General features: G+C 39.1%; 2 protein-coding genes and 1 non-coding gene across 6 annotated transcripts; 1 reads left to right on the top strand and 2 right to left on the bottom strand.

The window, feature by feature from the left end:
• Positions 1–5,838: 5,838 nt before the first annotated feature.
• On the bottom strand, positions 5,839–45,687 carry LOC130084484 (serine/threonine-protein kinase/endoribonuclease IRE1-like). Its single transcript, XM_056249944.1, has 22 exons — positions 45,472–45,687; positions 40,351–40,471; positions 36,780–36,813; positions 35,961–36,033; positions 35,652–35,724; positions 32,657–32,779; positions 32,401–32,502; positions 32,060–32,321; positions 29,895–29,973; positions 29,002–29,167; positions 28,352–28,467; positions 26,542–26,730; positions 25,484–25,730; positions 24,390–24,480; positions 23,510–23,699; positions 21,881–21,980; positions 20,885–21,084; positions 18,240–18,387; positions 17,053–17,180; positions 15,902–16,025; positions 7,375–7,442; positions 5,839–6,615 (listed from the first exon to the last, which is right to left on the bottom strand). The coding sequence occupies exons 1-22, from the start codon at positions 45,541–45,543 to the stop codon at positions 5,839–5,841; spliced, it is 3,483 nt and encodes a 1,160-aa protein (XP_056105919.1). The 5' UTR covers positions 45,544–45,687.
• Positions 45,688–49,546: 3,859 nt separating this feature from the next.
• Positions 49,547–49,680, top strand: LOC130084583 (small nucleolar RNA SNORA50). The gene has a single exon (XR_008807010.1). It is a non-coding gene; the product is annotated as a small nucleolar RNA SNORA50 (small nucleolar RNA).
• Positions 49,681–52,245: 2,565 nt separating this feature from the next.
• tex2 (testis expressed 2) lies at positions 52,246–120,302 on the bottom strand. 4 transcript variants are annotated; one of them, XM_056249961.1, is made up of 12 exons: positions 120,104–120,302; positions 74,725–76,249; positions 67,532–67,732; positions 65,166–65,484; positions 64,181–64,389; positions 63,280–63,423; positions 63,103–63,202; positions 58,368–58,488; positions 57,771–57,881; positions 56,524–56,733; positions 54,043–54,163; positions 52,246–52,764 (listed from the first exon to the last, which is right to left on the bottom strand). In XM_056249961.1, exons 2-12 carry the CDS (start codon positions 76,222–76,224, stop codon positions 52,630–52,632), a joined length of 3,171 nt encoding a protein of 1,056 aa, XP_056105936.1. In that variant the 5' UTR covers positions 76,225–76,249; positions 120,104–120,302; the 3' UTR covers positions 52,246–52,629. The 4 variants fall into 4 exon arrangements, with proteins under 4 accessions (XP_056105936.1, XP_056105939.1, XP_056105938.1 ...); XM_056249964.1 differs by having other exon boundaries at positions 57,771–57,875; XM_056249963.1 differs by lacking the exon at positions 120,104–120,302 and adding an exon at positions 119,821–119,838.
• Between the last annotated feature and the right edge of the window lie 6,536 nt (positions 120,303–126,838).

The raw sequence follows: 126,838 nt of genomic DNA, 5'->3' as shown, positions 1-126,838 counted from the left end.
AGTCCTGTTTCCATTTTCCCGCTAATCGTTACTGTTTAGTTTATTCACCTGTTTACCTGTCATTGTCAGTTCATTTGCCCCAGCTGTGCCTTGTTTCCCCAATCTGTTCTATATGTATTTAAACCCTGTGTTCTCCCTCACTCCTGGTCGGTTATTGTTTGTGTATGGTGCGTTTGTGTTACCTTGGTGTGTTTATCCTCTGATACTGGTTTCTTGAGCAGTTTAATAGTAAAGTTTATTGAATTGGAAATCTGGACTCTTGTCTTCATCTACCTACACCACACCCGTAACAATATTGGTGTTCTGGCATCAGAGTCGCCCAGTTTCTAGATAATGGTTGTTGTATCTACCTAACTGTTGCTCCATTCATTGGTAAGCATTTTAAGGATATGACCATTCAATTTTGATCACTCAACCTTAATTATTTCTAATATACAACAAAAACACAATGGTAGAAATGAAAAAATGTCACACAATAGACTTTACACATACCTGTTTAAAGTAAGTTATTACAAATCAAGACAATTTCTTAATATTACATTACATTTTTCTGTCTAAGTTTCTGTTTAAGTTGATTTATAATGTTAGGAGTTTGACTATTATCTGACTAAGTTTTGGCATAAAAAAAAAGAATTACATTTTTTAAAAGTTGTCTGTTCAAAAAGCCACCATTTTCAAAGAATATGACCCTATAGCGCTTTTAACGATATAGATTGTTTCAGAGCAGCTTTACAGTGATAATAGGAAATGAAATATTAAATTAAATACTAAGCTTGGTAGGCTGAATTGTATTTTGGGATTAAACAAACAAACTCACAGTTGTCGAGTCTCTCCTGCACTGACCGGAGTTCAGCCGCTTCCTCATTACATCAGTGAGGGACAAACCTTTGTTTGAACAATGTAGTTAAAGCAATGTGTAATACGAGTGTAAATAAAATATATCTTACATATTTTTTAGATTATTTGCACATCACAAGATTTACCCAATATACCAAACCGACGAGCGTGAGACGATCGAGTGCAGTGCGAGACCACTGTGTTGTTGGGCGGGATTTCTGCTGAACTGGTCAGGAGAAAACAACATGGGAAACAAAGGTCTTAACTTTCGGTTTCCTGGGAAACGCTTCCTGTATGGGCTATAAACATATCCACTATAAACATATAAACAACAATTTAAAATAATAATGATAATATAAATATGAACCGAACAGAACATTAAACATAGTAAATGTAAAATAAATAAATAAATAACAATAAAAAAAGCACCCAACCATAAAGCATTGTTTGTCCTCATAGGTTTGTCCTTTTGTTGATTTAGAAGTTTTGGTTACACTTTATTTTACAGTGTAATATTATGCAGGCCTACTATAGGGTTAGGATTATTCTAGTTGCATGTAATATGCATCATTTACTGCCCTTTAGTAAATAATTGTATGCACTTTAATGCATCATTTTTTTAATCTTATTTTATTTTATCTTATTTTTATTAAGTTTGATCAACTGTTTATCTTTTGTCAAATTAACTTAATTAATGTGGTTCAGATAACATCATATTTTGAGTTTCTGTTTATTGAACCAATCTCCTTCATTGCATTAACTCAAATTTTTAAGGCAACCAGGTAACATACTTGTTTAAGTTAAATCAAGAATAATTTTTTACAGTGTGTTATTACTATAGTAAGTGCATGTAACGTAAGAAGGACACTGTAAAATAAAGTATGACCCAAGTTTTAATCACAAGAATTTCTCAGCTTTCAAATGTGTGCAGTCAGTCCATTTATGACATTATCACCAACACATGGTTTTCCATGTTAATATTGTGCATCAGTTGAAAGAACAGAGACAAGCCTCTGTTTAACCTGATCATTAAACTGATGACATCCAGTTAATGCTCACAGTGCACAGCACTTTAGTCAAGTCACCTTCATTTATACAGCGCTCTTTACAATACAGAGTGTTTCAAAGCAGCTTCACAGTGATAACATGAAAATAAAACAACAAAGTTTGTTTCCAGAAGAAAATTGCATCATCGTCCACCTTAAGTAAGGCAGATCAAAAATATTGTTGAATATTAAATGTCCCCAACTAAGCAAGCCAAAAGCCAAGGCGACAGTGGAGAGGAACCCAAACTCCATCAGTGACAGAATGGAGAAAGAAACCGGAGAACCCAGACTCAGTCACTCAGTCCTCCTCTGGCCAACGAGCGGACAGTGTGTGATTACTCGTTACTCATTTAGTTCCTCATGTGATGCAATGGGAAATTGACAGAATCTGATCTTGAATAGGATACATATTAAATATATATTCACACACACACACCTGACCTTTCTAATGGCGAATAATGCAGAACTATTGCAATAATAAGAAAACTCTGTAATCCGGTATTTATGAGGACAACTTTATGATTGTGTTACTCATTTTCATGTAGCCTAATGATGCATCATCATGTATTTCTTCAATACGAAAATTTCATGTAATTTCACCATATAAGTGTAATTTCTAGGGCTGGCAATCAATTAAAAACTGTAATTGCATAATACACAGATTAAACAAACCACAAATAATCACATGCATTAAAACTAGAAGGGTCTCCAAATGAAGATAAATCTAAAAACATTAGATTATTGCAGCTAATTGATAGGAAAATGCGTTATTATTGACTCTATTGAATCGCTTATCCACAAAATTACAAATCCCACAATTACTAAATTCATCAATATGAATCCAGTTACCTTATCATTTCTATAGGGAAAGCAAAGATAAATATTTGGCTATTTTTATACAGAAATAAACCACACCAGAATATGGTGCATTGCGAGTGTGTGTATCAGAGTGAATATATATTGATCATTGTCAGTGATTTCAACTGTTACAACATCTAAAATATGATGTATGTTACAGTTTTTCTCGATTGCTTAAACACATTTCTTGAAACTATGCCTCGTATTCTCAAAACAGTAAACACAAACCCATAACGTCTCACCCAATTCCCCAAACATCCTATTTTCAGGTCAAAATGAAGCTCTACACTCATAACCATTCACTCTTGCTGAAAAACCAAACGTTGCCCTCAGACAGGACACACAAGCCCTCAAAAATACACACACTACAACATAGTCTTACACACTGGTGCTATAAATTCAAAACAACATTTCCAAAACTGGTAAGTCATGTTGCTTGCTTTTTTCCTCTCTCCTACTCTTACGTAAGATGTGTGTGAGCATCATATGACAGTAAAAGAGCACACACAAACCTTATTCAAATCTGGAATTGTATTGGAATGGTAAAGAGTGTTGGCACATGCCTCCACTCAAGAATACAATATGATGAACAAGTCTAAGAATGTTCCACATATGGTTGAAATACCATCATTGGCCTCGAAAGATAACATTCTGGGAGTCAAGACTATAAAGGAGAAAGGATGCCCTCCCTTCACTGTCACTCTGCAGCCACTCTGTGTGACTGTACGAATGCTGGCCTTTTCTGGCAAGAACATAAACCTCATCAAAGACAATTGGAAATGTTTGTCTCTTATTCAGTGATAGAAATGTGTTTGCCACCACACCTCCCTGAAGGTTCTGATGATGGAGGCGACGGTGAAGCGACTCAAATTTGGCTGTACTCGTTGCCCAGCCTCCCTCATAGTCATACCATGGACAAGGACATGGCCAACTAAAGTGGCTTGAATTTCATCCGAGACTGCTTGTCTTCTTGCCCTTGCCCTTCCTCCTCCTCCTCCTTCTTCTTCTCCTCCTCCTCCTCTTCCTATTCCTCCTCCTCTTCCTCTAACTCCTCCTGTTCCTCTTCCTCCTCCTCTTGCTCTCCCTCCTCCTCCTCCTCTTCCTCCTCCTCCTCATCCTCCTCGACCTATTGCTTAATTTCTCTGTGGATCCATTGTTCCAAAACTCAGTAAACTGATTTTTATCTTTTATAAAAGATTGTATAAGCTTTTATCTATCTATTGAAGGATCTGACTGATGTGTGTTCAATTTTGACTCTTAGTGTTTTCACCTGGGTAATTGTGTGCTAACTGAGCTGAAGCTGTGCTGAAATGAGTGAACAATTTTGAATGCTAGTGCTTTCTAAATGACCACGTGGTGTAGGCAATGAGAAATGAAGGGATTTGTGTGTAGAGTTTTGCTGTGACAGTTCAGCAAATCTGACTAATGTGTCAAAACAGGGGAATAGTGTTCATAGTTCAGTGAAATGGGTGTGCTTTTTGATAAATGGCATTATGGTTTTGACATTTTAGTTCAAAAGCCTGGTTATATTGTTTAAGCAATCGAGAAAAACTGTAATAACATACTTGTAATAAAATGTCAACAAATGACTTGACCCTTGTGGAACCTTATGGACAAATACTCGTTTTATTCCTGTTTACTGCTTCTGCATATTATAGAGCCAATTGGATAAATTATGGAGCTATAATTGTGTGTGTGTGTGAGAGAATGTGTGTAATAAAAATGTTTTGTGTGTGTGTAATATTTGAGAGAGAAAAACCCAAATCCAGCTGCTGTGTCCCAGAGAGTTCTCCACAATTATTACACAGTGTGTAACCAGAACATGTTATTTAAACTAGAGGTCAGATATCTGAGTGATGGTGGCTGGAGTGAATAATATAGTTCCTGAGGATGGTAAAAACTCACGTGGCTTTGCACAATAGCAGCTTTTATTAACACTACATGTGAAAAGGCATTGCATTTTAATCATTTTCCCCTCAAAATGTGCCGTTTAAAAATATATACTGAACATTAAAAAACATGTAACGTTATAAAAGCTCCATCTGGAATATTTCAGTTCAGAACGGCCGGCATGCATTTCATGTCACCATGAGAGACGCCTTCATAGCACTGGGACACTAAATAAAGTCTTTCCTGGCATTTCCTAACAGAAAGCCCACAGTTTTAAATCAGGAGTCCACTAAAACCAAGAAAAATAGTTCAATTATTCTCCATTATAATAACCATTTAAGAAAATCACCTGAACGCTAAAAAACGCATCCGCACTATCCAGAATCCAAGGGAATGAACTCATAGTTTAACATGTTTTGTTAAAAAAGGCCGACATATAAAAGTGGATGACTGAAGTTATGAGCACAATACAGGATAATAATAACCAAGTTTGTCATGAAAATACATCCAGAACTTTTGAAAGCGTAATACCTGTAATGTCATACAGTTGGTTTCATGTTCGAGACCTTGAAGGAACAGCTCATCCAAAACTGAAACTTGCAGTTTCAGACCAGAAGTAGTAGCGAACTGTTTCCTGAAGCCATACGACAGCAGTGAATAATGGCTTCAATCTGGATGCGATCTTCAGAAGATTTAACACACAACGATTATGATTATGTTTGGTCATTTTGGGGCTGTATGGAAACTATGAATTTTCATTTCCGGTTGAACTATTCCTTTAACATCTCTCAGCAGCAAAAGCAGAAAGCAGAAATCACACACATTAGACTCTCTTCAGAACCGAGACACAGTGTCGTTTAAAAAAAAGGCACAATCAATGGCCACTTTAACCGATTATCAATGATCCAAATATGTACAAAAATATATATATATATATATTCAATAACACGTTCTCTCTCAACATTGCACAGTAGAATTTCTTGCGTTCACTTCAAGTGTTCCACAACAACACAATCGCTCCACTTAAAGGAGGAAGGAATGACTACAGGGTTTCTCCTCCTCCAGCGATGATCTCCAGCATGTAAGGCACTGAAAGATGCGATGGCGTCCTCTGCGAGACACAGCCCAGACACTGCAGGCCCAGACCGCGCACACACACACACACACACACACATCCCAGGAACATCTGTGAACGGGTCATGTGACTCTACGGATCTCCAGCCTCCTGTGGGTCTGTCTGTATGAGCATCTCTGTGCTGAGCTCAGGCTGAGTGGGCAGAGTCTCTGTGGGCAGGGCCTGAGGGGGCGGAGTCTCTGTTGGCAGAGTCTGTGTGGGAGCGGTTAGAGTGGGAGGAGTCTCTGTGGGAGGAGTCTGTGTGGGAGGGGTTAGAGTGGGCGGAGTCTCTGTTGGCAGAGTCTGTGTGGGAGGGGTTAGAGTGGGAGGAGTCTCTGTGGGAGGAGTCTCTGTTGGAAGAGTCTGTGTGGGAGGGGTTAGAGTGGGTGGAGTCTCTGTTGGCAGAGTCTGTGTGGGAGGGGTCAGAGTGGGCGGAGTCTCTGTTGGCAGAGTCTGTGTGGGAGGGGTCAGAGTGGGCGGAGTCTCTGTTGGCAGAGTCTGTGTGGGAGGGGTCAGAGTGGGCGGAGTCTCTGTTGGCAGGGTCTGAGTGGGCAGGGTTTTTGTGGGAGGAGTCAGTGTGGGCAGGGTCTTTGTGGGAGGAGTCAGTGTGGGCAGGGTCTGAGTGGGAGGAGTCTCTGTGGGCGGGCTCAGAGTGGGAGGAGTCTCTGTTGGCAGGGTCGTTGTGGGCGGAGTCAGTTCAGAATAGTGATAGTAAGGCAGGAACAGTCGCTCCGCTGCACAGGAACGCATGGCCAGATGTGTGTGTTGCAGAAGAAGAGGGAATCGGGAGGTGAAGTAGGAGACAAACTCATCTGGAATGGATCCCAGCGTTTCCTGGACTTCCTCGGGTAACTCTCGGTAATGGTGTTTCTATAGGAGACAGAGATTAAAGAATTAAAAGAGAGAACATTTTTGTGAAATGGTTTGCAAATGTTTTTGTTTTTTTTGCAACATGGATGTAAATTGTTAGTTGTGTATTTAAATCAATTAATTATTTAGTAATTATGGTAACACTTTACAATAAGGTTCATTAGTTAATGTATTAAATAACAATACATTTGTTACAGTATTTATTAATCTTTGTTAATGTTAGTTAATAAAAAATCCAGCTGTTCATTGTTTGTTCATGTTAGTTCACAGTGCATTAACTAATGTTAACAAACACAACCCTTGATTTTAATAATGTATTAGTAAATGTTGAAATTAATATGAACTAAGATTAATAAATGCTGTAGAAGTATTGTTCATTCTTAGGTCATGTTAACTAAGGTAACTAATGTTAACTAATGAACCTTATTGTTGGTTATTGTATTGTAACGTTATTGTATTGTTGAACCTTAACCTAAGTGTTACAGTAATTAATGTAACTGATGGTTTATTAGCAGCTATTTGAAAAAAAAAAGCTTAAAAAGTTCAAACATGTAAAATATGTGATAACCAACAAAACAATTAGATACAATGAATGGAAAATAAGTATTTTTTCCACATTACTTTCACATCATATAAATAAAATTTAGAAGTTAGTTGTTGAAACTCAACCAGTTCAAAAGCGATAATAATCCTTTCACGCCGCTGTACAGTGTGTTGCTGTAAACACAAGATATGTGTGGTCTCGGTGAACTCATGTACCTTATTCCTCATGGCACGTAACAGATCTCGGACCGATCCGCCTTTGTACGAGCGAAATCTGCGTAGATCTGTGAAAAGAACACTATAGTTTAATGGTTTGCAGAGCAAAATGTTCAAATTTAAGATTCAAACAAGAATTAAAACTAGACAATCATGGCAGAAGTGCATGTGGTTAATCTATTGACAAACTCTTAGAAGTAAAAAGGAATAGTGAATCCCCCTTACGAAAGGAAAATATATTTACCAAGATATTACTTGAAATATATTGTAATATATTATTTTCCAATATATTATATATTGGAAATACATGGAATAATATATTAATGATAAATATATTATACAATATATTATATATTCATGCCATATATTGCAATATATTGCAAAATATACAAATGATTGCCGCTTTCCATATATTGCAATATATTGGGCATGAATATATAATATATGCGTTTATATATCGTAAAATATTTGCAATTTTATATTTATAAATATCCAAATGTATTCCGATTTATATGGCAAAATGTATTGATAATATATGTAAAGATATAGTGTCACATGTATGTTTAATATATGGTAGAATATATTTTAAATATATGTAAAATTATATGGAAATATATTTACATATATATTGTAAAATGTATGCACAATATATGTGTACATATATGTTAATATGCACATATAATGTATGTACATATATGGAGATATATACATGTAACATCTAAAATATATGAATACTTAATAAATATGCAACCTCCAATATATGTGCAAACCTTTAAACCACTTAATATCGTGCTCAAAGTAATTATTATTCAAATATAGTAATTATAGTCTACTCTTAATGGTCTTAAGCCAATCGTCAACATAACCACAGGCTCTACTCTTCGGCACAATGGTGACCCCAAAAACTCAGACATACCAGAAAACATTTTAAATTCCAAAATAATAGAACATGAAACACTAACAGATCTCCCACTATATTAATATTGAGCAATACACATTAAATAACACTTAATTTGAACATTTGCTCTCCTTTACCAGTCAGAAGCAAAGCATGCTGGGAACTAGAAATATGCTGTAACTCATTTCATGAATGTGAATATACATTAACATGTATATGGGAACATGTATGTGCAATAATGTAAACAATAAAGGATAAAACTGTGAATATTACATGTAATACTATTTGTGTTTTCATTAATAAATATTTTATATGTATTAATACATAGCCATACATGGTCAATGCATATATTGCAGTATATTAAAGGTGCATTGCGCAACATTTCATGTTAAAAATACCCGTTTTTCTAACCCATACATGCTTAAACAATTGCCTGATGGGCTGAATGAGCCCTTCTCTGATCACTGCAATTGCCTCTATAATCCTGTACAATAAAATAAATAAGAGGGATTCGGGCCGGAACGTGAGACTGGGCGTGACGTCATGCGCGTTCACGCTCAGCTGGCTATGTCTGGCAGGTTTGTGTATTCGCCGCCATTCTCCGTATCAGCGAAGACAACTCGAGCGACAAAACTTCAGTCAACTTTCGACAAAAGTAGAAGATGGATTCAAAGAGACCGGCTTGTAGTTCATAAACCCCAACGCAAACTCCACGCAAGACAAAGACAGTAAGGCAGTTTCGCTTGTCGCCAGAGGGGGGCATAGTTCTGCAAAAACTCAGAGAGCTGCGCAATGCACCTTTAAAGCATATAAAGACAAACTATTATATGTAAAAGATATAGTGACTTTTTTGGTCTTGATTGCAATATATTTGTTTTATATTGTTACGACCCTGCGTTTCCCTTGCTCGCCTGCTGGGGGCGGTGTTCTTCAGGAGGGCGTGGGAGATTGCACACTCCTGTTACCTGCTTTCGGTTTGATTGTGGAGAGGATAAAACCTTGGATCCTACCCTCTCCACACCACTTCGTCCAGGGGATTGGCAGCCTCTGGAGGAGTCACTTGTTTTGCGACATTTATATTTGCTTACAGACCATACCAACCTTTTCTTATTTCCCATTTGGATTATGATTTTGTCCCCTTATGATTGTGAACCCTAGACTTTGTTATCTTAAGTTATTTACACTTTTGTTGTAAGCTAATAAAAACTTCTTGCAAGTAATTTTCTTGTACTTGTATCCCTTTATGTGCGGTCAAAACGAGCTGGCCGTAACATAAATTGGGAGTCTCGTCCGTGATCCTATGGGGGTAGGAAACGTTGGTAAGTATGGTTTGTATGTGTGTATGTTTTTGTGAATGGATTCCTTTATAAATGAGAACTCTGGTGAGTTAGAGTGTTTCCAGCTGGATTGTGAATACAATCCTTCCGTCGGAGCACTGTTTGTTGTTTTGTTTTGTTATTTTGCCTTTCTTGTTTTTGGAGGTTATCCTGGGTGGAGATTAACTCTCTGTAGGGGGTACGCTTCCGGACTTTCAGTTTGACTGATTGTCGCGGAGTTCAGCGTTTAATGTCGCCTCGAGCCCGGTACATCTCTGAAGACCAGGTAGGATTTAGTTAGTGTTTTTCTGAGTTAGGAGCTGGAGTTTTCTCATATTATAAATGGTAAATCCATTTTGCAAAAATAAATGAGGATAAATTGTCGCTTTTGTGTATAGTGCGGTTTATTTTCGCGCGTACACTGTGTTTTGACTTGTGGGAAGTCTTTAGAAGTTTTTTTGAATGAGCATGCGTTGCGTAATACAGTGACGTAGTGTTTTGAAGTAGTGGCTTATGGGAGTTGTATTTCGGGTAAACAGCGTTTCACGTGTGGTAGTTAGTGGTCTCGTTTTGTGATTGTGCGTATACATATACGAACAAAATGTCTTGCGTGTCCATCAGAAGCTTTGCTTGAGAGTTGTACAAAGGAGCAGTTGGTGCAAATCGCCGAACGCTTCAGTGTCGATTTTACTTCTCAAGAGAAGAGGCTGAAGGAAACAATGGTGACTACTCTGAAGCGGTCACTTGTTGATAGAGGAGTTATAGAGGTAAGCACTGAGTTAATTACTCCTAGTGAATCGTTTGTGTCTACTCCTGCTGAGGTTTATGGTGAAAGTGAGACGAAATTTCCAGAATTGTCTTTGCAAGAGAAGCAATTGTGTTTAGATGCCGCGAAAATTCGTGCTGAACGTGATGATCGCGCTATGAAAGAGCGAGCGGTAGAGAGAGAATTCGAAGAGAGAAAATTAAATCATCAGTTAGCTATGCGAAGAATGGAGCTTGATTTAGAAGAGAGAACGCTTCAGTTAGAGAAGGAACGTGAAGAGAGAACGCTTCAGTTAGAGAGGGAACGTGACGAGAGAGCATTTGAGATAAAAAAGTTGGAGTTAGAATTAGCAGCAAAGACAGCTGAAGCTTCACAAGCGAATGTGCCTCCTGTTCCACAACAGCATGCGAATGCAGGTGAACCTGTGTTTGATGTTCACAGAAATATGAGGTTAGTGCCGCCATTTTCTGAGAAGGAAGTGGATAAATATTTCTATCACTTTGAACGTGTTGCTTTATCCATGAAATGGCCGAAAAGCTTTTGGACTTTATTATTACAGTGTGTGTTCACAGGTAAAGCTCAGGAAGTTTATTCAGCACTCTCATTGGAACAGAGTGGTGAGTATGATGTTGTGAAATCTGCTGTGTTACATGCATATGAACTCGTGCCTGAGGCATATCGTCAGAAATTTAGGAATTTGAGTAAAGCTGATGAATGTACTCATGTTGAATTTGCAAGAGAAAAAGAGAACTTATTTGATCGTTGGTGCACTTCAATGAAAGTTACAACTAAAGCGCAGTTAAGGGAATTAGTACTCTTAGAGGAGTTCAAACATTGTGTTCCTCATGTTGTAGCTACACATCTCACTGAACATAAGGTGAATACACTTTCTGAAGGTGCTATCATGGCTGATGAATTTGTGTTAACCCATCATGGGTCATTCAGTTCAGTCGGTCTTAAAACCAACAATATGAGTAAGTCTAAGTCTTGTTTTCAACCTAAGACAAAGTCTCCTGTGTTGAGTAGGAATATTAAGTCGACAGATGCTGAATATTTTAGTAAACCTGTACTCTCACGAGACATGGTTTGCTTTTATTGTAAAAAGCCTGGTCATAAAATATCTGACTGTCTGATACTCAAGAAGAAAGAGAGATTGTCGAAATCTGTTGCTTTGGTTTCTACCTTACCAGTTATTGTTGACATTTGTGATGAGAAAGATTGTCATTTATCTGGTTCTAGTGATAAATTTGTTAATCAGGGTATAACTTCTGTTGATTATACACCCTTTATCACTGAGGGAAATGTGTCATTGCCTGGTTCAAATGAAACGGTGCCAGTGCGTCTTCTTCGAGATACAGGGGCTGCGCAGTCATTTCTGTTAGAGGGAATTTTACCCTTGACTTCTGAAACCGCTACTGGAACTCATGTACTAGTGCGAGGTTTTGAGATGAGGTTCGTTGAAGTGCCTTTGCATCGCATCCATCTTTCATCTGCCGTTGTATCTGGTGAAGTAGTAGTTGGTGTTCGTGCTGCACTGCCAGTGCCTGGGATTACATTCATTCTGGGAAATGATTTAGCTGGTGGGAATGTTTGCGGACGGAGTGATGTGGCAGCTCCACCCATAATAGCATCTACACCTAGGAAATCTGATGTTGGAAATGGCAAAGAATTTCCTGATTTGTTTCCAGCATGTGCAGTTACTCGATCAATGGCTAAACCATTATCTGAAAGTCAAGTTGAAGTTCCACTGCATGATACCTTCTTCTATACTGTTCATACAGGTGATTCCGGATCAGATGTGTCTAAATGTCCTGAGCCGAGAGATCTGAAGTCCTGTTCTTCGTTGTCTTCTGACCAGAGAGAGTCGACAGTGTTGCGACATGAATCTAACGATACATCAGAGGTTCTGTCCACTCTTGAGAAAACCAATGTTGATCTCTCTGATGTTGATGATTGTTCTCTGACTTCTTTGTTCCAGATGTCTCGAGAGGATTTGATTAGAGCTCAACAGAGCGACGACAGTCTTACAACTTTATTCTCTGAAGTAGAGCTTAAGAAATGTTCTGATCCTCTCTCCTCTTCGTACTTTCTTGATGATGGTCTGCTTTGTCGGAAAGTGGTCCTGCATAAAGATGTTTTTCAAGAACCTAAAAGTCAGATTGTGGTTCCTTTTATAATGAGGGATTCTGTGTTGCATTTGGCTCATCAAGGACTTTCTGGTCATACAGGAGTTCGTAAAACGTACGATCGAGTCTTGCGACAGTTCTATTGGCCTAAGGTGAAACGGGATGTGGCAAAACATATTCGATCTTGTCATACATGCCAGATCACCGGTAAGCCAAACCAAAAAGTTCCTGTTGCTCCGTTGCAACCTATTTCCGTCGTGTCCGCTCCTTTTGAACATTTGGTAGTTGACTGTGTTGGTCCTTTGCCTCGGTCCAAGACTGGTCACCAATACCTTTTAACCGTTATGTGTCAGACTACTCGTTATCCGGCTGCTTATCCGTTAAGGTCCATTACTACTAAATCTGTCTTGAAGGCCCTCACTAATTTCATGTCGACCTTTGGAATTCCTAAAGTCATTCAGTCCGATCAAGGTTCGAACTTCATGTCGAAACAGTTCTCAAAAGCCCTGCGTCAACTTCGAGTAAATCACAATATTTCTAGCGCTTATCATCCGCAGAGTCAAGGAGTCCTTGAGAGGTTTCATCAAACCCTGAAGTCCCTTTTAAGGTCATATTGTGTGGAACTCGATGCAGATTGGGAGGAAGGTCTGCCATGGATGTTGTTAGCGATACGTGAGGTAATTCAAGAAAGTCTTGGGTTTAGCCCAAATGAATTAGTGTTCGGACATGTGGTGAGAGGACCTACGGCTGTGTTAGCTGAGGAGTGGCGTTTACCTAAACTGTCTGAAAACCTTTCGGATTATGTGAGCGGATTTCGGCGTAGATTATATGAGGCAAGAGCTCTCGCTAAAAAGAAGTTGAGTAAGACTCAACTAAAGATGCGACAACGCTTTGATAGGAAAGCTAAGTTAAGAGAATTTCAGGTGGGTGATCAAGTACTTGCTTTGCTGTCCCTACCTGCTAATCCGTTTCAAGCTAAATTTACAGGCCCCTACAGTGTAGTTAAACGTCTTTCTGATAACAATTATCTGTTGAATACTCCTGACCGGAGGAAAAAAGTACAAGTTTGTCACAGTAACCTGTTGAAATTGTATACAGCTCCTGTTCGTTCTGTCAATGTGGTAAACCTTTGTGACTCTCTTTCAGAATCATCTCCTCTCTCACACAAAACGAGTGGAGATTCTTTGGAGAATGCTGATGAGGACGAGGGTTTTCTTTCTCGAGGAAAAGTTGACGGGCGACTTAAGAACTCTGAGATTCTTCTTAATCTGTCCTCTCATCTTTCTTATCTGACAGAGAAGGAGAGGAGTGATGTCACTGAGTTGGTGATGTCATTTCCCTCTCTTTTCCGTGATGTTCCTGGTCGTACTTCTATCATAGAACATGATATCGACGTAGGAGCCTCGTGTCCTGTTAAACAGAACGCATATCGAGTCAATCCTTTTAAAAGAGATTTGCTGAAACAAGAGGTGAACTATCTACTTGCTCATGATCTGGCTGAATGTAGTTTTAGTTCGTGGAGTTCCCCTTGTGTTTTAGTAAATAAACCTGATGGATCATATCGCTTCTGCACAGATTATCGAAAACTCAACTCTGTGACAAAGCCGGACTGCTTCCCGTTACCTCGAATTGATGATTGCGTCGATCATGTTGGCTCTGCCTGTTATGTCAGCAAATTCGACCTCTTGAAGGGGTATTGGCAGGTGCCTTTGACTAGTCGGGCGAAAGAATTATCTGCTTTCGTTACGCCTGATGCTTTCCTACAGTATACGGTTATGCCTTTCGGGGTTCGAAATGCACCTGCGACTTTTCAGCGACTCGTAAACCGTATACTGTATGGAATGTCAGGATGTGAGGCATATCTTGACGACATTGTGTTGTATAGTTCATCTTGGTCTGAACATCTTGACCAGATCAAAGAACTGTTTTCTCGTTTAGCCAAAGCTAATCTTACGGTTAATCTCGCTAAGTCCGAATTCGCGAAGGCAACCGTTACCTATTTAGGTAAGATAGTGGGAAATGGTTGTGTAAGACCCATTGAGACTAAGGTCGAAGCTATCTGTAATTTTCCCGCTCCCACCACTCGTCGTGAACTCCGACGGTTCCTTGGAATGGTGGGATTTTATCGGAGTTTTTGCGAAAATTTTGCCAATGTAGTTTCACCTCTTACTGATTTATTGAGTCCGAAGTTGTCTTTCCAGTGGACTGAACCTTGTCAGCAAGCTTTCGAAAATTGCAAGGCTTTGCTGGCATGTGCCCCTGTTTTAACAGCTCCAAACTTTGCCAAGCCTTTTATTCTTGCAATAGATGCAAGTGCTTGTGGTACGGGTGCTGTTCTCCTGCAGGAGGACTCGAACCAGGTTCAACATCCTGTAAGTTATTTTTCTAAGAAACTTAACCGACATCAACAGGTATATTCTACCATTGAGAAAGAAGCTCTTGCTCTAGTGTTGGCTGTTCAACATTTTGAAATATATCTAGGATCAATTTCTGCACCGATTATTATCTATACGGATCATAATCCTTTGGTCTTTTTGAATCGGATGAGAAATAGAAATCAGCGACTCATGCGATGGAGTCTTATCTTACAACCTTTCCATCTCGAGATCAAACATATTCGAGGAAAAGACAACGTTATAGCTGACGCACTGTCTAGAGTGTAATGTAATTTTTGTATTGTCCGTTCTTTTCTTTGCATCTCTAGGGCCCAGAGGTGTTGAGGAATGAAGAGAAGACGACATACCTCTAGAGCACCAGAACTTTTATTGTGTTTGTTCTGGGTAGTGCTTAACTGTCTTTTCCCTTTGTTTTTGTTTCAGATTCGTTGCCGAATCTTTTTTTTTGTAGGGAGGTGTTACGACCCTGCGTTTCCCTTGCTCGCCTGCTGGGGGCGGTGTTCTTCAGGAGGGCGTGGGAGATTGCACACTCCTGTTACCTGCTTTCGGTTTGATTGTGGAGAGGATAAAACCTTGGATCCTACCCTCTCCACACCACTTCGTCCAGGGGATTGGCAGCCTCTGGAGGAGTCACTTGTTTTGCGACATTTATATTTGCTTACAGACCATACCAACCTTTTCTTATTTCCCATTTGGATTATGATTTTGTCCCCTTATGATTGTGAACCCTAGACTTTGTTATCTTAAGTTATTTACACTTTTGTTGTAAGCTAATAAAAACTTCTTGCAAGTAATTTTCTTGTACTTGTATCCCTTTATGTGCGGTCAAACGAGCTGGCCGTAACAATATGTATCAATATATATACATATATGGTCTATGCATATATTGCAATATATTGGAAAATATAAATATTAAATCCCATATATGGAAATATATTGCCTAATATATCACATGATATTTTCCAATATACTGCAATATATTTTTGTTTCGTAAGGGCCAGTAATCCAGACGCATTAGTGCTCACCGGTCTGTAGAGGAACGGTGATATGATCCCTCCAATCAGCTTTGACCACGACCCGCCCTCCTCTCTCCAGCTGCCTCACGATTGGTCCATCTAACGGCTCCTTCTCGATCCTATCGCTCACATCCTGCGAAACAACACAACACAACACATGCCATTTACCGCCCATTCTAGGAGAATCTGCTGCTGAAAAGTATTTAGATTATGAAAAAAGAAATTCTATTTATCAGCAAATAACTACTTAGGAGTTAATAAAAAAAAAATCCGCTGCTAGGTGGCGCCAGCGGAGGGTACACTCCGGTTTAGAAGTATGCATCACTTCGTGAGGAATATCTCGTGATCTATGCAATGGATGATGTTGTGTTTGGGCTCTTTCCACAATTCATGCATGTTTCATGGAGTTATGAGCTAAAACGTCACATCAACGCATCTACACTTCATTGGATGTGCGCCTGTGCGGCTTCATGTGTTAGAAGTCCACAAGGAATATCTTTAGATCTGAGTGATGGATTATGTTGAGTTTGGACTCATTTCATCTGCTGTAAATAATGATGTGCCACTTTCCCACAATCGGAGCATGTTTAATGAAGTTACGAGCGAAAATGTGTCATAAATTCAGCATCCGTGTATGATATACATATGGGTCTTGAGGGGCTTCTTGTACTAAAACTCATTCAAGTTTAGTAGAAAGCCTGAAACAATTATGCTTGTTGTATTCTACTCACTGAGACCTTTCAAATGACATATGACACACGGCTATCTGAGCTGTATGCTGTATTTGACATATTGCAGTATGTAGTACAAAAAAGTTCTTCATAAATTATGAAAACATTTTTTTTTCTATTTATCAACAAATAACTCAGCACTACTAAGGATACATGCATTGTAAAGTCCAGACTCTAAGCTTTCAAATGACACCTATTTTGAGTTGATTATGGTAGTAGTTTGGAAAAATATGATTATATTTTAATAATCATATTAAAATATAATCTTTTTATATTTTATGAGCGGTGTAGAGTTTAAGGAAACCCTGAATGCGCTCCGGCTGCTCATTCGGACAGCAGTGCCTGGTGGGTTGGAGAGTTTGTAGTGCAGGGCAGTGTTTGCAAAAGATGTGTTTTCCCTGGATAAATAAGTGTGTGTGACTCTCAAACCTGGAAGAAGTGCAGCTGTTTCTCCAGACTCCAGAAGAAGGGGTGTTTCAGCACTCGCTCGGACGAGGGCCTCTTCTCCGGATCATTGCTCAACATCTGCTCGATCAGGTTTCGGCACACAATAGCCTCTGCATCAAACAGCATGAACAATCACATGATCAGAAACCAGTCTGTGATGGACATTCTGCCCCAAAATGAGCTGGTGTTTGTGGTCAGGTTGTGCTTTGAGTGTGTGTGTGTTGGTCAGGGTGTGCTTTGAGTGTGTGTGTGTTGGTCAGGGTGTGCTTTGAGTGTGTGTGTGTGTGTTGGTCAGGGTGTGCTTTGAGTGTGTGTGTGTTGGTCAGGGTGTGCTTTTTTGTTTTAACAACTGTTTATTGTCTTTTTTTTTTTAAGTTCAAGAAATACAAAGCAAAAAACAACTATACAAATCTGGAACCCTCCAACACCATGAGTGAGTGAGTGTGTGTGTGGTGGTGTTAACCTGTGTGTTGATCAGAAACCTGTCAGTGATATACAGTCAAACCAACTTGTATTCAGACATCTTCAACATTTCTCACATTATCAGTTATTATAGTTTATAAAATGGTAGTAAATATGAGCAGAACTCAGAGTTATCAGATCAGTGGATATTTCACTGGTTTTGTCCGTCCTTCTGTTAGACTCTCACAGATGAATTATGTTGAGTATCTGTCAGCTGTTAAATTTAACTACACAATTAGATAATACCAGTTTAGATCAACCGATTACCAAGCAATGCTTCATGTTGTTCAGTCTGTGTGTAAAAAGAGCATTAGCAATTAAAGAAAAAACACTTCAGCAAAACATGATCAGGTCAAAGTGTCGGAATAATTATTGGTTTGACTGTAAATTTTGCCCCAAAATGAGCTGGTGTGTGTTGGGCTGGTGTGTTTGGTCAGGTTGTCATATGATTGTGTGTGTGTTTGTGTTGAGCTGGTGTGTGTTGGTCAGGGTGTGATACGAGTGTGTTTGTGTTGGGCTGGTGTGTGTTGGTCAGGGTGTGATACGAGTGTGTTTGTGTTGGGCTGGTGTGTGTTGGTCAGGGTGTGATACGAGTGTGTGTGTGCTGGTACCGTGTGTGTTGGTCAGGGTGTGATTCGAGTGTGTGTGTGTGTACTGGTACCGTGTGTGTTGGTCAGGGTGTGTTTTGAGAGTGTGTGTGCTGGTACCGTGTGTGTTGGGCTGTAAGAGCTCGAGGGAATAGGCCCCCAGCAGAATGTTTGCCTGTCGCTGCAAGGACTTCCCGAACGGGTGTTGGCCTTCAGAAAGCACATAGTAAAACACACATCCTGCAGAGAAGATGTCCACCATGCAGGTCTGAGGAGAACAAACAGGACAACATATCAAACACATGAAACATATGAAACACATGAAACATATCAAACACATGAAACATATCAAACAAATGAAACATATCAAACATATGAAACGAGCCTCTAGAGATTAGCACGACCCTTCTCTCTCTGCTTTCAAGTCTCTTCTAAAAACTGTTTTCTTTAGTATATTGATTTTTTCCTTCGCTTTGTTTTACTAATTTATATTTGATTCTGATGCTGTTTTACTACTCCTGTTTTATGGTTAGATATGTTGCACTTATTTTTGTTGATATGCATGTTATATCTTCTTTTAATCTCGTCGTTCTGTAAAGCACTTGGGTCAGTCTAGTGGCCGTTGTAAATATGCAATATAAATAAAATTGACCTTGAATTAAGCGTGAGATATGTCCACCTCGGATTTACCGTTTGATCAGTACGTCAGCATCGGGGAATAACGTTATAATGAACACAGCCTCTGTGTCTTTATCAGCTTTGATAATCCCTGATAATCATCACAAACACGAACCGCTCGCTCCATTTCTGTAAATGTGTTATGATGAATGAATGAGCCTCACTAACAGCGATGGAGATCACGCATCGGCAATCCACTGCTTTCCCTGCAGTTCCCGGATGTGCAATGTTGAATCTTCTGTCGGATTTCAACCACTGAATTTGTAAAGCGAAATAAAATGGACCGAAAATGTCCTGTCGAATATAATAGGTTGCATTTTTAAACAGACTTTGGAAGTGAAATCTGAAAGGTGAACATGGATTATTAATTTTTTTATAATCTTAAATATATATAATATTGGTGACACTGTAGCATGAGACTAAATGAGTTAATTACATATCATGAACTAACACTTTTATTGCACTTACTAATCTAAGTTCATGATCATTTCCACATTTCACTACATTTCAATGTCTCCCACTTCACTTCCTGTCGATAATCTATATATCCTATCTCAGAAATGACTGAAATTTATCTTTAAAATAACAAACAAACATTGTATTTCGAAAGAACACAGTCAAACAATAAACAAAAGTATATTTATAAATGAACAATAACAGATTCATATAAATAAAAATGTGTTATTGATCCATCATTTCTAATAAATAAGGTTATGAAAGGAACCCTTATTGTAAAGTGTTACTGATGCGCACAGGAGACGTTCCCACAGTCCGGCATCGGTTAGTCATCTCCTTACATTCCTTCACAGATTAGTTTCAAAGTGGAAATCAGACACACACACACACACACACTGATCCCAATGAACTGTTCATAGCACTTTAGAAGCAAAGCTCATGGAAAGGAAAGCTCATCTTATAAATGAAGCACAAAGCCTTAATACAAAATAACTAATTCAACTATCAACGTTTATAATAACATAATTAACAATATTATGATGAACAGTGTCACTCTACTACTGATAAAGATGTCTTGCTCACCAGTTCGGCTTCACTTCACTGTGCTATTTAAATACGGGAATATTTTTCCTTCTTTTAGACGTGTTTAACCCTTGAGCAACCTATGGACATGTTGCCTGTGTTAATGCCAACTGCATAATTATTGGCACAGGTGTGTATCTTTATTGGGATTTTACTATTTCACCCCCATTTCCTTTCATAAATCTATTGTGCACTTGGCACACAGAACAGTTCCTCTCACAAAAATGTCCCCATTAAAACTTAATCCCAGGGCCATTAAACTATAATGAACTATTAAACTTTCATTCTGTTACCAAGGATCAACATTTTAATTTTCAAAATCTCAATTTTTAAAAATTTTAACCAGATGGCGCCATTTTCTCAGGTCTGGCCTATAGAGCAAATACTCGCTTTATTCCTGTTTTCTGCTTATGGCAATTGGATAAATTATGCAGCTATAATTGTGTGTGTGTGTGTGTCAGAGTGTGGTTTGTGTGTGTACTAAAAAATGTTTGTGTGTGTGTGTGTAATATTTGAGAGAGAAAAACCCAAATCTGCTTCTGTGCCAAACACACTCTCACTGAAAGCTGATGTTTGGAGATATCATCCTCAAACTTGAAACAAAACTTGTTCAGATTTATGGCTTTGATTTTCTAGCACTTTTAGAGTTAAACATGTTTCATAAAATATCGATTTTATATAAAATATTGTTCATGAATCATTTTCAGAAACGTAAACCTGTATTACTTTTCTTTAATGTCAACAAGAATCTGCCAAGGGTCTGCGCTCCCAAACTTCTAATTCTGATGACAGTTTTTGGTTTCACTTTATTTTAAGGTGACTTAGTTACAGTGTAATTATATATTTAAGTACAGAGTAATATTAATTAACTACATGTACTTACTATAGGGTTAGGGTTTGGTTGAGGGTTAGTTGCATGTAATTATGCATAATTTACTGTTATTACTACGGTAAGTACATGTCACACATGTAACAAGGACACTGTAAAATAAAGTTTTACCCAGTTTTGTGACACGGACATGTGTGTAATTTTCTGGACTTGCTCTCACCGGGTTGTGCTTGGCGTCCTCACTGAGCACCTCGGGGGCGATCCAGCCTTCGGTTCCCGGGACACCTGACTTCCTGCTGAAGCTGTGCCGGCCCACCGCCAGCTTCTTACACAGCCCGAAGTCCGAGATCATGGCCTTCACGCGCCCGTGTGTGTTCGGCATCGACACCAGGATGTTGTGCGGCTTCAGATCTCGGTGGACTATCAACCCACGAGAGACCCACGAGTGTTACCAACTGACTTACACTGATTATTAGGCCTAAACAAGCAGACTAGTTAAAGGAGGAGTTCACTTCAGGATTAACATTTCCTGATCATTTACTCTCCCCCACATCATCCAAGATGTTCATGTCTTTCTTTCTTCAGTCGAAAAGAAATTAAGGTCTTTGAGGATTTTTTTCTCCATATAGTGACTTCAATGGGGTCCAATGCATTACGTAATCAGGTCGAAAGGTCACGCGTGTTCCAGTTCAGAAATGAAAGGAGTTCTCCTTCAACTTCAAAATCGCCCGACATCGTTGTTGTACCTTTTATTTATTTATTTGTTTTGTAAATGGCGTTTGACTCAGTCTTCGCACGTTGGCTTTGTAAACACTCGGTCGGTTCTTCCGCCTACGTCCCGCTTGACCTTTCAACCTGATTACGTAATGTGTGGCGCATCACAGCTAGTGCAAGACCAGCATTACTGGTGTAAAAGTATATAAATGTTTATTTTTTATAAAATGGCGGATGGATTGTCTAGATCAGACTCTTATTCCTCGGCTGGGATCGTGTCGAGACTTTGAAGCTGCACTGAAACTCACATTTGGACCTTCGACCCGTTGGACCCCATTGAAGTCACTATTTGGAGAAACATCCTGGAACGTTTTCCTCAAAAACCTTCATTTCTTTTCCACTGAAGAAAGAAAGACATGAACATCTTGGATGACGTGGGGGAGAGTAAATGAAGTGAACTCCTCGTTTAAACATGTATCAGTGATGTCACAGATGATGTTACCTATATTAAGGGAATGTAGATGAGACAGTCCAGACATGGTTTGCTCTAGCAGCGTCACTGGCTCCAATCCGTGCCGGTCAAAATCCTTGCGCTCCACGTACTGAATAAAACAAAATAAGTAAAAAAATGAACAAATAAGCAATTATTTAAAAATAAACAGCAATATATTGCATTGCATGACTTGAAAACAGAAATTAAACTGAGGATTTTAGGCAAGATTTAAGGCTCTGATATAGTCACATTTATATATATATAAAAATTGTTTTATTTATAATTATTATTTATTTTAATATGCTTTCAAACTGTACACAGATGACATTAATGATATACAATTTTATATACAATACACAAAATATATCAACAATAATATGATCAATGTCATCTGAACATACAGGACAAGAAAAAAAAGTAACAATGATTTGCCTAAAAAATAAAAATAAAAAAGGAAAAATAAATTAAATAACAAAAGACCACGAGGGTAAGGGCCATTACATAGTCAACGCATCGGTACGCATACGCGTGCGCAAGGCTACACATCGCTACGCTTCGGCCGCCATTATGCGTCGTTTCTTAGCCAAATGTGTCATCCTAGTTTTTACTATGCTATACTATGCGTTGTCGGTGGGGGCGACATTGCAAGTAATGTACATAAAAAGGTATATTATTATGTTTACAGAAGAAGAAGATTTGAATACAATGGCGGGCGAAGAGGAAAAGTTATGTGAGCTTGTTTTGTTGCCGCCGATGTAAAATCAGCAATATGCACTCCTCTTCAGTTGCCATTTTGATCTGAATATCACCTGACCCGACTCTAGACTCTACTACCACCTGTTGCGCGATCGGTGTATTGCATTTCACGCATCGCCGGTGACGCTTGCGTCTGCTTGTGTACTATGAAAAGGAGCGTGTAGCTCGCGTTGACTATGTTACGGCCCTAAGATATTATTTTATACATAACATTGAGGTTGTTTTAATTGCTTTCTTATTTAGTGAGGAAGAAATGGTGTTACGATACATTTTAAATTCTTTAAAAAATGGTTTGTTGTTGGTGAATTTACATTTATGTATTTAAAATTTGCCAAGAAATATTTTTTTAATTTATCACAAAGCAAACTTAGTTTTTAGTGCCGTCAAAATAAAAGTCTCCCAAAAATAATGTGTTTAAAGGTTACGGATAAATCTTGCTGGATATTCTCTTAATAAATGTGTCAATATGTTCCTACAGTTGTTCAGTGTAGAAACATGACCGAAATAAATGATTAACAGTTTCTGTGTGAACTTGGCAAAATGAGCATCTTGTGTTAATATTAATTTGATATTTAACCATCAAATATTTAACAGGGTAAAATGTATTTATTATTTTGAAAGACACTTCTTTTACTTACATATGGTATATATATATATATGTGTGTGTGTGCGTGTGTGTGTGTGTGTGTCAGAAACAGCAGTGAAGCGTCAGGTTGTGTGTCAGAATCAGGTTGCGTGTGTGTGTGTGTGTGTGTCACCTCCTGCAGTGTGTGTCTGCACAGCTCTATGGCGATGTGCTGGAACTGGCGGTCTCTCTCGGTGCAGAAGTAGCGGTGTGTGTGTGTGTGTGTGTGTGAGTGAGTGAGTGTGTGTGTGCGTCACCTCCTGCAGTGTGTGTCTGCACAGCTCTATGGCGATGTACTGGAACTGGCGGTCTCTCTCGGTGCAGAAGTAGCGGATCACGTTCGGGTGCTCGTCCGACTCCCGCAGGAGCTGAACCTCTCGATCAGCAAAACTGAAGCATTCTGGGAGAATCCTCTTCACAGCCACGGGACGGTTGTCAAACTGACCCCTGAAAGCACACAGAGGGAAGACACAGGCTCACAACCTGAAGCAGTGACAGCACACCAAAGACTACAAACCTAGGGTTGGGTGTCGGTTTCATTTTAACGATTTCCATTCTTATCGATTCCTAATTTTGATTCCAAGGCGAAAACCCGCCCAAAAACTTGGATATCATCCACATTTAGTCTTATTGCAAAGCTGAATATCTCGAAGAGAAATCAACAGGCTAAACATGACATTACACAAGGAGCATTTGCCTGTGTTCTAAAAACACCATAGAAGAACAACTAGCCCAAGTAATGTACACGTCAAGCATTATTAAACACAAGTAAACAGCCAGTAATTATAGAAGAAAGAATGAAAAATTAGCAATCGCAACAATAGACACAACTGGACACAGACTCGACTGAAATAAACAGCGTTTTAAGATTTTCAGGTATTCAGGCACAGAAACTGTAATCAAATATAAAATAACAACTTTATAAATAAAATATACATTACAAATATTCAGTCAAGAACGAGTGATTTCTCTGTGTGTTTTGTTGTGTGATCAGTGTTATTATAGAGACGCATCAGGAATATCAGCGCTGTCCCTTTAAGAGCCGCACGGGTCCAGTACACTGATACACACTCCTGCAGTCGCCTCACGCTTGACTGCCTTATAGTCACATTAAAATGCTGTCTACAGGAGTCTTGCCTGTACACGATAGTCCCCTCAGCGCCGTGTCCAAGCACATCTCTGGGGCTGAACCTGATGTTCCCGATGCGCACCATGCTGGACTCTTCCTCTGGAGGAAGACATAAATAAAACAATAACAAAGTCAACCAATAGTTGATGGACACACATCAGGCAAGCGAGAGTAAATGGTTATGGACACTGCTGTGCCAACGCTTCGGATCGGGAAGATTTTTAATGCTTTTAAAAGTCTCTTAAAAGGCTGCATTTATTAAAAAAAATAAAAAATAAACAGTACTATTGTTAAATATTATGACAATTTAAAATTATTGTTTTCTATTTTAATATATTTTAAAATGTAATTTATTCCTGTGATCAAAGCTGAATATTACTCCAGTCTTCAGTGTCACACGATCCTTCAGAATTCACTCTAATATGATGATTTGATGCTCATTAACATTAATTATTATTATTATCAATGTTGAAAACAGTTATTTACATTTTTATTTCAGGATTCTTTGATGAATAGAAAGTTCAAAAGAACAGCATTTATCTGAAATAGAAGCTTTTGTAACATTAAACACTAACGTTTAAAAGTTTGGGGTCAGTAAGAATTTTTATTTTATTTTTTGGGGGAAAGAAATTAAAGAAATTAATACTTTTATTCATCAAGGATGAATTAAACTGATCAAAAGTTACAGTAAAGACATTTATAATGTTACAAATGGTTATATTTCAGATAAATGCTGTTCTTTTGAGCTTTCTATTCATCAAAGAATCCTGAAAAAAAAATGTGAATAACTGTTTTCAACATTAATAATAATGAGAAATGTTTCTTGAGCATCAGATCATCATATTAGAGTGATTTCTGAAGGATCATGTGACACTGAAGACTGGAGTAATGATGAGGAAAATTCAGCTTTGATCACAGGAATAATTACACTTTAAAGTATATTCACATAGAAAACTATTATTTTAAACTGTAATAATATTTCACAATACTACAGTTTTTGTATTTTTAATCAAATACATGCAGCCTTGGAAGAGACTCTTTCAGAAGGAGGTTCCCGATCCCGAACTCGACGGGTAGTGTGTGTGTGTGTGTGTGTGCTGACCGGGGTCGTCGTGCTCGCTGGCGGAGTGTCCCGCCTCGGGCTGCGAGGCGCTGGAGTGGTTGGAGGCGCGCGGGGTGACGTTGGGGCTGCTGTGGGACGAGCTCTCGCACCGTGGACGGCCCGGCTCCAGGAACTCTGAGTCTGCGGGCGGCTGGAACACCAGATGCTGCCGCTGAAGCAACTCCAGCTTCTCCTCCATCTGAGCCTGGAACTGCTGGTGCTGGAGCTGCTGCTGCTTCTGCACATTCTGAACACACACACACACTCATCAGAGGACCACACAACACAACAACACAACACAACAGTGTCATCAGAGGACGACACAACACAACACACTCATCAGAGACACAACACAACAGTGTCATCAGAGGACGACACAACACAATACTGTCAGACCTACGGCTACATTATGGATGCACCAATATGAACATTTTGGCCGATAACCGATAATTATTTATATTTTAAAGCCGATAACCGATATATTGGCCGATAAATCTAAATCCAATTTTTTAAAAATAATTTTTGAGAGCCTGATTACAAAAAAAAAAAAGTCTCACCATTAAAATCCATGTCCCAAACACACAATTATTATGATGTTCTCATGATAATCTTATGTTACCGATATTACAGACTTAACTAGCCTATATTTTCCTTTATTGAGGTGATTGCAATCATATTTCAAGCAATTCAAAACCATCATGTTGAACAGTGCGCATCTGAAGCGTCTCAGCTGAAGGAAATAACACATTATTTATCGGCTTATTTTATAGATATCAGACAAATGTTCTTATCGGGCTGATAACGATAACATTAAAAATGTTTAATGTTTATTTAATGTTAACATTAAAAACATATATTGGCCGATACCGATATGGTGGCCGATATATCGTCTACATTCATCCGGATACATAAAAACCCCGCCATTTTAATTTTTAAAAGCGCTCCCTGTCCCTGTTTCAAGCGTTTTCCAAAAGTTGCTTATCTGAAAATGCTTAAATCATCTCACTGACGGACTGAGTAACTCTCCAATGGTCCGCTCTTCTCGGGGGTGTGCTTACCTTGGGATAGGTGATGATGAAGGCCACCCAGCCGGCCAGGAGGAAGGTGCAGAAGATGATGGTGGCCATGTCCTTCAGCATGGAGTCCACTGGCGTCTCCGCGCGCGGGACACGGCCGGGCTTCTCCTGCAGGGCTGACACCGGCGGAGGCAGCGGACTGTTGTCCTCCATCCCGCTCTCATTCACTTTCTGAAACACATTTTAGCATTGACACATCAGTTACAAAGGCTATTCCATGGCAGATACAGGTAATAATCGAGCATTCAGTAAAATCAAACATATCTGTACAACATCTGTACAAATAAACAAGATTATTTTGTTTGTTTAGATACGTTTTTTCTGGGCAATCTTGCATGTTTTATGTTTTGTAGTCAAGAGCCCTATTCATACGGTAATTGTTTCTCATGTGGACGTCTGTAAAAATACATTTGATGATTGAGCATTAGTGATGAACACCTGCTGTTAACAAGCAAAATCACTGAAGGAAAGAGGAACACAAGAACTACAGCTGATTTCAACCACAGCCACATATTGTTCTCGTTACTTCCCAAGATTTCATAAAAGTGTACATCGTTACAGTGCTCGGCAGTGAACAAAAAGTATTTAAACAGTGCATTTTGAAGTGATCTCTTCTTGTAAACTCAGAGATGTGGATTCGGACGGTAATTAAATCATCACACGATCTTGGTGTTTGTCAGAAAACAGAAGGTAATTCGGTCGGGGATTATTACACGGGTGGAGGGAGAAAAACACTGACATTCTGGATTCAAACGCCAATAAAATCACAGAATAACCCTGTAAATGTTGAAACTGCCTTACGACCCCATGAGAAACAATGACCGTCCGAATAGAGCTAAGGAGTGATACAGTTTTGACATTTCGGTGATTCTTTATCTTTCAATTAAATGGTCAGTCTGGGACAGCGACACGATACCTTGTGTACAACATGTCTAGATTTGAAAGGGTAGATGCATATTTTACCACCACATGGTTTATTTAAAATACCGTAATTTGTTATTCTGACAATTTTTAGATGACATCTGATGCGTATTCCAAAGCATCTTATATTGCTGGGTCTGAATGTGGGGAGAATATGGGTTTGTAAGCTTGATTTTGCTTTATATTAACTGCATACTCTAGTCAGGAATGGACCAGCAATTTGCACTGCATTTGCTTTTTCTACTACGTCTATTATGTAGTAATTAAATGCACTGGATGCTTTATGCTTTAGATGAGGGATGAAAGTCATTTTACTATCCAAGAATATCAAAGAACAGTTGCAGGTCATGATGCAAGGACCAGCGTAGACAGGAGTCGCTACATGCAGGCTTTAGAGAACCCTAAACCATTTTCAAGTAACCACTCATTTATTTTATTTCCACTTAATCAATCATAATCATATTTTCCCCCAGTAACATATACAAACATCATCGCCAAACACCCCACTCATCATCGAGAGACGACACAGTGCATTTGGGCCTATAACATTTCAAATACCGTTTAAGGATACGAGTTAAGGAAACGATGCAGCCATGACATGAGGCTCTCCTTGTTCTCATGTGTGGAAATGTGAAACTTGAAAACATCTGCCTCTTAGAATAACAGATTTACAGGTAGTCACATGCTACCACACATCCTTTTTTATTACACCCATCACACATATTTGACTAATAATAATAATAATAAGGTGATCTAAAGGGCTCCTAAAACTACATTGTGAAAGTCACGTATCTAGTGATCAGACATTGTCTCCACGGGTGTATTACACGTGTGCCGTGCCAAAGCCAGTGTGGTGTGGTTCTCGCTGTACCTCTTCCATGGTCTTCTCTGTGGCCGGAGGGATGATGTTGACGTGCTGGCGAGGGATGTTCTCCGGAAACTTCTCCAGGATCTTGTTATGAGCGTCAGGTGGCGTCTCGTGGTGACCTGTGGAGAGAAACACACTGCTGTTGAGCACACACACACCATTCCTCGGGAAGATACTTATTAACAATCAGAAAATATTTACAAATCACAAATTGCAGGCTTTTAGTAGTGCTGGGCAACGATTAATTGCAAGTTTGTGTTTACATAATATATGTGTGTATGTTGTCTATATAAATACACACATATGCATGTCTATATTTAAGAAATATTTGCATGTATATACTGTATATTTATTTATATATAATTTATATTATATATAAATATTTTATATATAAATAACACATTTTTCTTAAATGTATAAATGCATGTGTGTGTATTTATATATACAACATAATTATACACAACACACACATATATATTATGTAAACACTGTTATTTTGGATGCGATTATTTATTGGCACTTTTCTCTACGGCATGAAGATGCATTGTCTTTTTTTTTACTGTAAAGTTTGTTCAACACAAGCACAGCGTCTCCACTAGAGGGTGTGATGGACACACACACACACACACACACGCCTCTGCTGGAGTGTGTACCTATCAGCAGCAGAGAGTTCCTCATGAAGTTGATGCGGTTCCTCTCTCTCAGCGCGGCGCTGAACTTCACTGTTGTGCTGGGAGTGATCACACACTCCTGGTCATCTTCCACACTCGAGTCCTGGTTACTGGGACCCTCCAGCATGGGAAACGTCCTGCCACGGGGCTGAAATACACACACACACACACGTTATGAGCATGCATGCACTAGAAGAACAGCACTAGGGACTTTTCAGACCTAAATAAAAATGTCAAAATCTGTATTTACAAACAAACAAACAAAAAACAACTATTACTGCAGCACTCACTGTAAATATTTTTCCAAAGTCCTACTTTATTTCCGACATTCCCATTGCTTAACGCTCTGAAAATGATATATGGGATAATGAAGTAGTCTATGATTAAGAAAAAGAAAAATCTGCTTTAAAACTCATGTTCTTAGAAATCATGTTCTTTGTATTCATGTATTAACAAAAAATTAAAACATACTCATCATATATAAAAAAATCAAGCAATTGTCTTGTAGTCTTTGTAGTCAGATCAATAGTTGTCACTGACTGTTTTCACTTTATGCCCAAACATATATATGAAAATTAATTAACAAAAAATTTAAAAATCAAGTAATTGAAATGGCATTTTATAATTGCATTATAATTCATTTAATAAATAATAGAAAGAAATAAGAGTCACAATGTTGACCTGTATTTAGAAACCAAAGGGCAATGCTATTATAGTCTTGCAGGTGTTCAACTATAGACAACTTCATTGAAGACAAAAAAATATGTATTTCATCTCTCTCTATATATATATATATATATTCTAAAATCAATCTAAGCATGTAGTCCTATAAACGTATGAGGAAACTCATATTTGAGGTTTTTAAAGCTACTCACCACAACAGTAACTCCATCATGCACCAGTGAGGGGGACGCGTACAGACCAGTGGAGTGTTTCCCCACGTATAACGTGGACCTGTCAGAACACCAGCCAAAAACAGCACATTATTCACAGCTTGTTCTCCAAAGGCACATACTTTGCCTGTAAATAGCTTACCAAGGAACTGCTAGGTGTTATACAATACAATCTTTATTTATCCAGGCGATAATAGTGCATACTGAAAGTCTTTAGGATGAAGACAACAACACTGAAAGAGATCTATATAGCAAAGAGTGAAGTTTGAGCTTACTCCAGTACTGTAATATGCACTATATGGACAGAAGTATTGAGACGCACCTATTAAAGTGAACAGTGGTGAAAATCCAGCTTTTAGTGTTGTTTATATGTCTATGTGGTGTTTTTAATGTGCTTTAAGACAAACCATGTGTAAATCATAAGTCGACAGCATTGCTGAGTATTTTCTGCCTAAAACTGCAGTGAACCAAAGACAGTCTCAAACACACGGTTTGAAATCGCTGGTGTTTCTGACGTCACACACGACCTTGTAACCAATCAGATCAGCGTGTGATCGTCAACCAGTGGATCTCTGAGCTGAGTGAGTGAGTGGAGGCGGGGCTCATTCGCATATTCTTAGCACCGCGCATAGTAGATGAGGCAAGGGTGTCGAGTTACATTCAAGATACATTAAGGCGTGACACATTTTTTTCAAGGAAAAAAGGTTGAAATATGTAATTTTGGTGATCAAAGATGAGTTTTAAGGGATACAATTATTGACTACAGGGGGACTTTAATTATGTAATTCAGGTGTTTCGATCAGACCTACTGCCACAGGTGTATAACATAAAGTACCTTTCCAAATATTTGTATTTCCATACAGTGTATATATATATATATATATATATATATAGTGATCTGCTTTTTGATAGCATTTTTTCATGTCAGATACAGATAATGCAAGCTTGAGTCTCTGCTAATACTGATGCTAATCTGATAAAATAAATAACTAAATAAAACAAGTGTGAGTGTAGACCTCTTACTCCAACAAATTGTGTAACAAGAGCATTCTTAAAATGTTATGAATAACACATTTTGTGATTTGTGTATTACTACTTCATAGTTCATACTACGATTTCCAGAATCAGTTGTTCCCCACACTTCTCGAAAGACAGACAGGATGTGGCTTAGATACTGGAGATGCAACAAGTCAAATCATGTCAGCTCAGCAAGAGCCAAATTAGAGTAAAACGTGGCTTTGGCAAGTAAACATGAAAGAAAATCGAGAGGTTGCATGACATGATGACCAACACTGTTGATGAGGTTAAAACTATTTGGTTAGACCTTATTTGGCCCCACTTTATATTAAGTGGCTTTAAGTACTATGTACTTATCGTGTTGATGTTGTATTGTAAAACACATTGCTGCTATTGAGGTGTGATACGGGTGAGGTTTGGGTCAGGTGTGTGTGGTGTGGGTCGGTATAAGGGTGGGTTAAGGGTCAACTGTGTAATTACAAATGTAATTGCATACAGCTGAAATTACATGCAGGTATTTTTAAAATTTAAGTACAATGTAAAAACATGTATGTACACAATAAGTCTACTGTATCAAATTATTAATTTCATTGTAAGTACATAAGTACTTAAAGCCACTTAATATAAAGTGGGACCCATTCATTTAAGGTGTCGTTGTTACAGTGTAATTATATATTTAAGTACTGAGTAATATTAATTAATAATAGGGTTAGGGTAGGATTAGGGTTTGGTTGAGGGTTAGTTGCATGTAATTATGCATAATTTACTGTTATTGGTAAGTGCATGTAACATATGTATAATGGACACTGTTAAATAAAATTTTACCGGTTAAAAATATTTGGTTACACTTTATTTTAAGGTGTCATTATTACAGTGTAATTATATATTTAAGTACTGAGTAATATTAAGCAACTACATGTACTTACTATAGGGTTAGGGTTTGGTTGAGGGTTAGTTGCATGTAATTATGCATAATTTACTGTTATTACTACGGTAAGTACATGTAACATGTGTAATAAGGACACTGTAAAATAAAGTGTTTCCAAATATTTTTGTGGAAATGAAGCAAATAAAAATAAAAAATAACAGTGTATACAGAGCTATAAAAACAGTACTTGGTCTCATCTTACAGCAGTTTATCTTTGGTTTTCTTCTCGCGGGGGAACGGATACGTCCACTGTGTGATGCGGCCCACCTCTCCTGACATGAACGTGAGGTAGCGCAGGGTTTCGACCGCCACGTTGGTGTGTGTGACCTTGCGAAGGCCCTCGCGCTGCCAGATGTAGATGGCCACCACAGGAGAGTTATAGTTCTGCACCCACTGCACGTCCCCGGACTCGCTGTCCACCGTCACCACCAGCCCGTCCCCGTTGGACACGAAGTGGGCCATATCTGGAGGAACACAGGACAAACACTGTTGTGTGGAAGAGATCTGAACGGGTTTCCAAACTCGCCACTGACGGATCCTCACTGTATTTGGTGTCGTCGTCTGGAAGGGTGTAGGCGTAGTCGGAGTACGTGGCGTTCCAGCGAAGCTCTCGGCTCTTGGTGTCGTACATCGTGATTGTGTATTCTGAGGAACAACACAATCAGTGGATCAGCAAAGCACAAGACTGATACCTAAGCCCTATTCGGACCGTAATTGTTTCTCATGTGGACGTCTGTACAAATAAATTAGCACGTCAGTGATAAACTAAATTAAAACATGGTACAGGTACAGGTCTCACCTGTGCGTCCGAGGTACAGCAGAGATGAAGATGGACAGAACATCTCAGCATAGGAGGAGGTCAGCGTTTGCTGCTTCTCACCGGTCAGCAGATCCACCACATACCACACGTCCTGCTTCTTACCTACACACACACACACACACATCTCATGATCAAACCTTCACGTACTTCATACAGTTATTAAAGTTTCAAATTCAATTCCAGATCAGCTGTATGTGCAGCATCTGTCATTCAACCAGACCACATCCTGTTTGCAAAAAACTAAAATTGTGTGTAAAACTCATCTTTGATAATCAAAATGACATTATTATTTTTTCCCCCTGTGAAAATAAATTCTTCATGCCTTAAAATATCTTGAATGTAACTCGACACCCTTGCCTCATTTAGTATGCGTGGTTCTATGGATATGCAAATGAGCCCCGCCTCCACTCACTCAGCTCAGAGACCCACTTGCTCAACTTTACTGTAGTAAACACTGGCAAGTGGAAATATTGCTTTATTTAAAAAAAATATGTTTAAACCATAAACTGGTTCAGAAGAAAAGGAAAAGTGAATTATAGTCTCAGAATTTATGCATTTTGTATCGCTCTCTACAACGTCGGACACATAACGGTAATTAATATGATTAGCCTTTTGCATGACTATGTTATCAAACAGCTAATAATGTGTTGCTAATGCTACACAAACCATGATCCCGCCGGCACGTTGATCTGATTGGTTACAAGGTCGTGTGTGACGTCAGAAACACCAGCGATTTCAAACCGTGTGTTTGAGACTGTCTTTGGTTCACTGCAGTTTTAAGCAGAAAATATTCAGCAATGCTGTCGACTTATGAATTCACACATGGCTTGTCTTAAAGCATATTAAAAACACCACATAGACATAATAAATAACATTAAAATCTGGATTTTCACCACAGCTGGACTTTAAAATAAATGTGAAGCTTGTGTGTTTGTAAAAGCATATAATACCTCATTACACACAGCATTGTCTTTCTTGCACACTAGCCTCATGCTAACATGTACAACACCCTTTGATAACGTTTATTCCGGTGCATGTCTTGATTATTATCGTTTATGTAAATCAACAGCATGTCACAGATCGTCCGAAAGGGGAAAGTTAATAATTTTGCACCAATAATCAACAAAGACAAGAAAATAACTAAAACAAACTAATACACAAGAAATACTGAATAAAATGGACAGATCATTTACATATTCAGCGCATGCTTTTCCCATGTGCTCGTTCTTTCCCCCCATTTCATTTAGCCCTTTTATCATCTTAAAGATCAAAAGTCCAAAGATAACTGGTGCAGCATGGGTAAATGTTCTGGTCAGGATGTGTAAACACACATCAGCACGTCAGATCAAACACACCACATGTTTATCTCTGGGAAGAAGAAGTGTGGTTTGAGTCAAACAGGGCTGTTTCCTGTGATATTCAACATGTGCGACGACGTCCACGCCAATGTTTGAAGTGTAATTAGGAGAGATTAACAAGTAACAGGATTAAGAGATGATTTAACTGTCTGATTTAATCACCGTTTGGCTTTCTGTCTTTGGGCTGGGAGTGTCATTCATTATCTGTGCCTTGTGATTACGCACTCTTGGTGGTTTAGGAAGGGTGGCACAGACACACATCTTATTGTGGTGTTTGCGGTGAGATTATGAAGCAATCCCACAGTGCCCACCCACAGTGAGGCCGTTTGGAGAGGCCAGTTCCTCAAACGAATCATGATCATGTCGAATCAACGCTTAAAGTCCCCCTGTAGTCAATCATTTTATCGCTTAAAACTCATCTTTGATCGCCGAAATGACACATTCAAACGTTTTATCCTTGAAAAAATGGCTTAAAATATCTTGAATGTTACTCGACCCCCTTGCCTCATTTAGTGTCTATAGTTTTATGAATATGCAAATGAGCCCCGCCTCCACTCACTCACTCAGCTCAGAGACCCACTGGTTGACGATCACACGTTGATCTGATTGGTTACAAGGTCGTTTGTGACGTCAGAAACACCAGCGATTTCAAACCGTGTTTTTGAGACTGTCTTTGGTTCACTGCAGTTTTAAGGTAGTTCACTTCAGAATTAACATTTCCTGATCATTTACTCTCCCCCACGTCATCCAAGATATTCATGTCTTTCTTTCTTCAGTCGAACAGAAATGAAGGTTTTTGAGGAAAGCGTTCCAGGATGTTTCTCCATATAGTGACTTCACTGGGGTCCAACGGGTCGAAGGTCCAAATGTGAGTTTCAGTGCAGCTTCAAAGTCTCGACACGATCCAGCCGAGGAATAAGAGTCTGATCTAGACAAACCATCCGCCATTTTATAACAAAAATAAACATTTATATACTTTTAAACCACAAATGCTCGTCTTGCATGTCCACAACTTCACGCATCAGGTAATCAGGTTGAAAAGTCACGCGTGTTCCGGTTTCAAAATGTAGGGTGAAAATCTCCATCTCATTTTCTCTTCCAACTTCAAAATCGTCCGACATCGTTGTTTTACCTTGTTATTTTTTGTGTTTTTTTTGTAAATGGCGTTTGACTCAGTCTTTGAAACTGCAATTTGGACCTTCAACCTGTTGGACCCCATTAAAGTCACTATATGGAGAAACATCCTGGAATATTTTTTCTCAAAAAACGTAATTTCTTTTCCACTGAAGAAAGAAACACATGAACATCTTGGATGGCGTGGGGGAGAGTAAATGATCAGGACATTTAAATTCTGAAGTGAACTGCTCCTTTAAGGAGAAAATACTCCTTAAATACTTATGAATTTACACATGGCTTGTCTTAAAGCATATTAAAAACACCACATAGACACATAAACAACTGGATTTTCACCACAGGGCGACTTTAATATCTAGTGATTAATATCTCTAGTCCTAACTACAAGCTATAGTAATAGCAATGCTTGACTTAGGAAATACCAGTGACAAACTCAAACTGAACTGAGGGTCAGAATAAGAGTAAGAGAAGCAGTCTCTCACCCATGTATAAGATGCCATCAGAACTGCGGCAGGGCGATGCCTGGACCAGCTCAGGAATGGTGAACGGCAGTTTCTGCAACACACACACACACACACACACACACATTACATATACATGTGCATGTGTTAATCCATCCAGCAACTTTTTCTTCCAGCAAAAGCAGTCTAATCATTTAGTGTGGGTGCTACTGACCTCAGATGTTTCCCTTTTAAAATGATATTGCTCATTTCTAAAACTATAAATATCAGCATTTGCTTCCAGAGAAAGAGGAAGTCCTTCAAGAGAAACGGAAAGAAGTTGCGTCTCACCGTCAGACCCTCGTTGTTCTTCCCTCCGAGAGAGTACAGACTGCCATCGTTGGGGTCCGGGAGAAAAGCAGGCCTGTGAAACAACAACACACACTTTTCACATCATAAAAAAACTAGTTATAATCCACTAGTTATAATGCATGAACAAATGATTTGTATGACTGATGTTATTGACGATACATTCTCTATAGGGATGCACCGATATTCAAATTTTGGCCGTTACCGATAACCGATAATTCTTTATTTGAAAGCCGATAACCGATATATATTGGCTGATAAATCCAAATATAGTTTTTGAGAGCCTGATTACAAGAACAAAAGTCTCACCATTAAAATCCATGTCCCAAACACACAATTATAGTGATGTTCTCATTATTATTGTATGTAGCCGATATTACAGATATGTTGCACTTTACTGTATTTTCCTTTCAATCATATTTCAAGCAATTCAAATCCATCATGTTGAACAGTGCGCTTCTAAAGTGTCTCAGTAATCCATTATTTATCATCTTTAATAGATCCAAATGCTAATATCGGGCCGATATCGATAACATTAGAAATCAGCGTATATCGGCCGATACCGATATATCGGGCATCCCTAATTCTGTCTTAAGCTCATTTTAGTGTCAGACTAAATTTGGTCACTATAAACGGTCATTGTATGGACAAGAACTGTGTAAAAACACAGCAGCATTTCATCATGAGCTTCAGTGAGATGTTATCATGGAGAGGAAGAGTCGTGCTCAGCATTTTGCACAGTTCCTGTCGTTTGACTTTCCACATGCACAGCCGCTCAGGTATAAACGAAAGAAAGCTTACTCTGACACGTGCGTCGGGACTTGCAAAACAGGATCTGCATTGGGAATGAGAGACATTTCAGTTAAGCGTTATAAACTCTATCACAGGCAAATGAAGGGATGAGCAAACATGAAGCGCTGGGCGTCAAACTTAACAGATAAAATACATTCACATAAATTAATCCATTAGCACTCCCAGTGTCTACCTTTAGTAAGAAGATCAAGGTCTTGAATGTCTGATTCCTGTGTGTTGGCTATAGTGTCGGTTACACTTTATTTTAAGGTGACGTAGTTACAGTGTAATTATATATTTAAGTACCAGTGTTGGGGGTAACTCATTACAAGTAACTAGAGTTACGTAATCAGATTACTTTTTCAAGTAACTAGTAAAGTAACGCATTACTTTTAAAATTTACAACAAAATATCTGAGTTACTTTTTCTAATAAGTAACGCAAGTTACTTTGTTTTCCCCTTTATTGATTCACTGCTCTTCTGTCCTAATGTTGAGACAAATCGAAGTGCAGAGGCGTTGTGTGTAAACATGATGGTTATTATAGTTCTAGATTAAATGTAAGCGTGGATTTACTCATCTCACTTGCACAAAAAGATTCAATATTCCTCAAAATGAATAAAATCAGTGAAATGCAGAATCAGAACAGTATGCAAACCTCCAATACCTAAATATGTTAAATAAAACAAAATGTTATGCATTTAATCTTTATTGACCAAAATACTTGCCTCTGACCTCCGATTTTTCAGTTAAACCATAAGCAAAAATGACTATAGATTTTTTTATATGTTTTTATTGGTAAAGTAAGTGTTAAATTTGTTTCTCCTGCATCCTCTTCTTCTGTTACCCAGAACAGCAGCAGCTGAAAGGTTTGTTTGAGCGGCCCAAATTGTTCTTTACATTTGCCCAAAAATATATCTTTTTTGGTATAAAAAAACAAGCCCAGCCCAGGTGGAAAAAAAGTAACGCAAAAGTAACGTAACACATTACTTTTCTAAAAAAAGTAACTAAGTAACGCAATAAGTTACTTTTTAAGGGAGTAACGCAATATTGTAACGCATTACTTTTCAAAGTAACTTTCCCCAACACTGTTAAGTACTGAGTAATATTAAACAACTACATGTACTTACTATAGGGTTAGGGTAGGATTAGGGTTTGGTTGAGGGTTAATTTAATGTAATTATGCATAATTTACTGTTATTACTACGGTAAGTGCATGTAACACATGTAACAAGGACACTGTAAAATAAAGTGTTCCCGAATTGTCTTATAGCACTCGTGTGAGAGCCGGACCACAATGACAACACACTTTAACACAGAGTATCAGGTCCGACAGCACACTATGGGTGTGTGTGTGTGTGTGTGTGTGTGTGTGTGTGTGTGTGTGTGGAGCAACGGCCTCTAACGCATGTCCTGCAGCTCCAGCGTGTTGGACTGGCTCAGCCTGAGCATCAGGTTTCTGAGAGACAGCCGGAGGATTGAAATGCATGTGAATATTGAACAATGGAGAAAGTGATGGAAGATTCCACTCCGTGCGTGTTAATAAACAACATTAAACCTTCATGTGCCGTTTCAGAGAGAGCTGAGCTGGACAGACGTGCCTGGCCTTGATGATGACACACAGTTTGTGCGTAGAGTTGAACAATATTATTGCGTAAGGAAACCAGCTATCATTCCAGCTGCATGCTGGGACAAACCAGAACACATTGTCATAAATGCAGTAAAAACAATTGCTTAATGCTTTTAATATTTCCACTCCACAGATTTAACAATTCAAATAGCAAGTCAAAGTGAAGACGGCTTAAGTTTGTTAAATTCTCATAGGATGATAAGTGAGTATCACACACTCGTCAACAAACATCAACTGAACTCTATATTAATGCACTATTTCTTTTTTTATATATTTTAGGTTAAACGGTATATAAATGGAAAAGTGAATTTCTTAGTTGTTTAATACCATTTTTAAACACCTTGCTTTCACTAAATGGTTCTGTAATGCGACAATACTTTTTGAAGTACAAATATTCCATTTAGTCTTTAAATTAATATGAGGTCTTATATAAAATAATTTGGAAGTGTTGTGTAAAATAGTTAAAAGTGTTAATAAAGTGTTAGTTCGCCTAAAAAATGAAATTCTTTTAATATTTTTTCCACAAAAGAGATGGTAAAAGTAACCCATGTGAATCAAATGCTTCACTCAAGTATTCTGAAGAGAAACCATTTATGACGAACAGATTGAGTTTATGATTTATTCATTTGGATCAGCACACACACATAGACCTTTACATGTGGTAAAACACACATGCTCAACCGTGCTTGACATGCAAAGACAAACCCTAACTGGTTTTTGTGGAAGCTCAGGTGTGTTTGTGTGACAAACCTCACTGGTTTATAAACCTCACTTATTTAATGTGCTCTATATGTGTGACTGTCAATCAATGTTTATATATACATACATGATCAAAAGCCTACATTAAACCTGTTCATCATCTAAAGTGATCGTGTCTCTCTTCACAATACTTGGATTAAACTGCTTGATTCATATGGATTACTTTTACACTGTCTTTTTAATATGTGATAGTTTTGGTTGCGTGAGACTTTCAATGGAGGGACAGAAATCCCTCAACAAAATCTTCATTTACGCTTCGAACGAGAACAAAAGCCTTATGGGTTTGGAAAGACACGAGTACATTTCCCCTTTAGCGTGAACTAACCCTGTAACCCGCAGCGCATGATCAATCGATGCGCTTGGACGCTGAAAACCTTTGATTTGACCTTCCATAATACTTTAAAAGTATAATAAACTGGTGTGTATTATATTCTGATATATACCATATCCTGGTTGTTTTCTTGATGTTACAAAAGCACAATGTTTCGTCAGTGTTCACAAATAAAAACAGACCTTTTACAGTTTCGAAAGACGTCTTACTCATATCTGTGTGACCATAAATGACGAAGGATTTTAAGTAGTTTCCACTATTATAATGTGCTTTCTTTGTGCATCCGCCGTTGTCACCGCATGCTAATGAACTCTCACACGCAAAGAAGACATATACAGTTCTTGAAACTTTTAGAATAACAGAATAAGCCGTTTTTCAGTGGGAAACTCCCACTGAAATCTTAATATAAAAATGAAGCTTTGCCTTAATTACACCAGAGGACATATCTTGGCCTTAGCTCGAATATTGTGCAATATTCCAATATTATTGTGCAGGCCTTTCAGTCAAAAGCGTTGAGACACACTGATAACAGTTTCATTTCCACTAGTTTCACTGTGAACTGAACTCATGATCGACCCGCGTTTAAACCGGCTGTGTGTAACTTTACACTCTACTAGAGCATAAAAATACCATATGTTTGCATATATTGAGGAAACATGCTAAGATCACATACTGGTCTCTCTGAAAAACAGCCGGTTATTTCACTGTGAATGTGTGTTTCCAGGCTGGAGTGTGTGTTATTGCTTTGGTCTGTGATATTGCACGTTGTCCATTGCGCTGAAATGACGATCTGTGATATTTTGCCTATATTGATATTAATCTTACAGACTGCACCTTTAAAACGGACAGGTCATACGCGTACCTTCTTTCAGGGTCCATTTGATGGTTCCCGATCTCTTGCTGACGGCGTGAAGGTTCCCGTCCAGCGTGGACACGAAGAGCAGACTCTCGGGCACAGACACCGTGCTGCTGATGCAGGAGCCCTGCACACACACACACACACACACACACACACACACACACACACACACACACACACACACACACACACACACACACACACACACACACACATGATCAAACATCTGTAGGAGATTGTAAAGCATATTGCACAGATGTGCTTGAAGACGTCAATGGTTTTATTTGTGGTGGTGAGAATGCATTGAAACATCATTTTTGGCCAGGCTGTCATACAAAGAGTTATGAACACATGCAAAAAAACAAGAGAGAACCAACGGGATATTAATAACTCATTATTTTGTAATCAATGTGTGGTTTTTTTCTGTGAGTTTTTGCATAGTAAAATAAAACCTGTAGCTGTAGTTTTCCTTTTTTGTGCCAAATAATATAATCAGAAAAACAAGTTTAGTGTTTTGTGCTTCTCTCATATTTAAGATATTTTACAAAATATAAATTAAACTTGTAGAGTCATTAAAAACAAATTGGCCACTGTAGATAGATTGTAGAAATACTTCTCAAATATGTGTAATTAAATGTATTTAAAAGCGTTTTATGTCAGAGCCTGTCGGATTCACAACATGTGTGGCCGGACAATTTAACTTTAAATAGAAACTTCTTGATTATGTAATACTATTATAATATTTTTTCACAAATAAAAAGCATGAATAAAAGGGAAGTAAACACTTGAACCCACAGTAATCTGGTGAATCTGTGCAGACTGGGAATCCCAGTTTCTCATAGACCAGATATCACCAATTATAAATACAGTAAAGTGAATACCACATGAACATGACATGGCTATAAACTGGCTATAGTGAAAAATAGTTTGAAATGATTATAAATCATTATAACGACTATTAACGACTGATGCTGATATGCAACATATCGGTCGACCACTCCTTCTGTGTGTTCACCCGCCTCAAACCTAAAACACACATGATCTGGTGGAAAACATACTGAACATCGGACTGATCAGAGATTAAAAATGATCAAACTACTATGAAACTCATTACATTTATTGATTTTGTATTGTAATTTACTGCGATGTGAAAAACTGGCATTAACATTTTGTCAGAACCTGTAGCAAATTACGTGTTATTTTTAGGGGATGCACGATATATCGGCCACCATATCGGTATCGGCCGATATTTGATCATTTTTAATATTATCGGCCCGATAAGAAAATTTCTCAGATATCATAAAGCCGATAAATAATGTGTTGTTTCCTTCAGCTGAGACACTTCAGATGCGCACTGTTCAACATGATGGATTTGAATTGGTTGAAATATGATTGAAATCACTTCAAAAAAGTAAAATACAGTAAAGTGCAACAGTCTGTCATATCGACTACATAAAATTATCATGAGAACATCATAATAATATGTGTTTGGGACATGGATTTTAATGATGAGACTGGTTTTGCAATCAGGTTAAAATTTTATGAAAATATGGATTTAGATTTATCGGCCAATATATCGGTTATAATCGGCTTTCAAATATAAAGGATTATCGGTATCGGCCAACATTTTTCATATTGGCACATCCCTACATTAAGTATTATTGTTTATGTATTTTTATTTACAGCGATGTGAAAAACTGGCAGTAGGGGAGGGTTATGAATCTTTCATGCACTTTTTTATTTATTTTTATAATTAACTCAAATTGACTTCAGCAATTAACATTTTGTCAGAACCTGTTATTTAGTTTGTGGGAGAATTGTGATCTCTATTTGAAACAAAAAATCTCAATTTACCCAGAATCGTGCAGCTCTAATTTGAGCAGAAACTTTTATCCAAAAGCGACTTACATCGCGCTGACATTGTGATGAAATGTATACATTTTTATCAGTTCATGAATCAAGTCCATGACCTTGGCATTGCTAGCGCCGTGAATACCAACAATCTCTTTCCCTTTTTAAAAGTGTAACTTGAATCCTACACCCAGTATTTGTACATTTAAAAACAATGTTTCGAACGAGGAGAGAAATACAGAGATCCCTCAAAGCCTGAGAGCTAAACCTGACCTCTACGCAGACAACAAACACACAACCCGTTCACCTAGAGAAACTAGTCTGACTCTAGTGTGGGTTACATTAAACAAAGAGACTATATATTACACACACACACACTCTACTGGACCACGTGCTGATAATGTGTTTTAGTGTCTTGAATGTGACGGTTAGCGAGTGCAAACATTGCACAGCTGTGAGATCTCTCACGACCTCGATGGACCCGATCACCATCGAAACACAGCAACACACACTCTTGGTTTCAGGAGAGAACAGAAAACATCTGCTGAAACACACACACAATCATCATCATCACACTGCAAAGTTCCTCAGAGTTACTTTAGCATGACATGAAGACAACCCAAACTCAGCGGGACACATGTGCTTTAATCCTCAGTGTCGTCTTCTCATTGAAGGCTATTTCATCAATACATTTGCTAAATATTGTTGGGCATTAGGTCACCAGGTTAGGCTCCGCCCATACAACACATCATCATCATCATCATCATCATCACTGCTGCAAACATCCACATGGTCTATAGAGCTGGTCACAACTAAAATGTGTGAAAACAACACAAGTCAAACCTAAAAGGCTAGCAGAGCACAAGTGAACTGCACACACTCGCTCATGTCGTGAACATTAAAATGAAGGAGTCGTGTCAGGTTTTCCTCGTGTGTTCACAGCAGTGATGATGGAGGAGGCTTTAGAAAACATGTGACTAGTCTTCCACATCCTCATTCTCCACGGCACAGCAGAAAAGGGAAATATCACGCACTATTTTAATAGAGATCGCAACATGTGCATTTATTAAAGAATACTGACACATAGCCCTGCTAATCGAGGCTCAACCATATCGGTGTCGGCCGATATACATGTTCATTTCTAATGTGATCGTTCTCGGCCCAATAAGAATATTTGGCCGATATATTTCAGCCGAGACACTTCAGATGCGCACTGTTCAACATGATGGTTTTGAATTGCTTGAAATATGATTGAAATCACTTCAATAAAGGAAAATACAATAAAGTGCAACATGTGTCATATCGGCTACATAAAATAAAGACAGCATTATAATTGTGTTAATTTTTGTAATCAGGCTCTCAAAAGATATATCAAAATATGGATTTAGATTTTTCGGCCAATATATCGGTTATCGGCTTTTAAATATAAAGAATTATCGATTATCGGTATCGGCCTAAACTTTCATATCGGTGCATCCATAATAAAAATAATAGTCATTGCAGATTATTTGAGTCTATAACAAAAGCTGACAGAATGTATAATGCATAAAATGTACAACATACATTTATCTTATCAGCACAACGGCTCTATTGTAGAATTACTCTGGTAATTTAGGATGTTATTAGTTTTGTTCTCTCCAATGAATTATTCTTATTTAAAAGTCAATTAGATAAAAGTGTCTGCACAATTAGTGAATGTAAACTTGTGTTTATGCACATTTCTTTAGCTTTCAACCGGCACATTTTAAGAGGATATTTGGGGAAAGACGTTAAAATGCAGACGTTTTTTCTCAGATAATCAACATTATTCGATAGCTGAGAGTTGCAGTTCTAATAGACGACAACATTTCTTTCTAGACAGCAAAACAGACACACAAAAGAGTGATAATTAATGCTGTGTTGAACGTCAATAACATGCTACGACTGTGATGAGTAGAGATGAACATCTATCCTTCATGAGTCACACACACTTCCTGTGAGCTACAAGTCCACACACACACACGATCGGAGTAACATCAGGAGAATTAAACTAGAAGTTATGCTGAAAATAACATGGATGAAATCAATAGACTTACAGTCTTTACTGTATAAAGGTCCGTGTCATTTTCACAACTCAAATTTGTTTCATGGTCTGTTAAAAATCACATGAAGCATTTTAATAAATAGGCTAAACGTTAATAACGGGATATGTGAGCATACGGATAGTTATACTTAATGTACATGTGTTTATATTGAATATTCCTGGATTATGTTGCTCACAGGCACAACAATAGTGAACGCTAACTCGAGCCGGCTGGGGACTGAGTCTGCAAACCTCTCATTGAAACTGTTTGGATACTTTATTCATAACTCGCACATCATAACAGCTGTTACACATCTCATTGTGTGTATGTATAGGCATTATTGTGCATATACATCCTTTTTCTGTCTTTTTATTGTTCTTCACTGCCATTCTGTGACCAAACTTCTGTAAATCTACTGTGATGTTTAGTAGAGAACGACCGATATTGATTTATTTATGACCGATACAATCATGTTTATGTGCCCGATAACCGATATCTCATCTGTGCATTAGCGGCTGTTATGTCAAATAAAGTTTATTAATTAATAGAGGCAAGTTATTTTACCGTTTGAACACCGCAGTGCTTTAACAGCGGTCTTGCACGCAATTCCGAAAACGCCTTTTATCGGTGAATCCGAAATCACAAAACCGATACCCGATAATGGGAAATGCTCAAGTATCGGTAAAACCGATTATCGGTCGATTTTCAGGTAAGTTAAAAAAAGTGTGTTGTGGAAAAGCTTATATAGGCTCAGGTCCTGTTCGTGACACCATAGACAAACGCACTCTTATCCATTGATAAAAAACGATATTATAATACAGTCCAGAAAAGTACAGTGAAAGATAGGAAGGATCCAGGATAGGAAAACTCGTGTCCTACAGGACAATCAACACACAACTGAAGATAACTCTCTCTAGACACTACTGATCGGATCTACTCTATCATATAAAGCTGATGTTTCATATCAGATCACAGCATACATTACTTTTGCGTATCAGAAATATCTTCATTGTCCATAATAAAGTCATATCAAACAGCAGACAAACAAAGACCAGCCTTATAACTGTTCAATGACACCCAAACTAATAGGCAGAAGAGCAGACAGGGTCACAGGTCAGATCAGCAGTGTTTAGACTCATGACTCCAGTAATAATGACTACAGTCCTGAACTGATCAGAGATCAGTGAAACAGTGATGTTTACACACTCACCATCAGACTCCAGCACACGAGCGCAGTTATAATCCACACCAGAGCCCTGCTACACACTCCCCACGCCATCATACACACATGCACAGTACACGGCTGATATCGGCTCGGTTTACGATAGTTCAATGTGTCATTGTAACGTTACTACTGAACAGACGGGTTCAATGCGTTTATCAGCTCGCTTCCTCTTACTGCTCCTGCGCATGCGCAAAACGCGTGGGGGGCGTGGCTGCGACACGACGTCACTTCACCTTGGACCGGAAACGAGGAGTCATATTTGTACTTTTTGTTGTTGTTATTAGCGTATATATATATATATATATATATATATATATATATATATATATATATATATATATATATATATATATATATATATATATATATATATATATATATATATATGTGTGTGTTAAAAAAATACAAATGATATAAGAGTAAATTATACAAGTTATATTAATAATAATAAACGGTGGTAGTAAAATATGACCTGTAATAGTTCTCTTTTTTTTTGCAAACAATCTCTCTTTTTGAAGAATTATTATTTTTTAATTATGAATCTTTTTATCATTCATTATCTATTTGTTCTCGACTGGTCTTTTTGTCATGTTGTTCAAGATAAATAAATAAGTAAATACTTTAAAATAACGTAATTGTTTGGATACTTTATTCATAAATCGCACATCATAACAGCTGTTATACACATAGACAGTAAAAGAAAGGTTATACACCAATTTTTTTGTATGTTTAGACATTATTCCATCATTCCTCCACTGTTGTGCATACATCTTTTTTCCCCGTCTTTTTAATGTTGTCTCTAATTACTAGTGTTTTGAACCACGTTTGTTTTTCTCCACTGCCCAGACTGACATGACAATAAATCTGACTTTGACTTTCCAAGAATACCGTGGTCCCCAAAAACAGCTATTATTTTGTTATTCTTACTTGTCCTAATTCTCATCAGTAGCCTAACTTCATTACACTTTACTTATTTGACTGAACAACAAAAACAACAACCTGCGGTACACTAGGGGGTTTTGTTTTAATGGATGTCGACGGAAGAGAGGCTTCAGAATGCTAATTAAACTGTTTTTGCGTCGAAACTCTGCCATTATTGATGGGAGAAACGAATCTTTTCAAAGCTTCGAATCAATTTGAATCGACTCACTGTTTCGAAGCGCCGCACTCTGCTGGCCAAACAGTGCAAATGCAGCAAACATCCATGCGTGAAAACACCTTTTACAAACCCATTGCAAATGTTTTATTGAAAGTATAATCTATCAAATGCAATTATTTGAGAAATCTAAAATCTAATACCATTAGATATCAAGAATAGGTGTAATATGTAAGTATGAATCTGTATTTATAGAGGCCTGTTTCCTTGCTTCCTCAATTTTCCAAAATCTTAGAAAAACTCTTTGTTGGTAAAACTAAACAAATGCATCAATAAGCACAACATACTAAATGAGAGTCAATCTACATCTTCAGTGGTTATTGAGCGAATCGAAGAAATCACAAATGCCTTAGACCAAAACAAATATGCAGCTGGGATATTTCTTGACCTCAAGAAAGCATTCGATACAGTGAATCATGATAGATGAGTTAGTAAACTCGACCGGTATGGTCTCGGGGGGGGGTTGTTTATGTGAAGATCGTCTTGTTGGGACATTACTTGCGGTGTCCCCCAGGGCTCGGTGTTGGGGCCACTTCTTTTCATACATAAACGCCTTGTGTAAAACATCAGAATTTCTTAAATGTGTCTCATTTCCAGATGACGCAGATATTGTTTTGTGCTGGTGAGGATTTGCAGCAGCTTCTGGAGTTAATCACATCTGAAATGAGCAGGTTAAAAAGAGGGTTTGACAGTACTAAATGATCATTAAATTTGAGTAAAACCATTATCAAGCTGTTTGGAAATAAGTAGTGTGACAATTGAAAGAGTGTATATAAATACAATATAAATATACTGTATTGTTCACTGGTTTTACCTTATTTAATTGTTAAGGGATAAGTAAATTCAAGGTTCTAGCTGTTCGCATGACTATAAAAAGTCAGTGCATTACAATCAGTGTGTTCATTGACATATGTGTATGATTATGTGTGTGTATGTAGAGTATAAGATAAATGTGATAAATATAAATAAGATATACATTTATGTGGTAAATGAAATAATATAATAATAATTGACTAAGTTATGGATATGGGGTAGGATTAAATAAGTGTATTTTCAGACATGTTGCCAAATGTTACTTAATGTTAACTGAAAGTTTTGCTTATTCAACTTATCAGTAAATTTTTTCCTGATGTTTTGCTTTGTTTATTTTTTGATATGTCTGAAATAAAATGTCCTCATTCGTTCGTGTTCTTTATCAATTTTAAGGGGTTGTTTTGTTTGTTCCATGGATGGCTCAGCTAAACAGGCCAATAAGAGACTACTAACTTACTACTGTTAGACTACTACTTTTCATTATACTAATGTATAATTAAAACGTCAACAAATGTATAAAACTGACCAGAGATCAGGTAAAACCCACAGTATTCATGTGTTCAGAGATCATCGTCGCCCTCCAGCGGTGAAGCATTGAAATAACGGAGTTTACTGAGATCACGTGACTTTGGCAGTTTGATTCGCGATCTGAACCGCTGATTCGACACAAACGATTCTTAAAGGTTTCGAAGCTTCATGAAGCATTGCTTTGAAAGCGCCCAAAACTACTTTAATGATTCAACATTAATTAAATCGTCAACACGTTGCCAATAAATATTTTGGATGTATCCATTATTGGAGTTTAGACCGGAAACAAATGTATTTTCAGACAGATAGGAATAATTTTACTGGTCGTCTCATATAGTGTCCTCAAACAGTGGCGTTTTTGTTTTTTTAATCGGAAACAAGCCAGGAAATCCACAGTATTCATCATTCGAATGGAAAAAATATACAATCTACACAGTCTTTGGATCTTAAACCTTTATAGTTTCAGGGTATTCAGATGAGTATTTACTGGAATGTGATTGGTTATGAGGGAACACGTGATCCGCCGACCGTTACGCGTTGGCCAATGATTGAGGTTGGCATCTCCACACATGAAAAGCATCTCTCTGATGTTCGTTTATTACACGCAGAGAGCGGGAGAAGCGAGTCGTCGTTAGACGCTAAACTCAGCGTGTTTTGTACTGGATCTGAAATGCTGAGCTAAATGTTTAGATTCTATGAATTGTTTTATCTTAATTTTTTCTTCCGTAGTTCCGAAAACTCCAGAGAAATATAAACTCGACCGTGAGAAAACTAGTTTACTAGTTTCCGATGAACAAATGAGCTCGTGTGTCGACACATCCAGGTGAGTAAACTACCAAAGACTAGCCTTACAAACTAATCATCAAATACTTTTCATTATTGGTGTAATTTGATGCCGAAAAGTAAGCCGAAGTCCGTGTTTGTGCGACTGGCCTGAGCACGTGTTTGCAGCATGGCTGATATACATTCATTCATATGGAAATTACCTTTATTTAATCAAGATTTAGTCGTGTTTGTCTATATGATTATACTATAACTCATGACTTGTTTTGTCCCCATACAGGATTGTTTGCACTCGCAGTGGAGCCAGTGATTTTAGGTAAGGCCAGGCCTGAGTTCACTGAATGAATCTTCAGTTGTATGTCCTGGAATGATGATTATGCGTTAGACTACTGATCAACAGTGATGTTAAACTCTAATAACTGACCAGACTGATGGGTTTTTCAGCTCGAGTCTCTGGTCTTCAAGCTGGAGTTGATGTTAACGCTGTCTTTTACTTCTGAAACAGGGCGAGACGGTGAATTGGATGAAGCTGAGGTTTGTAACGTTATGTCCCACATCTCTGTAATGACAAAGTGTTTAATTCTAGATAAATCTGAGTTAAATAACTAATTTTCCATTTGTTTTTTTGATCTGTATAACTTTATAGGGTATTAGAAACGTTTGTGGCTGCATGCCAAATTCTGTATGTGTTTGAGTTTGTGCATAATAAAACAAAATGGACGTCTTTGCCTGTGTGTGCTGTTTTCTGTTGCTGAGATTTCTTTATTTTATGTTTGTACAGAGCACTGTATCTGAACTCGTGGAGCCCCTTCATGGCTCATCGGGTCAAGCAACGGTGCAACAGTAAACGCTTGTTATAACTGGAGTCTCTTGGTTTTCCCCCCAAGTTGCTCTTTTAAAAGCAAGCAACACAATGCTAAATTACAGTTATACACATGTGAAGACTGTTTTTGTTTTCAGCTTATAAATTAGAAATATCCCAGCTGTTAAAGTTACCTATCCATTTGAACAATAAACAAGTTCATATTATAGTGAAAGGATGCATGACATACACTTTTAATGTAAACTCTGCCTTTTTGAAGATTGTAAGCACATCTTATTGATTTAGGCTAGTAGTGCAAACATGTTTACTACACAAGTTAGTTCATACTTTGATATCTATATATGTGACTTTTTTTTGTTTGTTCATTGTTTAATTTTATTTCTGAATATTTGTAAGTTCATCCCAATTCATACAGCACAGCTCGTGTAATTGAGGTAAAAGAAGCTTGAACTCAGTTATTGAAAAGTTCAGGTCCAAAATTAATAAAAATAACATAAGCTGACCCAATTTTTGTTGTAACTTTTGGATGGATGAATAAACCCCTTCCCCTATATATATATTCTATTTTCAGAATTGGGTAGTTTTATTTTAGCATAATCCAGCTAGTTGATGAACATTTTTGTTGTCCTTTAGGTTTTGCACGAATGAAAATGTTGGGGTTTTAGAGCATGCAAAGCTACGTATTGGTTCACTATTGTAAGGTTAACCATTTTCTTAATAAGCTAAGCCTTTAAACATGGTCCAAATCACATAAAATCATGCCGTCCCATCCACCCAAACTGTGGGACAAAACAAAAACAACTTTTTACTGATTTTGTTGCAGTAGAGTGCATTATATTCATGTAAAATCTTTGTAAAATAGTAGTTAAGACCTTATTAAAACTAGCAAAAGCTTGTCATTTCCCTCACTTCATGATGTCACACCAATGAGGGCATCCCATTTTGATCATGTGATCTCACAAGTTTTTAGTGTTTAGTGTGAAGATACACTCTGTATAGTTAAATACTGTCCAATTTGACCTCATGTCCCAATATCACCCTTAATTCCCCCTACATTTAATAAAAAAAATGACACTGGAAACACAGGAATTATTTTTGCAAAAGCCTTTTATCAATTTCCACACACAATCATGTCGTCAATATGGCCGAACACAATATTAACATAAAATATTGTGCAAAGGAATAAGCGATTGGCAGAGCGCGCACACAAGATCAATTGTGAATGGCAATATTGTAGCACAAACTGTCATTCAAAGTAAACGCATTGAAATCAAAGTACATGTAGGATTGATTATTTGGACTTTAGTCCAAAACAGATGTGGAAATAACCACAATTTACGTTCACTGACACCTTAGCGCCGGCTAAGATACAGACCTTGTCATGTTTGTTGGATATAAAACACTTTTTCTCAGACCTCTCAATACATGTGAAGTATCTGATAATGGATGAATGTCAAAATTCATTGATGATATTTTATTTGGCAAATCACTTGCCACTGATAATCCAACAGAAACGACCTACCTGATTTAATACACCATATGACCTGCGAGCGCAGTGAAAAGAAAAAACCTGACAATGAACATCACGGATATTAACACTTGATAAAATATGCCAAACAAGGTGGACGAAAACGCTTTGTACATTCAACAATCTTCTCCACAGGTACACGACATACGAGTTCATCGGTGTTGGAAATAGAATAGCACTTATTTGTAGCCCACCACATTAAACACTGTGGTCAACGCAAAAACATCCTCATTTCAAGTGAATGATGACCATAATCATATCTTCTCCACTTTATGTTAACGGTTCCATGGTGAGAGCGCGTCACGCAACCAGTCGAATTAGCATCTGCTAAATAAAGCCATTCAGTCTTCAGGAGAATTAGTTTCCCAAGCCTTGGGACTTTCCAGTGGGGTTAATGAATAGTGTTTCTCAAAAAACACCACAAGGATGTTTGTTTATGGGTTGTACTCTTTACCTAGCGACAAAACAGCAGCTTCAGATTCACATTCGATGTGTAATTCATGAAAAACGTTAGGTTATGTTTACCACAGACCTCATTTTACTCATACAATCCCCAAAACAAAACACTATTCTAAAAGCCAATAGGAAATTTCCAAGGTGAATTAGCCCTCCAACATTGACCTACAGATCTTTTTGGGTTCTGTGAAGGGAATTTGCACCAAAATACACTTGATTAGATGACAAACTAAAAGTATACAATGATATGGGGAGCATTTATGAGCCGGTTTATGCACATTAGCATTGTTAGCACGTTTGTTCCCCTCGTTTGAGACCCACTGAGGGCCAATGCCTGCAGATGGAAAGCTATGAACCCACTAGAATAGGCTGTTTGAGTCGGGATCGCTAAGGAATGAGGGGTTATTGGCTGGTGTCCCTCTTGAGCACAGTGAAATTGATCTAATTGCATAATCGGACGCCACACAGAGGGCTCAGGCAGCGGTGAACGGAAGAGAAAAATGGTGTACTTGTAGGTCTGTTGAGTCTAAACAATTATTTGCTGCTTAGAAGCGTATGACAATCACGAGAAAATCATAAATGGCTTTTAGGTTTGGCTAAAATGACCATTTACTGGTGTCACGTCTTCAAATATCGAACCCTCAAATGTGGTTTAAAAAGTCCTGTGATCAAATCTGCTGACCAGGCCTTAGGCTATTACAGGATAAGAGTTTAGGTTGTGCCATGCGACCCCGGGACGTTTGGTAAGTCAGCGTGCATCAAACAGAGGTAGAGTACACTTTACCCAGACCTTCTATGTCACTTCACCTGTACGCATCACCAAAACCTCTTTCATCCTGTTTTCGAGGGCCAACAGCATGTGCATTCGGGACTGTCCCAATCAAATCAAAAGCAAGCAAGCAAGCAATTTTGTCCTTTCTTTTAGTTATGGATGTGTTGGTATTTTTCACAGCTGTGTTCAATGGGCAATATGGCACCTGTAATTTCCAAGTCAGGTATAGTCTTGCCCTCATGGGACTTGAGTGTTTCTCTTCTGCTTTACACAGAAGCACATCTTCACATGTCATCAAGGGATTCCTCGGGGTCCGCGGTGTCCTCGTCCTTCAAGGCATTGGCGTCGGACCGCGTGTCCATGGCAGAGTGCATGATAGGCAGCCAGACGTCATCCATGTTTGGCATTACAAAGATTTTCTGCGGAAGGTAAGAGGGCAAAGAGAAGGAAGTGATGACAATACATCAACACAAAAGCCTCGTCTGTTATCAGCAAACAGATATGGAGTGAGGAACGTTTGGCGTTTGTACAATTTACTGTTCATTTTGACCTGAGAAATTGGCAAATTCTCTGATAACACTTTATTTTACAGTGTCCTTGTTACATATGTTACATGTACTAATAACAGTAAATTATGTATAATCACATGCAACTAACCCTCCAACCAAACCCTAACCCTATAGTAAGTACATGTAGTTGCTTAATATTACTTAGTACTTAAATGTAACCCTTTTTTTAATAGTTTCCTTGTTCCTACTTACTCTATGCACGATTTACTGTTATTATTAATTTACCTAGAGTAAGCACGTGTTGATAATTAATATACAGCACAGTATTTGTGTACACTAGAACACCTTAAATTAAAGTGTATTTGAAGGTACGTGCATGTATTCGGCTGGTAATTATGGGTTTTCAGCTCTTAATTGCAGAGGGGAACCACTAATAGAGAGGTGCAGGTATGACATCACTTTGCAGGCCAAAACGAGTCAGCCTTTTAGCACTTCCGGTCCCGAAGTCAATGGGTTTTTGGAGTTAAATGGCTGAACACAAGCTCAAGACACTTTCACGTTTTATTCAACAACATAAAACACATCAGTATTACCCACTCGTGATTTTTTTGAAGCGGTTACATGTCTTGAAGAAGGCGGTTCTAGCTAACAAGTGGCTTAACGTGACAAGAGGCTGTCGAGGAGATTAAACATCATCACACCGAACTCAGTCCGCTTTTACAGCATCGTTATGCTTAGAATAATCTTATGAATTATTCTAACTCTAACGTTCTGGGAAGATGTGTTTTGATCATCGCTAAGCTTCTGGCAACTTTGTGACGTTGAATTCGTAGACCGTGGTGTAATTCGCTTATAGCCTACCTTTAGCTTTTTACTTCTGGCGACTGCATTTAGGCTTCAAAATTCATAAAAGCTGTGATAGTTATCTTGATGGACAAAACGTGCAACTTTTGTTGATCACAGAGCTTGTTTTTAGCGATAATCCAGAAGCCTATGGGAGAATCCTATTGAGTTTTTGCGGAGGGAACCAGATGGTTCCCAAACTGCCGGTTGGCCTATAAAGTAACGTCATACATGCACCAATAATGCCACGGTGTCGTCCACTGTCCTGTTTAGCTTCAGCCGTGATCAAACTGGACCTCGAGAACCAATGGCCTAGGACACCTTTAAGAAGACCAACCGATTTACCTGAAACTCCTGATCTAGTTTCTTCTCTATCCAGTCCGTCACATGAGCAAAAGTAACCTCTCTCTCGCCCAGCTTAGGCCGAGCTTTCAGTTCCAGACGAGGAGGCTTTCTGAAACCATACCTGACAGAAACACACACACACACACACACACACATCAGCACATGTCCTTCACTCTGAACACATCATTTCCCCGTAACCTGCATTTCTTCACTGCATAGCACTGGTTTAAGGGATCGTTCAGCCAAAAATTAAAATAATGGTCACCAATCACCCTCACGTCGTTCCAAACCGGTAAGACTTTCCTTCATCTTGGGAACACAAATGAAGATGTTTTTAATGAACTCTGAGAGATTTCTGTCCCTCCATTGACAGACTAAGCAACTACCACTTTGACGTTTCAGAAAGTTCATAAAGAGATCGTAAAATGTGAAATTATTCACATTTAAACATTGATCAGAAGCTCAAACGTGTAACGAAAGTTAACCTCATTGGCTCTCATGCTTGAGCTTCTGTTTATCATAACAATGTGTGAGTTGATTAATGTTAATATGTGAATAAAAGTCTAAATTCAATCTGTTCATCATATAAAGTGATGGAGTCTCTTCAGAAAATTTGGACTAAATCGCTCTATTCATATGGATTATTTTTACGATCTCTTTATGAACTATTTGAAGCATCGAAGTGGTAGTTGCTTAGTCTGTCAATGGAGGGACAGAAATCTATCAGAGTTCATTAAAAACATTTGTGTTTGGAAGATGAATGAAAGTCTTACGGGTTTGGAACGACATGAGGGTGAGATTTTTCCTTTTTGAGTGAACTAACTAACCTTTAACTGTCAGAAATAAATCTTATTGGCCCATGAAGACACTGTATTTGGGTAAAACATAATTCCTTATTTCTTACTTGTGATTTTTGGCAATTTTTTTACTCTTTTGACAGGTTTCGTGAGCTTCATCCATGCAATGAAATCTTTAAAATTAATTTTAAATCCAATCTTGAGATATCTTGCCGCGTGTCCTGAGTTATGACCAGCAGATGGCATGAATGCAACATTAATGATGCACAAAGACGCCGGGTGCATTAGGAAAAGACAACACAGATGTGTTGCCTCGCTGCCTTATCAGGAAATTGAAGGCATCTTGCGAAACTGCGGTAGCGTAACTTCTGACGCAGCGCTACGGTTTAATGATCTACAGCACAGAAGAGCTTTAGTGAGAACTAAGCTAATATGTAATTACTACAACAGTCATTTCCTGCTAGAAATGACATCAGAAGTGGAAAATATTAGTCAAAAATGTACATTTACACACAAACTGACGACCAACCATAACTTTCAAACGCCATCTTTATTTTTTTAGCTTAACTGTCACAGAATGGAAAGCACAGGATTGTGGGATATCAAAGGCAGCGAAGGATACATACAGGGTTTGAAACTAACACCCGCCAATCGGGTAAAAATCAACTGTGGCGGGTAACGCTGTCAAATCACGAGCCAATTCGGCGTGTTACTTATGTTTACTCAGTTTGCTGGGGAAGTTCGTGTGAGACAAATTTAGTGCAAATACTCCTGAGTCCTCATGATATATTAAACACAGTTTATCGCGCAGAATCTGCTCATATCTGGCTTACTTGAACACACACACACACGTCACTACGCAAGTGGCCGGTAGCCTAATTTAGTAGCCAAATTGGCTGGTTAGTGAAAAAGTTAATTTCAAACCCTGGACACCTCTACGCCGCCTTCAAAGATCGGTCAGATGAGGGTTTCTCAGTAGACCGGAACTGAAACTAACACTGGATTCGGATGTGCCTTGAAATGTGTCCTCGAAGGCAGAGTTGTTAAGCTTTCGGACACCGCGACTATCGCCCTATAATTCTGCAGGGTTCGTACAAGCTGCTTAAAATGCTTGAATTTGACTTTTTGAAATTCAAGTCCTGAAAAACAGCCATGTTTATGAAAATGTACTTGAAAAGCACTTAAATTATTAAAACACCATATATGATTTTATTGATAAAACAATCTTTTCACACAATTTCTGCTGCAGCCCGTCTGATATAGCCAAGATATAGAGCCGTTTCGCATGGCTATGAGCGTGACATTGCTCATAAATATATATAAAATAAGTATATGATACAGCTTTCATTCTTAATGTCAATCATATATTAATGAAGAGAAAAATCTGTTTGAATAAGGAACATCTTTGTCATAGTGTGCTTTCAATGCTTAAAGTTACCCGTCATCGCATCTGCTGCACTTTATCTGTACCATTTTGCTTTATTAGTTTATTTTTATTAATCAATTTACCTTCTTTAGAAGTTGAAAGATAATAAAGATAGTGTTTGATAGGGGAGATCTCTGATTGTAGTCCTTGAAAACCAAAGAAGTAGTGCTTGAAAAGTCCTGTAATTTCGTTTAACAGTCTCTGAACGAAGCCTGATCCTGTATAGATGTGTATAGGGTATGAATGAATGCGGTATACCAGATGCGGTCAGTCGGAGGCGGTGGGATGTTGACCGCTAGTGTTCCCTGGCACTCCTGGACCTCCACCGTCAGCACCAGCGGGGTGTTGGACACCTCCTCCATCTTCTTCTTGATGAACTCCGTCTCTGTGGCTTTCTGGAAATACTTGGACTTGGCAATCTTGTCCACAAAGCGCATGATTTTGCTGGATCGGTGTCCGCCAACATAACTGTGAAGAAAAGAGTTATTCATGCAGGGTTTTCTACAGGTGTGTGGCCATCTTTTAATGCCATGCATTAAAATCCGAAATCCGTATCATGTCACATGGAATCGCTCAGTGTTTCAACCGTGGAAAGACGTCAGTAAAACAGCATGTCATGTAACATCACAAAAAACCATATCTAGTGACCATAAACTCGTTAGTCAGCGAGAAAAATTAACTCTAGAGAGGAGCATTTGCTAAATATATGCACCATTTTACATATTCATTATAATATTTAATGTTCTTCAATATTAAATATTCTTCAGTTTAGCTAACTTACGAGCCAGAAAGTTGACGTATTTGTTTTCATGTAAGTTAGGCTTGTCTAGCCATGGGCGTTACACTTTTGTTTTTTTAACCTATAATTAAAACACACAGGAAGGCATAGTATAACGGCTAACTAGATATTTGTTTTGATACAATAAATTGTAAACGGATACTTTGACTATCACTTTTTAATGGACACCCTGCAGCCAATCAGAATCGAGTATTCACCCAGACCATGGTATAAGTGTTTATATTTCATATAACTTTATTATAAAAATAAATAAAAGTGTAATTTTAGTGTTTGTATACAGCTCAGTTAATTTTTACCTTCAATATTATAGTCGGCTAATGAAGCCTATAGGATACAAGTGTCTCCCATAGTTTACAGCATTAGTTTGTATTGTTGTACCTGATATCCAAAATAATCAATATTGAATCGGAATCGAATCGCAAGCTTGTGAATCGAATTGTGAAACTTGTGTCAATACCCAGCCCTACTTGGCACTCACTATGACTCAAGGCGGTCCACACATTGCCCAAATAGAGGAGGACAGGAACCCACAGCTTACATGTTCTCTCGATCGGATTAGAAAAGGAATAAACCACTCCTTTCAATCCGATCGAAATCTCATTCGGATCGATTAAGGAAGGCTTTTCAGCCCGATTGAGCCGTCAATCCCATTATTTGGTTGCATGTAAACGTTGCCACTGTTAAACACAGAAATAAATAACCTCACCCTTCCACTCCTGTAATCTCAGGCACTTCGGCAGCATCTTCCTCATCAGAGGATCCCGCACTCGATGACTCTTCATCACTGTCGGCCAAGAAGTAAGCGCGCGGTCTGGGTCTAGTGCATCACACAAACAGACAACAGCTTATGCGCCATGTTTCCATCATAACTGGCTTTCTGAGCGCAAGGGAATGTGCAAAGCTCTTGCAACACACCTAAAATACACCGTACAAAAAAACTAACTCTCCATGAAAACGAAAGGTCTGTTCCGAACCACTTTTAGGCATCATCTGAGTGTGTCAGACACAAAGGCTTAATCAAGGGTTTGGAAGAGAGCTTCTGTGAGCACATGCAGAACACAGCGGATGTGGAGGAAAGCAGGAACAACATGTGCAAACACATAATGAGAGACTTCAGAAAGCCCTGATTCAACTCACCATCAAGAGATCACATCCACAAAGAAATGAGTCCAGCGGAAACAGCAAAAAGAGGAAATTATAAATACATCCAACAGAAAAATAACCCATCAAAAGAACACAGAAATAAAGAAGAAGAAGCCTAGATATTTGGAGCAAGTGCCAACGTTGGTCTTCATTCTCTTACCCTTCTTTCCCCTGTTCTCCTAAGCTTTCTCCCTCCTTTCCCAGTCTGGTCAGGTTCATCTTGGTTTCAAGAGTCATGAGAAACGAACCGTTGTACGAGATCTCCAGGTCAAACCAAAGGCCTGCGAAAGGAGACATGTTTAAAAATGAATGTCACTACATGCATGATACAATGCACGACTCAAATTATTTAATGCAATGTTTCTCTTCATATTTCAGAGTAATCTGCGACTGATTATACAACTGTATGTTTGGAATCCATATGCTCTAAATTATATGATATATTGTTGTATTGTATGTATATTATTATACTTTTTCATCATCATTTTATCATTAAAGGTAGGCTAAGACACTTTGTTTTATAAACATTTATTAAACACTTTTTACACTGGTTGAAACTCTGATAGCAATCATTAACAGACATGGTGTAAATATTAAAACATGTAGATGCATCTTCTCTGGAAGTCTCAGGAACAAAAAAGCGTTAATCCAATGATTACATTCGGTCCGAACTCAATGATAGGATGTCCTCCCTGCCTGTCAACATATGCATCAGTCGCCGCACTAGCCATTATTGTTAATGTCAGGAGACGTAGATGTGTTCTTCAAGCTGCCAAGGAAAGCCTCTTATACTGAGAGTGGCTCATATGAGGAGTTTCTGGGAGTTTCTCCCTCATTTCTGCTTCAAGATCTCGATAAACTGTGGCATTTCTTTGTGTAGAATACAGTATTCCCGTGATTCTTTTGTCTTTTATGAGTTTAACTGTGTCTCGTCTTCTGTCCAAACACACACGTCATCTTTAAAGAGTGATCGACTGTTACGTACGTCAGGTGACTGTAAATGCACAAACACTGTTTCCATTGCAGTTTTGCGAAATATTCCTGTTTCGAATTGCCTGGAAAACCACATCATGCAAGCGTTAAAACTTATTTGCGATATATGGGAGTTTTTGTGAAATTGGTGCGTTTCCACTGGGCGTATTTTCAATATGCACAATTTGAAGGATAATGGAAACACGGCTAATGAGCGCCGCGAACAAACAGCAGCCGCCTTTTACAGCTTCTCCTGAACCAAAACATCAAGCCTATGCTGCGTTCACACCATGTCGTAACCGCAATAACGAGATGGCAACCCGTGACGTTCACGTCCTCAGACTCGGGTTTATGCGTTTCTATACCAACACCATCAACGCTGAAATGACTCTGCAGCAGTCAGGTGGTGCAACTAGAGCTCTATAAGTGGTTTACGTTCATTATAAATGTAATGTTATGTGCTTCGAGACATGAGGTGGTTAAACGCAGTTTGCATGTGTTTTTTAGGAGGCGTGTCTTTGGAGATGCTCTGAAGGGACTGTGTATGCTTTCAAAGCTAACTTGTTATCGCTAGCGTCTCCACAATTGCACACATTAAGTTTCACTAGCCCACAAAGCACTGCTTCTGTACTATTCTGACACAACCAGTCACCAGTCGCCAATATAAATTCGGATGTTGTCCCCTGAAAAACATGCACAGCATTACTTTCCTTGACATTTCCCAGATTCAAACATCATCCCCCAAATGAATCTGGCTGAACTCTACACCCAGCATGAGGACACACTGATTAAACCGATGCAGGAGTCGCCAGTGCACCCCTGGGTCTCCTCCTGAGGGAGTGAAAGGTTAGCGCTGGAGTTCGCTCCTCTCTGATTGGCTCAGACACACACTGATCCTCTAAACCCAGCGGGTCGCTTCCTAGATGACGAACGAGAAGTTTAACAAGCTGGCAGGGGTCTGGCCTTTTACCAAATCTCACACACATCCACCGGAGCAGTAACTGTAGGGGAGCCGCTCCATCGGCACTTATAGGCAGAGACACAACAATTCTGTATTAGGAATTTTTAAGGCCTGATAAGTAATTTTTCAACGCTTGGACCTTTGAGCGTGTCTCTAGGTTTGCGTTCTGGAGCCCCAAACACTGCTGCTGTGCGGATGAACGGCCAGAACACAGTAAAGTGTTCAGTTAGAGCGGTGTCGTGTTAGCGGCCCCTAAGTTAATAACTATCTTTGCAATGGAAGTGAATCAATCAAAACTAACTTTATCTGGACAATTACTTTATTCTAGAGCTGCTGTAAAGCCACACAATCTCTGTTACTGTAATCTCCTATTATCACTGTAAAGCTGCTTTGAAATGAGCTATATTGGTAAAAGCGCTATAAAAAGAGATATAGCTTGACTGTGTCAATGAGGCACATCTAATGGTTTCGGTAAAAGATTTGAGTATGTATAGTAGGGCTGGGCGATATATCGCACGATATTGTTATGCGCATCTCGTCAGTAAAGCCGGTTCCTTGATTAGTAGTAAATCGCCTTCACCTGCTTTCAGATGGAGCGGCATTTACTACAAAGAGCCTTAGTTAACTGACAAGCTGAGCCATATCGCATTAATATCGCAGACGTATCGCCAGCGATATTTAATGCGATATGGCTCAGCTTGTCAGTTAACTACGGCTCTTTGTACACAGCAAAAACTCCAGTGTTAAATTAACACTCCTGGGAGTGTATATGAGTCCACACTCACGAGTGTTAAAGTTAATGAGATAATTAAGTGATTAATTGAGTGATGATTGAGCATTATTGAAGACACCTAAAGCAGAATCACTGAAGGAGAAAATCTAAAATTGTAAGCCACCGTTATGGCGATCAGTGTTTGCTTTAGTTGGGCTCTTGACCCTTATATTATTAACTTTAGATTTAGTTTGTCTGTTGTATCAGTTGTTCAACTGCCAGTTGAACAAAGAAAAAAAAAAGCATCTAATGCTGTTGGTTATATTATGACAATCATCATTAGAACTTCATGTCTGTGATTCATGCTGTTGGTTACAGCATAACTGTGATTCTGCATAAACTTCCAGAATTTTAGATATAATATGAAGGATTTCTTAAATGTTGTTTTAAAAAAAAAATCATTCTATTAGGCACACACAGACGTCAAGATTCAGTCAATGCATCTCAACAATGGTGACGAGCAGAATATTCAATTAGGAAAAGTAAATTACATAGACAATTCAGATCATAATTTATTCATACCGCAATGCATGATGGGAGCCATTAATGAGTTGTGATTGGTGGCAGCCACTGCAACATGCATTATTATTGTCACCATTGTTGAGATTCACAGGCTGATTATTGATGTCTGTGTTTCTAAATAAATTCTTTTGAAAGTGTTTTTATAAGAATGATGTTTATTAAAAATTTTGGATTATAAGAAAAATACTGATAATCATATGTTGAGAATCACAAAACTTTTACTAACAAGATAAACCAAACTACTTCAAAAAGCTTCATTTTTCAGATCACAGCATGATTATGCCAAAACATAACCAACACAATCAGATCACACTTTTCTTTGTTCATTTAACTGTTATAAATCAATAGCAGCAGACAAACAAAATTTAATTTAAATAAGTATAAGGGTCAAGAGCCCAACTAAAGCAAACACTGATCGCCATAACGGTGGCTTACAATTTGTGATTTTCTCCTTCAGTGATTCTGCTTGTTAACATCAGGTGTCTTCAATAACGCCCAATCATCACTTAATTATCTCATTAACTTTAACACTCTTGAGTGTTAATTTATCACTCATATCTGCATCATATCTTCCATCTGAAAGCAGGTGAAGGTGATTTACTACTAATCAAGGAACCGGCTTTACTGAAGAGACGCGCATAACAAGCATGCGATATATCGCCCAGCCCTAATGTATAGACATTTATTTTTTATTAAGAGCTGAAAAAGATCACACGACACTGCTGAAAGAACCAAAACTTCAAATAAAATGTATGAAAACATAAGCAATGGCTCGGGTAAGTTGCTCTGCTTCAATACTTAAATCAATCATTTATATCTAGAGCACGTTCACAACCAAAGTTGACCAAAGTGCTTTACAAAGAGTAAAATAATATAACAAACAAGCCAAAATAAGTAATACGCAATCAATAGAATAAAAGAGAAACCCAGGATGACAAACTACAGAGTGTTAAAAGCCAGAGTGAATAAATAAGTCTTAAGATAAGATTTAAAAATACAAACATATACTAATATTACCCAAAGGCGTTGGGTCAGTATATTATTACAGTGTCTACTGGCCACAATTTTGACATTGATACCATAGGGCAAAAAATGGCATATAGATATTTTTAAAATCATCTCATAATTTGGCGGCCGGTATATTAGGCTGCTGTCACTTTAAGACCTGACGCACGGATCCATTAAACTGTTTTATATAGCCAATATACTTGTCTTTATGTGTGCCACACTTTGGGTGTGAGCACAAAATCTGCAGGATGAGTAAAATTATGCTCAATATGTGCAATCCCACACAGAAATTCAAGCCCTGTAACGCCAACAATATTCATCCAGAGCAAATGAAACGAGTGAGTGTTTGAGAGGAGGGTTTGTGTGTCATTCGCTGTTGGAGAGATGAGAGAGAGAGAAAGAGCAGCTGGTATTGTGTATCAGAGTTTCAGATATTTCAGTATCGATATGTAATATCGAAAAATCTATATTGTTGACAACACTACATTGCACTTAGTTTATCATTTCACATGTATATTATATAAAATTCATCCCGCCAAAGTGGCTAATAGGAGTGAGTGTGTTACACGCCAATACTGAAATACACACATTTGGCATGGTTTTTAATGTTAAACCCTGATATAACATCATATAAATTGAGGAGTCCAGACCAGGCCTTACCTCTGTGATCTACGGATGGTTTGGAGGAGCTGAGGATCTTGGGAATGGATATCCCCATGTCCAGCTCAGTGAGGGTCAGCTCATTCATGAAGTACGGGAGCTGGAATAAACAGTACACTAAGTTACTGTCTGAAGTGAAACACGCAGTCGGATAGTCACACACCTATCAGGACTCACCCTGATCTTACTCAGCTTTTTCTGGATCTTCTTGGACACCACGTCTGCCCAGTATTTCTCTCCAAGAAAGTCCCAGAAGATGCGACCCAAAAGAGCATTGACCCAGGCCTCGGACTCGGCCTCCTGCTCACGACTCTCTGGAAACTACAAGACAAACACATACTTCTACTTTAGTTGAACATACAACTAATTTCACTGTTTTCTGAAAATGAAGAAGTTTTGCACTAAGTATATGTAATATTTCTAAAAGATCCCCAAGTGTTTCACGTAAATAAGCCACAGGAGGCTAGGTGTTAGCATGGTTTCCAGTTTCCAGTAAATGTAACAAACAACAAGCATGTTACATAGAATACAGTTTGGAAATATGGAGTTAACTTTGTATGATTGATTACAGGTTATAGAAATGTTTTCAAACATGGCTCATCCAATGGTACACCATTACAACTAAGGCTACGTTTACATGATGACGATATGCTTGAAACGGAGAAGTTTTTCCTTGAGTTTTCTGCGTACAGACGACACCATTGTGAAAACGATCCCCATTCACACGGATCCACGAAAACGGCTAAAAGCGCTGTATTCTGCTGCCAGGCCAGTAGATGGCGATGAAACACTGTAGACTGAACACGTAATACGCATGTGCATGACGTCATTGTCTTCAGAGATTCACGATTTTGTCGTTTTACACAGAGACCGTTTTCAAAAACTTGCAGTTTGAAACCCGGTTTTAAAAGTTTTCCTTTTCAGGCGGCCAAAACGCCGTCGTCGTGTAAACGAACGTCCAAAACGCATTAAAAGTTTTAAGTTTTTAAGTTGAAAACGGTGTCGTGCAAACAGCCCCTAAACCTGTTTATTTGATGTTTGGTTTTTAAATGTGAGATGCTTTCTGATTAATGTTTACCTTCTTGACGGTTCCCGGGCTGTTTCCAGCGCTCTGGACAGGGCTTGCGGCCGGGCTGCCGGTGGACTGGCTCACATATTTGGCCATGTAGACGTTGTACTCCAGAACCTTCTGTTTGACACTGGCACCGAGGTCTTTTTGCCTGGGATGAGACTGGAGCACTTCATCCAGACTGCAACGACTGCTGCTGCGACTCTGAGACAGACCGCCTGCCGAGAGAGAGAGAGAGAGAGAGAGAGAGGGAGGGAGAGAGAGAGAGAGAGAGAGAGGGAGGGAGAGAGAGAGAGAGATCAGAAACATAATGCTACACTCTTTACAAACACAAAAGGGTTTGAAATTAACTTTTTCACTCACTGGCCAATTTCGCTACAAAATTTTCTTATTCATTTCTTATTCAAACAAAATCTTGTCATCCAGCATCAATTTTCCTTGAAAAATGTTTCTTAGTGACTTAAAACATCTTGAATGTAACTCGACACCCTTGCCTCATCTAGTATGCGTGGTTCTATGAATATGCAAATGAGCCCCGCCTCCACTCACTCAGCTCAGAGATCCACTGGTTGACGATCACACGTTGATCTGATTGGTTACAAGGTCGTGTGTGACGTCAGAAACACCAGCGATTTCTAACCGTGTGTTTGAGACTGTCTTTGGTTCACTGCAGTTTTAAGCAGAAAATATTCAGCAATGCTGTCGACTTATGAATTTACACATGGTTTGTCTTAAAGCATATTAAAAACACCACATAGACACATAAACAACATTAAAATCTTGATTTTCACCACAGGGTGAAGTTTCACACAACTTCGCCGTAAGTATATCAGGGCGTTGAATCACGGTCAGTCTATTGTACGTTGCGTGAGAGTTTCAGCTGCAGTTCACTTAACGGCCACCGGTGTCGCTAATAACACTAATACAGCCCCTTTAATGAAAGAACTCCCGATCTGAATCAAGCGCCACTAGTACAGATGAGCTTCACTCTTACTTGTCGGCAGGCCCGAGGGCTTCTTGGCTTCGTATTTCAGTTTGGAGGCAAACAGCATCCTCCTGAACCACTCCTCCTTGTCTCGCCCGGTCCTCCCGAACAGGTACAGCACAGGTTGAGTGTGCGCTCTCTTGGGTTCCTCCGGGACGGCCACGCTCTCAGGCTTTTCTCCGAGGACAGGGGTCTTCTCCTCCGACACCTCGCTCCTCTCGCCCTGAGCTTTGGCCATGAAGTCGTCCTGCTTGGCCAGCTCGATGCAGATGGGGTACTTCTTGTTCCACACCCTTTTCCGGGCCAGGCTCTGGGGCACCAGGTAGATCTGCAATACCACCACTCAAACTCAACCTTCATTTGCTATACAGTATGTAAATATAACATTAATAGTATGTATTTAAAGGGTTTAAGGAGTTTTGTTTGGCAAAAGAACAATGTTTTTAGTGAAATGCTATGGAAGCTTGTTTCCACCACAGAATAAAACATTTTAAAAGATAATTGTGACTTTTTATCTCACAATTCTGACTTTAACACACAATTGCGACTTTATAACATGCAATTCTAACTTTATAACACACAATTGTGACTTTAACACAATTGCGACTAACACACAATTGCGACTAACACACAATTGCGACTTTATATCACGCAATTCTCACTTTATAACATGCAATTCTAACTTTATAACACAACACACAATTGCGACTTTAACACAATTGCGACTAAAACACAATTGCGACTAACACGCAAATTGCGACTTTATAACATGCAATTCTAACTTTATAACACACAATTGAAACTAACACACAATTGCGTCTTTATATCACGCAATTCTCACTTTATAACACGCAATTGGAACTTTAACACACAATTGCGACTTTAACACACACTTTAAAGGGGTCATATAATGGCACATGCACTTTTACAAGTTGATTGTACTGAAATGTGTGTTGGCAGTGCCTGGTCACAAACATCATATAATGATAAAAATCCATCCAGTGTTTTTGTTTTAATCTCCTTATATGTTTTCCCCTGCCTCAAATTGAGCCGTTCGTTTTTGTGACGTCAATAAAACGGACGCCCCTCCCACGACTGTTGATTGACAGCCGGGTTTCAACACAGACCCGCCCTCGCTCGTCCTTTCAATCATAGTCTGCGCGGCGCGGCGCGGTCATTGTTGATATGCTGGAGCACTGTCTATGAGCAGAATGGCGTCTAAGCGATTGTGGTGTTCTGTTCTTGGGTGTAATAACGAACACAGTCATTTTAATGTTCCTAAATCCGAACCGCTGAAGACGCAGTGGCTGAGTTTGTTTTCGAAGGGAATATTCCCCACGAGCAACGTCAATGCTCTCATGTTTGCGTGAATCATTTCACACACCAGACTGCTTATAAACGAGGGTCAGTATAAAGCTGGTTTTGCTAAGAAGTACCAACTATTCGTGTTCCTGCTGAACCTCCAGAAGAACTGAAGTGAGTGTATCGTTTTATTAATCTTTAATATTTATATTAATCTTTGCAAATCGCTAGATGCACGCTTCACAATGAATGCGTCTAAGGTTTACACTCAGGGTACATTACGGCATGTTTTCTATGTACGACGTTCTCAATATAATTCATAATCCCACATCTATAATGAACAACGCGTTATGGTTATTGTGTTACAAATGGTGTACGCACAGAACAGAGAGGCGGAGTGAGCAAAGCTCATGATCATTTAAAGGCATATGCACTGAAACGGTGTGCTGAAAACAGAGCTGTTTTTGACCAGGTAAAATAAGTGTTTTCTTACAATACTAATGAGAATTTTTAATTAAAGTATATTACAAAGTTTTAATTTAGACTCTAAAGAATCATATTAGCTTGTACAAAAATGGCATTATATGACCCCTTTAACACACAATTGCGACTTTATAACATGCAATTCTAACTTTATAACACAATTGCGACTAACACAAAATTGTGACTATCACGCAATTGCGACTTTATATCACGAAATTCTCACTTTATATCATGCAATTGCGACTTTAACACACAATTGTGACTTTATATCATGCAATTCTGACTTTATAACACAATTGCGAGATGTAAAATCGCAAATTGTGAGAAAAAAAGTCAGAATTGTGAGATAAAAAGTCGCAATTACCTTTTTTCTTTTTCTTTCTGAGACGGAAACAAGCATCCATAGAAATGCTGCATCAGAGCCGCTTCGATGCAAGGAAAAAGCATTCTATCAATGAAAGTTAAACTTAAATTTGTATTTGACAAAAAAAAAAAAAAGCAAGCACATAGCATACTTACAATTCTCTACAAAACCAAGTTTAAATGTGGCCTGTACATTATGGGCTGAATTCATTGCATCTAACACTCACTTTACTGTTGGTGAGATCATAGATCTTCTGGCTGATGTAGGAGACGTCGGGCTTGAGCTCGCTGAAGGTGGCCCGGCGCGGGACGTTGCGGTTGGGTTTGGACAGGCGCAGCACCGAGCCCTCCAGACGCACATACACTGAGTGTGTGAGCGTGGCGTGATACGTCTCCGGGTCGTAGCTGTAGATCTCGTTCATCCAACCCTGAGGACAAAACACACAACTAAACAAGCGGGACACTCAAGCAATAAGAAGCAGTATTACAGCCTTCCTCAATCGCTTAACAAAAATGACAATAGATTTTTTTTGTTTTATTGGTAAAATGTTAAACTTTGTTTCTCCTGCATCGTATTCTTCTGTTATCCAGTATCTCTCCTTGTTTTTATACAAGGTTAATGTTAACTTGTGCATTGTCCCTATTTAAATAAAATGAATCTTATAATAACCAAGGTGAAAAAAGTAACAAGTGTAACAGAACACATTACTTTTCTAAAAATGCAACTAAGTAACGCATTTAGTTAGCTACTTTTTAAGGGAGTAACTCAATATTTTAATCCATTACTTTTCAAAGTAACTTTCCCCAACACTGTCTATGACCCAAAAACCTTTAATTCATGCTTCAAAACCTAGTTATTGTGTCAGTAAACTGGACAATGCCACCAAAATAAAAAGTGTTTTTGTCATCGTGTGAGACACACTGGTCGAAATTAGATGTTTTCACCATGGAAATGTACTTGTTATATACACTCACCTAAAGGATTATTAGGAACACCATACTAATACTGTGTTTGGCCCCCTTTCGCCTTCAGAACTGCCTTAATTCTACGTGGCATTGATTCAACAAGGTGCTGAAAGCATTCTTTAGAAATGTTGGCCCATATTGATAGGATAGCATCTTGCAGTTGATGGAGATTTGTGGGATGCACATCCAGGGCACGAAGCTCCCATTCCACCACATCCCAAAGATGCTCTATTGGGTTGACATCTGGTGACTGTGGGGGCCATTTTAGTACAGTGAACTCATTGTCATGTTCAAGAAACCAATTTGAAATGATTCGAACTTTGTGACATGGTGCATTATCCTGCTGGAAGTAGCCATCAGAGGATGGGTACATGGTGGCCATAAAGGGATGGACATGGTCAGAAACAATGCTCAGGTAGGCCGTGGCATTTAAACGATGCCCAATTGGCACTAAGGGGCCTAAAGTGTGCCAAGAAAACATCCCCCACACCATTACACCACCACCACCACCACCCTGCACAGTGGTAACAAGGCATGTTGTACGCCATGTACGCCAAATTCTGACTCTACCATCTGAATGTCTCAACAGAAATCGAGACTCATCAGACCAGGCAACATTTTTCCAGTCTTCAACTGTCCAATTTTGGTGAGCTCTTGCAAATTGTAGCCTCTTTTTCCTATTTGTAGTGGAGATGAGTGGTACCCGGTGGGGTCTTCTGCTGTTGTAGCCCATCCGCCTCAAGGCTGTGCGTGTTGTGGCTTCACAAATGCTTTGCTGCATACCTCGGTTGTAACGAGTGGTTATTTCAGTCAAAGTTGCTCTTCTATCAGCTTGAATCAGTCGGCCCATTCTCCTCTGACCTCTAGCATCAACAAGGCATTTTCGCCCACAGGACTGCCGCATACTGGATGTTTTTCCCTTTTCACACCATTCTTTGTAAACCCTAGAAATGGTTGTGCGTGAAAATCCCAGTAACTGAACAGATTGTGAAATACTCAGACCGGCCCGTCTGGCACCAACAACCATGCCACGCTCAAAATTGCTTAAATCACCTTTCTTTCCCATTCTGACACTCAGTTTGGAGTTCAGGAGATTGTCTTGACCAGGACCACACCCCTAAATGCATTGAAGCAACTGCCATGTGATTGGTTGATTAGATAATTGCATTAATGAGAAACTGAACAGGTGTTCCTAATAATCCTTTAGGTGAGTGTATACAAATGTCGTGTTTATTCTACTTTTTTTTGTTGACTTTATACAAGAATGCCAGTTTAGTCTATCTGAATGCTGTCACACAGATTTGTAGATACAGATGTCAACAGAAGGTAAACATTTACTAGAAGTCAATACTGTAGTACACACAAAAAAATTGCAGTACATTTTTGTTAAATGTTTTGCATGTAAACTGTCAATTCACAGTTGCTTGTTCATTTTATTTTCTTCTTCCTCTAACACCATATCACATACTTTTATATCTTCCTATTGCTCTTCCATGGCAAGCAACTGTGAATTAAGTTTAAGTGTAGCACATTTCTACAAAAATAAGTGTACTGTATGAATACAAATGCACAGTATTGCTGTAGCTGCTGCTGTTTAGGGTTCTGATGTTCCTCCATGTGGAAAAATAGTAGTGATTGTGCTGGGTGAACTCCATATACACTCACCTAAAGGATCAATCATACATATATATCAACCATATATATATACACTCTCCTCAGCTCAATCAGTGTAAGTGGAGACCAGACTCAAACCATTAGCGGTTCAACTGAAGAAACAACAACAATCACCGAATTTCCACTTGTTTGTTTCTGATTGAAGAATTTTAAAGCCCATTCACACTGACAATACTTACACAACTACTTTAACCATAGTAACTACATCACTACTAACTATTACACCAGCAGGCGATAACGCTGTGTTTATTCTAAGCATGTGTTCTGGCAATATAACTCACTTTATGGAGTTATAGGATGGACTTTGATCGCTTTTATCATAAATAAACTCTAAAAGCAGTAGTAGAAAGTAACAAAGTAAAAACCGTCAGTACTTGACATTCTGTCTAGAGCGAACGGTAACGGTCTCGTGTATAACAAACCCAACCAACGTATCTGACAGCAAGACATAACTATCAGGTTAGGTAAATGTGATGAAGAGGCTAATATACCGCATGCATGAAATGAGTTAGGCTAATTTCTCTGGCGAACACTGCTGTCGACACCAAACGCCTGAGGTAAAGGTGAGATATTCTCAAACTGCTTTATTGATATCTTTCCACAGTTGAAACACTGGTTGAGAGATGTAACATGTCGATCGTCGTCTTTTCGCTCTTCTTCTGCGCGCTTTACTGTTAGCAAACAGCATTGCATTACCGTGCGCCGCCTCCTGGATCGCTTGTGACTGACTGTATTCGTCATACATACATATATAAACCCAGCAAGCCCAGCCCAGGTGAGAAAAAGTAATGCAAAAGTAATGTAACGGTTACTTTTTATGAAAAGTAATGCAAGTAACAATTACTTTTTTGGGATGTAAAACATTATTGTAATGCATTGTTTTTAAAAAGTAACTTCCCCCAACACTGATAATAATAGTAGTCAATGAACAATAAACTGGGTTAAGCGAATGCATCTAAACACAAACTTAAAAGTGGAAGTATGTTCGATTTTTAAGTAAAAAAAAAATAAAAAAAAAAAAATAACATCCCTGAATGTTCTATATCTATGCAGTGTATTTGTAAGATTATTTACACGAGTCAGACAAGAAGCTAGACAATGATAAGGTGCTGCTTTTCAGTTCAGTTACTGGCTGTCAGCGGAGAACAACAGATGACGACATCATTATATTAAGTAACATAATTATACTCATGCTCAGCTAGGGTTTATTAACAGCTGTTGAGAGAGATATGTACTATGCCTTTTCAAGATCTAAATACTGCCGTTTCAATAATTTTTTTTTTTTAAACATTTGGTAGTTCAGTGATTTTTTAATGACACTTTTCTAATGAACGTTTCTTTATAGTCGTCTTGTTTTTAGATGAACTGACCCGGAAACATTATTATGGAAAGGTTGACACACCGCAACTTAACAAGAGTATTAAATGTGTTAACCAGTAAGGGTCAACAACACTTCATTTAGGGCTGCAAACCCTGTGGAAATATCAGCGTTTCACACAACCTTCCTCGAATTAGCAGAAACACACTGAGGGAAGGGACTCAGGTTCGTACAGAGACAGTAAAATGTAATTCCAGGACTTTCAAGTACTTTAAGCACTACTTTTTTGGTTTTCAGGGACTACAATCAGAGATCTCCCCTATCTAACACTAGCCATTTACCTTTTTTAGAAGTTTAAAGATAAATAAAAAAATGAACCAATAAGACAAAATGGTACAGATAAAGTGCAGCAGATGCGATGACTGGTAACTTTACCCATTGAAAGGACACTATGACAAAGATATTCCTTGTTCAAACTGATTTTTCCCCCATGAATATATGATTGACATGAAGAATGAAAGCTGTATCATATACTTGGATATTTATGAGCAATATTACACTCATAGCCATGCGAAACGGCTCTACATCAGACGGGCTGCAGTGTTAATTTTGTGTGAAAATATTGTTTTATCGATAAATTTAAACACTAATTTCACATATATTGTCTTTCAATAATTCATGCACCTTTCAAGTACCTGTTTTCAAGGGGTTTCCAGGACTTAAATAAAAAAAAAAGTCAAATTCAAGCACTTTAAGCACCTTGTACAAACCCTGGTAACTTCGGCAAACTGGCAGAAGGTAAATATGTGCAGGATAAGTTAATTGAGCCAAAATCGTCAACTGTAAATGAAATATGCAGATCAGACACCCTAGTTAATATCGTTAATCGCTCATAAACACACATTTTTCAGGGATTGTCCTGCATTGAAACATGTAATCAGCAACACCCAACATGGCCTGGTGCAACTGTCGAACCCCAGGGGCTGCTATTTAATTACATAATTGAATAAAAATGACATGTGAAGCTCGTCTAGCAGGTGTAGTACAAAATGGATGAGGGCATGTGGCTGTTGAGAGCTCTTTATGACCATGAAAAGGTGAAACTACACCCAGTTTGTTTAAACAAGTGCCTATCCAACACTATTATCATTGGAAGGAAACAAGTAGGCTACATTTTTAATGAGTTTCCATGTAAATCGTTAGCTTAACTGAGAAAAATGCTATAATAGGGCTTTTAGAGGGGGGTTTGAGAGGGCAACTTTGCCGATTTGCAACCTCGTTTGTATGATTACAATGTTGATGAGTAAACTAACAATGTGTACTCTTTCCGAAAGCGCTATATAAATAAAGCTGAATCCAGGAATCCCAGCCCAGGCCTATTTATGCAAAAGTAGTCTAAAGTCCATTGGATGACGCAAGATACAAAACCTTTTATGGCTGTGTAAAGTCCACTGGATGAGGCATTTAGCTTATAATACAGACATCGCAACAATACAACGCCGGTGGAAAGGTGTCCTTTAAACGTCAAGTACTGACTTAATGCCTTTTCAAGATATAAATACTGTCGTTTCAATCAATTCTGTTATTGTAAACATTTGGTAGTTACTTTTTAATGACACTTTTCTAATGAACGTTTCTTCATAGTCTAGTTTTTAGTTGAACTGAAGTTGTAATGTACATAGTTATTCAGCAAACTCATGATTTTTTAGCACTTCTACTAGCAGTAATACTTTTACTTAGGTAAATAAACAAAAAAGTCAGTGCTCTTTCCACCTCTGCCTGAAAGTGATCCCATGACATCATTCCTCTGTGCCATTATCCTTATAGTTGTCGTTATTCTCGAGTCGTAGAGTTAAAACTCTATGGTTATAGTTATCATTCTGGGTGTGAAAGGACCATTAGGTTCTCTCAAATATTTTGATATTTCATTTGTTCAGAGAATAATTTCTGTCCACATTCTGAACATAAATTTGCTTATATACATTGTTTGTATATAAGCAAAAAAAGCAACAATCATAAATAAGTTATTAGACATAATGTATGCTATCTTGAGTAATCTGATAATTATGGATGCACCGATATGAACATTTTGGCCGATACCGATAACTCTTTATATTTTAAAGCCGATAACCGATATATTGGCCAATAAATCTAAATTTATATACTTTTTGAGAGCCTGATTACAAAAACAAAAGTCTCACCATTAAATCCATGTCTTAAACACACAATTATAATGATGTTCTCATTACAATTTTATGTTGTTTATGTGACTGTTTACCGTTCGAAGTTAATAAATAAATGGGCTGGCTACATCAGCTGTGAGTAACCATAGCAACAGGCAGTCAAAATATCTGTTTACAATTTATTGTATCAAAACAAACATCTAGTTAGCCGTTATACTATGCCTTCCTGTGTGTTTTAATTATAGGTTAAAAAAACGAAAGTGTAACGCCCATGGCTAGACAAGCCTAACTTACATGAAAAAAAATGTTAACTTTCTGGCTCGTAAGTTCGCTAAACTGAAGGGCTCTCCGAGCTGAGCGGACTATAAATATCTCTGGTTGCTAAATAAACCGTCAGGCGTAACCAGGGAAACCAAGTTACTGTTTGTAAAAGCTTTAGATTTCGATTGTAAAACTAATTAAACTATAAACTAATGTTTTAAAAATGTGTTATTTGGCAAGAGACCATGGCATAAGCGGGTTAATGCCCTTCGAGGTGTCCATTATCTAGGTATTAATGGACTCCGCTGCGCGTCGAGCGGTTCACGTCTCGCCGTCGTCCATTAATACCTGACAATGAACACCACGAAGGGCATTAACCCTTACTTATCGGGCCGATAACGATAATATTAAAAATGAACCGATATCGGCCGATACCGATATGGTGGCCGATATATATCGTGCATCCCTACAGAAAACACTGCACTATACTGGTCTTTACATCTAAATATATAAAATCATGCGCCTGAGAAAGAGACCCAGCGTGTGAGAGAGTGAGTTAATCAAGTTTCAGTTTATCTCTGCAAAGGACAGATAAGAAACACCGGGATGTGCAATGCTTTTTAGATAAACCAACACATAGTAGTGTTACGTCAGCGCTTGTTCCTCAAGACTGTGGAAATACGTGGCCGGTTCACAACAGGCTACACAAAGTAACTTTGTGTAAGCTAAAAAAGCAAGCAACTTGAATTCCTCGTGGGTACTAGGGACTACTATAGATAATAGACTAAATATTATTTTTGTTTTCATTGCTATTATTCTGCATTTTTTTGGTTATATTAGCATTTGTAGAGGCACTTATTTAATTGGTATGAACAAATACCTCATTAAGAACATGTGAAATGCATAGTGAATTATCAAAAATATTGGCAACCTGCCAGGTACACTGCCGGTCAAAAGCTTTTGAAACGTTTGTAAACTTCCAGCTCTTCCAACAGAATGATCTTTGAATGGGCCTCACCTTGTGTATGGCAGGTTCGGTGATATCCAGAGGAACCCGGTTCCAGTTCTCTCTTCGGTTCCAGTTGCTGTTACGACCCCACGAAGGCCTTCGCCTCGCAGACAACCACACCATCAGGATCGCCAGCATGAACCCCGCCACCACTCCCGTCAACACCCAACACACATAGGCAGGGAGTGGCAACACAAAGTAACCGTAAACCATCGCTATCAGAAGAATCAATCCGTTGTGGGGAACTCCTGGAGGCTCGTCTTCCTCCTCGTCTTCCTCGCCTCCTTCAGTCGGTTCCTCGCTACTCCCTCGACGGGCTTGAGATGACTGGGGTTCTTCCCCATCTAACTCATTACAAAGCTCGAAGTCTTCCGGGTAGAGCTCGCAGAACTCTTCATCTTCCTGACGAGCAAGAGTCGACATGATACATCGGTTTAATCCGAGAGATGGCGATCTGTGAAGAGGCAAGTCAACACTCGCCCCCTCGAGAGGACTTTCCCCGTCCACGTCTTCCTCTTCTTTAATGCAGTAGTTATTGTTGCTTTCCGAGTGGCCGTTGAGAGCAGACAAGTTTGAGAGTTCAGTTGCGCTGGACGAAAGGTTTCTGGACCGATAAGAGACTCCCGCGGTCGTGCTACCGGTTTCCTCGCCGATTATCTTGCTGAGAAGCTGGAGAGGCTCGTACATGACCTCGGATAGACGACGCCTCGTGTCTTCGATTCGTGCCTCAACCTCTTGAACTTTAAAGAAGGAGCGGCTATCGGGAGAGGTTAACGGGGATGAGGGAGCGGTTTTGGAGTCGCCAGTGACCGCGGGAACACGAGTTTGGGTGAACGGTTTGAAAAGGTGCAGATTGAGGCGTGAATCCTGCGAGCGATGAGCTGAGGAAGACTCATGTTCGGGTCGAGCAGTGTCCGTGGATAAAGACTTAACAAGGGTTTTCATTAAATGTCGGTGTCTTATCGATTGGGGGGGAACAGTGGGTGCCTCCACATCAGTGGAAAGAGACTTGACTAGGCTTAGGAACGGCTTCGAAGGTAAAGCAGAAGCTTTAGCTGGGGATGAAGTCGATGAAACCGAATGCGTGGAAGGTACCGGTACACTCGACCTTTGTTCCGAAGGCCATGAGAAGCTAATAAGACTAGAAGTGGACGAGGAACCTAAGCTAACGGAGGGGTGTGTGATCGCCAACGCTGAACTGTGTGTTTGCGAAGCCAGTCCTGTAACCACGTCCACTCCCAATCCTTCAGAGAGAAGCTCCTCGCTGGCCTCCTGAGCCGTGACTACGCCCTGATCTTCGGTTTCAAGGCCAGACGGGGAAACCGCGAGCCTATAAAGGTCCTCTTCCTCCTCCTCTTCCTCATGTCCTTTGGCTGAGAAGTGTATGGTGATGGTGTCCCGGGAGAGCGAGCGCTGGACCTGCAGCTTACGGGCAGCTGAGGGCCGAGAGGAAGAAGATGATGCTTGGGGGTTTAGTCTGTCTTCATGGTCATCACCCTGACTGGTCATGGCACCACTCAAAAGAGCTCACAGCCTGTGGACACAGAGAAGAGAACGCTTCAATGAAACACACTCTTCATATCGTATTATTATTCAGACTGAAAACAAACATACAGTTCAGCTCAGTGCTTCCCATTCATTTCCCGGAACATTTTTACACTCATAAGCCCTATTCGGATGGTAATTGGTTCTCATGTGGACGTCTGTACAAATCAATTTGATGATTGAGCATTAGTGATGAACACCTGCTGTTAACAAGCAAAATCACTGAAGGAAAGAGAAACACAATAACTAGAATGTGGACGACTGTACAAATAAATTTGCACGTCAGTGATAAATTAATGCATTCGGATGGAGATTTATTGACAGTGGAGGAGCGAGTTTTTTCATCCTACCGACCCGGGAAGTCGCATGATTGTCTGCTGTAAATAAAATGTCATATGCGTGGAATAATATGAATAAATTTGTATATAATTTAATAATCGGAAAATAATGTTCCATTTATTATTTAATTCTCATTTTTAAAAATAGGAAGCTAGACGCGCGTACGAAAATTCAAAATGGTTCTTATATTCTTGCATTTTATCTCAAAAGGATGTCATTTTAAAAATATGGAAATTAGGTAAACAAAGCTGCTTGGTTTGTATTTTCATTGTTGTGCATACTTACATACATACTTTAAAATCATATATGTATCATATATATTTCAGTCACAATAATGTCCCATTTCAAATGTTTACGTGCTTTTTTCTCTTTCTCCTTTTTGTTCGCTGAGGTGGAGCGGTGATGAAATATTGTTTGTGTAAATACTTTCCAGCATTTCAATAATAAAAGTGTACATCCCAATAATTTAACATATGTTTTCTATTTTTATTTATTTAATTTAGTTGTTATTTATTTATTAATTAAATTTTATTTTTGTTAAGTTTTTGTATATGTTGGGGTGGGAAAACGTTGTTCTGTATTGTTCTTGTGTGTTTTTTGGACAATTAATATAAATTGAGTTGAAAATAAATAAATAAAAGTGTACATCTTTAAAGATGGTGCTCGGCAGTGAACAAAAAGGATTTAAACAGTGCATTTTGAAGTGATCTCTAGTAAACTCTAGATGTGGATTTGGACGGTAATTAAATCATCACACGATCTTGGTGTTTGTCAGAAAACAGAAGGTGATTCGGTCGGGGATTATTACACGGGTGGAGGGAGAAAAACACTGATAATTTGAATTCAAACGCCAATAAAATCACAGAATAACCCTGTAAATGGTTAATTTACCGTCCGAATAGGGCTAACAACAACATAAACTATCTCTAAAATTGTGTTTGGTGCATTTGCTTTGGAAATTACCAGTCAACCGAACAAAAATTTAAATGGTGAAATGGCTTAGTGCGATAATAAAATTGCATGTGATTTCATTTAAGAAGTATGCAGTTTGTTGCGCTGCATGTTTCAGAGTGAAGCGCAGCACTATCATTTCTCTGTAACGCACATGCAGCTCATCATCTAGTGTTTTCAGTGTCTCGGTTCAGAGTAAAAGCGCACCTCCATCTCTCTGTGTGCTGTGAGTTTAGCGTGCATCTGGGAATGCACCGGGACCAGGCATAATTTTTGCATAATTTCTAACATTATTCACTGTTTTTCATTTTCACACAGTTTACAGCATTTCACTACATTTAAAGGCGTTGCTTGCCACAGAAACAAAGGCCTCCCTGCAGTTTTCCCACCAAAATAAAAGCCTGAGGTTTAAAAGACAACTTAATATTTAGTCGTTTTAATATTTAGTAATTATTCATATTTAGACAATATTTAGTCTTATTTCTTCTATCTCTGCTGTACAGCAGAAACAAACTTTGTTACATTTTACTGTAATGCTGTTTTGAAAAAATCTGTATTGTTAAAAGCGCTGTATAAATAAAAGTGACTTGACTTAAGTAATATTATTTTGACTGCTGTCACTATCAGATGAAAACAAAACTTGAACTGACTGAATTGAGCTGGATAATGACACTTGTCTTCTGTAGAGTTGCTTAATGCGGACTCGAATTTATTTCACAATTGATGAACTTTGCAACATCGACACTTATTGGACTGAACTAGAACTAAACCGGAGTGACTTGAGCTGAATAATGGCACTATTTTCTTCTGTAGAGCTACTTTATTGTTACATTGAGTTTTGAAACATTGATATTGTTAATGCAATAAACTGAATCAACATTTAAATAAATTCGGCTGAATGATAACATTAATTGTCTTCTGTAGATCTGCTCTACAGCTGAAATTTAATTCGTTTCATAATTGATAGCTACATAAACACTCATTAAAAAGTGGTTTGAGTCCACTAAATGCAATTTATTTTTCCTTTTGCTCTACACAATTCGGACACTAAAGAGGTTGAAGCTCCCAGAATACTCTCAAAAGTGCACCAGATTGATAGCATTTAATTTTAAAATGTACAAATTTGTCCCCCTAGGGAGGGTGTGAGGTCCACAATAACCTCAATCCCGTGGGAAACCACAGACAACAAACTTAAAGTTACACTGAAAGTGACATGAAGTTTAGTTCCGCTTCAGAAGAAAAGACATCTATTAACCCACTGGGGTCTTATAGATAACATCACAAAGGATGTGTGTGCATTTGGGAACTCCTTCGCTCATGGACTCACAGAGATATAATACACTCATCAAATTGGTTCATCACCCATAGTGAAAAAAACAACAAAAAAAACAGCCTTAACCAGCCAAGCCAGTTCAGCGCAGCGTTTCTCATTAAATTCCTAGTTTGAGGAAGAATATTTTACTCATAATAACATAAAAGATCTCTAACTGTGTGTTTGACGCACCAATTAAATCAAAATATAATCAAAGTTTGGAAAACAAAATCAAAGTTTCACAGAGATGTATTATTTTTCATTTTTCAATTTTTGTTCATCTGAGGAAAGTCATATAAATTTGTAAAGCCAATGAGATAATTTTCACTTTTGGGTGAACTATGCCAATAGATGACCAATTAAAATCATGTCTCGTTGTCAATACAATGTAAGGGGGTTTGACACACATTCATGGTCACCCATCAGGCCTTACAGGACACACTAGTCTACAATACCAGCTTAACCAGTTTCAGCCAGTAACAACATCACTCTCAGGTGAGCTACAGTTGAGAACTCAACTTGTATTAGTATTTTTTAAATACAAAAGCAAAAATCAACAGACCAACGCATAGGCTTCCCATATATTACACTTTGACAAATCCTAAAACAAAGACACTCACCAAAGAAGAGGGTTAAATAAACCCAAAGCAACACAGCAGTCAAAGGAAACATGTGGGCTATGAACGCGCACCAGAACTAATGATGCAAACAAGGAACACCTGAACACAATCAGGACAGGAATGGGGAAGATGAGGGACAGGAAACAATGAACAAGACTGATCTATCAACAGGGAAACACTTCAAACTAAAAGACACGACATAATAAAAGACATGAACTATGTCACACAAACACTCCTCGCTAGCACTGCCCATCTAAAGCCAGTTACAGGAGCTTTCCTTGTTCTTCTCACATATAAGAGCTCATTAATCTAGCATACTGAAAGTTTCAGATCTCAAAACTCCCTTGCTATAGTCCAAAAGAACAACAGCAAAAGTTTTACAAATGTTGTGCAGTTAGCAGTGAAAGAGCATAATCTGTGCATTCTGTCATTAGTCAGCGTTTTATCTCAAAAGTGTTTATTTCTGTATAAGCATCAGCATAATCAAGCAATCGACTTGAGTTCATACGCACACGTATCACTCAAGAGCAATTCTGATAAGCGATACAGTATTATTAATTATTAGTATTTATTTCTTTTTATTGGATTTATTTCTTTTATAGTGCATGTCATGATTTTAGGTGTGATGTTTATAAATGGCAGCTCAACAGTTTTATCGATGAGACCAAAACACATGTCCGTGACATCTTGTGTAACAGATTTGATCTTTCAAGAGTACTGATATTCCAACAACACTAGTTTCCCCTGGGTTTCTCGTTCTAGACAGTCAAGTCAAGTCTGGCTGCGTTCAAAATCACATATTTCCCTGCTTTACAGTAGGCGAAAACAGTACGTGACAAAAGAAGTACATGTCCAAACTCACAGTACTCATAGGCAAAAGTTCCCGGATTACCTATACTGACACTGCCTGATCACATGATGAGATTGTGATATTGAGCATTTATACACCAAAAATACATACATAAAAAGAGTTGCTGTTTGGATTTAAATACACAAGTGCTTAAGAGTCTGTGATTGGATCATTATTGCAGTGATTATTAACAAACCCAGGCCATTTCACCCTAAAATCCACAGATAAAAATAACATGTTTCTTCAACTGTAAACATATTTTAGGAGCATATTCTTCCCCTTTAACATTATTTTCATGACAACTAACTACATTTGTCCTAAGACTTATGTTATTATCACTACAGGATTTACAAGGAAATATTGTGTGGAAAGCTTAGGCTCCTGATCCAGACATCGCAGCTGTACGTATTATATACACACACACACACACACACACACATGCGATACAGTATAAATATAAACAATATATATACACTGTCGGTCCAAAGAAAGAGTCACTGTGTGGATTTAAATAGGCAAATGCTAAAGAGTCTGTGATTGGATCATTATTGCAGTGATTATTATGTTTCTAGCATGATATATGTTTGGCAGCAGTTCTTCTAACACTAACTGATGGAGTGTGTAGCTATTCATTTCTTAAACACCATGTAGGAAGAACATCATGATCATATTCTGACAAAGTCAATATTCATCAGACTCAAACTGTGAACGAATGCTTGTCATTTTCACACACGAGTCCAGATCTTAAACTCGTTGAAAGTGTTTGTGATGTGCCGGAGGAGACTTTACAGAGAGCTGGACTCAATAAAAGATCTGGACCAACAATTGATGGAAATAAATGATTTAAATCCAACTTGTGGCATAATGTCTTGGACAAACTCCACGTTTCTCTCCCCCAGGGGAAGAAGATACATGTATTTGTGAAGTCAACAGAGGCAGACAAACGGCTGTTAACAGTTTTCCCACGGGACTGCAGCTTGTCCTTTGGGAATATTAATGAATATTAAAGAAAATGCAGCTTCTAAAACAAAACACACTAATATATACTCACGTCTCAATGTCATGCTTGGCCACACAATTGTGTCAATTATTAAGTCTATCTCCCAACATCTAAGAACCACTGTAATTAATCATCACATATTTCCACTAATTACACTTGGCAATTTGAGCTATTTTCCTACAGTATAAGTGATCTCTGAGCTGAATAAAACTCATAAGATTTATATAATAAAGGCGGTCTTTGAAGGGAGTGAGTCGTTTGAAGATTTCTGACAGCAAGGAAGAGAAAGGGAGCAAAAGAGATGCTGAATATAAAGCTGATCAAAGCAGAGGACAGCGAAGAGACGAGACATCACATCACATGCGGTTCCTCAAGGGACTCAACTGCATTTCATCAACTCTTTTATGGGTCATCCCTACACTTTATGCCTTTTGGGCTTTGAACACTACTTTTCTATAAGCATCTTTATGTTTCCTATGAAAGCAAAATGTTTTTTTTTTAAGTGACAGGTCAAACTCAACGACACAATCATGTTAAATGTTTCTGTGAATAATACAACTTGACTAGGGGTGTCACAATATATCGCAACACTATGTAAGGGTTAATGCCCCTAGAGGTGTTCATTGTCAGGTATTAATGGACGACGGCGAGGCGTGAACCGCTCGACGCGCAGCGGAGTCCATTAATACCTAGACAATGGACACCTCGAAGGGCATTAACCCGCTTATGCCATGGTCTCTTGCCAAATAACACATTTTTAAAACATTAGTTTATAGTTTAATTAGTTTTACAATCGAAATCTAAAGTTTTTACAAACAATAACTTGGTTTCCCTGGTTACGCCTGACGGTTTATTTAGCAACCAGAGATATTTATAGTCCGCTCAGCTCGGAGAACCCTTCAGTTTAGCGAACTTACGAGCCAGAAAGTTAACATTTTTTTTCATGTAAGTTAGGCTTGTCTAGCCATGGGCGTTACACTTTCGTTTTTTTAACCTATAATTAAAACACACAGGAAGGCATAGTATAACGGCTAACTAGATGTTTGTTTTGATACAATAAATTGTAGTGCTGATTTGCAGTACTGGCATAGGTTCAGCACTTGCATTCAATTAATGCGAGCGTCCCGACTCCTGTGCCGATCTGTTGAGAAGAACGTCTCTCACTGAGCCATTATTGAGTTTGTTTCATTTAAAAAACTATGTATTTGTTGTGTCTTGTGTGTTTGTACATTCACCAGAGCACAGGAACACACAGACTTGAAGACTATGGGGCTGTTTACACGACACCGTTTTCAACTAAAAACTTAAAAGTTTTAATGCGTTTTGGACGTTCGTTTACAAGACGACAGCGTTTTGGGCGCCTGAAAACACAAACTTTTGAAATCGGGTTTCAAAGTGCACGTTTTTGAAAACGGTCTCCGTGTAAAACGACAAAAACCTGAATTTCTGAAGACGATGGCGTTGGCGTCATCGACCGAAACAACATTTATCTAAACATCATCCTCACTTTCATTATCTGAAAAGTGCAGGAGATATTTTAATTGATGGCCATCTTACACATAAGCCACCAGTGATCACAATAAGTCACCATGATGCAATACATCCATTGCTGAATAATCAGAGACACACATATGGCCCAGTAATTAGATGTTTCATAGAAACTGTTATCATTACCAAAACAAGCACATGGATCATGAAGTCAATTAAATAACAAACACAGATGGTGAGCATATCTTGCATAACTGATATGAATGGATTCTTACACACTACAGGCACAATATTATATCATATCAGATGAGCGGTGGGAGATAACTTAATTATTTATCACCGGTTAAATTACATTTAACAGTGCGGAAGGCAAAAAAGTTAAAGGACAGAAGAAAGAACGAATGCGTCGACACGGGCGCACAAGACATTTTTTTACATAGGCTAATTTTATGTAGCCTATATGACAGACTTAACTGTTGCACTTAACTTTATTTTCATTTTCGAAGTGATTCCAATCATATTTCAAGCAATTCAAAACCATCATGTTGAACAGCATCTAAAGTGCCTCAGCTGAAGGAAATAACACATTATTTATCGGCCAATAATGATAACATTAAAAATTTACATAATCTTCCTATGCCGATATATATCGTTCATCCCTAAATGAAAGATGAGAGACATTTCTATTCCAAAAGAAAAGAGAATGTCTCTTAATTGGATCTCGTCTCTAAACCTCAGCACTGAAAAAAAGAAAAAGAAAAAACCCTCCAGCCAAGACTTTCTGCCCACAAACCCATCACACTGATTTATGCTCTTAAAGTCAACATGATACAGCATTCTCAATCCACTTCACCCCGTGATATATCCATGATGCAATTGAGTGAAACAAGATCTTCAGCAAGGAAATAATGTAGGGCTGAACTTGATTTTATTCATCATGATTTCATTTGCGTGGCCGCTACATATTGTAATCAAAATTATTCAACCCACATTGCAAATCAGGTTTATTGGCAAAATTTACAGACTTTTGGCTTTTTGTAATGAACAAATCAAACAAAAGTAATTGAAATAGCTCAACACAACAAATGTGTCAAGTGGTTTCCCCAAATTCAACTAAAAATGCAACTTTTAATGACTTCTGCAGTCTCAAAATGATTCAACCCCCTGAATAGAGTCCCTCAAAACAGCACAAATCAGCCAAACAGGTGTTGTGTCACTAATCAAGGGCTTCATTAGTTGCACCAGGTGTGATTGAGCTAGAACACATGAAACGCCTGAACTGAATAGGTTTGTTGAGTGTCACATTTGACTGCATGTTAGAAATAGTCAAAAGAATAGTCCAAAAAGTTAAGGGAAGATTTCATTGCCCTTCACAAACAAGGAACAGGTTACAAAAAGATAGCGAAGACACTAAATGTTCCTAGAGTTCAAAGTTAAAGGAACAGTGGTTACACTACTTGGACGGGGCAGAGAAAGGAAGCCATCAACTGCTGCAACCAGATTTATGAGAAGGCAGGTTCAGCAAACCCTCGAGCGACTGCAAAAGACCTGCAGCAGCACTTGGTGGCCACAGGCACTGAGGTTTCAGCTTTCATTTAGGCGAATACTAAACGCATGCCAGAACTCCAAGACTACACCACTACTGACCCAAAAGCACAAGAAAAGTCGGCTCCAATTTGTTTTAAAATCATATGGTAAATGGACTGCATTTATATAGCGCTTTTACAGACCCAATGGCCACCAAAGCGCTTTACACATTGCCTCACATTCACCCATTCATTTACTCATTCATACACTGGCGGCGGTGCCATGCAAGGCGCCATCCAGGTCATCGGGAGCAGCTGGGGTTAGGTGTCTTGCTCATGGACACTTGGTCAGGTGGAACCGGGGATTGAACCACCAACCTTCCAGTTTGTAGACAACCTACATGAACCACTGAGCCACTGCCGCCCAGCTTATGTGGCTTATATAAATAAGCAACAGAAGTTTTGGGATTCTGTTCTGTGGAGCGATGAAACAAAACTGTAACTTTTCTGCCCTCTGGATCAGCGATGTGTGTCTGGAGGAATAAGAGAGAAGCATACGCTAAAAAGACTCTGCCTACAGTTCAGCATGGTGGAGCTCGTGATGCTCTGCGGCTGCTTTATATCCTCTGGCTCTGGAAACCTGCAGCGTGTGGAAGCCAAGATGGATTCATTGAAGGATCAGGAAATCCTAGTAGAAAACGTCATGCCGTCAGTGAGGAAGCTGAAGCTTGGGCCTTCAACAGGACGGTGAGCCCAAGCTCAGATTCCACCAAGGCTTGGTTGCAGAAGAAGTCCTGGAAGATACAGTGGCGTCACAGTCACATGACTTGAACCCCATAGAAAATCTCTGGTGAGATTTGAAAGCGGCGGTAGCAGCAGCAAACCCAAGTATATTACTGAACTGGAGGCCGTTGCTCATGAGGAATGGGCTAAAGCTTCCTCAGAAACGCTGCCAGAAGCTGCTGTCTGGTTATACATCTCGTTTGCAGGAGCTCATAACAGCAAAAGGGTGTTCAACTAAGTACTAAAGATGCTTGCCATGAAGGGGATGAATAATTTTGAGACTGCAGAAGTCATTAAAAGTTGCATTTGGGGAAACCACTTGAAACATTTGTTGTGTTGAGCTATTTCAATTACTTTTGTTTGATTTGTTCATTACAAACAGCTGAAAGTCTGTAAGTTTTGCCACTTAACCTGATATGCAATCGGGGTTGAATAATTTCGATTACAACTGGATCAGAATGGAGTCAGAGCTGAATGTGAGTTTCTGGACCACTACTGCCCTCCTGGAACACTGCCAGCAACCATTAAAAACCAAGAAAAATCTGACCGGAACTTGGAGACTGAAGGTCAAGTTTACTCCAGAGCTTCCCTAAGCATCCCAATGATAACATTTCACTTCTTATCTATCAATATTTTCTGTTATTCTCGGAAATCGTTAAGTTTTTTTTTTTTGCCATTAAATTTAAGATACTGTAAGTCAGCATTATCTACACACTGTTCAACAAGATGTCGTAATAGATGAAATTACTGGGGCATGCAGTTCATGAGGGGTCTCATGGGAGTGCTTCCCACGGCTGCGGTGTGTGTGTGTGTGTGTGTGTGTGAGGGGGTTCCTGAGACTGTCTAATGGAGCTGTCGGGAAGCACTAATGTAGTGAAGAACCGGATGCAGGACAGTGGGAGATGGCCTTATTCGACCCACGGCTTGTGAAAAGACAACAGAGTAGATCAAAAATAGATACATATTGATACAAGGGATCCAGAACACATGCTGTTCATTCAAGATGTGAATATAACACACAATAGGCAAGATGCCACAGAACAGAAGAGACCGGGCCAAAGAAGTGAAGCTCTAGAAATAAGAGAGAAGCATTTCTTAGATTAGATATGACATAAGAAAGAAAGAAAGAAAGAAAGAAAGAAAGAAAGAAAGAAAGAAAGAAAGAAAGAAAGAAAGTATGTGCACTTACTAACTGCAATATAAATGGCTTGTTTTAAGGCCTTAAAGCGATAGTTCACCCAAAAATGAAAATTATCCCATAATATTTACCCTCAAGCATCCTAGGTGAGTATGACTTTCTTCTTTCAGCCGAACACAATCAGAGTTAAATTAAATAATGTCCTGGCTCTTCAAAGATTCACTCCAGGAAGGCCTTTATTAACTCGCTGGAGTCGTGTGGATTACTTTTATGATGGATGGACGCACTTTTTGGAGCTTTAGAAAGTCGAGCACTATTTACTGCCATTATAAAGCTTGGAAGAGCCAGGACATTATTTAATATAACTTTGATTGTGTTCAGCTGAGAGTAGAAAGTCATACACACCTAGGATGGATGGATGGAGGATGAGTAAATTATGGGATAATTTTCATTTTTGGATGAACTATTTCTTTAAGACTTTAGCATTTATTTAGCAGCACTATCGATCGAAGTGGGTAATACTGATATTTATTAATTCAGAATATAATTCAATATGCAACATTGAAATAGTACAGCACATTGGTAAATACAATGACAATAAATAATAACAAACAGCTGTCATCAGTCATCCCACACAGGTGCTTCACCGATACTGATTTCAATATTCCCTGCTTATCACTCACTAATTTCCCTTGAACATTTTGTTTTTGAGTTTGACTTTGTTTGAGCCCACGCAAAGCACACCTGCCTAGGAAATGACAACAGCACTTCCTCTATCAGACAAGTCACAGACGGAGCAATCACAGGTAATGAAGAGCACACCGTTTCTCCAGAACCAAAGGGTTCAGCTGCCGACACGCATTCGCCATCCCATCGGATGCCATGCCAACATATGCCAACGCTGACAGGGAGAAACCCAGGCATGAAAGGGATGAAACGACGTGTGGCAATTGCAAACTGAGAGTGAAGAGGGATAAAATGGCAGATTTAGCATCTGAAATGGTCTCTTTAGAAATGTGAACTCATAACTAAGTTAAAGAAAACTATAACTATTTTTATTGTTAAAGTTATCGATGATGGGATCCAGGATCCCCACACAACCCTACATAGACAAGCCCTTTGGAGAATGCATGGATGGATGGACTTAACCACCAAATACCACTTAGAGCAATCCAACTAGAACAAAATGAAGAGTCGAGACAAGACTCAGACCAGTAGCTGTTACCGCCATTGACTGTGGTCTTATTGGTCAGACTGTGCTAAATGTTTCTGTGCTAAAAGCCATCAACCATCTTTTAACCATCAACTCCCAGCCCTTTCTGTTGGTGTGTTCCAGGATGAAAGAGCGAGGGATTAGGAAAGCAATCTTCATAATAGAGAAGACTAGAGCTCAAATCAATCAGCAAATCACACACACCTGACTGCTGGAGGATGGACCAATCACATTATTCTTAGCTGTTGTTTTCTTTTTAAGTTGGAGTTAAGAATATTTACAAAAACATTTCTTAAGATTGTTTTAAAGATAAGACTTCTAAAAGAAAATCTTTTAATTCCTGATAAGAATGTTCTTAAAAATAGGGATGCACGATATATCGGCCACCATATCGGTATCGGCCGATATATGTTCATTTTTAATGTTATCATTATCGGCCCAATAAGAAAATGTATCCGATATCATAAAGCCGATAAATAATGTGTTATTTCCTTCAGCCGAGACACTTCAGATGCGCACTGTTCAACATGATGGATTTGAATTGCTTGAAATATGATTGAAATCACTTCAGAAAAGTAAAATACGGTAAAGTGCAACAGTCTGTCATATCGGCTATAGAATTATAATGAGGACATCATTAATTGTGAGATAGGGACATGATTATACGTTTGTGTAATCAGGCTCACAAAAATAATATAAAAATTTGGGATTTAGATTTATCGGCCAATATATCGGTTATCAGCTTTAAAATATAAAGAAATATCGGTTATCGGCCCAAAAATCCATATCAGTGCATCCCTACTTAAAAATCATAGTAAAAAACCTCTAACAAGTTAGGATGCCCTCCAACTGGTCTTAAATACCCAAAGGTAAAACGTTTAATGAATTTATTGGTATGTTTCAAATACTAAACATTACTACATAACATTGGTTACATTATGCAAATCCATGGTAATAGTAATATGTATGTATCCTACATTTAATGTGTCACTATTATAGGGATGTGCACCAGGGAAAGAAAATGTAAACCATGATCGGTTATAATTATGCGTGACATGACTTTTTGCTGAACAATGTCAATAAATAATGGATTGTTTCCTTCAGCTGAGACTAGAGATGCACCGATTACAATTTTCTAGGCCGATCCCGATTTCCGATTTTCCTTGAGTTTGACCTGCCGATACCGATTTTAGCCGATTGCGATTTCATTTTTTCAAACCACTTTACAGCACACACAAATATTTATTTTCTATCTTCTCTTTAATAGAACATTTTGCATAGAACATTTTTTGAACAGATAATCGCTATAAAATAGAACTATATAAATTACTCCTGGTGTGGGAAATTCACACACATCTAAAGTGCAGTGTTATGGAACCATTTCCTTTTCACATCCAATATCCAACTAAAAATAATTGATATATATAGATATAAGTTTTATTTGCCATTTTATTTGATATATTTAGCAAACTAAACTTCTGTATGAAAACCGGTAATGGCAATAAAATAATATATAAATATAGCCTTGCAGTATAAAGATATTTCTCTCTCACACACACACACACACACACACACACACACACACACACACACACACACACACACACACACACACACACACACACACACACACACACCACACACACAGGCCTATTGGAATCATGCACATCAATGGCAAGTTATATTTCTCAAACAGTTCTTCTCTCATCTGACACATGTCCAGCCAGGCTAAAAAGGACAAGTGGAGCATGTGCAGGGAAACGATTGGGAAATAATAAAAACAAGTTTAAATGGGTACATTTTCTATAAATATTTTTGAGTCTTCATTTTCTTTTCTGACATAGCCTAGCCTACTTCAGTTCTTGTTAAAACACACCAGTCATGCAAATTCTGTGCATTTTGGGCACTTTGTGGATGAAATCATATTAATTTTGTCCATCAAAAGTGTGCTTTCACTTAAATTGAGCGCAGCTAAAATAGACTCGGCGCCGAAACCCGCGCTTCACTGTTGCTCACGCGACGCTCCTGCTCGACGCTCACGCGCGGCTCCGGCTCCCGGTGTGAATGCACTCGTTGATTAACAAGCACGCCGAACAAAAAAAAAAAAAAAAACGCGATGCTCCCGATTGCGGTGTGAAACGGCCATAATTCACGAGGTTTACTACATGTGCGCGTTCCGTGTGCACGTGTGATGCTGATGTTAATCATGCAGAGTGCATTTGACCGGCATAAAATCGGATTATGTCAGACTGACCGGCCGGTCGCCGATCATGGCCGATCACGTGAGAATCGGCCGATTCCGGTCACCGGCCGATCAATCGGTGCATCTCTAGCTGAGACACTTCATTCACCATGATGATTTTGAATCGCCTGAAATATGATTGGAAATCACTTCAAAAAATGAAAATACAGTTCAGTGCAACATATCGGCAACATAAAATTATAATGAGATCATTAAAATTGTCTAGTTGGGACTTGGATTTTAATGGTGCGACTTTTGTTTTTGTAATCAGGCTCTCAAAAATATTTTAAAATTTGGATTTAGATTTATCGGCCAATATATCGGTTATCATCGGTTTTCAAAATAAAGAGTTATCAGTTATCGGCATCGGCCTAAATTTTCATATCGGGGGAATATATTCATATTATTTTATTTGTATCATATCATTATCATATTTCATATTACTTGGGTCTATAACAAAAGCTGACAGAATGTATAATGCATAAGATGTACAACATACATTTATTTTATTAGCACAATGGCTCTATTGTAGAATTACTAGAAATGATATCGGTATCGGCCTAAATTTTCATATGCAATTTTTATATTGCATCTCTAATTATGACATATTTTTTGGCAGCATTCAGCACATATGTGTGTACCTATACACAGTTCACTCTAGCAGTGCGAACACACACACATACACACACACTTGAGAAAGGTGTGTCGTGACGAACAAATATTAAGGCAATCTGCAGGCATTGCAAAATAACAGTCATGTGTTTTTCATTCAGTTGATCAGCGAGTCTTTGGCCAAGAACTGCCACACAATCAGCTGTTCTTCAGCCGAACTTCCTAACATTCTTACAAACTTCTACAAATATACCTTAAGGAATTTCTTTACTGCTTTCTTAAGAAGATGTTTGTGAATCTGGCCCTAAATAACAGAAGAGATACTGAAAGCTAAACGAAAGCAAGTACTAGAAAGAAGGGTGCTTTAATGTGGGCTATAAACCAACTGTTGATAATATAGCATTCTCACTTGAAACAGAGTAAAGGAGAACTGAGCTATTTTAGAAAACTTTTTCAAGACCACGTGGAAACAAAAACACTACAGAAAAAATGCAGTCGTTTTATAATCAAGATGGCTAAACAATTATTTAAAATTTCAAATGACAAAAATTGTCAACTTAGACCAAAGGAGACTTTCCCTATCAATGCTTGGAAAATAACAGTATATTTTATTTGTACTTACAGAAACTGAATCTTATAATGGCTAAAGAAACACATGAGCTAGATATGTTCAGTACTCACAATTCAGATCCAAGACTGGGTTCAGAACCGCAGATACGCCGTACTGATCTCCTGTGATGCTCAGAGAGAGTAAAGGAGACGCTGATGTATCATGCAACAGCTAGACTCAGATTAGCGCGGCGATGCTAGCGACCCACAGCCTAGCAACCGCAGGACGAGCCCAAGTAAATGTCATCTTGCCAGACACTCAATCTGAGAAAAGTCCTCGAATGCACGTCCAGGTCAATATGCTTGTGTTGCTAAGATATTATTGTCAACACAAATTTGTCAACAAACAAACACCAAGACATTTGTTCAACCCATTCTTACTCCCAATTTTTTATTACATGAGTATTACAAACTCATGTTGCTTTGATTCCAAGTCATCTGAAGCCAAACGTTGTCAGTGAGGAACAATGATGCAACCGGTCACAAGACACACGAGAGCCAATGACATTTCACAATCAGAGATGACATAGCGTCCCTCATTTTGTTATCTTGATCATTGTGGTCATTTGCGAAATTTCTTATTTCATTTCACCAGAATTATTGCTCTTTCACCTATAAGCACAATCAAGACTCATACGCATGGTTTATTATTTACCTATCTACTCATTTAGTATCCTATCGTATACATTAACAGGTTCTATATTATGAAAACTGGAAAAATAAAATAATAATGGTACTATTTCCAATAGTTCCAAATTTTTAAATGCAGCAAGCTAGATCGATATTATAATATCATATTAATAAAAGCTGGATGACTTGTGTTTGCTAAATGGCATGCAATTAGTTTTCAAATATATTGTATGGCAAAGAAAATGCTGCGTTATTGTCTGATGCAACAAACAAAGCTATTTGTGATTATGAATGTTATCCGATTGATAAAATTGTGTTGTCTCTGAGGGTAAATCAAGAGGTTCAAACAATAAGACTAACCGTGTTGAGCTATAACAATGATAAAACGTATAATATATTAAAGCATGGTTTAAATAGCTGATTTCTCTGGATTTAAACATTTGGGATAATGTAAGTACACAAAATCTTAATACAAAAATCTTACATATTGTGCCTTTAAGTTTTTATAATTTAAACTATACGTCTAGTCTTTTTCGTCAACAATACTGCATATGTTGATATAGTCACAGTTAATGTTTAATGATGGATTGGTCTTCTCAGTCATGGAAAACAAAGTCATTTTTGAATTATGTAGTTGAATCTGCCTGTTATATCTTGTGTTTTATATTGACAAATGGTTTAGGGGCCGCGTTAGTGCTTAGAAATGTAATGTAATAATTATTGAAGCCGTTTAAATTGAGTTTAATTACTTCCACATATATCATAATGATACAATTATACCTCAATATACACTCACCGGCCACTTTATTAGGTACACCTGTCCAACTGCTCGTTAACACTTAATTTCTAAGCAGCCAATCACATGGCGGCAACTCAGTGCATTTAGGCATGTAGACATGGTCAAGACAATCTCCTGCAGTTCAAACCGAGCATCAGTATGGGGAAGAAAGTTGATTTGAGTGACTTTGAACGTGGCATGATTGTTGGTGCCAGAAGGGCTGGTCTGAGTATTTCAGAAACTGCTAATCTACTGGGATTTTCACGCACAACCATCTCTAGGGTTTACAGAGAATGGTCCGAAAAAGAAAAAACATCCAGTGAGCGGCAGTTCTGTGGGCGGAAATGCCTTGTTGATGCCAGAGGTCAGAGGAGAATGGCCAGACTGGTTCGAGCTGATAGAAGGGCAACAGTGACTGAAATAAACACTCGTTACAACCGAGGTATGCAGCAAAGCATTTGTGAAGCCACAACACGCACAACCTTGAGGCGGATGGGCTACAACAGCAGAAGACTCCACCGGGTACCACTCATCTCCACTACAAATAGGAAAAAGAGGCTACAATTTGCAAGAGCTCACCAAAATTGAACAGTTGAAGACTGGAAAAATGTTGCCTGGTCTGATGAGTCTCGATTTCTGTTGAGACATTCAGATGTTAGAGTCAGAATTTGGCGTAAACAGAATGAGAACATGGAACCATCATGCCTTGTTACCACTGTGCAGGCTGGTGGTGGTGGTGTAATGGTGTGGGGGATGTTTTCCTGGCACACTTTAGGCCCCTTAGTGCCAATTGGGCATCGTTTAAATGCCACGGCCTACCTGAGCATTGTTTCTGACCATGTCCATCCCTTTATGGCCACCATGTACCCATCCTCTGATGGCTACTTCCACCATGTCACAAAGCTCTAATCATTTCAAATTGGTTTCTTGAACATGACAATGAGTTCACTGTACTAAAATGGCCTCCACAGTCACCAGATCTCAACCCAATAGAGCATCTTTGGGATGTGGTGGAACGGGAGATTCGCATCATGGATGTGCAGCCGACAAATCTGCGGCAACTGTGTGATGCCATCATGTCAATATGGACCAAACTCCCTGAGGAATGCTTCCAGCACCTTGTTGAATCTATGCCACGAAGAATTGAGGCAGTTCTGAAGGCAAAAGGGGGTCCAACCCGTTACTAGCATGGGGTACCTAATAAAGTGGCCGGTGAGTGTATAATTTCATGATGATAAAATGCCCATGCCCTTCACATCTGTGTATTGACGCCAACGGTTTATCATTAAAAAGCTTCCTAGTTCATATAGCGATGTCTAGGATTGCACTGCATTTTTGCATTTGGTAATGTTTCATTTTTTAAAGTTATGTTGAGTTTAGCTTCTACCTTTATTTTCATATTTATTCTGTCTTCAATATGTAACCTAACCGCATAGAATGTAAAATTGCTGCTATGAAATATATATATTCAAAATATGACTAAACCCACGATGCAGGGATCTAAAGAGCTGTGAGTGGATTTGAAGTGTGTGAACATATTACGCAGATGAATAATCGGAGCAGAACAGAAACTGAGATAAAAAGATGCAGAGCGAGAGACCAGGTGCAATCACTGTTTAGGTTCTGACATCTGACTGTGTTTATTACGTAATAAAACACACCTGCTCTGCTGCACAGTGCCAGAAATACACACACACACACACATGCACTAAAACATATACACTCACGGCCACTTTACTAGATACACCTGTTCAACTGCTCGATAATGCAAATATTTAATCACACGGCAGCAGCTCAATGCATTTAGACATGTAGACATGATCAAGATGATCTGCTGAAGTTCAAGAGCATCAGGATTAGGAAGAAAGATGGTTTAAGTGACTTTGAACGTGGCATACAGTATTTCAGAAACTGCAGTTTTTCAGTTGATCTACTGGGATTTTCACACACAAACATCTCTAGAGTTTACAAAGAAGGGCCAGAAAAAAAGGAAAATAAATATCCAGTGAGTGTGTGTAAAAATGCCTTGTTTGATGTCAGAGATCAGAGGTCAGAGGAGAACAAGCAGACTGGATAGAAAGACACCAGTAACTCAAATAAGCACTCGATACTATCAAGGTCTGCAGAAGTAGAGCATCTCTGAACACACACACAACACACCAAACCTTGAAGCAGAAGAGCATCTCTGAACACACACAACACACCAAACCTGGAAGCAGAAGAAGAGCATCTCTGAACACACACACACACGCACACACGCACACACGCACACACGCACACACGCACACACGCACACACACACACACACACACACACACACACACACACACACACACACACACACACACACACACACACACACACACACACACACACCAAACCTTGAAGCAGAAGAGCATCTCTGAACACACACACAAACACACACACACCAAACCTTGAAGCATTAGAGCATCTCTGAACACACACACACACACACCAAACCTTGAAGCAGAAGAGCATCTCTGAACACACACAACACACCAAACCTGGAAGCAGAAGAGCATCTCTGAACACACACACAACACACCAAACCAGGAAGCAGAAGAGCATCTCTGAACACACACACAACACACCAAACCTTGAAGCAGAAGAGCATCTCTGAACACACACACAACACACCAAACCTGGAAGCAGAAGAGCATCTCTGAACACACACAACACACCAAACCTTGAAGCAGAAGAGCATCTCTGAACACACACACAACACACCAAACCTTGAAGCAGAAGAGCATCTCTGAACACACACACACCAAACCTTGAAGCAGAAGAGCATCTCTGAACACACACACAACACACCAAACCTTGAAGCAGAAGAGCATCTCTGAACACACACACACACACCAAACCTTTAAGCAGAAGAGCATCTCTGAACACACACACAACACACCAAACCTGGAAGCAGAAGAGCATCTCTGAACACACACACACACACACCAAACCTGGAAGCAGAAGAGCATCTCTGAACACACACAACACACCAAACCTGGAAGCAGAAGAGCATCTCTGAACACACACAACACACCAAACCTTGAAGCAGAAGAGCATCTCTGAACACACACAACACACCAAACCTTGAAGCAGAAGAGCATCTCTGAACACACACAACACACCAAACCTTGAAGCAGAAGAGCATCTCTGAACACACACACACACCAAACCTTGAAGCAGAAGAGCATCTCTGAACACACACAACACACCAAACCTTGAAGCAGAAGAGCATCTCTGAACACACACACACACACACCAAACCTTTAAGCAGAAGAGCATCTCTGAACACACACACAACACACCAAACCTGGAAGCAGAAGAGCATCTCTGAACACACACACAACACACCAAACCTGGAAGCAGAAGAGCATCTCTGAACACACACAACACACCAAACCTTGAAGCAGAAGAGCATCTCTGAACACACACAACACACCAAACCTTGAAGCAGAAGAGCATCTCTGAACACACACAACACACCAAACCTTGAAGCAGAAGAGCATCTCTGAACACACACAACACACCAAACCTTGAAGCAGAAGAGCATCTCTGAACACACACAACACACCAAACCTTGAAGCAAAAGAGCACCTCTGAACACACACACACCAAACCTTGAAGCAGAAGAGCATCTCTGAACACACACACAACACACCAAACCTTGAAGCAGAAGAGCATCTCTGAACACACACACAACACACCAAACCTTGAAGCAGAAGAGCATCTCTGAACACACTCACACACACCAAACCTTGAAGCAGAAGAGCATCTCTGAACACACACAACACACCAAACCTTGAAGCAGAAGAGCATCTCTGAACACACACACAACACACCAAACCTTGAAGCAGAAGAGCATCTCTGAACACACACACACACACCAAACCTTGAAGCAGAAGAGCATCTCTGAACACACACACACACACCAAACCTTGAAGCAGAAGAGCATCTCTGAACACACACAACACACCAAACCTTGAAGCAGAAGAGCATCTCTGAACACACACACAACACACCAAACCTTGAAGCAGAAGAGCATCTCTGAACACACTCACACACACCAAACCTTGAAGCAGAAGAGCATCTCTGAACACACACAACACACCAAACCTTGAAGCAGAAGAGCATCTCTGAACACACACACACACACCAAACCTTGAAGCAGAAGAGCATCTCTGAACACACACACACACACCAAACCTTGAAGCAGAAGAGCATCTCTGAACACACACAACACACCAAACCTTGAAGCAGAAGAGCATCTCTGAACACACTCAACACACCAAACCTTGAAGCAGAAGAGCATCTCTGAACACAAACACACACACACCAAACCTTGAAGCAGAAGAGCATCTCTGAACACACACACAAACACACACACACCAAACCTTGAAGCAGAAGAGCATCTCTGAACACACTCAACACACCAAACCTTGAAGCAGAAGAGCACCTCTGAACACACACACAACAAACCAAACCTTGAAGCAGAAGAGCATCTCTGAACACACACACACCAAACCTTGAAGCAGAAGAGCATCTCTGAACACACACACAACACACCAAACCTTGAAGCAGAAGAGCATCTCTGAACACACACAACACACCAAACCTTGAAGCAGAAGAGCATCTCTGAACACACACACAACACACCAAACCTTGAAGCAGAAGAGCATCTCTGAACACACACACACCAAACCTTGAAGCAGAAGAGCATCTCTGAACACACACAACACACCAAACCTTGAAGCAGAAGAGCATCTCTGAACACACACACAACACACCAAACCTTGAAGCAGAAGAGCATCTCTGAACACACACAACACACCAAACCTTGAAGCAGAAGAGCATCTCTGAACACACACACAACACACCAAACCTTGAAGCAGAAGAGCATCTCTGAACACACACACACCAAACCTTGAAGCAGAAGAGCATCTCTGAACACACACACACCAAACCTTGAAGCAGAAGAGCATCTCTGAACACACACACACACCAAACCTTGAAGCAGAAGAGCATCTCTGAACACACACACACCAAACCTTGAAGCAGAAGAGCATCTCTGAACACACACACCACACCAAACCTTGAAGCAGAAGAGCATCTCTGAACACACACACACCAAACCTTGAAGCAGAAGAGCATCTCTGAACACACACACACCAAACCTTGAAGCAGAAGAGCATCTCTGAACACACACACACACCAAACCTTGAAGCAGAAGAGCATCTCTGAAAACACACAACACATCAAACCTGGAAGCAGAAGAGCATCTCTGAACACACACACAAACACACACCAAACCTTGAAGCAGAAGAGCATCTCTGAACACACACACAAACACACACCAAACCTTGAAGCAGAAGAGCATCTCTGAACACACACACACACACACACCAAACCTTGAAGCAGAAGAGCATCTCTGAACACACACACACACACACACCAAACCTTGAAGCAGAAGAGCACCTCTGAACACACACAACACACCAAACCTTGAAGCAGAAGAGCATCTCTGAACACACACACACACACACCAAACCTTTAAGCAAAAGAGCACCTCTGAACACACACAACACACCAAACCTTGAAGCAGAAGAGCATCTCTGAACACACACACACACACCAAACCTTGAAGCAGAAGAGCATCTCTGAACACACACACAACACACCAAACCTTGAAGCAGAAGAGCATCTCTGAACACACACACACACACACCAAACCTTGAAGCAGAAGAGCATCTCTGAACACACACACACACCAAACCTTGAAGCAGAAGAGCATCTCTGAACACACACAACACACCAAACCTTGAAGCAGAAGAGCATCTCTGAACACACACCAAACCTTGAAGCAGAAGAGCATCTCTGAACACACACACACCAAACCTTGAAGCAGAGAGCATCTCTGAACACACACAACACACCAAACCTTGAAGCAGAAGAGCACCTCTGAACACACACAACACACCAAACCTTGAAGCAAAAGAGCACCTCTGAACACACACACAACACACCAAACCTTGAAGCAGAAGAGCATCTCTGAACACACACACAACACACCAAACCTTGAAGCAGAAGAGCATCTCTGAACACACACACAACACACCAAACCTTGAAGCAGAAGAGCATCTCTGAACACACACAACACACCAAACCTTGAAGCAAAAGAGCACCTCTGAACACACACACAACACACCAAACCTTGAAGCAGAAGAGCATCTCTGAACACACACACAACACACCAAACCTTGAAGCAGAAGAGCATCTCTGAACACACACACAAACACACACACACCAAACCTTGAAGCAGAAGAGCATCTCTGAACACACTCAACACACCAAACCTTGAAGCAGAAGAGCATCTCTGAACACACACACACCAAACCTTGAAGCAGAAGAGCATCTCTGAACACACACAACACACCAAACCTTGAAGCAGAAGAGCATCTCTGAACACACACACCACACCAAACCTTGAAGCAGAAGAGCATCTCTGAACACACACACAACACACCAAACCTTGAAGCAGAAGAGCATCTCTGAACACACACACAAACACACACACACCAAACCTTGAAGCAGAAGAGCATCTCTGAACACACTCAACACACCAAACCTTGAAGCAGAAGAGCATCTCTGAACACACACACAATCACACACACACCAAACCTTGAAGCAGAAGAGCATCTCTGAACACACTCAACACACCAAACCTTGAAGCAGAAGAGCATCTCTGAACACACACACAACACACCAAACCTTGAAGCAGAAGAGCATCTCTGAACACACACACAACAAACCAAACCTTGAAGCAGAAGAGCATCTCTGAACACACAAACACACCAAACCTTGAAGCAGAAGAGCATCTCTGAACACACACAACACACCAAACCTTGAAGCAGAAGAGCATCTCTGAACACACTCAACACACCAAACCTTGAAGCAGAAGAGCATCTCTGAACACACACACAAACACACACACACCAAACCTTGAAGCAGAAGAGCATCTCTGAACACACTCAACACACCAAACCTTGAAGCAGAAGAGCATCTCTGAACACACACACAACACACCAAACCTTGAAGCAGAAGAGCATCTCTGAACACACACACAACAAACCAAACCTTGAAGCAGAAGAGCATCTCTGAACACACAAACACACCAAACCTTGAAGCAGAAGAGCATCTCTGAACACACACACAACACACCAAACCTTGAAGCAGAAGAGCATCTCTGAACACACACAACACACCAAACCTTGAAGCAGAAGAGCATCTCTGAACACACACACAACACACCAAACCTTGAAGCAGAAGAGCATCTCTGAACACACAAACACACCAAACCTTGAAGCAGAAGAGCATCTCTGAACACACACAACACACCAAACCTTGAAGCAGAAGAGCATCTCTGAACACACACACACCAAACCTTGAAGCAGAAGAGCATCTCTGAACACACACACAACACACCAAACCTTGAAGCAGAAGAGCATCTCTGAACACACTCAACACACCAAACCTTGAAGCAGAAGAGCATCTCTGAACACACACACAACACACCAAACCTTGAAGCAGAAGAGCATCTCTGAACACACACACAAACACACACACACCAAACCTTGAAGCAGAAGAGCATCTCTGAACACACTCAACACACCAAACCTTGAAGCAGAAGAGCATCTCTGAACACACACACAAACACACACACACCAAACCTTGAAGCAGAAGAGCATCTCTGAACACACTCAACACACCAAACCTTGAAGCAGAAGAGCATCTCTGAACACACACACAACACACCAAACCTTGAAGCAGAAGAGCATCTCTGAACACACACACAACAAACCAAACCTTGAAGCAGAAGAGCATCTCTGAACACACACAACACACACCAAACCTTGAAGCAGAAGAGCATCTCTGAACACACACACAACACACCAAACCTTGAAGCAGAAGAGCATCTCTGAACACACACACAACACACCAAACCTTGAAGCAGAAGAGCATCTCTGAACACACACACACCAAACCTTGAAGCAGAAGAGCATCTCTGAACACACACAACACACCAAACCTTGAAGCAGAAGAGCATCTCTGAACACACACACACCAAACCTTGAAGCAGAAGAGCATCTCTGAACACACACACACCAAACCTTGAAGCAGAAGAGCATCTCTGAACACACACAACACACCAAACCTTGAAGCAGAAGAGCATCTCTGAACACACACACACCAAACCTTGAAGCAGAAGAGCATCTCTGAACACACACACACACCAAACCTTGAAGCAGAAGAGCATCTCTGAACACACACAACACACCAAACCTTGAAGCAGAAGAGCATCTCTGAACACACACAACACACCAAACCTGGAAGCAGAAGAGCATCTCTGAACACACACAACACACCAAACCTTGAAGCAGAAGAGCATCTCTGAACAACACACAACACATCAAACCTGGAAGCAGAAGAGCATCTTTGAACACACACACAAACAAACACCAAACCTTGAAGCAGAAGAGCATCTCTGAACACACACACACACACACACACACACACACACACACACCAAACCTTGAAGCAGAAGAGCATCTCTGAACACACACACACACACACACCAAACCTTGAAGCAGAAGAGCACCTCTGAACACACACAACACACCAAACCTTGAAGCAGAAGAGCATCTCTGAACACACACACACACACACCAAACCTTTAAGCAAAAGAGCACCTCTGAACACACACAACACACCAAACCTTGAAGCAGAAGAGCATCTCTGAACACACACACACACACACACACCAAACCTTGAAGCAGAAGAGCATCTCTGAACACACACACAACACACCAAACCTTGAAGCAGAAGAGCATCTCTGAACACAGACACACACCAAACCTTGAAGCAGAAGAGCATCTCTGAACACACACAACACACCAAACCTTGAAGCAGAAGAGCATCTCTGAACACACACCAAACCTTGAAGCAGAAGAGCATCTCTGAACACACACACACCAAACCTTGAAGCAGAAGAGCATCTCTGAACACACACAACACACCAAACCTTGAAGCAGAAGAGCATCTCTGAACACACACAACACACCAAACCTTGAAGCAGAAGAGCATCTCTGAACACACACACACACACCAAACCTTGAAGCAGAAGAGCATCTCTGAACACACACAACACACCAAACCTTGAAGCAGAAGAGCATCTCTGAACACACACACACACACCAAACCTTGAAGCAGAAGAGCATCTCTGAACACACACAACACACCAAACCTTGAAGCAGAAGAGCATCTCTGAACACACACAACACATCAAACCTGGAAGCAGAAGAGCATCTCTGAACACACACACAAACAAACACCAAACCTTGAAGCAGAAGAGCATCTCTGAACACACACACAAACACACACCAAACCTTGAAGCAGAAGAGCATCTCTGAACACACACCACACCAAACCTTGAAGCAGAAGAGCATCTCTGAACACACACAACACACCAAACCTTGAAGCAGAAGAGCATCTCTGAACACACACAACACACCAAACCTTGAAGCAGAAGAGCATCTCTGAACACACACACAAACAAACACCAAACCTTGAAGCAGAAGAGCATCTCTGAACACACACACAAACACACACCAAACCTTGAAGCAGAAGAGTATCTCTGAACACACACACAACACACCAAACCTTGAAGCAGAAGAGCATCTCTGAACACACACACAAACACACACACACCAAACCTTGAAGCAGAAGAGCATCTCTGAACACAAACAAACACCAAACCTTGAAGCAGAAGAGCATCTCTGAACACACACACAAACACACACCAAACCTTGAAGCAGAAGAGCATCTCTGAACACACACACAACACACCAAACCTTGAAGCAGAAGAGCATCTCTGAACACACTCACACACACCAAACCTTGAAGCAGAAGAGCATCTCTGAACACACACACACCACACCAAACCTTGAAGCAGAAGAGCATCTCTGAACACACACACACACCAAACCTTGAAGCAGAAGAGCATCTCTGAACACACACACACACACACACCAAACCTTGAAGCAGAAGAACATCTCTGAACACACACACACACACACACACCAAACCTTGAAGCAGAAGAGCATCTCTGAACAACACACAACACACCAAACCTTGAAGCAGAAGAGCATCTCTGAACACACACACACCAAACCTTGAAGCAGAAGAGCATCTCTGAACACACACACAAACACACACCAAACCTTGAAGCAGAAGAACATCTCTGAACACACACACAACACACCAAACCTTGAAGCAGAAGAGCATCTCTGAACACAGACACACCAAACCTTGAAGCAGAAGAAGAGCATCTCTGAACACACACACACACCAAACCTTGAAGCAGAAGAGCATCTCTGAACACACACACACCAAACCTTGAAGCAGAAGAGCATCTCTGAACACACACACACCAAACCTTGAAGCAGAAGAGCATCTCTGAACACACACACACCAAACCTGGAAGCAGAAGAGCATCTCTGAACACACACACAAACACACACCAAACCTTGAAGCAGAAGAACATCTCTGAACAACACACAACACACCAAACCTTGAAGCAGAAGAGCATCTCTGAACAACACACAACACACCAAACCTTGAAGCAGAAGAGCATCTCTGAACACACACACACCAAACCTTGAAGCAGAAGAGCATCTCTGAACACACACACAAACACACACCAAACCTTGAAGCAGAAGAACATCTCTGAACACACACACAACACACCAAACCTTGAAGCAGAAGAGCATCTCTGAACACACACACAACACACCAAACCTTGAAGCAGAAGAGCATCTCTGAACACAGACACATCAAACCTTGAAGCAGAAGAGCATCTCTGAACACACACAACACACCAAACCTTGAAGCAGAAGAGCATCTCTGAACACACACACACCAAACCTTGAAGCAGAAGAGCATCTCTGAACACACACACACACCAAACCTTGAAGCAGAAGAGCATCTCTGAACACACACACACACACACACACACACACACACACACACACACACACACACACACCCAACCTTGAAGCAGAAGAGCATCTCTGAACACACAAAACACATCAAACCGTGAAGCAGAAGAGCGTCTCTGAACACACACACACAAAACCTTGAAGCAGAAGAGCATCTCTGAACACACACACAAACACACACCAAACCTTAAAGCAGAAGAGCATCTCTGAACACACACAACACACCAAACCTTGAAGCAGAAGAGCACCTCTGAACACACACACAACACACCAAACCTTGAAGCAGAAGAGCACCTCTGAACACACACACACACAACACACCAAACCTTGAAGCAGAAGAGCATCTCTGAACACACAACACACCAAACCTTGAAGCAGAAGAGCATCTCTGAACACACACACACACACACACACACACACTCACCAAACCTTGAAGCAGAAGAAGAGCACCTCTGAACACACACACACACAACACACCAAACCTTGAAGCAGAAGAGCATCTCTGAACACACACAAAACACATCAAACCTTGAAGCAGAAGAGCATCTCTGAACACACACACAACACACCAAACCTTGAAGCAGAAGAGCATCTCTGAACACACACACACACACCAAACCTGGAAGCAGAAGAGCGTCTCTGAACACTCAACACATCAAACCTTGAAGCAGAAGAGCACCTCTGAACACACACAACACACCAAACCTTGAAGCAGAAGAGCATCTCTGAACACACACACACACACCAAACCTGGAAGCAGAAGAGCGTCTCTGAACACACAACACACCAAACCTTGAAGCAGAAGAGCATCTCTGAACACACACACACACACACACCAAACCTTGAAGCAGAAGAGCATCTCTGAACACACACACACCAAACCTTGAAGCAGAAGAAGAGCATCTCTGAACACACACACACACAACACACCAAACCTTGAAGCAGAAGAGCATCTCTGAACACACACACAAACACACCAAACCTGGAAGCCGAAGAGCACCTCTGAACACACACACAACACACCAAACCTTGAAGCAGAAGAGCATCTCTGAACACACACAACACACCAAACCTTGAAGCAGAAGAAGAGCATCTCTGAACACACAACACACCAAACCTTGAAGCAGAAGAAGAGCATCTCTGAACACACACACACACACACAACACACCAAACCTTGAAGCAGAAGAGCATCTCTGAACACACACACACACCAAACCTTGAAGCAGAAGAAGAGCATCTCTGAACACACAACACACCAAACCTTGAAGCAGAAGAAGAGCATCTCTGAACACACACACACACACACACAACACACCAAACCTTGAAGCAGAAGAGCATCTCTGAACACACACACACACACACACCAAACCTTGAAGCAGAAGAGCATCTCTGAACACACACACACCAAACCTTGAAGCAGAAGAAGAGCATCTCTGAACACACAAACACACCAAACCTTGAAGCAGAAGAGCATCTCTGAACACACACACACCAAACCTTGAAGCAGAAGAGCATCTCTGAACACACACACACCAAACCTTGAAGCAGAAGAGCATCTCTGAACACACACACACACCAAACCTTGAAGCAGAAGAGCATCTCTGAACACACACACAAACACACCAAACCTGGAAGCAGAAGAGCATCTCTGAACACACACAACACACCAAACCTTGAAGCAGAAGAGCATCTCTGAACACACACAACACACCAAACCTTGAAGCAGAAGAAGAGCATCTCTGAACACAAACACACCAAACCTGGAAGCAGAAGAGCATCTCTGAACACACACACAACACACCAAACCTTGAAGCAGAAGAGCATCTCTGAACACACACAACACACCAAACCTTGAAGCAGAAGAAGAGCATCTCTGAACACACAACACACCAAACCTTGAAGCAGAAGAAGAGCATCTCTGAACACACACACACACACAACACACCAAACCTTGAAGCAGAAGAGCATCTCTGAACACACACACACACACACACCAAACCTTGAAGCAGAAGAGCATCTCTGAACACACACACACACACCAAACCTTGAAGTAGAAGAAGAGCATCTCTGAACACACAAACACACCAAACCTTGAAGCAGAAGAGCATCTCTGAACACACACACACACACCAAACCTGGAAGCAGAAGAGCATCTCTGAACACACACACACACAACACACCAAACCTTGAAGCAGAAGAGCATCTCTGAACACACAAACACACCAAACCTTGAAGCAGAAGAGCATCTCTGAAAACACACACACACACCAAACCTGGAAGCAGAAGAGCATCTCTGAACACACAAACACACCAAACCTTGAAGCAGAAGAGCATCTCTGAACACACACACACACAACACACCAAACCTTGAAGCAGAAGAGCATCTCTGAACACACAACACACCAAACCTTGAAGCAGAAGAGCATCTCTGAACACACACACACACCAAACCTGGAAGCAGAAGAAGAGCATCTCTGAACACACAAACACACCAAACCTTGAAGCAGAAGAGCATCTCTGAACACACACAAACACAACACACCAAACCTTGAAGCAGAAGAGCATCTCTGAACACACAACACACCAAACCTTGAAGCAGAAGAGCATCTCTGAACACACACACACACCAAACCTGGAAGCAGAAGAAGAGCATCTCTGAACACACAACACACCAAACCTTGAAGCAGAAGAAGAGCATCTCTGAACACACAAACACACCAAACCTTGAAGCAGAAGAGCATCTCTGAACACACACACACCAAACCTTGAAGCAGAAGAGCATCTCTGAACACACACACACCAAACCTTGAAGCAGAAGAGCATCTCTGAACACACACACACACCAAACCTTGAAGCAGAAGAGCATCTCTGAACACACACACAAACACACCAAACCTGGAAGCAGAAGAGCATCTCTGAACACACACAACACACCAAACCTTGAAGCAGAAGAGCATCTCTGAACACACACAACACACCAAACCTTGAAGCAGAAGAAGAGCATCTCTGAACACAAACACACCAAACCTGGAAGCAGAAGAGCATCTCTGAACACACACACACACACACCAAACCTTGAAGCAGAAGAGCATCTCTGAACACACACACACACACCAAACCTTGAAGTAGAAGAAGAGCATCTCTGAACACACAAACACACCAAACCTTGAAGCAGAAGAGCATCTCTGAACACACAAACACACCAAACCTTGAAGCAGAAGAGCATCTCTGAACACACACACACACAACACACCAAACCTTGAAGCAGAAGAGCATCTCTGAACACACAACACACCAAACCTTGAAGCAGAAGAAGAGCATCTCTGAACACACAAACACACCAAACCTTGAAGCAGAAGAGCATCTCTGAACACACACACACACACAACACACCAAACCTTGAAGCAGAAGAGCATCTCTGAACACACACACACACACACCAAACCTTGAAGCAGAAGAGCATCTCTGAACACACACACACACACCAAACCTTGAAGTAGAAGAAGAGCATCTCTGAACACACAAACACACCAAACCTTGAAGCAGAAGAGCATCTCTGAAAACACACACACACACCAAACCTGGAAGCAGAAGAGCATCTCTGAACACACAAACACACCAAACCTTGAAGCAGAAGAGCATCTCTGAACACACACACACACAACACACCAAACCTTGAAGCAGAAGAGCATCTCTGAACACACAACACACCAAACCTTGAAGCAGAAGAGCATCTCTGAACACACACACACACCAAACCTGGAAGCAGAAGAAGAGCATCTCTGAACACACAAACACACCAAACCTTGAAGCAGAAGAGCATCTCTGAACACACACACACACAACACACCAAACACACACACACACCAAACCAAACCTTGAAGCAGAAGAGCATCTCTGAACACACACACACACACACCAAACCTTGAAGCAGAAGAGCATCTCTGAACACACACACACACACCAAACCTTGAAGTAGAAGAAGAGCATCTCTGAACACACAAACACACCAAACCTTGAAGCAGAAGAGCATCTCTGAACACACAACACACCAAACCTTGAAGCAGAAGAAGAGCATCTCTGAACACACAAACACACCAAACCTTGAAGCAGAAGAGCATCTCTGAACACACACACACACACAACACACCAAACCTTGAAGCAGAAGAGCATCTCTGAACACACACACACACACACCAAACCTTGAAGCAGAAGAGCATCTCTGAACACACACACACACACCAAACCTTGAAGTAGAAGAAGAGCATCTCTGAACACACAAACACACCAAACCTTGAAGCAGAAGAGCATCTCTGAAAACACACACACACACCAAACCTGGAAGCAGAAGAGCATCTCTGAACACACAAACACACCAAACCTTGAAGCAGAAGAGCATCTCTGAACACACACACACACAACACACCAAACCTTGAAGCAGAAGAGCATCTCTGAACACACACACACCAAACCTTGAAGCAGAAGAGTATCTCTGAACACACAAACACACCAAACCTTGAAGCAGAAGAGCATCTCTGAACACACAACACACCAAACCTTGAAGCAGAAGAAGAGCATCTCTGAACACACAAACACACCAAACCTTGAAGCAGAAGAGCATCTCTGAACACACACACACACAACACACCAAACCTTGAAGCAGAAGAGCATCTCTGAACACACAACACACCAAACCTTGAAGCAGAAGAAGAGCATCTCTGAACACACAAACACACCAAACCTTGAAGCAGAAGAGCATCTCTGAACACACAACACACCAAACCTTGAAGCAGAAGAAGAGCATCTCTGAACACACACACACACAACACACCAAACCTTGAAGCAGAAGAGCATCTCTGAACACACAACACACCAAACCTTGAAGCAGAAGAAGAGCATCTCTGAACACACAAACACACCAAACCTTGAAGCAGAAGAGCATCTCTGAACACACACACACACAACACACCAAACCTTGAAGCAGAAGAGCATCTCTGAACACACAACACACCAAACCTTGAAGCAGAAGAGCATCTCTGAACACACACACACACCAAACCTGGAAGCAGAAGAAGAGCATCTCTGAACACACAACACACCAAACCTTGAAGCAGAAGAAGAGCATCTCTGAACACACACACACCAAACCTGGAAGCAGAAGAAGAGCATCTCTGAACACACAACACACCAAACCTTGAAGCAGAAGAGCATCTCTGAACACACACAACACACCAAACCTTGAAGCAGAAGAGCATCTCTGAACACACACACATACACCAAACCTTGAAGCAGAAGAGCATCTCTGAACACACAACACACCAAACCTTGAAGCAGAAGAGCATCTCTGAACACACACACACCAAACCTTGAAGCAGAAGAGCATCTCTGAACACACAACACACCAAACCTTGAAGCAGAAGAGCATCTCTGAACACACACAACACACCAAACCTTGAAGCAGAAGAGCATCTCTGAACACACACACATACACCAAACCTTGAAGCAGAAGAGCATCTCTGAACACACACAACACACCAAACCTTGAAGCAGAAGAGCATCTCTGAACACACAAACACACACACACACCAAACCAAACCTTGAAGCAGAAGAGCATCTCTGAACACACACACACACACACACACACCAAACCTTGAAGCAGAAGAGCACCTCTGAACACACAACACACCAAACCTTGAAGCAGAAGAGCATCTCTGAACACACACACACACCAAACCTTGAAGCAGAAGAGCATCTCTGAACACACAACACACCAAACCTTGAAGCAGAAGAGCATCTCTGAACACACACACACACACACACACACACACACACACACACACACACACACACACACACACACACACACACACACACACACACACACACACACACACACACACACACACACACACACACACACACACCAAACCTTGAAGCAGAAGAGCATCTCTGAACAGAACACATATGAAGAATTAAAGCAGTTCTGGAGGCAAAAGAGGTCCAACCCGGGACTAGCAAGGTGTACCTAATAAAGTGGCCGGTCAGTGTTCAATACACCCTTTATAAGTACCAAAAAAATAAAATAAAACATATGTTAGACCAAACATTTGCATTTGCATGTCTGAGGACACTCATGTGGCCTCACTACACAATATAGTCAAATCTGCAGACACTCATGGACCGCTTGGCTACATGTACCTGACCAAAGGCAAATGAGTTCAATCAATGAATCCGAACCCTCACAGCTTTACCACCGCCAAGAAGGAAAGGTTATCGACTCTTTTTTGTTGTCTGGGAATTATATTTTAAATAATGACAGTGAAGCGTATTTTAAGTCTCAGATTTTTGCATTGTGACATTATTTTTATGAAAAATAAGTGATTATAATGTGACAAAACAATTCTATGTTATTTAAACCGTATATGTATAATTTGTAGTATTTGTTGCACTGGCTTTAATAATGCAAATTTAAATAATTTTCACCAAAAAAAATATTGTATTAAAGTAATTTGAATAAAAAATAACTCAAAAGTAAATGTCCAGACACATGTGACCCTGGATCACAAAACCAAGTCACAAGTCGCACGGACGGGTATATTTGTGGCAATAGCCAACAATACATTGTATGGGTCAAAATTATCAATTTTTATTTTGTGCCAAATATTAGCATTCAAGCATTTGCCTATTTAAATCCAAACAAGAGACTTTTTTTTGAGGGAATTCACAAAGTGTGACAGCGCAGCGCTTCTGAGTTGTGCTTCTGAACGTAGGCTCACTATTATCAATAGTGAGCCTACGTTCTGACGTAGCGCTGCGCTGTCACACTACATGAACTCACTCAGAGGCCCACATAAAACAAAACGAATAGTTGAATAAAGTCGTTATTTTTGATTGGTTTTGCGCACAAAAAGTATTCTTCGCTTGATAAACTTAAGGTTGAGCCGCTGTAGTCACTTGGACTATTTTAACGATGTTTTTACTAACTTTCTGGGCCGGCAAGTTTCAATTACAATAGAAGCCGAGTGATCCAGCTCTCAGATTTAATCAAAAATATCTTAATTTGTGTTCTGAAGATGAACGAAAGTCTGACGGGCTTGGAACAACATGAGGGAGAGTAATTACTGACAGAGTTCACAGTTTTGGGTGAACTAACCCTTTAAGCATTTATCTATTTAGATCCAAACAGAGACTTTTTTTGTTTTTTGGCCGGGCAGTGTATTGTTTATTTTTTACTGTATTTGCATTGAGTGTGAATATACAGCTGTAATGTCTGGACTGGACCAGGAACCTAAGCTTTCCACACAACATTTGCTAAAAAAAGAAGAAGTTTTAGGGCAAATGTAGTGTTACAAGGGAAGAAAATGCTCCTAAAATGTGTTTACAGTTACAACTCTGTGGATTTTAGGGTGAAATGGCCTGGGTTTGTTTTCCGGAGTATGTTATAATTCACTGCATTTGTTATGGAGAACAAAGGTCATGAGATGTTGTTTGGAAAGTCGGTCTGACCTCACGAAACACAGTGCCATTGTGCCTGTAAGCGACAGCTCATAATACACTAACTGTGTGTGTATCGTCCCAGAAGCTGTTTCACAGGCGGAGAATGTGGAGGTGGGGAAAGTAGATGACAAAACCATTTTGTTTTCTCTTGAACAACATGCACATAAGTAATATTCAGAAAGAAACTAGTGCCTGTTTTAGATAATGTTGTTGATCCAATGTGATGTTGTGCTATTTTTTATTAAATCCATGAATTTCTTTAACACATTTTTTTTTTTTGTGCTATTTTGACAATAGATATTGTCAAAATATCAAATATTTTGGCTATATTCTCCAATCATGTATAATAATACTGTTCAGCTTCATTCCTGTTAGATCTTAGGACTGCAAATATACTGCAAAACTGAGAATGTGACCTGAATTACACAGAATATTAGTTAATTATGAATTGAGGAGGGAAAGAGCAGCAGTATATGGGTGCAGAGAAGAGTGAGCTATATATAATGAGCTCATTAAGTGTAGATGTCTAGAGACCTGACGAACCTCATGAGTCCACGGGTCAAGAGGAATTAACCACACCGTGATCCCATGCTAACCGGCTGTGAAATGTGCTTAAACACTCCTTAACAGTTAGTCAAACGCAGCCTGTGTATGGCAAGCCGTTTTAGCTTAAATTGTTCCCAGCGTTACTCGTCGTAATTGCATTTTTACTAGTAAGAATTCAATTAGAGAGCTCTACAAATTGAATTGTTACTAGTAAGAATGCAATTCGCCTTTGGCTAAGCCCCGCCCCCCCTTAGTTACTGTTGCTACGTCCGACAAACAAACTTCATCTGGGCTCTCGTATCAACATGGGTTATGCTGTGACAGCTCTTCCAGCTGAAATTGGATCAAACTTTTATAAAGCAAATAAAGTGTCCGATAGAAGTAGTCAAAAGGGGCTGCAATATACGTTCGAAGGCTATATTCACGACATACAGGGGAAACGCAAGGAACAACAAAGCATCCAAATAGAGGCAAAAGCATACCGGTCACAGTCAAAAAATGACCCACCGCATATCCTACTAATGGAGACGGAGGCTGGGACTAACAATATCAAGGAGCAACACTGTTCATGCAAGCTGGAGGTCTCTATTCACTTCTATAATCGTTATTACAAAGCAAACGGACTTCGCGAGTATAACGTTGTATTTATTAGTAGCGTGTGCTAGACGACACTTGTCAGGATTTGACTTCGGTTTTGGGAAGGGAAAAAAATGGACAACCCCCTCCAACCTCTCTGGGAAACGCGTATCTGTGTTACAAATGCCCCAGGAACAACGTTTAACCATATTTTTGATAAAACTACGACGGTAATAGCCTGGCGAGACCAAAAATATGAGACGCCTGTGTTAAAGTCAATGGAGGAGCGCTGTGAAAAAGTGTCGGACCTCTGTGGGAGCTCGTTCTTGGCTGCGCTGTGATTGGCCAATCTACATTCTAGGGTGTGGCTTAGCCAAAGGCGAATTGCAGAGCTCTTTAATTCAATTACAGAGCTCTGCAATTATACATATCTTTAATTCGTTTTTTTTTACTATAGTAACAATTAATTTGTAGAGCTCCGTAATTAAAAATGAATGGAAGTCAATGGAGACATATGACTAGTAAAAATTCATTTGTAGAGCTCTCTAATTGAATTCTTACTAGTAAAAATGCAATTACGACGAGTGTCGCTGGGAACAATTTAAGCCAAAACGGCTTGCCATAGCCTGTGGATTTATTTACTATGTGAAATGCACAGGGAAACATGTTTAGAAAGAAACACTTGGCAAATAAACAAATATGCAACTACTGTGTCAAAAGCACAACCATAATAACACTTAAAACATTTCAAGTTTTAACATGAGATTAATGTGGTAAAATCACATACAGACTTTCTTTGTCTAGATATATCCCTGATTTCAACTTGTGTAATGACAAGCTAAAACAGCAACGCTGGTTAGTTTTGCTGGCTCATGTTCTCATAGTTCAACCAGAAAGAAACATGACAGATCCATGAAACACCGTTTACATGAAACACACCGAAAAAAGACTTCAACACTAGTTCTCCTAAATTCTATACGCTGAATTTAAAGCTCTTCTTTCTTTCTAATTATGTATATTAAGCAAAATACCAATAAAAACCAATAATGAGAGAAAATCATCTTATTGAAATAACCTGTTGTCCCGGTTTACATGCAAACCAATAACCCGACAACACTTGAACACTTTATTAATAAATCAGGTTATTTCCCGGTTGTGATGTCATAAATTTATAAAATCTGCGTATCTGACTCCGAGTATTTCATTTGCTATGTCGGTTGTGATGTTAAATACAGCATTAAAAACCGAAGAAGAGTATTGCAACAACTTACGGCTGATATATTCTCCTCTCAAGCATTTTGACTTACCACTTCTTATAAGAGAGCACTTTTATCATTTTTTGGGGTCAAGAAAGACTCAATATATTGAATTATATATTAAATTTAACAGTAAGGATGCGTTCCTGTCACATATATCACACATTCGCACTTCAATAAGCCAACATGCCCTTGTGCATTGTCTTCTTATTAAGCATATAATCGGGTTAAGAACGTAGGCTACATGTAAACGCACTCACAAAAAAATAGAAGGTAAGGTTTTTGTGAATAATGCGGGAATTTTAATGATAAACAAGCCCGAGGGCGATACAATATACACTCTTACAACCATCTACAACTTAAAATATAAACACCATAACGTAAACACTATCATAATTCATCAACAAGCCTGTGGAATGCACAATAGATCGGCTGAGCTCACACTTATTTCATATAATTACAGCATTTTGCAGTAAAATAATCACAGTATACCATTGAGATGCCTGTATTTCCTTCCTCAAATAAAGGGGTCCTCCACCACTGGCATAATGGGCTTTCAATAAAACTGCACAGTAGAAATGCAATTTTGTTTTTAAATCAGAGGTCCCTGACTAGAGAAAACAGAGAAAATGCCCTTTAGCAAAATAGGTATGAAAACTTCAGCACCCATAATGCACTGGGCACGATGCCGTCCAAGGCCACCGCCACCAGTCTGCTATGGATACGCTAACCAGAGTCTAATACCGCCTTGCTTTAAGTAGAAAATACTTCATAGCAAACTTTTAGTCATAATGGTGTCGATTACTGAATTGTTCCCGGATGCGAGATTTCAAAGAGTAAACGTTTAGCGAGAGTGATTTATTTTTGGTTTCCAGTGCAAAGGCTGCAAATAATCATAATAAATACAGAGAAAACGGCGCAAACTTCAAAATCTGACAATCCTTTGTGTTTGTAGTCAACATTTCAAACTGGATGATCAGTATTTTAGGTGAAACGGAGGTGAAAAACTGGAAGAAACAGCTATTCTGAAGCAAAAAGCCATTGGGTACAGGTAAGAAAGCTGTCCATTTTTACAATGCTGTTAAATAGACAAAGTACAAACCTGATAAACCTTACAATATGGGCTTTCACACCGGATAGTTACAGAAACTCAGTTACAGGAACTAGCCACCAGGGCGCTTCCCTGCAAACTCAATGTTTCTCACTGCCAGTAGGAAAATTAGTGTTAAAAATGGCGGGTACTGGTGTTTCATATGGCATGTGTCCGTCCAGTCAACACACTTGCGTCACCAGTAGCTCATATTGTCCTGGGTTAGACCCTACTCTGGAGCTAATGTAGTCCCTCAAAAGTCGGTCCTGTAACTAAAATCGTTCCCAGTTCCTGCGGTGCGAATACGCCAAAAAGTGCCGGATACTTCCGCCATTAGCTATAGGAACTTGTGCTTTTATCTCCTCCAGTGTGTCTCCCCACAGACTTCAAAGAAACCACTATCGTGAGTGCATTACTTTGAACACTTTTTGAGCACTGTTATAAACTGAGGAACAAGCTGATATTATCATCTGTGGTAACTGAAGGAACGCCACAGATCTGTTACACCAGACATCAAGTCTAAACCTGGAATATTCCTGGTAGCTGTAAGCACATTAACACACAGTAAATGCTGAGTCAGACAGACACATTGCACACTCTCTTTCACACACACATAGAGAGAATTTAAACGTTGATATGCATCATATTATACAGAGCTCCGTCGTGTATCAGATCATGTCCTCACTAGGGTTTCTCCATTACATCCACGTAGTCATGAATCCCCTCCGTCACTCCAATGAGATGAAGACAAACTCAAATGCACAGAAAGAGGAACACTACTTCTGTTTCAACATGCCGTGACCTCAAACGAGTGCACAGTGAAATTACAGTGCAATATACTCCGTTATTATCAGTTACTTGCACATACACTTATTAAAAGGTGTCAAAAGTTCTGCCATCGAAAGTTCAGGACATGCTAAACTGAATTTACACACCACTCTTTTCCATACAATTAAAGTATATAGTAATTATGGATTATTTTTACCAAAAAACAAACAAAAACACAATATAGCAGCAATCACTACTCGGTGGCTCTAGATGCATTCTGGGTACATGCAGTTAAACCAGTAAATACAACAAGACTATAAGTGTATAAGTGGTGCTGTAACTGTGACCCACAATAGCCACATCCATGTGACCAAACATGCAGGACCAATCAGATCTAAGTCTGGCAATGCTCAATATTACACTCTTCCTGTAGCCTTAGCCTATTTCTTTCTCTTTTTTTACCATAATTTAATCCTTAGCCATGGCAACACTGTTCAAGAAATCAAAAATCTTCAATGCCTTGGCTTAATGTCACATTCAATCCAAAATGGCCGACTTCCTGTTGGGCTTAGCTAATGCCATTTTGACAGTTGTTTGGCTTGATAAAATCAATATATTGCTGCGTTCACACTATGTCGTAATTACCGTAATTACGAGAAAGCAACCCATTCTCTACTCTGATTTGTTCACGTTCTCTGACTCGCAATTATGGGTTTCTATGGCAACACTATCAACACCAATATGAATCTGCAGCGGTCAGGTGGTACGAGTCGAAGCTCTCAGATAATTACGGGTGTACAAGTTGTAATTATGAGATGGACAAGGACGTGAACCGTTTTAAAGTAGAGAACGTGTAATTACGGTATTTACGACATGGCGTGAACAAACCACAAATACCGACTTTGGTGACTATGGTGACTTTGGGACACTATCACATTAGTCAAAAGGTGAGTGATACAGAAGCTACAGTTTATTTTACTCTATCCTGGTGGAGACTTTCATATTCACCGAATATCCTCAAAATATCCTTCACAGAATATCCTCACAGTGTGAGCGCTCTCACATCTTTTGCATCAATAACATTTGATCTGTTTACGTCATCAGCAACTTGACACACCACATATCAGAGCAAGTGATTTTCAGCTATTTCCAATCCGTGGCTGATCGTTTAGAGCATTTCTGGAAGATACAGGTTTTTGTGCATCCATATTCCACCTCAAAGCGTAATGTAAGGGCCTGGCCGACTGTCACTATCCCCTGTGCACTTACTAAAGACCGGATCAATTCCCCTAAAGGTGCCGGAAATCAATACAAGTTCACAATCACAATTTTAGCACTTATGTCGAGACCTCGGCCACATTCAGTCTCCAGTCTGAGTATGGTGTATGGATGGCATAGACACACAACACTACATTACTGTTTCATAATTACAGTATATCATCATTATTACGGATGATGACAATTTCATGCATCACACACCACACTTTACAATTGCCAAACCAAGGCAAGGTTCAAAACATGGTAAATGCTTGTTGATACTCCATCATAAAATGCAGCAGCTGTATATATGATGATCATACTTATTCTGAAACATTCTTCAAATTATTATCTTCTGTGTTCTACAGAGGAAAGAATGTCACACACGTTTGGAACGACACTAATTGATGACAGTTTTAATTTTTTGCAGGTTGAACTATTAAGGGCACGTTTACTCTACTCTACGACATGCTCAAAACGGAGAAGTTTTTCCTTTGAGTTTACCGCGTATCAACGGCTAAAACGCTGTATTCTGCTGCCAGGCCAGTAGATGGCGATGAAACACTATAGTTAAACACGTAATACGCATGTGCATGACGTCACCGTCTTCAGAGATTCACGATTTTGTCGTTTTACACGGAGACTGTTTTCAAAAACTTGCACTTTGAAACCCGGTTTCAAAAGTTTGCGTTTTCAGGCGCCCAAAATGTCGTATAAACGAACGTCCAAAACGCATAAAAAGTTTTACGTTTTTAGTTGAAAACGGTGTCGTGTAAACAGCCCTCTAAGTCTGCAGGTCTTCCTTCTGCACTGTCAGAGAAAGACTGCAATGATCTCAGGTTTCTCCTCTAGAGGTTCAAAACTGTGCTCAGATTTATCTGCAATCAAAAGTCAGACATCTCTTACAAACTCAAACATTTCTCATCAAATTATCCCAAGAACAGGCGATCGGACCCACTGTGCTCTTCCTGTATGTCAACAACTGACTCGATGACTATTCACTTAATAATGTTGGGTTAAAAATGACCCAACGAGTAACCCAACTATGGGGTGGTATACCACCTTCCCAACAGTGGGTTATTTAACCCAACAGCCGGGTTATTACAAGAAATGTTTAAAATGACCCAACATATTTGAAAAATAACCCAACATAATGAATCAACATGCACCAATGCTACATTTTAATGCTAAATGTCATAATCATTTGTTAACAAACAAGTATTCATTACTTCAATGAGCTCATTTTTTCTGCATTAAATTATCACATTGTTTAAATTAGTACATTTTTAGCTAACTGTGTGATTTGTATATGTACATTTCTGAAATACATAACTTAGACAGTTTCCTCTGATAACAGACACTGTTATACGATAATATTCGACCCTATACAATTGAAATGAATGATAAGCGTAACCCAACGGTTGGGTAAAAGAAAACAACCCAACGTTTTTTACCGTGTAAGAAAGAAGTATCCTGAGCAATAAAAGAGCGAGCATTTCTCATTAAATTCTCCCAAAAACAAGCAATCAAACAAGCACCCACTGTACTCTTAATGTATGTCAACAACTGACTCGATGACTATTCACTTAATAATGTTGGGTTAAAAATAACCCCACGAGTAACCCAACTATGGGGTAGTATAGCACCTTCCCAACTGTGGGTTATTTAACCCAACAGCCGGGTTATTACAAGAAATTATCCAGTGATGTTTAAAATGACCCAACATTTTTGGAAAATAGCCCAACCATGTGTAACCCAATGGTTTTTTGGACGCTTTTTAAGACTTTAAGACTTTAATTGGGCAATCTTTGAAACACAAATTAAGATATTTTTAATTAAACATCAGGTAAAGCACATAAGCGCGTCAGTGCGTGTTTACTAAATGTGATGTGCTTTATGCATGCGTGCTGATCATTGTTCAGATGTAAATAATGAAGGGAAAGAAACGTCCCAGGTGTCATTAAAATATCTTAATTTGTGCTTCGAAGAACATCGAACAACATGGCGGTGAATAAATGATGACAGAATTCTCCTTTTTGGGTGAGCCGTCACTTTAAATCGCATTGCTTCACTAAAGAAAATGTTTTCTTTTCTTTTTTTCCTGCACAATTTTGTACGTAGCTCATCTGCAAAAAAGAAAAAAGGCTATATGAATGTACAACTACTTATATTAGTGGTGTGGTAGGCTACAATATATTACAAAAGCTGTTTAAAAAGCTCCAATTTCTTTGGATTGGCTTACAGTTAAATTCAGATTTCAGTTTCAGACTCTTGTGATTGTGTCGGTCGAGCTCCTGTTTATATAAAAGAGTTGTTGCAACATTATAATTCCAGCAGGAATCGTGTTTGCCGTCCCTCGCTCTCCCTTTGGATGTATCTGGGGACACTTTTAATAAGAAGCTTAAAGAAAACACACTTGCTTAAACTTGCTCATTCTTATCTCTTACTGTCACTCTTATTTTCATTACCTTTTTATTAGTGCAAGGCAATGATTAGCTAATCGCGATTAATCACATCCAAAATAAAAGTTTGTGTTTACAGAATATATCTGTGTGTACTGTGTATAAATATTTTGTACATAAATACACACACACACATATTTGCATGTATACTGTATTTACATAATTTACATTATATATCAATATTTTATATATGAATAACACAATTTTTTCTTAAATATATACATGCATGTGTGTTTTTATATATACAAAATAATTATACACCGCACACACACACATATTATGTAAACACAAACTTTTATTTTGGATGCGATTAATCGTTACTTTAAGTTTTTATATTCGGATGTAAAGCACTTTTTGCTCTGGAAAGGTGCTATAGAAATGAAAATGACTTACCTACTCATCGGCAAACGTAAGAATTACACACAAACAACTGTTAAAACGGGTAAATAACCAGTCACCCTGGCCTTGAGTCTGTGTTTACAATGCAAAACACACATTTGCTATTTTTAGAGAGCGAGAATTATAATCCTGGATGATTTATCCAACACAACTGAGTGTGTGAACACATTTTTTCGAAGGTCTACCCCTTTCACTTTTAGTTTGTTAATCTGCTTGTTGTTTTGAAAAGTAGGATATTATGGAAGAAACTTCTTTGTCAATGCTGTTTTGGATAATAATGGACGGCTGAGAGCGAGTTACACACAATGTTACTGTAACAATCACTGTGGTTTCTATGGTATTTTAGTCAGTCCATAATCTGACCGCCTGAAATCCTGAATATGATTCACTTAGAGCCAAAAATGATATTATGAAATCACTAATAAAGTACCATAGCCTACGATATGCTACCATGTTGATAAAACATATTCAGGAGATTTAACATGCTAATACAACGTTTCTGCTCACATAACATGGTAATTACAAGGTATTAGGACACGTACCTCCTATTCTTTGAAGTATCATGCTTTATGAATATGGAAATTATGCCATATACCACGGTCTTACCTCTTTGCACTCTCTGTAACTCATTTAACAGCTGCCAGTCAGTTTCCGAAGCGTATTAATCGCACGCGACGCGTCAACAGATGATGACACTCGCAGGTCATCAGTGAAGATTCGCGGTTGCTATGATACTCGACTGTCTCGAGACAGAGATGCGGCTTAGCAACGACACACAGATGATGATGATGATGATGATGATGGGCGTGATTGGCGCGATCTTACCATTACACTTCTTCATTATCCTGCCGAAACTACACGCAGAATCTCATCCAACGCGTTGTATATTCGGACGCGCTTCCACAATCGATCCCGCCCGTCGCTGCGATCATGTCTGAGTTTATAATGTTTATAATCCAGTGACAGCAGCACATCACAGGGAAGCGGAGCGCAAATAAAGCTCACAGACCCCCAGGCGAGAGCAATCGGACGATGATCCGCGGGAGATCAAGATACACGTCTACGTTCACACACTCTGTGATAGATTAAAATGTCTGCTGGAAGGGCGTATGTTTGTTTTGGTGAGACTGGACGAACCAAAGGGCAGATGCGCCCCCTGCTGGATGTGTTGTTATTATATTATATTATATTATATTATATTATATTATATTATATTATATTATATTATATTATATTATATTATATTATATTATATTATATTATATTATTAGAGAATCTGTAAACACTCTAATTCCCATCATGTACAGTCTCTTCGTCGCCTTTTAACTCTCTCACATGTCTCCTTATTTGAACAGGAACATGTTAAACTTTCTCAAAAGCATAAGGATGGTATGATTTAGCTTAATCACGAATTAAACCAACTCTGCCCCCTTGATATCCACATTTCATAGCATCTAAATAAACTTCTTCAACACAGGGGCTGGATACTTATGACATGCAATCTTTGGAGAACTGAGATTTATGATTTATTAAAACTCGCTGAACACATCACAACAGATAGGCTATATCTATTACCTCACAGTTTAAAATGATAAGACTAAGATATATGAGATGAGTTGTTGATATATTCAGCAGTTATCGAGGTGAAGAAGAATAAAGCAGTGTGAAATAAAGCAGCTCCATCTAGTGATCGCTGATGATAACACAATATGAGCTTTTTACAGGCTATGAATATGAGTATATGAGCTGTAAGGAATTAATGAACTAAAACTAAACTAACAATAAAAGGAGTTAATATAATGTGTAAATAATACTTTATTTCGCTAAACTCAAACAGGTACAGACTCAAACGGAGCATTTCAGAGCATGTTTTATTAATATTATTTAATTATTACAACTTTTGTTTGTCAAAATAGCAATGTGATATATTTTTCTCAATCATTTTGTGTTCGTTCTGGTTAAATTTAGCTGAAAGCCATTGGTTTATAAGCTAAACATTTTACAGTTTTTTACAATCACTTTGCTACTATTTTCAGAACCTTGATGTCAGACACAAAACTCAAAACGGTTCTCACTTGTAACACAGGCTGTCTAATGTTCAAAACATTGCATTGTGCATTCACATCTTTAAAGAAATCTTGCACTTGCACAATCATTGGTTCAAAAAACAAATTTACTGTGAAACACCATTGAAACATAACTATAGCTCACCCACACACACGCAACCGATAGTTTCACTGTGTCATTGTGCGTACAATCATTAAATATTGTAGAACAAAATAGGTGATCCAGGTTTCATTATGGTCTACATGTACAGTAAATACATCTCTGTGAAAGCACTGCAGTCGTAGAGAATACACACATAATGGAATCATTGAACAAAGTGTGTAATATATTGATGCAAAACACTACAGTGCAATCACAACACAGGTTTATTGGAATCAAAGCAAAAATATAAAATATTAGGCTACATCCATGGATATTGTAGTCTAATTGGCTCCATGCTCCACGCTAATTGGTGACAATGAATCTCGTTATCTTGAAACTTTCATGATTTACAGTAAACATGGAAGATTGTGTGTCTGTTTCCATACAACTATGCATTAAGACTAAGAGTAATACAACAGTTACTTATCATTTTGAGCAGTTGTATCAGTTGATAGTTAGATCATTGTAAGGAAATGAATAGACGCTCATTTGAAATGTAATGTGTGAATTGCCTTTTGAAATAGTAGTACTGTGAAGTTGTGTCATATTGAACAGGTGATTTTTGTTAACAAATGATCTAAGTTTTATGTGTATTGTATCCAAGCAATTGAGAAAAGGGTTAGAGTTTTGAAAAATGTGCATTTTGATCATTGGTTGTGAGTTTTGTGTCTAGAGTTGTGAAAAATGACATCAAGGTTCTGAAAATAGTAACAAAATGATTGTAAAAAACTGTAAATAGGCACAGATGGGCTTTCTTTACGATTCTTACTTGCTTTTTATAGTATTTCATATTTCAATTAGCCTGTCCTGTCTACATCCCGTGTGTTTAGAGTGTAGCCTATTTCATATTTCACTGTGATGAAATCAACTCATGTGACTTGAACTGAGAACTGAGAGAGCAGAAACCTGTGTGTGTGTGTGTGTGTGTGTGTGTGTGTGTGAGAGAGAGAGAGAGAGAGAGAGAGAGAGAGAGAGAGAGAGAGAGAGAGAGAGAGAGAGAGAGAGAGAGAGAGAGAGAGAGAGAGAGAGAGAGAGAGAGTGTGTGTGAGTGAGTGTGTCTGGGTGTGTTAGTGAGTGAGAGAGAGAGAGAGAGAGAGAGAGAGTGTGTGTGTGTGTGTGTGTGTGTGTGTGTGTGTGTGTGTGTGTGTTGTCCTGCTTCCAGCAGCTCAGTGTCTCTCAGAAGACATTTATCCGTGATCGAGATCAAAGTCTCCGAGACTCCCGCTGAAAGCATGAACTGTGATCATAATAAACTCACACTTTAGTCACAAACTCCTCAGTGAACTAATAACTCGACAGTAGACACACACCTCTATTAAACACCTCATGTCATGTGTATGGCCCTGTTTTCATGACGTCATGAGGAATCTGACCAAGAAATGTTCATTGTTCAGTCATGTGACACAATTACAATGTAAATAAAGAACATTTATATATTTTTAGCACCATTTAGATTTTTAATTGTCTTTGTACGACGGCATTTTTATGACACTGTTTTGACTTTCTTTACAATACGGTTCAATTAGTTAACATTATGAAGTAAGAATGAACAAGCATTAATTAATCTAAGACTAGTTAATATTAATTTCAGCATTTACTAATATATTATTAAAATCAAAGGTTGTGTTTGTTAGCATTAGTTAATGCACTGTGAACTTACATGAACAAACAATGAACAGCTGGATTTTTATTAACTAACGTTAACAAAGATTAACTAATTCAGTAACAAATGTATTGCTCATTGTTAGTTAAGAATGCTTTGGAATATAGAGGTGAGATTGGTCTTGTTTTAAAGAAGACATTTGGCAGATTTTTGTAGAAGTGAAATAAATTAAGAAAGTAAAACAAAAAAAAATGAAAATGTACAATGTAAAAATGTAATTATTCATATTTTATATAGAATATAAATTTTCAAAACATGTTGGACTCTAAAACTGCAAGAAAATCAAAGCCAAAAATCTGAACAAGTTGTGTTTCAAATTTGTAGGTTGTAATCTCAAAAGATGAGCTTTCAGTGAGAGTGTGTGTGGGCGCAGTGCCACAGGCTTCCACTAGAGGACAACCAGACTCCACTACTGACCGCGCAAGGGTGCCGCGGCCTGCCGCCATTTCCATTTGTGTTTTGGGCTTGAGTGATCTGAACCATTATATTTCCACTATTTTCATACAACTTATGAAGAAAACATCCTATTCAGAAGTAGTATGGGAAGTTTGGCAGATTTAGATATGAATTCAACACACATAAGAAGAACACGGATGTGCTTTATAGCTCGCTGCCACATCACAAATGGTGAATCTATTATTTTCTTCTTTATATTCAAAACATTTTCAGACCTTTTAAAAAAAAAAAGAGAGAAAAAAAAAGAATGGATGCTATCTTTTGAACTCTTGGCATGAAAACAAACTGAGGTTTCTACCCTTCTTTCATGATTTTTCATGTTCATCGCTATTTCAAAATAAAGGTCTGAACACGCCTTAGTAGTATGAACATAATCTTGTTGCAAATTGATAGATTACGAATCCGCTGTAATAAAAAAAAAAAAAATCATAATTGTGAAAATAGATTGCAAGCTTTCAAATGATATATAGTTTGTCAAGATTGACCGGCGGTGTGCCGGTGACACTTAAGGGGAAGGGTTATGGTATACAGTAATGAAAAAGAACAACAATGTTTTTTTTGTTTTTTTGTTTTATCAGAATATATACATAGAACAAATAATACCATGACATAAGTACTTATACGAATGAGAAAGTATACAAAAAGTAAATAATTAAAATACTTGCGTGCGTGTGTGTGTTATAATAGTAATAAGAATTGGCAGGTAAATGTGTCATGAAAATAATTTCACAATGCAAACAATGGTAGGGGTCGTAATAAGAAAAAAATATTTCTGTAACACTTTATTTTACAGTTTCCTTGTTATATATGTACATGCACACTGTTAGCAATTGATGTAATTTTTACAATAAATTTTTCAACAACATATTGTATTCATGTTTTTATTGTAAATGCAAATGCATGATGGGAAATGTATGGACAGTCCTGTAATTTTATTGTAACTACACTGTAGAAGCATTATTTTACAGCCAGCGCTAGCATTGTGGGATCGCTGCTGTTTAAATTTTGAAATAAACAGAATCAAACATTTTTGGAAGAAGGAACACATCTCAGGTATGAAACGTTAACATGAAATCTATTTTATAAGTCTATGGATGTATAATCCGTCATTTATTTAACAGATATGAAAACTTTTAACCTTTTTTTCCTCTCCCTCTCTCTCGGTTTTCAGAGCTTTTTGTGGAATCAACTCCCAGACGGGCAGCAAAGCAGAGAAGAGACACGGGCTCAACGCACCTGTTTACACCCTCCTTAGAAAACTCCTGGACTTTGAGTTGATGGGCTAGTACCATGAACAGCCTCCCCAGTTCAAGTCTGGCTGGACACCTTTGCTCCATATCACCATGTTCCCCCTGATGATCTGCTGTCTGGACGTCTGGAAGTGAGCTTCTTCAGTGAAATTTTATATTTGTTTGTGTAAGGGAAAAAAAAGTGGATACTTTTGTAATATGTGGTGTTGCACAGTTTGTTAATAAAACAAAAAAGATACCATTGTTGTGTTTTTAATTGGCTAATACGGAAAATTACAGCATTTTATTGTAATATTCACAAATAACAGGATGTATACAGTATATTGAATTACAATATAAAATTATAATTCTGTCCTGTGAAATTATAGGAAATTCCTGGCAACTTAGTTGCAGTAAATATACAGTAAATTGTAATAAATTACAGCATTTTACTGTAATAATGCTACTATAATCACAGTAGCGCTGCTGTATAAATACAGTACTTTATTGTAACAGTAAAAATCCTGTATATTACTTGCTGTAAATTTACTGCAATTAGTTGCCAGGAATTTCCTGTAAAATTACAATAAATTGTTAACAATGCACTTACCGTAGTAATAAGAGTAAATGATGCATAATTACATGCATCTACACTAGTAAGTACATATTACTCAGCACTTAAATATATAATTACACTGTCACCTTAAAATAAAGGGTTACACTTTATTTAAGGTGTCATTGTTTAACAATTGTCATTAACGTTAACAGGATTAGGGTTTGGTTGAGGGTTAGTTGCATATAATTATGCATAATTTACTGTTATTACTACGGTAAGTACATGTAACACGTGTAACAAGGACACTGTACAATAAAGTGTTACCAAATAAAGTGTATATATTTCTTATACCTTAGGCAAATTTTGATTTGACGTTTTCTGAAACTGTCCCATAAAGCCCTGCCAACTTGGTGACGTTTACTTTATGTCTGTCCATCAGCTGACCGCTCACACACACACACACACACACACACACACACACACACACACACACACACACACACACACACACACACACACACACACACACACACACACACACACACACACACACACACACACACACACACACACACACACACACACACACACACACACACACACATTTTTTCAACAAGGCCTCGCTTTGTTGTTTGTAACCTTTTGATGTTAACTAAGAGCACGGGTGGCCGGCGTGCACAGAGAGAGTCCGCGCGAGAGAAAGCTTGCTTTCATAATGAATGTCAGCTCAGATAACAAAGCCCCATTTGCATATCATAATCCAAATCTTTCCTGCTCAGATCAGGTGCGCTGTGAAGGAATATTTTTCTTGGTTGCCTTTGAAAGTCTTTGATGTGCACAGCGAGAATGAATATGAAAAGGAGCTGCTATTCGATGAGGTCATGTTCTCTCTAACTCTCGTTTTCTACTCCTTTCTTCCTCCTGTTTTCCAGAAGGAAACCAACATGTGTATAACGCTATGTGTTAAAACCCTCATGTTGTCCGTTCTATATTAACTGGGATATTCATGTTTTCTTCATGCATAGTAATCAATAACGTTAGTTAATGCACTGTGAACTAACATGAACAAACAATGAACAGCTGGATTTTTATTAACTAACATTAACAGAGATTAATAAATGCAGTATTGCTCATGGTTAGTTCACGTAAGCTAATACATTAATGTTAACTAATGAACCTTATTGTAAAGTGTTACCATATTCATTTTATAATAAATCAAAAGCAAAACACTATAAACGGGAGTGGAAATGGCGAATAAGCGAGCGAGTGGTCCTCTGCTGCCATCTACTGTAACAGTGCTGATTTCATGTCATTTACATGGTTAAAGTGTGTGTTTTCCACGAAATCTAATCTTATCTCCATGAGTAAAAATGATAAATGTAGATCTTCTCTAAAGTTTACTCCAAAAATGTGGTTAAAAAATAATAGTGTTTAAAACATTAGATGTG

This window comes from Rhinichthys klamathensis, unplaced genomic scaffold, assembly GCF_029890125.1.
Source record: "Rhinichthys klamathensis goyatoka isolate OS25496 unplaced genomic scaffold, OSU_Roscu_1.1 h1tg000065l_1, whole genome shotgun sequence".
Lineage (NCBI taxonomy): Eukaryota > Metazoa > Chordata > Actinopteri > Cypriniformes > Leuciscidae > Rhinichthys > Rhinichthys klamathensis.
This window is presented reverse-complemented; position numbering and strand designations above follow the sequence as displayed.

Bases quoted from the DNA above. Each gene is read 5' to 3' on its own strand.
- LOC130084484 (XM_056249944.1), bottom strand. From the start codon at position 45,543: ATGATGGCGTGGGGAGTGTGTAGCAGGGCTCTGGTGTGGATTATAACT. The intron at 28,468-29,001 runs GTACACACTCCA...TTCTCTCCACAG, and splicing joins GAACTCTCTGCTGCTGATAG to GTCACCACGAGACGCCACCT. The intron at 25,731-26,541 runs GTAAGCACACCC...GTGTGTGTTCAG, and splicing joins TCATCATCACCTATCCCAAG to AATGTGCAGAAGCAGCAGCA.
- tex2 (XM_056249961.1), bottom strand. From the start codon at position 76,224: ATGACCAGTCAGGGTGATGACCATGAAGACAGACTAAACCCCCAAGCA. The intron at 64,390-65,165 runs GTAAGAGTGAAG...CTCTCTCGGCAG, and splicing joins GCCCTCGGGCCTGCCGACAA to GCGGTCTGTCTCAGAGTCGC. The intron at 54,164-56,523 runs GTATACCGCATT...TGTTTCTGTCAG, and splicing joins CCTCCGACTGACCGCATCTG to GTATGGTTTCAGAAAGCCTC.